The following is a 144179-nucleotide window of genomic DNA, read 5'->3' on the forward strand; positions in this document are numbered from 1 at the left end:
GTCCGTCAGGAAGTTACCGCAGCCGGTATAATTGATGTGGCCGAGCGGGCCTTTGATGTCCAAGACGGAGCCGATGGGCAGGGAATCCAAATGCTGCGACATGAGCCCGCCGTTGGGGAATTTGGGGTGCTCGCCCTTGAAGTAGACCTTGATGAGTAGCTCGAAGTGGCCGACCACGTCCACTGTGCTCGTCGGTGTGTAGGCGCGCATGCAGAGCTTGCCGTCGATGGTGGCGCAGAGGAAGATGTGCTTTCCGACGGGAAGGCCCAGCAATTGGTCGGCCGAGGGGAGCGCGAATCGGAATAGTCGGACGTCGTGGGAGATGGACTTCTTGGAGACGAGCGTGCACTGGACCTTCTCGCGGGGATTAGCCAGGGCAACCGGCACCGGCGCGTGCACGGCCTCGCGGATGGTGGCGAGGTGAGAGAGGTCGGACGCGCCGTGGACGGAGGCGTCGGAGACGTAACCGGAAGGGATGAGCTCGCCGATGCGGTAGGTGTCGAGGAGCGCCTTGGCATGGTCGGAGTGGATGGCATCGAACTCCTCGGTGCAGTCGGTGCCGGCGTTGACGAGGATGCTATCGGGGCCGCCGGGGTGGTCCTTGACGAAGGCCGTGCAGTCGTAGACATGGCCATGGACGACGATCCACGCGGAGTCGCGCGATGCGTGCTTGCGGACCTGGGACATGGTATAGTGGTCGGCGGCGGTGTTCATGAAGGGGGTGGAGGTGCTCTTCTTCAGCTTCTGCGCCGGCGCCTCCGCCGTCGCCATGTGCTTCTGCCGCACCATCCACCCACCGGATTGGTTCCCGGGCTGCGTCGGGTGCTCGAACATCAGCCCGATCTCGCCCCTGTGAGGCCGACACACCTTGACCTTCACCCTGAACCAGCAGTTGTTCATCATCCCCTGCATCATCGCCGTCACAATTGGCCGATTAACCATCGAAATTAGATTGAGGCTTCATCGATGGCACATACCATGAGGTTCCAATTTAGCTTCTCCGGCTGAGTATTGTGGGACTCGTCCCATGCTCGAACGGCGACCTCCTTGGCGCTCAGCAGCGGCAGCACCTCGACCTCCAGTGACCAGAAGCACCAGCACCAATATTTGCCATACTTGTTGGGCTTCTCGGGGTGGTCAGAGAGCACACGAGCCAGGTGTCGCCGCCGTCCAGCGTCACCTCCACTCGCGTCACCTTTCTTCCGCCGCCTGTTCGATCGACAGAGAGCAATTATATTAATTAGCGACTCAATAGGATCATCGGAAAAATAACAGTCGGGATAGCTCACCGGAGTAGGCGTAACCTCTCATGGTGTACTCCTTCTGCGTCGTGTAGGCGTTAATGGGGAAGATCTCGTCGTGGCCCGGCGTCGTGATCACCGAGTTGACGTTCAGTTCGTTGATGATGTGCTCCGGCTTGTACCACCAAGCTGCACATGGCTGAAGGAATTTCGTCGAACAATGAATGGACGCGATAGAAATGGGGGAGGAGTTGAGGATTAGACAGAGAGATCGAAAATGGCGGGCGGGCGCGGGCGCACCTTCGGCGTTGGCTAGCTCGGCATCGACGTGGGGAGGGAGGACGCGGTTGTCCTTGAAATGGTAATAGCTGTCGGACTCCTGCGGGGCGACGATGATGCGCTTGAGCCATTTGACCATGCGGCCGCCGATGAAGCCAGGGATGATGACGCGGACGGGGAAACCATGATCCGGCGTCAGCGGCTCGCCGTTCTGCATGTAGGCGAGCATGACATCGCGCGAGGGGTCCATCGCCACCTCCCGCCGGAGGCACGTGCCGTACTTGGAGTTGCCGCCGCCGCCGCCGGCCGGCGGGAAGGTCCTCGGCACCCTCGAAGCAGACGAAGAGCGCACCGTCCTTGCGGCCCATGACGCCGGCTCGGCGGAGCACATCGCGGAGGCTCGCGCCGCGCCAAACGGTGGTGGACACGGCGGCGGGGCCCCAGTTGAAGCCGATGGTCTGGCGGACCATGTTCTGCTCCTTGCGCCGGTTGCCGGCGCACACGAGCGTGACGGGGATCTCGACGGGCGCGAAGGCGCGGGCGAGGTCGTCCACGGTGAGCAGAGGGGGCGTCTGACGAGGCCGGTGACCTCGACGGTCCAGGTGGCCACGTCGGCGCGGGGCACGGCGCCGTGGTTGCGGACGTAGTGGAGCGGGACGGGGGTGATGAAACCGTGGTGCATGAGGCGCGCCAGTGGCGGCTCGCAGTTCAAGGGGTGCTTGCCGGTGAGGCGGATCAGGGAGGGGTTGCGCTGGATCCAGCCGTCGGCAGTGCCCTCGTCGCGGGCGTCGCGGGCGGAGGGCTCCAGCTCCAAGTGGGAAGCCGTGTCGTAGAGCTTCTTCCAGTCGACGACCTCCTCCTCGTCGTCGTCGTCAGTGTCCTCCTCTTCCTCGCCGGCTGAGGGCCGGTGATCAAGGGGAAGAGGAGGTAAGATGGGAGGTGAGATTAAGGTGGGCAAATCGGGGTAGTGCTTGGCGTGGCCGTTGGGCTGGTCGAGTCTGGTAAATTGGCGGTTGTCGACGAAGGCAGCCATGAGAGCTAGTAGTTCCGTTGATGCGGCAGCCGGGGAAGGGAGTGGTCTTGGTAGCCACGTTGATTGTATTTATATACACTGCGAAGGTAGGCACAAGGAAGGAAGAATTAATGGCAGTCCTCGACGGAGAGATGTGTGGAGTCGAGGAAGAAGACGACAAAACCGATGGGAAGCGGGAATTGTGAGAGACAGCGGAAGGGAGGCGAAGGGGCGGCCTTGCCTCCTGCCCGACTCTTCTCGTGCTTCTGGAGTCGCTGGAAATATATATATATAAAATAATTTTAAATTATATTTAAATGATAATAATAATAATAATAATTTTTTTTAAAAGGATCATACTGCAAATTATTATTTGGAGTCTTAAAGGCACCCCACGTTGATAAGTGTCCTCGGCCTTTTAGATTTCGAAACACGAGTTTATAAAAATGTCTAAACACTTGTTTGAAGTCAAAAAGAAAGAAGGAAAGTGCCCAGAAAAAAAACCATGAAGGAGAATAGTCGGCAGAAGTATCTCTCTCTGGATCATTAGTATCTCTCTTTAAATTATTTTAATAAAAAATAAAATCTACCACCCAATAGTTTTATACGATTGATTTCATGATCATATGTGAGTAAGTAAATCAAAAAGCTACAGTTGACTACGACAGAGAAAGACATTGTCTCGATTTCGTCGAAATTCATTTCTTTCACTTCCATTATGGATGCTAACACACCAGAAATTATCTACTCAGGACAGATTGCACTATCTTAAAAATAAACGATCAAGAGGAGATGATACAGAAGTACATATTCTTCGGATGTAAATAGATTAGTCGGCTCCGGAGAAGATCAGAGATTGGTTGTAGAGGTGATAGGAGACGTTCATTTATTAATGGACATTACAGATATTCAGTCTCTAATATTGGAGGACGACTAATTTAATGAAAGTTCATCATCTATGTACGTCATGATTCATTATGTTTGAATGGCAAAGAATCACAACATGTTTGAGAAAGTATGTTTTGATACAGAGTCGATATTCAAGAGGATAGAGATCCATGTACATCGGTCATTAGACATCTACTAAGATCTAACACTGTGTCAAATATGGATAGGTACCCTTTGGTCAACATCGATTTTTTTTTTTTAAAAGAAAGCATTTTGATATTTACAATTTGAAAATCTACTCACATCTGATACTTCATCAGACGACGTACATAAATATCTTCAATCATCTCATAAAGTTTTGAGGGCATATACTTTGATATGGTTGGACAATCTTGTTGCCGGATATTATAATGAAAATTGCCAATTGAAATGAATTCAACTTCAACTTATCTCAAGTTGCTAGCAGAGTTGGGTTGACCAAGCTACTCAGAATGCTTCCTGACTCAGAACAATAATCACTAATAGGTCTAAGTGGCCGAGTGCTCTTGAGTTCAAGTGGTAAGTCAGGACTCCAAGTGCAGAGTCAACTAAGTACGTGTTGAATTGTCAAGTACTCCAAAAGCTGAGTCGTCGAGTGCTCTTGAGTTCAAGTGGGAAGTCAAGACTCCAAGTGCAGAGTCAGCTTAGTACGTGTTGAGTCGCCAAGTGCTCTTGAATTCAAGTGGGAAGTCAGGACTCTAGTGTAGAGTCGGCTAAGTACGTGTTGAGTCGTTGAGTACTCCAAAAGCTGAGTCGCCGAGTGCTCTTGAGTTCAAGTGGAAAGGAAAGTCAGGACTCCAAGTGTAGAGTCGGCTAAGTATATTGAGTTGTTGAGTACTCCAAAAGTTGAGTCGCCGAGTTGGGTGTGAATGCCTGGCTACCCAAATCAAGAAGAAACATGCCCAATTGTTGAGTGTTGCCCGAGGCCAAGTGCCAAGTCGAGAGAGAAGTTTTCCGACTATCAAGTATTGCCCGAGTGTCAAGCATTCAGGCGTGGAGTTTAGGAGCTTGGGAAAGTACTCCCGAGTATGTTTCCGAATGCTCGAAAACTAAGAAGCTGAGGTTTGCATTTAATGTAGTCTCTTTAAACAGATTCGTCCCACCTCCAACTATTAGCGGAAGGATTTCAAAACAATTGCAAGAAAGAAAAGCAAGTACAGTGATTAACAAGATAGAAGAAGGAATCTCTTCAAAGATGCAAAAAAAAAAAAAAAAAAAAAAGACATCAAAACTTGAAAGATCAATGACAGGGAATCAACAGAGATAACAGGCAACAAGATAGCTTATTTTATTCATTGTATTGAGAGAATAATCATCTTATTCATTGTGGTTGACATTTATAAAATATCTCGAAGAGCTTTGGATTGGAAGAGTTTGTTATTCCTAAAAGCCTCTAATGTTGTGCTTATAATGCTCAAAGGTCTTCAACCACTCGAACAAGGTTCAAGATATCAATTTAAGATCACCCCCGGGGCATAGCTGAGTTGGTTACAACACAACAGAGTTGCAGAAGAGGGTAAGGGTTCGAATCCTGGCGAAGCCAGGCAATACCCTCCTGCGTCGTGACCAATTGCAGTTTCTCGATTTACCTCCTCACAGATGGTCATAGGGCCGACCGTGTGGGGCCGCTAAGGTGACGGATTCCACCTAAGATATCAATTTAAAATCCTTGTTTAATCTCTCTTGTAGATAGCTTATTTTATTCATTGTATTGAGAGAATAATCACCTTAAACTTCTCGAGTATAAGAGTAAGAAATTTTTACCTCTTGTAAATATACAATTGTAGACTAGGAGAAGAATTTTCAAGACCACCTAAATCAAATGTATAGTATAACTATCATTACCCCGGAGCATAGTTGAGTTAGTTACGGCGAACAAAATTGTTGAAGTAGATAAAGATGAAATCTTGGTGAAGCCGAGATAATGTCCTTCTCCGTCGTGATCAATTACAGCTTCTCGATTTACCTCCTCATAGATGGTCATAGGACCAACCATGTGGGACCACTGGGATAGTGGATTTCACCTTTTACTATCATTGATTTTATTTTTATTTGTATTTTTTCCATTGCATACTTACTATGAAATTTCTGACTTCATCTCTGAAACCATGACATATAAAGTTTTAATATGACAATCAAGTGACAATGCATAGGACCTTAAATCCAATAGACAAAGCAATTGTCAATTCATCAAGAAAATGACAGTAATGAGATTGTTATTTCCTTTGTCAATTCTAACGATACTACAAAGTTCACTAAAGGACAGAGCAATTGCTAGTTCAATAAGGAGAAGATATAAAGTAATGTGATTGTCATTTCTTTGTCAGTTCTAAGGATTAGTCAACAAATTATTAATAAATCATTAAGAGGGGAAATGTTGAAATTCATTTGTGATTATGTAACTGCTAGAGGTGTTTGATAATTTTTCTATATCAATGATGTAGAAAACAAGAAAGTGGTAATATGATGGTGTAAACAACATCACAAAGTATTTGCGATTTACGAATCCTGCTGTTAGAGTTCATCATACTTACAGAAGACAAAAGTTTTGAGGAGACATACAAAATGGCCATCAAGTTATGTAGCCGCTCGACTCAATATCGCCTTCGCGATTGTCTCGGACTCGGACTCGGGCGTACTTCTGACCTTGGCTTTGCAACTTCCACAAAGATAACCCTCCCATCAAGGAACTAACAAAAATCCAATAGAAGACAATCAATTCACTGGTATGCTGACCAGACACATGAGGGCCTTTAATAAATTTTGGACAAAAATAAAAAAGTCACCTTAATTATTAGAATCATAAACAAGATGCCTTTTTTTAAATAAAATAAAATAAAATAGTCAAAAGGTCGCTCCATCATATTTCTCATACCGAAAACACCCTCATTCCAATGTGTAAAGCGATTCAACTTGGTCAAAAAATCTATACATAGAGCACTTTTATATAAAAAACTTTGCCAACTTAGTCAAAATCAATGTAAAAGCTATTGTAATAGTCATTAATTGATTGCTACGACATTTAATTGACCTAATAATGTTGTAGCAGCCATTTAATAGCTACTACACTATTATAAAAGTCAATTAATGACTACTACAATAGTATTATGATGATTTTAACTATGTTGAGGCAATTTTGATTAAGTTTATGTAATTTTGACCAAGTTGATAATTTTTTTTTATGTATAAAAGTTCCCTATATATCGATTTTTTTATCAAGTTGAATTAGTTTCTTTTTATACATTGCAGCAGTTACTCTGTAGTTTGCTACAATGATGTCAAACTATTTAAGCCTAAGCCCTAGAGATAACATCAAACTATTATTTGAGTAAACGAAGATTGGATATGATAATCTCGAATGACATTGAACAATTACTTAACTCCTCCATAATCTAATGCAACGACAAATAGCAACCTTAAACAACTATATGTTTATCTAGGAAGACGGGTGCGACAAACAATTATGTAAAGTATGTTTAGTTGTTACCGTTCCATGCATCCCCTCGATGGCATTTCTGGATTCCTCTTCCGAGGCATAACGAAGAAAAGCAAAGCCTCGGGGTCTATTTGCTATTCTGTCCATGACTAGGTTAACTGCAGAAACACCACAAAGAAGTGAGACTAATGACAATCACAGATGTGTGTGTGCGTGTACATATATAAGCAAAAGGGAAAACATGATTACCTTCTACAAGCTGACCAAAATTTTGGAAAGCCTTCCTAAGACTTTCCTCGGTTGTGCGAAACGAAAGACCTGGAAGAAGAAGAAGAAGCTTAAAAAGTATTAATCCTAACATATGTTATGCATTCCTGTATGAGATACAGTGTAGAATCTGTGCTAACACGTTGTTAAGCAATCAGCAAAATGGGAATCTGATGTAGAAAAAAACTACGAGACTGTATATCGACTTATAGTCCTGGAAACTATTAGTCAAAGTGGTCGACAAAACAAATCAATAACACACGCATTAGTCGATGCTGACTAACAGAACATATTACAGAAATCAATCTAGTGGACAGTCAGATCGTCATGTATCACTTAGGAAAGAATTTATGGCACTGAGGTAGTTACCGTATTGCTTCTCTCCTTGCTTCTGTTCCATCTCTTATCTATTCTCAGTTCTTTGAAAATAGATACCACGGTTGGTGTCTATTCTCTCTATTGCATACCTGGTTTACAGATTGGTAACTGGAAACCCGACTACAGATATTCAAATAACATTGTCGATGGAATTGGTTCGAAACTCATGCCCTGGAATGCATCTCATTCCAGTTGAAGGTTGCTGAACACTAACTAACAACATTCTACAGCACACGGTCCAGGCTAGGTTAGCAACAAGATACACAGGATTAGAAGATAGTTTGGTCTCAAAACAAAGGCTCTCCGATCAAAAATCTGGTAGCATAGAACCATATCTATAGTCAATCTAATAGAAAAGAATATCGTATTGCTATTACTGTTAACACATTCTCAAGTTGGATGATAGATATCATATGTGTAGTTTGGTAAATATAAATACAAAGGTTGTCCAAAGAAAAAATAGATTAATCAAGACATGATCATACTCGAAGCAAATACATAACACTCACATGTAGGAGAAACCAAGCTTTGACAGAGCACACAATTTCCTTGGCATTGGACCAGCTAGCACATTAACAAAGAGAGGATAAATGGAGAGATCTTATGAATAACTCACAAGTGGAGATCTTATGAATAACTCACAAGTGGTTTTCTCCTTATGATGGCACATATAAGAGCACGCGGTAGAGAAAAGAAAAAGAACGAAAGCACTCAACGACGGTCGTAGGGTATCTCAGGAATAAATTGCAAGTGGTGCTTCTCCCAATGATGATACGTATAGTGCACAGTGCTGAAGAGAAGGGAATCACTCTACAAGGGTCTGCAATGCACGCGTATAGGCAACATACAAAAGAATACCAGAGTTGAAGAAAAGAAATAGAAAGAGAGCTCAGCATTGGAGGAAGGATTTCAAAACAATTGCGAGAAACAAAAGCAAGTACAGTGATTAACAAGATAGAAGAAGGAATCTCTTCAAAGATGCAAAAAAAAAAAAAAGACATCAAAACTTGAAAGATCAATGACAAGGAATCAACAGAGATAACAGGTAAAAAGTATCTAAAAGAAGTGAAGATATGAGAGAGAATAAACCATATGTTGGGTTGACGAGCCATGCAAAAGGTGACAGATATGGCCTTCTACATTGAATGGAGAAAATCCAAAGGGCAAAAGAAGGAGAAGAAGAGATCAACAAATATCCTAGAGAACATGCTAGAGGCGATCGTCAAACAATGGAAAGCAATGAGGAGATAAAGTTCGCTAACATAGTATTTCACACATAAAACCACAAACATGAGAGCCAGAACCATAATAAATCTAGTATAGAGAGTTATGGTATCTTGATGGCTACTCACATCATGTTGAGAACACAAGAAGCTAGGATGAGCATGAGAAGAGGAGTTTGCCTTACGCTTCTTGGATCTAAACACAGTACCGAGAGAGGAGCACCTACGAGACCTATTGAGGTAGAAAGGTGAATGTGACAAGGATAGAGGACCCTTACCATATGCAAGCTCCCATGGCGTTGCGAAGATGAGTATGCAAGGAAAGCAAGAATTGTTCTTGAATGAGAAGAAAATGCACACATAAGAAGACAACGGTCTCTATAGATGTCATCCTTGCAGAGGAGGAGACATTGCTACGACGCTAGATTTAGAGGAAAATGTTACTCGCATAATTGACATTGATCTAGAGGAGGACAAAGACAATGCTTCTTTTAAAGGAATCGAGATCATGTGGATGTGATAGGTGGCACATGCAAAAAGATAAGAAACTAGGGAACCATGACATAGGGAGGTTGTTGGCCTCCTCCTTAGGTGATTGCTATAGAAAAACTCAAGAGCAACGCTCTCATACCATTCCTACATTAGGAAAAAGAAAATTGTCTTACATATTCTACAAGCCTGTGCATAAACTCATAGCTTATCCCTAAATCTAAAACACAAATACAAGAATAAATACATAACGCTAATACCCTAACACATCTACCACCGAACAACTATACCAACAAGAGGGAGGCTTGAATATACAATTTGACAATGCTTTCCAACTTGGCACAAAGAAACCTAACCACAAAAATTAGAATGGCATCATCAACATAATTGGATCCAAATTCACATCATGAAAAATTGGCATTGACCAACAACATTCTGAACGCATGGTCAACTCAACTACCCAACAAGAAGTTACTGCATACCAGGTTAGGCTATAAAAAAAGATAGATAGGGTTGCTAGACAATTATTTTGGCTTCAAAACAAAGGCTATCTGATCAAAACCCATAATCTCCTGGACCCACATTTGCCAGGTAGGGAGGGAGGTCTTGAGGTGATTAATCTCTAAACCCATAATTTGCTAGAGCTTTGTAAATGTTGGTCATTACTCACCTCAAAAAATAATTACTGATTTTGGAAATTGGTTGTAGAAATATGTTGGTCGGTAAGGATGGGAAGAAGTGTGACTGAATCAGAGATGCTCCCTTATCTGGAGTAACATACACCTTGTTAAAGACTTCTATTTTCATGGAATGATCTTCTGGAGTTATATGAGTATGTGTCAATAAAATATTTACCATAATCAGCTTGTGCATGTGGAGGCGACATGCTAGCAATTTTGTCAAGCTGTGGAACAAATACCCTGGGAACAGGAAGCTTATATGTGCACTGGTGATGAAAAACACAGGGATCATTCACCATTCGAAAAGCCGACAACATGATATTGAAAGATATAATAAACCAAGTCCTTTCCCACATTTGTAGGACTTAGGCATGTTCAAAACTAAAGTATTTGGTTAATTACAAAATAACCTCAATGTTAGCTATGTATCACTATGCAAGAGCGTTCTAATTCCCAACACCTTATGATCATTCTGCAAGAGGAAAATTCAAACTGCAAGGCATTTATTTGAAGCATGTGAGGAATTGCAAAAAAAAACTTGGGCATTGTCGTCTACCTACCACCTTCAACTTACTGATCCAACAATGTAGCCAGATTGTTTTTCAGCGAATTGGGAGCTGAGTCATTGCTTTTAGAACACAAACTAGTAATTGGTAATTTCTTTCTTTTGTCAAGCTTAGTTCTAGTTCTAGACATCCAGGTATGTAGCATGTGGCTTTTGGCCAGGAGAATGAAGTTTTGAAGGTGCGACCTTTAAGCATGTGGGGGAAGACCTAGAAGCATAACTCTTAGGTAAATTGGTGAAGACATGAAGACAGTGAGCCGCAAGAGTTGTGTAACATGTATTCTCAGTTTGCTTATTTGAGAAAGTCTATATGGGCTTACAAAGTGTCAATCTGGCCTTAGTTGGTGACCAAGCTCGATCTCGAAGCCTTATGAAAGCTTACCAAGGTGTAAGCAAGTAGAATCTAAGATCTTTGTGTATGTTGAGTCAACTAAGAGTGATTCTAGTCAACTGATGACTTGAGTCAACTACTGAGTCAACTAAAAATACTAATAAAAAATAGAATATTCTCTATTAAGTTAAGTTTGAGCCTATTGAAAAAGAGGTCCAATTGACAATTGAAAAAGGGGTCAAGTCAATTGGAGACACTTTGAGCCGATTGATTTCCTAAGAAGATCATGTTAACAACTCTTTAATTTGAAAATGACTAAAATTGATTCTAGCCAAAAAGGTAATTCAAAAAATGGTCATTGGACAACTTCAAGCAATGTTTCGAGTCTAATCTCAAATTCATGCAGAGTTCTGACACATTATTGCTGCATTGAACAGAGATAAACGTGACCAAGGGCTGCTAGAAGGTCACTTTGATATACTCTAGTAATCTTCTCTCTTATATCTCTTGTAAATCTTTGTAGAGAAGATATTATTGTTATAAGAGATATTTCTCCACCTCTAAAGAAGATCTTTCATAAAGGGAATAGGGGCTTAATCCATCGAACGAATCATCAAATCATGGAGTAGGAATCAATATTCTGAGCCATGTAAAATCCTCCTATGTTAGCATTGACTTGTTCCATTATTATTTCTATTGCATCAAATGACTTTGTTTGGCCTTGTGAGAATACGCAAGAGAGTAATTTTTATTTGCAAGCCCATCAAGCCACTCAGATTCAACTAGACTGATCCTATCATCTCCTTCTTGACAAAATTTTTTCAAATCATTATTTCTTTCAAATTTTTTCACAAAATTCTCCACTCCTTGACAAAAAAAAAAATGGTACTATAGTATTAATAACAATTATAATCCCCAAAACTTATTGTTTCTTAGTCATAAAAATCACTAGGCAAACCTTACCTAAAAAATAAGCTAAGATTTTATTTGCTTGAAATCACTTGCAGCTTACGTGTCTTCGAGTCTTTTGTCATCAATATTTTTCACCCTTAAGTTCATTTAATTCTTTGATCCTTGGATGCACTAAGCCCTTCAAACTTTCTACATTTATCTTTAACCTTGCCTTGAACTCTACCTCATTCTAGGTCTCTAAGCCATCAAACTAGCAACCCACTTGACCATGTGCCTGCCAAGCTCCAACTCAACCTTAACCTCTTAGCCTTCCATCTAGATCTTATTGAGTTATAAGCAACTTGCCAAGCTCCAAGTCAACCTCAACTTGACAAGCAACATGTCAAGCTCCTAGACAATTGCCACACATTCTGGAACACAAGTTAAACCTAAGTTAAATCCTTTACGAGCAACATCAAAATATGTTGGTCAACCTAAAGTACACCTAACATTTGGCCTTCGGGACTTCAAATGCTCTAAACTTGCTACACATATCATCCTTCACCCCTTGCCTTCCAAGTACACCTTACATCGGACCTCAAATGCTCAGATGCACCAAGCTTTGTGAACTCGCTCCACATATCATCCTTCTCCCCTCACCTTCTATGTCCACCTCTATATCAGTCCATTGAGTCAACAAACCAGTCGTGATCTTAAGAACTTGCATCACATATCATCCTTCTCCTCTCACCTTCTGAGTCCACCTCCATATGAGGCCATTGAGTCAACAAACCAACCATACACTAATTTAGGAGAACTTGCTCCACATATCATTCTTCTCCTCTCACCTTCTGAGTCCACCTCCATATGAGGCCATTGAGTCAACAAACCAACCATACACTAATTTATGAGAATTTGCTCCACATATCATTCTTCTCCTCTCACCTTCTGAGTCCACCTCTAGTCCACCTCTATACTAGGCTATTGATTCAATGAATCCGCAACCATTCAACTTGACTATGTCGAATCACCTAGCAGACCAACTCAAGCGTATTGAGTCATCAAGCTCTGTGAGCTCCTATATGCATTGTTCCAAATTTCCACACACTTAATAAATACATTAGAAATTCAAGCCAAACTTGAACTTTTTGTTAAAGATATCAAAACACCATTCAAACTCAACAACATGGGAGTATTACTTTCTCAACAGATAGTCCGCGTGTAAACCATCCTATGGTTACCCCATTAATGGATGATTATTCCCATATCGCCCTTCAAAAGTTGTATAAGTTCCAATCTTTAATTTTTAGTGGTGATCATGGGTGTTTACTCGTTGAATATAATCGTATGCTGAAATGTTTCATCCCATTAAAAAAGTGTAAGCTATTCTGTACCTGGATTCCTGTCTGACAAATTCACTTTGGTAGGTATCCACGTCACTTATCCCTCAATTTAAAGAACAGAATAAGTCTGAGTATCATGAGCTAAACCCATGATAACTAACTTGCAGCTATGGTATAAAGGTTTGATGTTTCAATTCAAGTAATTCCGTATACAAACAAATGGATTCCTGATTCCTTCCATAACACAGAAAACCCCACATTTGATAGCCTCTTACAGGAAATATTATCCCTTTGAAGCAATGTTAACGAAAAGTTAACGGATTTTATAAACATTTGCACAAAAAAAAGTTAACCAAAAGGAGTGAAATTTGTAATCGGATAAAAAAAATCAACAACAAAAAAAAATGGTACCGCTGACATAAAGCTTTGTCGAAAGCGGAGCAGTGTTCTTGGAGTCGAGCGGGAGGCAGCAGGAGGCCGAGAAACCCCAGGTGCTCCGCCTCACAAGCGCGGGCGACGGGAACGAGACAGCAGAAGGTTGAAGCGAAGGGCATCTGCGAAGGAACGAAGGGGAAGAACAAGCGGACGAGGTGGACCTGAACTGGTGGACGCTTCTTCTGCTATTGAGTGTAGCTGATGGGAGGGAGACGAGAGCGGCAGCGGAGGGAAGGCAAGCCACCATTTTCCCACCCCGACGACAGCTCGGCGACTCGCAGCACAGCCGCAACAAGGAAGCGGATAACTGATTCCAATCCCTCTTTCGAATTCGATATATTATTGTATTTCTTTATTCCATTTTTAGTTTGGACCTTTTATTTTTTAAATTGATGAAAGAATTAAAATAATTAAAAATATATAAAAATATTTCAATATTTGTCGCGAATTTTAATATTTGTCTTTAACAATTTTTTTTTACACAGTACACGAATTTTAATACTTCATTTTGTCTTTCTTTTATTTTTAATCTTTGTTTTTAACATTCTAATCTTTGTTTTAACATTATAAAATTGAATTCACGTTTACACTGATTTATAGCTGGCAATGAAACACGGAAGTGTTGTGTATGTTGATGAGGATAATATAAATAAGAAATTTTATATTGGGGCGATAAAAGATGCGTATTTACGTTGAGAGGGATAGATTTGTTATCACTCCTCATTTACGGTTTACCTCTTCATTTTTATATTCCTACGCCTCTTGTATTAAAATAAATGAACGGAGAGAGAGTGACCATCGCTCTCTCCTTTGGCTTCATTCTTATTTCAAACTGATTAATTTTAGAAGTGATGGATCTGATTTTACAAAAACTTATCGATTATTAGGGGAAATCAGAAAGTGTAAGCGACATATTACTCCTCATCCAATGTTTTAGGATTATCTCCTCCTAAAAAAAAATTAATTCATAGGACACCATAGACTTAATGATGAATGCATGATTAATTATGAAAGTACTTGGTCATAACGAGGTAGAATATAGATTCCACCTTTTGCAGAAAAGAGGTAGAATATAGATTTTGTCATCCAAAAGGGCGTGGTAGAATATATGATTAAATTTATGAAAATATATGTAATTTTGAAGTTGTTAAAAATAAAATCATGTATGATCATATTCCTACTTTTAATTGCTTAATAATTTCCTTTTATATTAGTTGTTATATTCATAATTTGTATATCTATTTTATTTGTTCCTTTTTAAAAATCCTGATGAATTAAATTACATAATTTATTATTCTGATTATTCAAATTATAAATAATAAATCATAATAGTTTCAACTCCATATTTTAAAAGATGTTATATTATCATTGATATTAAATTAATATGATAATAAATACTATAGCAAAAAATAAAATCGGTTACTTTAATAGTCTCACACAGTCGATCTCACGACTATGTAAAGAAATAAATCAAAAAGTTTCAATGGGTCACTACAAAGAAGATATTACCTGCTTTGACTTTGTCGAAATTCGACTCTTACCCATTACAATAAGTTTATCCCACAATAACCAATTAAGTCATACCCTCATAGCATACGATAATAAATATAATACTTACAATATAAAGCTTCAATTTCCCGTTCTCAATAAATTATATGACTTTTTATGTCAAAATAGATAAATAAAATAAATTACTTATATAGAATTAAATCAACACTTCGTCAAGAATAAAAGAGAAAATATAAGAATTAGTAAAATCATTTAAAAGCAAATTTAAGATAAAATTGTAATAAAAAATTAATGTTCATAACCTAAGCTAAAAACTGGTACGGAAATAAAAAATATTGTGATGTCATTATTGTGCTTAATGAGTTTAGTTATTTTAAAGAAAATATAAAATTACAATCATGCGTTCGTTCTAAAGCCTAAATTTAGGGTTTGATTGCAAAATGAATAGGGAATATCAAATTTAGAATGATTACATACTTATTCCTGTGTTTTTTTAAAAAAACATTAATTAATATTTTTAAAAAATATGTTGTGAATTAGCAAAATGGTTTAGTTATTTTAAACAAGGCAATCGTGTTTTGTCTCTCAAAAGTAGAATTGATCGACTAATATGGAATCGAACCGAATTAATCAACATCGAACCGAATTAAATTTTTTTAAACTAATCAAATCGATTAAATTTTCAAATAAAAATTAAATAAATCAAACCAATAAAATATCAATTAATTTAATTTTTAATCAAATCAATCAAAATAACTGAATTTTTAAAATATTATAAAAAATTTATCAATTAATTAAAAATTTATAAATTTATTTATTTAAAAATTTAAAAATTATTTTTTTATTTTGAATAATCTAATTTATTCAATTTAATCAAAATAAAATAAAAAATTTTAAAATTAAAATTTTAAAATAACCAAACCGAAATTTTAACTGATTTTTATTCATCCCTACTTGAGAGTATCCCTACTTAAGAGTTGAAGTGGATGAATTTAACTGTGATTGCTATTGTATTAATTAATTTTGTTCACTATAAGTAAACTTCTGTCACGATTAATCCTAAACTAAGATAAAGGAGGAGGATTATATTAAATTACTAGTCAATATAAAATATAGATAAATATTATTTATGAATCTATTAAATTATTACAATAACACTACATTGTTGTTATTAATTAAATTATAATTATATTATGTCATTTGGATTAATAAAAACTACAAAGAGTCGACGACACCGTCCGATGTCTTTTCGAAAAAGAGTAAACTTCCGGAGGTGAAATGGAAGTTTCCCTCTTCAACAAACAACAAAGTTCTTAAATACAGACATGAGGAGGAATCAGCTTCCCTGGATTCATGATGTTGTTGGGGTCCAACACAGACTTTATCCGTTTCATTGTTCTTAATGCCCCAATTCCAAGCTCCTCTTCCAGATACTGCAACAATGGAAGAACAAATGAAACAAAAGGTGAAGTGTAACACAAACATTTGCATTTTTTTTCGATTGTTTTTTGAGAATGATGTGACAAATGGATGATACTTCGACAGTAAAATAGATTTGAGACAAACTACCTTCATCTTCCCTGTGCCGATACCGTGCTCTCCAGAACAAGTTCCTGCCATGCATAAATAGGGATGAGTAAAATCTCTAAGGTTTCAATTCACAAAAGGCGATACGATACTTTGTTATGCATGCTAATAAAACTCATTTAACAGAGTTTCCCAAAAAGAAAGGAGACGAGTATCATAATATTCTAGGGAAAACCCACTTGTACATTGTTGCTTCAGTTCTTTCTAGCTTGCTATGGAAGCTCATATAGGGGATATATGTAGAAATCCTTGCATTTTGCATCTTTCTGTTTTATTATATACTGGATGTATGCCATGTAAAGTCAAACCAAAGGAAGAATTATCCTAAATAGAGATGAGAAAATCTCTAAGGTTCTGATTCACAAAAGGCGATACTTCATTACGCAATCTAACAAAACTCATTTAACAGAGTTTCCCAAAAAAGGGAGACAAGTATCATAATATACTGGATGTATGCGTGCATCATTTGGCTAAGTCGTGAGCTGGTGGCGGAAACTAATAATGGTTAGGGGTAACTGATTAATGGATAGCTAAATTTTAATGTTGTTTAAACACGGCCGTAGCAGCCTAAAATAGTCAGGACAAATACAAAGTGATGATCATGATGATGAAAGATTATGGATTCACATGATTTCCACACCACTCTTGGATCGATACATCTGGGAAAAAGATGAGTATGTCTATATTGAGGAATAGTGAAGTGGATGAAACAGTATTTAATGTCAAGTCCACTCATACTATTCAACAGGAAGAACTTTAAAAATTGATAAGCAGAAATGTCAAGTTTACCATTGGTGATAACAAATTAGAATGAAGCTCATTCAATAGCAAAATAACAAGTCACTTGGAAAGGGGAAACTGTTCTATATATGTTAAAGAGTTGTTATATCATCCTGTTAATGATATTATCCGATATAACCAGATATTTCATGACCAAATTATGAGATTCTCGCATTCTTGCACTATTGTATATTTCCAAAGACTCATTTCCATATCAAATCAGGTAAAAACTTGTATAAATATGCGGCTCTAGCAAGCTCCAGTCTGATGAGATTAAGGGTAGCATTAAAAAGAGTGAAATTCACGTATGCAAATAAAAATCATGATCTAAATAACATATAGGGATTTATCTAACTTATCCAGTCACCTTTATACAGCCAAAATGAGATCTAATGTCAATAATTAAAGTACCTTAAAGGAGTCATATATATATATATTATGACACGTATACTCTGTGGTATGATTTAAAATCTTGAACCGTATCGGAGTTTTAATTTATGACTAAAACGATACGGTTTTGATATTTTTTAAATATAAAATATATTAATTTAAAATAAAAAATTTCACTTAAATAATAAAAAATTTAAAATATAAAAAATAATAATTTTTAAAAAAAGAAAAAAAGGGATCGAGGCACTCTTATATGATAACTAAATAAAAAATTTATTATATATTTTCAAAATTAAAATAAATAATATATATATTAAGTTAATGGGATAATTTTATTATAGTTTGATTAAGTTTGTTTAAATTATTCCTATTTTTTTTATTATTATTAATTTTTTTAGTTCACACTAATTATCCAACTTACGCCGACTAATCCTAGGAGTGATTGGTTCGGCTCCACAGAAGTTTCCTATCGACCATCAAGGTAAATCGGGAAGCACTTGCATTGAGCGGTCCATCAGCCTAGTGTTCTTAGACCAACCGTCCATTAAGGAAAATTCATATGCTAATTCATCGAAATTGAGACTCGATCCTTAGATGCTTAGAAAACTGAAACGGTGCCCTGTCGTTGCACTGTAGCACCAGGGCCTAGATTATTCCCATTATATAGGATCGATGTGCACGCTAGAGGAGGGGTGAATAGCGTTTGTTCGTTCTATCAAAAACTAGCAGCGGATATTAAATAACAACACAATGACTCACAGATTTTACTTAGTTCCTAACTCCCGAGGATTAGTATGTCCAAGGTCTATGTACGGGAGACGCCCGTCCACTAGTAGTCTTCTTTTCGAAACTTTTTCGGAGACGGAGAAACCCATCTTACAGTCAAATAATAATAATGAAAGTACAATTAATAAGACTTAAAATAAAGCAAATACTCTCGTGTAGGTTGTTCTGGAAGTCCTGAGCGCAATGCACCCTTCCTAAAGCTTCTCCGGTCGCACGAACAGGATGTCGTTCGCGTTCAGCAACACCACAAGATGATTGAGCTGTGGAAAATTAGGGTTCTTTATCTTGCACGTTGAGGGCCTTATAAAGATGCTTTCGGGCACTCGGATCCCTTTTCGGGCGCCCCGGACCGATCCAATTCTGTCGGTCTTTATCGAGGCCAAGCCATCTTGATCCGAGCGTCTAGAGTAACATCCGGGCACCCGGACTAAGTTCGACCAGGTTTGACCTGTGTTGCTTCTGTTTGCTTCTCTTATGCTTCCTCAGTCTTGCTTACAGCTCTTGATTCTGGCAACATTGGTATACACATAAACAAATAACCTATGCTTAATTGTAGTCTGTCTGACCTACTAGGCTTATTTAAGTTTTATCATGTATATCTAATCTACTAGGCTTACCTGTACCTAACTTGCAGTTAGGACTAGTCACTCGGTAGACTTCCCACTTGCCAAATATCCTATCATCCATGACCTGCTTAAATTTTCCCTTGCCTAACCTCTAATTAAGACTAATCACTTAGTAGACTTCCCAGCTACCAAATACCCGGTCACCCTTGACCTACTTGGACTTTCCCTTGCCTAACCTTCAGTTAAGACTTCCTTGCCAACTTCACTCACTAGAACTTCCTGCCCAACCTCTAATTAGGACTTTTCCTGCCTAACTTCCAACTAGGACTTCTCCTGCCTAGCCTCCAACTAGGACTTCTCCTTGCGTAGCCTCCAACTAGGACTTCTCCTTACCCGGTCCAAATAACTAGGACTTTTTACCCGGTCCAATTGAATAGGACTTCTTGCTAGTCTTCTGATCGACTTTGACCTAACTAGACATCACCCACTGTAAAATACCGACAAATTAAAGGGTTCAAAAAGCTAAATGACTAAAGGGTTATTGGATCTTCATTAACCCGACCCGTTAACTAAAACCACCCTTTAAGAACGCTACAGTAGCCATCTCCGAGATCCAGATCGCTGCTTCTCCTTTCTCCCGATCGCGCGCGACGCTGCCACTGTGATCTCACCGACGCACGAGAGCTCACCGCCCTTAGCCGGAGCTGGGAGCCAAGGAGGGACCGCCGGTGATCGGAGGGGAGTCGATTGGGCTAGATCTCGCCGATGGGAGCTTGAATCGGCGGCGGTGGCGACGAACCGAAGAAAAGAAAGGAGAAGGTAAGGGGATTATTCTGTTTTTGAGGAGTTCGTGGGCTTTAGATCTAGGGTTTTGATTTCGGATTTGAAGAGCCGGTTGTAGATCTTGAATCAGGAGCTTGATCTTGGAGTTGGCTGGCGATGGAATGAAGCCGATTGGTAAGTTGAGTTGGCTTTCTTCTAAGTTAGGGTTCTTGAGTTAGAACTCGATAAATGGTGGTAAACCTCTTTGTTTGATGTTTCCAGATTTTGGTCAAATTTGGACCACGATGGACCAAAGCTTGAATCTAGGTGTATCTATTCAAGGTGACTATTTTTGAATATGAAATTTTAAATCCTCTTCACAGTTCGGTGGCTGTGATTATATTGGGTTGAGATGGCGCCGTGAAGAGGAAGAAGGGGTTGTAATTTTGTAACTTGATGTTGAAACATAAATTTTGAAAATTTCATATTTTTTCATGTTAAATTTTCAGGTTTAGTCTTTTTCTTATATTGTGAAAACATGTTGTTGATAAATATGTTTATGCTTTTTTATTAGATATGTGAAATAGTGATTGTTCTTATGAAGTTATGATCAAATATATATTATTTGACATTTTATAACTCTTTTTTGGAGGTTCTGTAAACTCGTACAAGTTTACGATACGAGTTTGTGCACCCCTAACCGAGTCGACACTGGAATCGCGAGTTTGACGGGTACCTTGACTTATCCTTTATAGATAGGTCTTTAAGATATGTGTATATTCGTGTAGATATCAGTAGTTTATGTTTCTGCTCATATTGATTATACCTTGTTCCCACTTGCCAAATATCCTATCATCCATGACCTGCTTAAATTTTCCCTTGCCTAACCTCTAATTAGGACTAATCACTTAGTAGACTTCCCAGCTACCAAATATCCGGTCACCCTTGACCTACTTGGACTTTCCCTTGCCTAACCTTCAGTTAAGACTTCCTTGCCAACTTCACTCACTAGAACTTCCTGCCCAACCTCTAATTAGGACTTTTCCTGCCTAACTTCCAACTAGGACTTCTCCTGCCTAGCCTCCAACTAGGACTTCTCCTTGCGTAGCCTCCAACTAGGACTTCTCCTTACCCGATCCAAATAACTAGGACTTCTTGCCCGGTCCAATTGAATAGGACTTCTTGCTAGTCTTCTGATCAACTTTGACCTAACTAGACTTCACTCACATTCAAACATTAGATCCGGTTTGGATCAACCTTTAGTCAAATTGATCAGACTTAGGTATATTGTCAAATATCGAAACCCTGGAGGCAGACTGGTGCTTTCTACACCAACAATCTCTCCCTTTTTGATGTTTGACAATTTCTTAAATTAAATAAGATTAGAGTTTTATTAATCTGGGAGAATTCTAGATTATTTAACTTAAATTCCCTTCTCCCTCTTTTCATATATCAAAAAGTAATATTGCACCAACAATTAAGGTATTTCCTATGGTCACAACTTAGTCGAGACATTTTTTGAAAGACTATAATAGATTTCAAAAATAACTTTTAACAAAAAGTTTTTAAGATAGTTTTTCAAAAAGGGTTTTCAAAATAAGTTTTAAAAATATTTTTCAAAGGATTTCCAAAATAGATATTTTTGAAAAAATTATTTATTATCCTGTTAATCAGGATCTCCTCTGAACCTGCCACATCCTTAGGGTTCTTTGTTAACAACAAAACAACCTCCCTATGTGTCTTAGGGTTTGACCCAAATTAAAAGAATAATTTTAAAATAATTTTGATATGATTTTGAAATTGATTTTCATAGATATTTCAAAGGATTTTTTTAAGGATTTATAAAAAGAAATTTGAAATAGATTTGCTTTTTTAATTTAGACTTCTCCCTTAATCTAATACTCCCTTAAGACTCTTTGTTAACCACAAGACAAACTCGCTATGTATCTCAGAAGTTGATCTAAGTCAAAAGAACAATTAACTTATAATTTTTCAAAGGTTTTTCAAAAATATGACTTTTAATTGAACTTTCAATTTGGACTTCTCTATAAATTTGACACTTTCTTAGGGCTCTTTGTGTCTTAGGGGTTGTTTCAAGTCAAACGAACAATTTTCAAATTATTTTTCGAATCATGAGTTTTCAAAAAGATTTTTCAAGTAAATTTTTCAAAGGTCTTTTGAAGGTAAGATCTTTCAAGAAGTACCTCCCGCTTAACTAGACAGTCTCTTAGGATATCCTTGTTAACTACAAGAAATTTTTGCTTATGTATCTTAAGGTTGTAGACATAGTGTTGACCTAAAGGTTTTGTGTTGGTCAACCAATTTTCAAATATATAGAGTTTTGAAAACTTTATAATAAATACACATAATAATCATGAATTTCAAGTAATTATTAAATTTTTAAAAATAGTTTTATAGTTTTTGAAAAATATTTTCAAAGCTTTATGATTTATTAGTCCTTAACATATCACCCATTTTAAGTGCCTCAGTACAAGACATACAAGGGTAGCCTTATGGATTTTCTAAGACGGTTTGTTAATTTTATTTTTATTAATTTAAGTGAAGTTCTAATGAATATTTGACCTTGTGTTAGATTCAAGTTTAACCGTCAGTTAATTAAGTCTACATTTTAAATATCGACTTCCAAGTCATGGCAAAATAGGAGCTTTCTTGGTTATCGGAACAACGACTACTTCCTTAGACAAAGTCTTTTTAAGAAATTATGTCCTTAACTTCTTGAGAAATCCTGGTCTAACTAGTCTAGAATGTACCGAGGTAGCTTCAGTTAGTTCCACTTAGCTAAGCAGACCAAGCAAGTTATTCCTTACCTCACTTGATTACCTAGACCAAGTTTCCCTAACGTATTATCATCTCGCCCCACCTTAGTACTAAGTTGGACAAGTGTTAAGCAATCATGTGTTCTTAATTAACCATTATAAATTTAAATTAAGCACAAATTAAATATGTATGACATGACATTTAATGTACATAAGTAATAAAACATATGCATGTACATGACAAGTATGCATAAGTCAATCAAGTCATACAATTTTTTTTATTTCTAATAATGTATCAAATTCTCGATTTCATATAGTTCGTGTGGACCCGTGAATATGTCAACACTCTTTGACATATTTTGAATTTTATTAAGTTTTTATTTCATTAGGTAATATTTTAATTAGTTTCATAATTATAAATATTTTATTATAATTTAGTTTATGGATTTTTAATTATGTTTGTTTGAATTTTTAAAGGTTGTGGACTCAATTTATGATTTGAATTAAGTTATGTTCTATAATTAAATGGAACTTGATTATTATTTAAATTTGAATTTTTAAAATTTAAGTTTGACTTGTTAAAATTGATAGATTTAGTTTTTTAAATTTCAAGATTTAATTTTGAATTTTTAGGATTTAATTTTTAATTTTTTAAATTATTCATTGTTTCATAATTAAAAGGTACACGATTGTAATTAATTTTATTGTTTAAATTTGAATTTTTAATATTTAAATTTGTATTAGTATTTTTAAAGTTTGAAAATTTATTATAAGAATTTTTAGTATTTAATCTTGAATTTTTAGTGGTTAGATAATTAAATTTAAAATTTATCTTGTTAGGTTTTGAATTTATTTTATTATTAAGATTATCTTATTTATTTAATTTTGAATTATTAATTACATTTAAATTATTAGATTTATCTTGATAATTATTACTTTTATCCTTATTGATTGAATTATTACTCATTTTCGAATTTATTAAATAGGTTGAAGAATTGATCTAATTTTTTATTTATTTGAATTATGTCTAAATTACGTTTATAGAATTAATTATATTTAAATTTTTAATTATTAAAAATTTTAATTTTGAATTAGTTAAATTTTTCTTTAATTCAGATTTATTATTCAAATTTGGTGAATTTTTATTATTGATAAGATTTAGATTTGAATTTTTCAAATTAATTATATTTGTATTTTCTAATTTATTTGATTTAGAATTAGTCAAATTAATTAAATTAGAATTAACTAAGTTTTAATTTTTCAAATTAATTAAATTTATATTTTCTAAATTATTTAAATTTATCAAATTAGGTAATTTTGAATTAGTCAAATTAATTAATTTTATATTTTCTAATTTATTTGATTTTGAATTAGTCAAATTAATTAAATTAGAATTATCTAAGTTTGAATTTTTTAAATTAATTAAATTTATATTTTCTAAATTATTTAAATTTGTGAAATTAGATAATTTTGAATTAGTCAAATTAATTAATTTTGTATTTTCTAATTTATTTGATTTTGAATTAATCAAATTAATTAAATTAGAATTATCTATGTTTGAATTTTTCAAATTAATTTAATTTATATTTTCTAAATTATTTGTATTTTCAATATTATCTAAATTATCAACAAAAGTAACTCTATCATGCAAAATCGTAGAGGTATATTCGTAAATTAACGTATTTACCGGAATCGCAACTCCTAATTCTAATTTTGACTCTGTCTTCTTCTTCGAGCATCGATTTTTATAGTATTCGCGTTTTTAGCACTTGGAGCACATGATGTACTCTTTGTATTATTGGACTCCTGGTATCGGTTGCTTTTTTGTCGTTGGTGATGCCGTCTAAGTCTTACAAGTAGGCACTGAAGCATATGATGTGCTCTTTGTATTGCCGAGCTCTTGACATCGGTTGCTCCTTTGCCGCCGGTGGTGTAGTTCGAGTCTTACGAGTAGACACTGTTTTTGTAGTGTCCTCTCTTTGTACTTAAAATAAATTATATTAAATTTAAAACGAAATTTAACATTTATACCTTACTCCCCCTCCATCTTTGCCTTCTTGCTCCTGTGGCAGTTAGTTCTATTGAGAGCAGACCTGCTCTGATACTAATTATAGGACCGGTGCGTGCGCTAGAGGGGGGTGAATAGCGCTCGTTCGTTCTATCAAAAACTAGCAGCGGATATTAAATAACAACACAATGACTCATAGATTTTACTTGGTTCCTAACCCCCCAGGATTAGTATGTCCAAAGCCTATGTACGGGAGGCACCCGTCCACTAATGGTCTCCTTTCCGGAAGTTTTTCGAAAGAGGAGAAATCCGTCTTACAGTCAAATAATAATAGTAATGAAAGTACAATTAATAATACTTAAAATAAAACAAATACTCTCGTGTATGCCATTTTGGAAGTCTTGAGCGCAGCACATCCTTTCTAGAACTTCCCCGGTCACACGAGTAGAATGTCGTTCGTGTTCAATAGCACCACAGGATGATTGAGTTATGAAAAATTAGGGTTCTTTATGTTGCACGTTGAGGGCCATATAAAGACGGTTTCAGGCGCCCGAATCCCTTCCCAGGCGCCCCAGACGGATCCGATTCGGTTCCATCGATTTTTATCAAGGCCAAGTCATCTTGATCCGAGCGCTAGGACCATCCGGACGCTTGGAGTAACATCCGGACGCTCGAAGTGAGTTTAACCAGGTTTGACTTGGGTTGATTCCAGACTTGGTTCAACTACTTCTGTTTACTTCACTTATGCTTCCTTAGTCTTGCTTCCAACTTCTGGTTCCTATAAGATTGACATACACATAAACAAGCAACCTGTGCCTAATTGTAATCTGTCTAACCTACTAGGCTTACCTAAGTCTTACATTGTAGATTTAACCAACTAGGCATACTTGTGCTTAACTTACAGTTAGGACTAGTCAATCGATAGACTTTCTACCTGCCAAACATCCTGTCATCCATGACCTGCTTGGATTTTCCCTTACCTAACATTCAGTTAGAACTAATTACTTTGTAGACTTCTCACCTGCCAAACATCCGGTCATCCTTGACCTGCTTAGACTTTCCCTTGCCTAACCTCGAGTTAGGACTTCCTGCCTAGCCTCCAACTAGGACTTTTTCTTGCCTAGCCTCCAACTAAGATTTCTCCTTGCTCGGTTCAACTGACTAGGACTTCTTGCTAATCTTCTGGTCAACTTTGACTGGACTAGACTTCACTCACATCCAAACATTAGGTCATGTTTGGATCAACCTTTGATCAAATTAACCAGACCTAGGTATATTGTTAAATATCAAAACCCTGGAAATAGACTGGTGCTCCTTGCACCAACATATTATACCTAGAAGTGATTGAAATTATTAATATAAATTTAATTATTAAACCTTAAGTTTAAGTTTAAACTCACACTAGCGACCTTATGGGAGGCTCCGACGGCCTCCCGCGGGGTCGGGGAGGCCGTGGTGGTCCACGAAGCCGGCAATGTCGGCGTTGGGCGAAACGGTAAATTTCATCTATTGAGCCCGGTGCGGTATGAAATTTTAAACCATGCTCTCTAGCAGAGTTTGCTTTATTCTAATATGTAGTGGTTTGTCAAACAATTTGAGATTGTGCAAGTTCCTCCAAGTTGGACAAAAACAAAACATGCATCCCTCTTTTCTAGGTAAATCATCATTTTGTATTGATGCATAGGAAAGCTAAAATTTTTAAGATGTCAAAATTGGTAAAACAAGCATTAGATGAAGTACTTAGTAGAAAACAACACTTCTTGGAAACTAACCCTCCAGAATTCTATTTTAGCATTGGCATCTTCAACATAAACAAAATCAGAGCCATTATGGTCTGAGACAATCTTCTGAACTTTCAGTGTCTGCTCCCGTGCATATGCCTCTGATATATGCAAATTGTGAAAAATTATGTATCAGCAAGGAAGGAACCTACAATCTTGCAAAACTGATAGAGATGAAAATTTTGAACATTTGACAGAGAGCCTTTCAGGTTGAACCTGATTCTAGTGAATGAAAAAGTTAGAAAAACAGTACAAGACAACAGATGTACAAAAATTAGATGAACACGGATTTTTACTGACATAGTTCATACTTCTGTACTGACAATATAAACAAATATATAGTCAGCATAATAAATTGATGATCTACATAAAAGAAAACAACAAACACTGTGCTCACCTGTGCCTATAAATTCAAACATCAAGGTGGGAAGTTCAGGTAAATTTTTCTCATTTGCGAAGTTAATTGCCTTCACTTGAACTTCATCCAAGAGCTCTACCCTTGAGACCTACTTATAGAGGACAATAATTTGGTCTTCATTTTTGTCCACTAAAATATATAATTCATGCACCATTGACATCATCATGCAAGAAGAGGGTGAAGCATCATCACAGAAATTTATAGAAAATATTCATATTACAAGGCCTAACATTTAAAACCTTGTATATGCCGCATTAATATACGTGCTAAGTATGAGCAGATATTTCTTTTTTATGTTTAGTAAAGCATTACTTAGTTCCTAACCTCTACAAAATAATTCCTGGTTGTGTGCATCTTTTTTGAAGGATCAAAATGCAAAGGCTAAAACTTATGAAATAAATCTAATGATTACTAACTAGCATATGTATTTTTACAGATTCGATTGGATAATGACTTATTATAAAAGCATAAACTAAAAGGAAAATAAAAAAAAAAGATATATGATTTGACATTCCATAACAAAAAAGACTAACTAAATCACAAGAAGTACAAGTCAAATGAAAATTAAGCTTCACATCACTCAGCCCATGATAGGTAACTGAGGACACAACAAAAGAATAACAATAGAGGGATGAGCCATAATTTAAAATCATGAGACCAATACCATGCCCAAGATTATTTCTTCAGATCCGAAGAGAGATTCTTTCCCTGTCAATCCGTTAGAAATAAAGGCAAGAATGCTCATTGAATTAACACCAGGACTGAAGGTATACTAAAGAAACACATCAACACAGACCGGTTAGTTGATAATGCTTTGTTCTTCCTCACAAAAAGATGACAAACAATACGAGCATGCTTTACTGGGATGCATCAAATCACAATCAAGGCAATGGACTATGCCTAGGTTGATCACTCGAGTCCCATGTGGCTGAACAAATAATGAACAACTTGAGTTAATTTGGAATGCCTTGATCTGGCACAGTCAAGCAATGACAGATACTTGTCTTCATTTGGCACATTGGGAATGAAAGATGGGAAAGTCTGCATGAGCAGGACATGTTTGAGTAATGATGATGGAAGCATGCTCAAGCTGGACACTAGTGGGGCGATGAAAAAAGAAAAAAGAGGATTCACTAAGTTCTGAAGTGTTACTAGATAGACCATAAAAAGAGAAGCTCACTTGGTGTTTAACATGCAAACTGCATGTAGAGGATTTCATTTCTCCCTAGACTTGACAATGTCAAAAGCCAAAAACCACATTCATGTTAGTTTAAGCATAAGCATGACAGTAATTCCAATTCTAAAGGTGATTGATGGTTTATTCCTGTGGAAAACTGTTTGCAGGTCATAACAAGATGGAGTAGATTTGATTTTAATCTAGACCATGATTTGAAATTTTATACCATGTCGGGCAAAACGGTCGAAACATATCGTTCTGGTAAATAACCGAAACTCGATACCACTCGGCACCAAGATTCAAAATCTCAAGCTGTGGTATAGTTTCAATCTTTGAAAGATTGGAGGATGCTCCAATGCAAGATGTCGGTGATAGATTGGAGGATAAAGAAGGAAAGAGGAAGGAGATAACGCAAAGAAAAGAGATATTGTCTATAGTAACTTGTATCGCGTTCCGGTAATTTATCGGAATGATATGTTTTCACTGTTTCTCCCTAATGGTACAAAATTTAAAATCATGCTCCTCACAGACAATGTCTCCTTCCTATGTTTTACCTCCTTCCTTCTTCAACTCCAATTTATTACCAGCACCATGGATCAAAACATTGACACGATATCAAAGTAATATTGTTCCAATTAAAAATCAAAACTTCGACCCAACTCGAAATTTTGAACCTTGATCTAGATTGGAAACTTTAAAATCATTTGGTGTACTTAATCCTCAAATGCCTTTAGGTGCACACTAAACTAAGGGTGAAAACTAACCAAATAGAGTCATTCAATTTCAAGTTCAAAAAATATGCAAGATATTCAAATTCGATTCAAAGTTTAAAAATATAAACAATTTTGGCTTAAGCTTGATTCGAAATTAAATTTGAGCTTGAGTTTGGTTCGAGTTATTCAATCTTAATTCAAGTAGAATCAAACTATAGCTTAAAATTGCTCAAATTGTCTTTAATTAGAGTTATTTGAACCTTAATTTGAGTATTTTCGTGTTATATTATTGGAAAAATTCAAAAGAGCCTAGTTATAAATTCCAAAACATTTCAGACCTTCTTACAAAAGTGTAGCACTAAATTGATATCAGAGCCCTAAGACCTAAGACCATGAAAATAGACGACTTCAACCCCAACTCCTAATTTAGACTTAGCCCTTTTTCCAACTAACATCATCACAACAGACTTTTATAAATATCATTGTTATATCAGAATAAAAACACTTACTCCCTGCATTCTGACTCTTCACATTTAAATACAATTACAAACTTACTAATAGGCCTAGGAACAAGCTTAAAGATTTAATAAAACCAAGTCAATCTTACTTTTAAACAACTTACACAAACTGTATTCCAACAAAATCAAGAATTAAAGGATCTTAGAACAAATATTGATTTTCTCAAAGATTTTCAAGACTCTTTATATGGAAGATTTAGTCAACTTAATCTAATTCGTATTCCTAAGAAAAAGGACATACTAACACTAGCCAAACTTATTGAAGAAAATAAATCAAGAAATTTTGAACTTCAAACCACAGACTTACTAATTCAAGTCAAAGAACTACTAAACGAAAATAAAACTCAATTGAAAAATGACTTAAAAATCTTGCATACAATACTAGAAGAAATCAAATATAAATAAACAAAATCTAATTTGAAAATACACATTATGAGTAAGTCTTGAATTATATATAACAATACTCAAAGACAAAAGAAGACGGATATTACACGGTAGACTTAATCGGAAAAGAGAATAACTCTATTAGAAAATAATTTGCTATGCCTTGAGATACAAATTCAAAAGACAAACCAAACAACTAAGTGGAGAGACAGTATCTAATTTGACCAAGAACTTAAGCAAATTATCTACAATAAACCAAAGCAACCCTAAAAAACATCCTAAACCATATTCCTCTCTTATTTATACCCCACCTTTAAAATGAGTCTTAAAAAACCAACGAAACAAAAAGTTTTACAGGAGCCCCTAGAACTTTAAGGGGACAACAGAATAATACAACTTCATAGCTAAATACCATCCTAGCTAGAAAAAACAGTACTGCCAGCCATCAATCAGAAGAAATCATATACATAGAGAGAAATCTTGAATTATTCTCTAATGTACAATTGAATGCTCTTAATCCCAGAAGACTATATAGTCATGGGACACTTTCTTTCACTACTATTTTCAGACACCATCAAACAGAAACATTACATTTCCCTAATGGAGCTAAAGAAAGACTTAATCTTATGACAGACAAATCAGCTAGAACCATTATAACTAGAAGACATAATTAGATCCATCTTGCTTAATTGTCTTAAGATTAAGCGAACTAACTAGAAAAAAGTAGGTGACAAGGTACTAATAGTATTATATGACTCCCGATTCTTTGATAGAGAAAAGGCTATCATTGGACTTATCAAAGTAGACATGAACAACTTAGGGATAACTTATATTTGCTCAAATTTTAACATGACAATTACAAATTTTATAAACCATATTAAAATTATGATACAAGTCAAAGGCTATGGAGATTTCCAAATAAATAACATTCAATTAGACATTATATTCTTGAGAAAAATAATGAATAATATAAACAACAATTTCAAAGTTAATATCCAAGGAATGATCGAAACATTAATCGCAAAAGGTATTTACTTCTTAAAACCTAGAGAATTTAATTCTAAAATATTAGCAGGGTTAGAATGGAATGTGAATCTAGAACCTCAAAATCAAACCAAGGTTTAAAATATCGAGCCGTATCGGAGTTTCGGTCCCGGACCGGAACGATACAGTTTTGGTACCGTATCGTACCGTGCCGGTATGGTTTCGGTATTTTTAAAATATAAAATATATTAATTAAAATAAAAAATTTAATCTAAATATTTAAAAATAAAAAATAAAATTTTTTTGATAATTTTATAGGTTTTAATAAAGCCTATTTAAACTATCCCAAATTATAATTTTGAACTATAGCTAGGAGTTAATTATTAAAATCGTAATTAAACCTAAAGTTTTAAAATGAAAAAAAAAATCGCGCGGACTGCGCGATCACTGTGCGCGGCCCGCGCGGAGCGTCACCAGGCCCCGACGGCGTCGCCGGCCCCGGGCGGCGCCTCCGAGGCGGGGCCTCTGGCGGCGTCGCCGAGGCCTCGCGACGCCTCCAGAGGCGTACCCGGCCGGATTTCCTGTGCCGGCGCTATGCCTGTGCCGATGCCGCGGCAGAACGAAAAATCTCGTGCGTATCGTCCGATACGGCACGAGATTTCAATCCCTGAATCAAACTCTAAAACCCAATAAGTCTATTATGTACAAAGATAAACACGCGAACTTAACAGTAAGGTTCAGTGGGAATAACCCTTCTACTTCCCAACAAATCGAAGAAAAAGAAGATAATATGAATATGATAAACATTGAAGAAATAGATCAGTATAACACAAACGAAAACTTTTTCGACAATATAGAAGAATATATTTACATGTTAGCAGAGGTTGCTACTTATTTGACCTTCGAAGATCTGACGGAATTAGAACAATTCAGACAAATATACGATTAAAAGCGGACTGAGAATTATATTTTGATGAAGAAAGAAACATAATTGCTAGAAAACAAGAAGTCAATATTATGAACCTAGCAGAATCCATAACTATCTAAAGACCACTATTTAAGGTATAATATCCTGAAAGTTCCATGAGAACAATAAGTAGTAGAGGCTGCTACTTATTTGACCTTCGAAGATCTGACGGAATTAGAATAATTTGAAAAGACAAATCTATGATTAAAAACTGACTGGAATTATATTTTGATGAAGAAAGAAACATAATCGTTAGAAAATAAGAAGTCAATCTTATGAACCCAGTAAAATCCACAATTACTTCAAGACCACCATTTGAGGTACAATATCTTGAAAGTTCCATGAAAACAATAGAATACAAATAAGGGCATTCACCTAGGACTAGCATAGCTCCATATACAAACATTAATCCTCTACTTAAAATCATAGGAAGAAGACCATCAGAAATTACATTTTTTAGAAGAAATTTTGTACTTCTAAACATAACTGAATGTGACCCTCAATTATATGATACTTAGAACAATAGATTATCTCAGTAAAAAAAGACTACCAGGCAAAGCATAAACTTGATATAGAAACTAGAGAAGTCATGATGAGAGTAGGAGAAAACTACTTAGGAGATGTAGCTAGAGCTGTTTGGAAAACATATAAGGTAAAATTTTCAAAAGAAATAACAAGATTAGCATCTCAAATAAATAATATACTTAATTTTTGTTATACTATTCACATACTTCTTACAGCAAGAGATGCCAATACTAGTTGGTTCATCTATGGTGGAGTTAGTGACTCCACTATCAAGGAAGGCATGTGATGTAAATTCATGACCATGGATGTTTGTTATACATTTAATACGTATGCCAACAATTCTACCAGTATTACAAATACTTGGATCCCTTATTCTCTAAATTGGATTTTTCTGAAGACGGATTACTTCAACCTCTAATGGGTTGAATCTAATTTCTAAGATAGAGACTTGTTTCCAAGAGAGTGTTTCTAGTCCTTCTTCGGATGGTGTGAGTAGTTGGAATTGTGATGTCAAATGTATGTTTAAGACAGAGGTTGCATATTTGTGTTTTGCAGAATTTGCAAGTGCCTCTTTTGTCTATTGCTGGGTAAAATCCATATTAAAGAAGAAACATTATCTGTTCCTATCTTAAGGTTCCAGTCATGCTGACAATCTTTTAAACTAGTTTGTAAATTTAGCAAATTTATAGGAGAGAATTAAGAGAACATAAGATTAAAATTTGGAGTTAGATCATTCAATGACTCCACTAAGTCTTCTAAGTGCTGTTGTAGAGGAAAGTTAATAACACTATATTTTTCTGCTATCCCATAAGGGGTATCAATAAAAGAGTTAATTAAAGTATAATCAAAGGAAGATAAAACTTCTTCTAAGTCATTGACGGATACAATAGAATAGATAGAGGAGGCAGTAGAAACATCTGATTGGACTTCTACTAAATCTAAGTTAGTGCTAGAGACTAGTTTGGCTTCTCGTGTATACACATTCTTTCTGCTTGGACAGTAGAGGATAAATGTCTATATTGGTTACAAGCAAAACAGGTGATTATGTTAGCATAAGTTTTCTATGGTTTAAATCTTCTGACAAGTTTTTCCTTATTTAAATCAGGTTTTCGAATTTTGCTTTTCCTTAAATAACATGTTCTTTTTTATTTCATTTTTGGTTTTGCTTGTATTGCAGGCCTATGTCTTCTTCGATGGGGTTGGTGTTTATTTAAGTCATATTGTTGTGGAGTATAAATTTGATTACAGAAACCATATTGTTGATTTTTAAGTTGTTTTTGTATTTGAATGTAAGTGCATTTTTCTTTAAGTATGGCTATGATGTGTTGGACTTGTACTCCTATATTATCATATTGTGGTGTAACTTTCATATTTGTCCAAGCTTTGTGAATTTCTTTCCTTAATCTTTAAGTAATTTGTTAAATAATCTTTCTCCTAATTCAGGATTACAATAATTACCTGAGACTGTTGTAAGTACTAAAAAGTCATTGCAAAAAGGATCAGCAATCCAGTTCCAACTAAAAAGTTGAAGTTGTTCTAAGTCACGCATGACTTCCCTTTGCCTAATGTCTAAACCAGTATTAGCATCTCTAGCTATAAGAAGTCTGTGAATGGTATAACAAAAGTTAAGTAATATTATTTCCTTAAGATGCTATTCTAGTTATCTTTTCTGGAAATTTTCCCTTGTAAGCTTCCTCAAACAGCTCTAGCTACATCTCCTAAGTAATTTTCTCTTACTCTCATCACGGCTTCTCTAATTTCTATATCAAGTTCATGCTTTGCTTGGTAGTCTATTTTTCCTAAGACAATCCATTGTTCTAAGTATCATATAATTATGGGTCACATTCAATTATATTTAAAAGTACAGAATTTCTTCCAAAGAATGTAATTTCTGGTGGTCTTCTTCTTCCTGTGGTTGTAAATAGAGGATTATTATTTGTATATGGAGTTATACAAGTCCTAGATGGATGTCCTTGTCCATAATCTATTGTTCTCATGGAATTTTCAAGATACTGTACCTCAAATAGTGGTCTTGAGGTAGCTGTGATTCTGCTGGGTTCATAAGCTTGACTTCTTGTTTTCTAGCAATTATATTTTTTTTCCTTCATCAAAATATAATTCCTAGTAAGCTTTTAATCGTAAATTTATCTTTTCAAACTATTCTAATTCCGTCATATCTTCGAAGGTCAAATAGGTATCAACCTTTGATGGCATGTAAATATATTCTTCTATATCGTCCAAAAAGTTTTCGTTTGTGTTATACTGATCTATTTCTTCAATGTTCATCATATTCACATTATCTTCTTCTTCTTCGGTTTGTTGAGATGTAGAAGGGTTATATCCACTGAACCTTACTGTTAAGTTCCCATGTCTATCTTTGTACATAATAAAATCATTGGGTTTTAGAGTCTGATTTTGAGGTTCTAGATTCTCATTTCATTCTAACCCTGCTAATGTTTCAGAATCAAATTCTTTACATTTTAAAAAATAGATACCTTTTGTTAATGTTTCAATCATTCTTTGGATATTAACTGTGAAATTGTTGTTTATGCTATTCATTAATTTTCCGAAGAATATAATGTCTAATTGAATGTTATTTTTTTGGAAATCTCCATAGCCTTTGGCTTGTATCATAATTTTAATATGTTTTATAAAATCTGTAATTGCCATATTAAAATTTGGATAAATAAAAGTTATCCTTAAGTTGTTCATGTCTACTTTGATAAGTCCAATGATAGTCTTTTCTCTATCAAAAAATCAAGTCATATATAATTACTCATACATTGCCACCTACCTTTTTTCTAGTTAGTCCTCTTATTCCTAGGGCAATTAAGCTATAATATAGATGTAATTATGTCCTCTAGTTACAAGGGCTCTAGCTGATTCGTCTATCATAAGATTAAATCTTTCTTTAGCTCCATTAGGGAGGTGCAATGCTTCTGTTCGATTGTGTCTGAAATCAGAAGTAGTGAAAGAAAGTGCCCTATGACTATATAGTCTTCTGGGATTAAGAGCATTCAATTGTGCATTAGAGAATAATTCAAGATTTTTCTCTACGTCTATGATTTCTTCTAACTGATGGCTGGAAGTACTATTTCTTCTAGCTAGGATGGTATCTAGCTATGAAGTTATATTATTTTATTGTCCACTTAAAATTCTAGGAGGTCCTATAAAGCTTTCTATTTGGGTGGTTCTTGTAAGACTCATTTTGAAGGTGGGGTATAAGTTAGAAAAGAATATGTTTTAGGATGCTTTTTAGGATTACTTAGGTTTCTTGTAGATAATTTGCTTAAGTCCCTGGTTAAATTTTCGATGTTATTTCTCCACTCAGTTATTTAGTTTGTCTTTTGAATTTGTGTCTCAAGGCGTACAAATTGTTTTGTAATAGAGTTATTTTATGGTGAAGTGATGTTAAAAATGTTATAATAGTGTTGTTCTGTTGAGTTAATATTTGATCTCCTTTTCCGATTAAATCTATCGTATAATATCCGTCGTCCTTTGTCTTTGAGTATTGTTGTGTATAATTCAAAGCTGCCTCATAATATATATTTTCAAATTGGATTTTGTTCATTTATATTTGATTTCTTCTAATATTGTATGTAAAGTTTTTAAGTTATTTTCCAACTGGGTCTTATTTTTATTTAGTAGTTCTTTGACTTGAATTAGTAAGTCTTTGGCTAGTTGTGTGCAAAATTTCTCAGACTTACCTAGCACCATACGAAATTGGTACCTAGCACCGCACGAAATTGGTATCAGAGCACACCACATGAAATTGAAATTGGTATCAGAGCCCTAAGACCTAGGACTATGAAAATAGATGACTTCAACTCTTAACTCAACCGATTTCTTCTCCTACCCTCTCTTTTTAAATTCCCTAACCCTAATTTTATTCTCCCAATCCTATGAACGTCGTTGTCGTCTTCCGCCTCCTCTTGATTTCTTGGGAAACCTTAACTTCCCTTAAGTCGTACGTTGTCACACGCTGCACATTGTCGTTGATGTTGCCATCAACACTCTAGAGAAGCGAGCACAATTCGACCCTTTGATCGATTTAGCTGGGTTTTCTTGCTTAATTCTATTTGACATTTTCCTTGTGTGCGATTAAACTTGATAAATCATAATTAGGGGACTAAGCAACTATATTATTTTAAAGGGGAAAATTTCAAAGGAAAATATTGCATAATAAATCTCTTGGGGTAATTTAATTTATTTTAAAAATCATTCAACACTTTTCCCTTTGTTGCCTATCTTTTGAATTGCTTGCCATTTTATGATCTTTTTACTTCTTACACTTATATACCATTGTTACTAGAAAATAAAGGATGCTAAAGTTGATTGAAATGAAAATCTTAAGAAAGTGATTTAAAAGAATATGAATCACTTCATGAACACCGAAAGACTAAGACAAACAAATTATAATTTAATAACATTGAATGAACTACTTGTAGGATAGAGCTTTGGCTCTGCCCTTGGAAAGAGCAGCATACTACGTGTAGTATAAAGCTTCAACTACGCCTTTTGAAAGAGTTGCATGACTACGTGCAATGTAGAAATTTAGTTCCGCACTCTAAAGGAATTGTGTGACGGCTTTTATTGAATTAACAAAACAAAATTTATTGCTTATAATGCGACATCCCTTGAGTCTTTAGTGCATGTGTAAGCTTCAACTATTATATAAGAAATATTTTTCTCATTGAGTAGATTGCAAGTAGGGATAAGCAAAAGATCGATTAAATCTTAACGGACCAGACCAATCAAATTTGGAAGTTTAATTATGTTAATTGGAAATTTTCATTTTTAAAAAAAATATACATTTTTTCAATTTATTCGGTTCAATTTCGATTTTAAATTCGCAAAAGGGATTGGATTGCTCGGGAACAAAAAGAAAGGCCCAAGTTCATAAATATGTTATCAGTCGATTGATATATTAAAATCAGTATATGCATAAATCGGGCGCAACTCGACTCATAAAACAGTCTAATTCGATTGTTCAATATGATTCGATTAATGACATCATTAGAGGACTGATGACATCATTAATCAACTAATAAGAAAAGTTTGATTAATTCGGTAACCGATCGAATTAATCGATTTGATATGTTCGATTTTGGTAGCAAAGTTCAATCAGTTCGATTTGACCAAAAAAGTTTGATTTAATCAATTTTGATTTGTTCAATTCGGTCTGTTCAATTTTGAACTAATTGCTCACCCCTAATGCTAGGTCGTTCGCCCTTTATATATATTTACAATGTATTTCATATTGAGTGAATTGTGGATCGTTCACCCAATATATATACAATGGATCTTTCTCGAATGTATTATGAGTCATTCACCTTATATATTCATATAAGATAGTGGGTCATTTGCCATATATATATGAAAAATTATAAAAGAAATCAAGGATTAAAATACCATATCGCGCCACTCAAAACGGACAATTTTTACAGTTCTAACACGGAACTGGCACCGACACAACACACGCGATAATTTTGCATGCATCACACATGCATGACAGAAGGAATCAATTTGCGATTCATTTTGTGGATCACGAGAATGATTAATTAAAAAAATATTATATAAATAAATGAAGACTTACCTGGAAGCATTGGTGAAGGCAATCGACAAAGCAAACGGGGAGAGATCAGTAGCGGTGACAACAAGGTGGAAACGACTCTTTGGATAGGTACAATTTCAATTGGAGAGAGGAAAGATGTCGGTTGATGAAAAAATCACGCGGAAGGTGGCGGCAAAATAAAGAGGAGAAGGCGGCGAAAATTAAAATTACGAGGAATTAGAAAGTAGGATTTATTAAAATCTAATATAACAATCTTAATTAAAATCATTATATTAAAATAAAAAAAATTATAAACTATGATCAGTGTTATATAAGTTTTTTTATAAACCATATAATTTAAATTATATATATAATTTCTAATTAATAATTAATTACTATATAAATTAAAAATTAATTAAATAAATTGTTAATTAACTAATATAATTATAATATAAAATTTTATATTTTTATTAAAAATATTAAAAAATTAAAGTAAAAAAAATAAAATATTCTAATTAAAAATTTTAAATTCGTATTGATAATTTATTCAAAATCAAACCTTAAATTATGTTTATAAATTAAAAATAGATTAAAATTTCACAAAAATATTTAAAATGTTTCAAATAATTTTAAAATTTTGTAAACAAGTTTAGAGTTTTATAAATAATTCTAGAATTTTTAATTGTTAAAAAATTAAAAAATATATAATTTTTTTAATAAATTTGATTTTAGAATGCAATATAAGCTATATATGTATATAATATAAACTATAATATTTAATATACATATTATTCAAAATATTTATAAACTATAATTATATAAATATATTATATAAATCAATAATTAATTAAATGAACAAATAATTAATTTACATAAATTAGGATCTATGTGTTAATTCATAATTTTATATAATTATTATAGATAATAACTTTTTTGTCTTAGGATCAATGAATATTAATATACTTAGCTTTCTGCTTTTAGGATTCATGCTTCCTAAGCATATGAAACATATATTTTTATTGATATGAGCGTTTTTACTTGATCTCTACACCTAGAAAATTCTTTGGATTATCTGTCCTTTATTTCGGAAGTTTTGATAAAGATATATTGTCGAGTTTATGATTCCTAATAAAACACTTATAATTTTGTGTACTTCTGATCATTCTAAATTGAGAAAGTTGAATTTATATTCCGAAACATTCTAAATTGAGAAAGTTGAATTTATATTCCTAGGAGATTGTTTCAACTTTATAAAAATGTGTTATAGGAGATTGCTCTTTGTATAATTAATTTGTATGCTTACAAGGATGGACATTAATTTATAAAATGACCATTACTTGAAAACTTTTATACCAATAAATATATAAATTGTAATTTTTTATATATTATATAAATATATAAACTGTAATTATGTAAATATATATATTATATAAATTTAAAACTTAAACATTAATAATATAATTATAATATTTATTAACTGAATTTTTAATTTTATTAATATCTATATTTAAATGAATATTTAAATTTTTATTTTAAAATAAAAATTATATTATGCCATTTAATAATTATTTAAAAATTTTAAATAATATTTATATGTGAAAAAAATTTATTAATTATTTTCATTAAAATTAGACATTGTTCTTGTAATTTTTTATCACATAATTTTCTTATATTAATTTTGTTAATGTTATAGTTACGAATATCATTGTGAACTATTTGATCTTTTCACTATTTTTAATTTTTTTATGATGTATAGGTAATGACATCAAAATAATAATCTTATGATCTATATTATTGAATGCGACAGTGAGATCATGCATTAAAGTATAAACAACAACAACGTGAACTTTTTAATAGTCGAAGCTATAAAGGACCAATCTATGATGAATTTGAAGGTCCAAATGACGAAGAAATTTTAGCAGCTCTCGATGCCTCTCGAAGTCAATATGAATATAAGCAATATACGCAACATAGTGGTACTATAATTGACGTTAGTGGAAGTGTGATGCAGGAGCATCCAAAGATTTTTATTATTAATTTTGATAATTTTTATTTTTAATAATTTTTATTAAGTTTTTGATATTTAGAGTAGTTTTGAAAAGTTCTATTTTTTTATTTTAGAATTTTTTAAATCCGTTTAGGAAATTTTTATAAGGATTGAGTTTGTTAAGAAATTTTCCTTTTTATGAGGAATCTTTCTTTTAGAGTTTGTTAAGAAATTTTCCTTTTTACGAGGAATCTTTCTTAGAGTTTGGGTCTATATAAACATGTTATGAGTTGATGTTTAGGAGAAGAAGTTTTGGTTTAATAATATTTTCGGCAATGCCGTTTATTTCCCTATCTCTTGTTATTCTTCCGAATTAACAGGTTTTAGAAGATTGTTTCCAACGTTCGCAGTCGAACCCACGGATTCAATATTGCCCCCGGGATAATCGCTATCCCGCCCGGCGTCAGTTGGTATCAGAGCGCATCAGATCCGATGGAGGGTCGTCGTGGTCGTGGACGTGGCGGTCACGGTCGCATTCATCAGGTTCCGATAGAGGAAGCTCGTACCGTGCAAGAGGAGACGATTGAGGATTTGCGGAGGCAAGTCGCAAAATTAACCCAGCGTCTAGTGACGAAGGGTTTTGAAGATCGAAGGAGCTATGACCGTGCTTCTGATTCCGTATCTACCTTTGACAATCCTTACCACCACCCCGATAGGGTCGCGGATCGTCGAGGTCGAGAAGAACGGTATGTAGACTTCGGTTTTCAAATTGATTTACCTGAGTTTTCAGGAACTTTTCAAGCAGAAGAATTCGTTGATTGGCTCAACGAAATAGAAAGTATTTTTGATTACAATGAGGTGCCTGATCGGATGAAAGTAAAGTTGGTTGTCATCCAACTCAAGGGCCGAGCATTTGCTTGGTGGAAACAACTACGACGCTCACGAGAGAAACAAGGCAAGACCAAAATTACCGACTGGGAGAAAATGAAGAAGAAGATGAAGAGTTATTTTCTTCCTTTCGACTATACTCAGACGGTGTTTCAACGATATCAGACGTTGAGGCAGGATGCAAGATCAGTCAATGATCCCACGAAGGAGTTTTACCAGTTGATTGAAGGATTTGGGATCAACCACCCCACCACCTACAACTTCAAAAGAACACCGGCTCTGCAACACCTCTATGTCCCCCCTTCCTCCTACGACGATGAGGACAACCATGAAGATGAGGACCTCGATAACATCGAGTACGATCAGTCCTACTCTCTTGATCGTCCGATCACAGGAGGCGATGAAGATGATGACAAGATCGAAATATTTGGTGATCCAGTTTATGACGATGCTGACGAAGAAGAGATAGACCTGGACGAAGCATTGATCGAAGACCAGAAGCTCACTTTGTCCGACGGCAATCAGCAGCATGGTTCATCTATCGATGAAGTTCGAATCTCCATTGCCTCACCTTGCATTGATTCGGCAGCCCAATTCATTCAACATGAAGAAAATAAGACCGAGTTAATTGGAGATCCAATATATGATGAGGTACTTTATGATGATGAATTTGTCAATGAAGATGGTGACTATGTGTTGCAGGTTTTGAACACTGAGAATTCCCTCAATGGAGGCACCGTTGCCGGAAAAGAGCTTCTATATTCAAGTTTTGTTCAATGATGATGAATGATGAAGTTGTCAATAAAGTTGGTGTGGATCTTCAAATTCAGGAAGAAGCACAACAAACTGAAGATGCTGATATGGATGAGCGTCAAGATTTTGACATCGATGATATCGACGAAAAATTTAAGTTTGATCTTATGGCTCTCCATCCTAGAAAGCTATCTCTGGAGAGGGATGACTTTAATGTCTTTGACCCCTATCACAATCTACATGACTCAGACATTGAACTGGTGCCAAAGATGAACAAAGATAAGACAGAGGAAAAACGTACAGAGATTGCAATGATGAAAGATGAGCATCACATCTTGAAGTATGGCAAGAAAGATCTTGACTTGAAGAAGCAAGCAGTTTATGGTGATGATTGTAAGATTCTAGATAACAGACTATCTGAGGATACAGTTTATGTTCGATCAGAAGTACAACAACCGCCTAAAGATTTGACTGAGTTAATATCAGAGGATCTTCCTCCTATTCCACCACTTACGCGACGACTTTTGATTCATCAGCACTTAAAGATTTTTTATTTTGAAGACACTATCCTGAACTCGAGGATGAGTTCTTTTCAACCTGGGCCGTCTGATGCAGGAGCATCTAGAAACATGATTAGTTTATGTCTTCCGATACAATTATATTTCCTTTTGAGCTGTGATGAGAAGAAATCGAGACTATCAATCTTTCTTTTGGGCTTTGAAGAAGGACGATTGAGGCTACCAACAAGGAAGATGATCAACCCGTGGCCTCCTGATGTCATATTCATTAGCGGATCGACGAAAATTTCTAAAGCCCAGCAACTAATTAATTTTATTGATTTGGTGCAAGACGATCTTCTTCCTAGGCGACCACCTGACACTACTTTAAACTCGAGGACGAGTTTCTTTCAACCTGGGGCGACTGATGCAGGAGCATCTAAAGATTTTTATTATTAATTTTGATAATTTTTATTTTTGGAGTTTTTGATATTTAGAGTAGTTTTGAAAAGTTCTATTTTTTTATTTTAGAATTTTTTAAATCCGTTTAGGATTTTTAAGATTGAGTCTGTTAAGAAATTTTCCTTTTTATAAGGAATCTTTCTTTTAGAGTTTGTTAAGAAATTTTTCTTTTTATGAGGAATCTTTCTTTTAGAGTTTGTTAAGAAATTTTCCTTTTTACGATGAATCTTTCTTAGAGTTTGGGTCTATATAAACATGTTATGAGTTGATGTTTAGGAGAGAAGTTTTGGTTTAATAATATTTTCGGCAATGCCGTTTATTTCCCTATCTCTTGTTATTCTTCCGAATTAACAGGTTTTAGAAGATTGTTTCCAACGTTCGCAGTCGAACCCACGGATTCAATATAACCCCCGGGATAATCGCTATCCCGCCCGGCGTCAGTATCCAACATCCAAAAATCTAGTCCTGGTATTTAACCTTCGTCTGCATATGAAATTGTTAGCCTGTATTTAGATAAACAAGTGGATAAGATCAAGACTTGGATCCTATCATACAAGAAGTAATAAAACTTATATGAGGTTATATTGATGTGTGATGGTTGGACAGAACCTACATCGATGAGCATTATCAACTTTCTACTATATTGCAATAGAAAAATGATATTTTATAAATCTATTGACGTAACTATAGATTATCATGATGTATCTTACATATATCTTTTGTTGGATAGTATAGTTCAAGATATAGGTATAGAACATATGGTGCAGGTGATTACAAATAATGGTGTCAACTTTAAAAGGGTTAGAGAGTTATTGGAGCAAAGATATTATTTTGGACACCATACGCAACACACTGTATCCATTTGTGACAAATATCGGAAAACTCAATATAGTGAAAAAGGTAATGGAAAAAGATCAATCGTTAACAAAATTCCTCTATAATCATCATTGGATTTATGAATTAATGAGGAAATTTATTGATGGAGAGATTCTACAACTAGGAGTGACTTGGTTTATCACTCACTTTCTCCTATTGAAATCGTTGTTCTAGAAAAAAGTCGGATTGAAGGCCATTTTCATTTCTGAGGATTGAGAAACCTCTTGATATTCTAACACGACAGAAGGTGAGGTGTAAAAAATTATTATATATATTAGATTTTGGAAGTATATTGCAAATATTCTTATAGCAGTAGAGCTCTTGTACGTAGTTCTACGTAAATGCGATATGGGCAAGAAGCCACAAATGGACAATATTTACCGTCTAATTCATGAAGCAAAATAAGAAACTAAGAGACGTTTACAATCACCATCAAAGTATCAACATTATATTGATATAATCACTGTAAGATGGGACAACCAAATAGAAAAACATATTCATTTGACAAGTATGTATTTTTTAATTATAAGGAATTTTTAATATTGCTTTTAATAATTATATATATTTAATTATTTTAGATTATTGTCTCAATCCAACATATCAATACCGTTATAATCATGACACAAATGAAGATCTATTAGTGACCCTCATAAATATAATATAAGACTACAAACAAATAGAGAATTAGTTGTTGAGACTACTAATGAAAGTTGATTATTTTGAGAGGCAAATGGTTCTTTTACAATCCTTTTGTAGTGTCATGTAGATATAAAATAAATACAGGTAAATATATTAAAAATTATTGTTAATAAATATAATTACTATTTAAATTTTGTTCTTATTTATTTTATAACTGAGTGGTTGTTACAATATAGAGGATCAACTCCAAATTTGAAAAAGATTGCAATACGAATTCTCTTACACAAATCTTCAAATGGTTGTGAAGAACTTAGTCAACTTTCTCCCTCATTCATACAAAAATATAAAATCGTTTTTCTTATCGTCGCTTAGAGAAGATTGTCTACGTTCATTATAATATACATCTTTAATTAAGAGCAATAACAAAATAGAAGGAAGAACAAGAGTCTGGTGATATAAACCCATTTGATATTGGATTTGTCCAAATTGAGAAAAATCCAATAATAGATTGGTGGAGCGCTGTTGAGGCTGAGAATCCATTACTTGATGAAGTAGGAGACCCATTACGACCATCTCAATTTCTTATTCAGTAGATTGAAAAAATACAAATCAGAGGAGATATAGGAGAGGAAGAAGATAATGATAAAGCTTTTGATGAAGAATATTTTCTCATTTGGTTATCTCATATTGCAATGATTATATCAATATAATATTGATATTTGGTTGGTGATTATAAATGCCTCTTAATTTCCTCTTTTGCTTCATGAAATAGACTGTAAACGTTGCCCATTTATGCTTCTTTGTTAATATCAACTTTACGTAGAATAGTATATAAGGGTTCTACTACTATAAGAATATCTGCAATATAGTCTCAAAATCTAACAGATATAATAATTTTCTACACCTTGCCTTTAGTCGTGTTAGAATATTGAGAGGCTTCCCAATCTTCATAAATGAACATGACATTCAATCCAACTTTTTTCTGAAACAATGATTTTAACAGGAGGAAGTGAGTGACAAACATAATCACTCCTGGTCGCAGAATCTCCCCGTTAATAAATTTCCTCAATAATTCATGAATCTAATGATGATTATAGAGGAATTTTATTAACGATTGACTTTTTCTAGTATCTTCTTTACTATATCAAGTTTACCAATATCTGTCATCATCAAATCAATATAGTATGTTGCACATTGTGTCTAAAATAAAATTTTATATTTTTGCTCCAATAACTCTCTAGCCCTCTTAAAGTTGACATCATTATCTGCAATCACTTGCATTTTATGTTCTGTACTTATCTTTTGAACTACACTATCAATCAAATAATATATGTAAAGTGTCTTATGATAGTTAGTAATTGCATCAATAGATTTATGAAAATATCACCTTTCTATTGAAAGTTTATAATGCTCATCCTGTAGGTTCTGTCTAGCCATCACATATCAACATAACCTCATATAAGCCCTATTGATTCTTGCATGATAGAATCCAAATCTTAATCTTCTCCACTTCATCTAAATACGAGTCAATAATTTTATTTGTAGTCGGAGGTTGAATACCAACCCTAGATTTTTGAATGTTCGACATTATACCAAGGTAGTTTGTGTTGTTTGCTGCATTAGGGGGAATACGATTAAAATGAAAAAATTTAGCAATACTTTAACTAATTGATTTCTTCTGCTCTCTTCTATAGGCATTATCAATCCTAATTTGTTTGCTAATTTAGTTTGGGAATGTCACTGGATCAACATCAACAATATCAAGTATACATTTTCATCCCATAGAAAGAAAAAAACGACTAATACCACATTATGTTAAAGAAATACAAATACTTGCACTCCTTCCTAATATTGTTGTAGTAGTTGAGTCACTTCCACTGGCACCAACTGAGCCACTCTCACTTCTACTAGCGGCAACTATAGTACCACTATGTCATATATGTTGCTCATATTCATATTGATTTCGAGAGGTACTGAGAGCTATTAAAAAATCTTTGTCATTTGGACTTTCACTATGACTTTCAAATTCATCATAGATGGCTTCTTTAAAGCTTCAACTATCAAAAAGTTATGTTGTTGTTTACACTTTAATGCTTTTTTGCCATCAAATTTCTGTTTCATTACACGTCGAACTTCTTGAAAAACTTTTGGGCATTTAAAAATATACAAATATCCACCAGCAAGATGTTTTAGGCGTATGACTCTAGCATCGTGTCCAATCATATTGCAATGCAAATATTGCTAATAAAATCGATTCTCTAATTGATGTGTTTATCCAAACTGGATCATAAGATTGTTATTTTGATGTCATTACCTATGCATTATAAAAAATTAAGAATAGTAAATTGATTAAATAGTTCACAATAATATTCGTAACTATAACATTAATAAAATTAATATAAGAAAATTATTTGATAAAAAATTACAAGAAGAATATCTAATTTTAGTGAAAATAATTAATAAATAGATAAATATTTTCACATATAAATGTTATTTAAAATTTTTAAATAATTATTAAACTGCATAATAGAATTTTTTATTCTAAAATAAAAGTTTAAATATTCATTTAAATATAGATATTAATAAAATTAAAAATTCAATTAATAAATATTATAAATATATTATTAATTAGAAAAAGAGCAACCCGGTATACGAAGCTCCGTCAATACGGATCCCCAAAAAGGGCCATTTTATCAACTGAAGTCAAGAATGTCTTTATCATTTTAAGCTTATAGATTACGTATACAAAGAGTATTCTTCGATAACACATTTTTATAAAGTTAACTTGAAACAATCTCCTAAGAATATAAATTCAACTTTCTCAATTTAGAATGATCAAAAGTACACAAAATTATAAGTGTTTATTATGAATCATAAATTTGACAACATACCTTTATCAAAATTTCCGAAATAAAGAACAGGTAATCTAAAGTATTTTCTAGGCGTACAGATTAGGTAGAAACATTCATATCAACAAAAATATATATTTCATATTCTTAGGACCGTTTATATTCATGGATTATGAGCTCTTACATAAATTATGCATCCATGAGCTAGACTCTACCCGAGAGTTTCCTCGCAAGTTTAGTCAAATACTGTGCGACATGTACTCGAACAAGAAACTTTTATTATTTGCACTTTTGAAAGCGTACTTCCAGAGTGGATTGATATGAAGCTACAATCAGCAAAGCATCTTATCAGAATGGATATCCATGAAGTCAACGGGATCCACTTGGAACTTGAAAACTACAACTCTAATCCAGAAACAGAGGGAACTACAAGATCATCTCTTACAGACCAACTAAACCAAGCTTCTATCCAAAGAAGCCAGTGGTTCTAAAAGAGACATCAAGATTCCTCCGACTATACCTTAGCCGGAGAAACTTTTATAGAAAAAATCTAGACCCAAGGAAATGAGAATAAATTTCTTCCCTTTTCCCATAAATACTCAATATGAAGCTATTGTCCAAAAATATAAAAAGACATATGACCACTGGACCGTAAGAAAATTAAAAAGCTCAGTCCACATAGCTAATACCTATTTAGCCCGAAGCCACAATGCTCCACCTAGGCTGGCTGACTCATCTTCCAAGGCTCCATCACTTGACACTATTGGAGAACATAATCTTAAGAATATGATGGAAGGTTGAGCTCAGAGTTGACATCAAACTCTACTTGACAAAGAAGACTCAGACTCCAAATTATAAGCTCAAGGACAACTACTTTTGGCAGGATAAGACTCCACTACCTTTTGAGTACTCTACTTACGACTCCACTCAAGTAACTTAGACTCAAAGCAACTTAGGCCTAAAGCAAGACACCTCTATACACCTTCATCATCTAAGTTCTAATCCTCAACCCCTAATTTTGTAATCTTATTCGTGTTTGCTCAAGAGTGTTGTAAGTACGTTTGTATGTTCTTATTTAATTCCCTACTAATTTCCTAGTTATAATTATTTAGTGTGTTTCTATGTATTTATTACTAATAAATCAATGTGTTTTTTTATTATGGTCGAGTAAAATCATCTTTCTAGGTTAAGAAAGAAAGACTCTGATCTTATCTCTTTCTTGTATCTGTCGTCAATTCTTTTCTAAGTAATCTATAAGATAAACAGTAATGGTCAAGATCTAGAAAATGTTGGTCTAATAAGACTTGTGCTAGCTAAGTAAAGTAAGGTCTGATGTCATAAGACCTAAAGATAGCTGGGATATAGTACCAATACTAGATCTTCACAGGTGAGACTCACTAGAAGGTAAACAAGAAAGAACTAAGACTATTCCTACTTTCTTAGCCTAAATCTTTTCAAAACACAACCAACATATCACCTGCTAGCTTCATGTAAAATTTCCCAGACTTAAAAAAATTGTGTAACATACATTCTTCAACAAGTTTGGCTAATGTTAGAATATCCTTTTTCTTAGGAATAGTGATTAGATTTAGTTGACTAAATCTTCTGTTTAAAGAGTCTTGGGAATCTTTGAGAAATTCATGTTTCTCTTAAGGTCTTTTAAGTCTTGATTTTGTTGCACTATCGTTTGTATAAGTTGTTGTAAGGCTATGTTGCTTTGGGTTTGGTAAGTTTCTAAAGTTTTTTCTAGACCTATATGTAGATCTGTGAGTGTGTTTAAATGTGCAGAACCATAGTGCAAAGAGTGACTAAATGATTTTGATCTGATATAATAATAATGTTTATAAAAGTCAAATGTGATAATAGTTTTGGATAAAGAGCTAAGTCTAAATGGTCCAAGCTAGAGTCAGGGTTGAAGTCATCTGTTTTTATAGTCCAAGGTCTTAGGACTCTAATACCAATTTTGTGATCTTTCCGATTTTTTTTTTAAGTCTGAGAAATTTCACATGAAGCTAACAGGTGATAAGTTGATTGTGTTTTGAAAAGATCTAGGCTAAAAAAGCAGGAATAGCCTTAGTTCTTTCTTGTTTATCTTCCAGTGAGCCTCACCTATGAAAATCTAGTATTGGTACTATAACTTGGATATCTTCATGTCTTATGACATCAAACCTTGCCTTACTTAGCTAGCACAGGTCTAATTAGACCAACATTTTCTAGATCTTGACAGTTGCTATTCGTCTCATAGATTACTTAGATAAGAATTGAGAATGGATACAAGAAAGAGATAAAACCAAAGCCTTTTTTCTTAACCTAGAAAGATGATTTTACTCTGTTATAATAGAAAAATACTGATTTATCAGTAATAAGCAAAATACATACAAGCACACTAGATAATTATAACTAAGAAATTACATTGGGAAATTAAAGCAGAGAATTAAATAAGAACATATAACATAGAAAAAGAAAAACTTACAACACTCTTAAGCAAACACAAACAAGATTACAAGATTGGGGATTGAGGATTGGAACTTGGATGATGAAGTTAGATGATGAAGGGGGTAGAAGTGTCTTGCTTTAGGCCTAAGTTGCTTCGGGCCTAAGTTCTTGAGTGGAGTCATAAGTGGAGCACTTCAGGACGTAGTGAAGTCTTGTCCTGCCGAAAGTAATTGTCTTTGAGCTTATCTTCTGGAGTCTAAGTCTTCTTTATCAAGTGGAGTCTGACATCAACTTTGAGCTCAACCTTCCATCATATTCTCAAGATTATGTTCTCCAATAGTGTCATGTGATGGAGCCTTAGAAGATGGGTTAGCCAACCTGGGAGGAGCATTGTGGCTTCGAGTTAAATAGGTATTAGCTATGTGGACTGAGCTTGTTAGTTTTCTTGCTGCCCAGTGGTCATGTTTCTTTTTATATTTTTGAACAATAGCTTCATGTTGAGTATTTATAGGAAAAGAGAAGAAATTTGTTCTCATTTCCTTGGGCCAGTAGATTTTTTCTATAAAAGTTTCTCCGACTAAGGTTTAATCGGAGGGATCTTGATGTCTGTCCCAGAACCACTGGCTTCTTTGGATAGAAGCCCACCATTGGTTTAGTTGGTTTGTAAGAGTTGATCTTGCAGTCCAGTCTGTTTCTAGATCAAAGTTATAGTCTTCAAGTTCCAAGTAGATCCCATTGACTTTGTGGATATCCATTCAAATAAGATGTTTAGCTGGTTCTAAATTCATATCAATCCACTCTGGAGGTGCGCTGTCAAAAGTGCAAATAACAAAAGTTTCTTGTTTTTGACTGAACTTGTAAGAAAACTCTCAGGTAGAGTCTAGCTCATGGAACTATAATTTATGTAAGAGCCCATAATCCATAAATGTAAATGGTGTTATTAACTTCCCCTGAAATGTCTTGGGACAAACTTTTCAAAGTCTATGTTGGTTCTTCGGATGGAGTATAACAATTAGTATTGCTTTAATTTGGTTTGAATCTGTAAACAATGTTTATATTGTTATTTTATTTCAAACAGGGTTCGCAAAAATCACTTTTTATATATTCTAATTAATTTGTATAAAATAATATGTTTTTTATTTGCTGATATAGAAAAGAAAAGAAGCTTGGATGGAGAAGACGGTGAAGCAGAAAGTATTGTCTGAGGTCGATACCGTGGACGATGATACTTTTTGCTTCTTGTGGTCTTGAGACTTTGTTAGTTGTTTGGATACTTTGTTGGATGTTCTGAGACTGTGTTGGATGTTTTGAGACATTTATTTATGATGATGTATTGGATGTTTTGATGTTTTAGATGTTTAGAGACATTTGTATTTAGGATGAATGTTTGAGACTTTGTATAAATATTTGTTAAATATCGATTTATGTTTTATTGAGATATGTTTGTTTGTTTGAATGTGCTTGTTTATTAAGATGTGTTTGTGTGTTAAGATGTGATTGATTGGTTATGTATTATGTGATGAATTGGTAGTTTTGAAATGAAGTGAATTTGTATATGTAAACAGGATTGTATTTGTAAACATGATTCTTATGTTAATAGAATGGAATGAATCTTTGAGAAATTTTAAAGGTTTGTGACGAAAATAGTTTCGTCGTAAAATTATCATAATTTTACTGTGCTATTGAAACATTGGTGACAAAACTTGATTTCGTCGTCAATTTGACGACGAAAACATAAATTCATCGCCAATTTGGCGATGAAAATAACGAAATCTCTGTTCGTCGTCAATTTGGCGACGAAATTAGGTTTCATCGTAAAATTGACGACGGAAAAAAATTTTGTCGTCAAAATTGGCGACGAAAGAAGATTTTCGTCGCCAAAATTAACGACGAACTTTCCTTTCATCGTCAATTTTGACGATGAAAATTATTTTCATTGCCAAATTGGTGATTCTCGTGTAGCCTCTCTATTGTAACGAAATCAATTTTCATCGCAAAATTGACGATAAAAATAAATATTCGTCACAAAACTAGCGACAAAATGAAATTTTCATCGCAAATTACAAATATTGAATTTTGCGACGAAAATTAGCGTCGAATTTGACGATGAATAATTTATTTGTTGCAAAATTAGCAACAAATCAGTTGTTTTTTGTTGCCAAATTTTGCGACGAGTTATTATGAACGAAAAATATTTCGTCGTAAAATTCGTCCCCAAATTTTTTTGCGACGGAAATATTTTTTATTTTCGTCGTAAAATTCGTCACAAACTGTCCTTATTTTTGTAGTGTATTTCATAAACAAACATAGTGAATACAACTTGTAAGTCAATAATACTTGCTTGCAAACTCATATTATTGTGTTATTTTGCACACAATTTATAGAAACTGAACAATTTCAATGAGACCGTTTAGTTTTAATTTTGTTCACTTTATTCAAACACCATAATAATTAGAACAAATATAATTTGAAAAATGTAATCGAGTGCAACAACATATATGTCTGGATTTACACTATTGCAATGATTTTACCCATAACATAGAAAAATTAAAATGTCTATTTGATATTTTTAATTTTGTGAAAAATATCTAAAATATATTTAATTTAGTGAAGCAAACTTGTGTGTTTAGTTCTAGGGATATTTTGGAGAAGATGTGGTTATTTGATTAAAAAAAAGTTTCCTATGATTTAGATGGCGATTATAACTCAAGATGAAATTTGTCATCTTTGCGGCCCTACACAATCGAAATCTGTGAGTAGGTAAATCGAAAAACTATAATTGATCACGACACAAGAGGGTATTATCTGATTTCACCAAGATTCGAACCCTTGCCCTCAGCTATGCCCTGGGAGCAGATGACGATTATAACTCTAGATTATCATAAAGTGTCCTATGACGGATTATGATTGGCTTAGCATGAGCAGGTCGAGACTCTCTAACCCATGCCAATCTAAGCACATCAACATGAGCTTCTTGCATGGGTTATGGTTAGCTTAGCATACGATTCAACAAAAGATGAAATCCATCACTCCAACAATTCCACACGATCGACCTCACGATTACTTATAAAAAAGTAAATCGAAAAGTTACAATTAACCACTACAAAAGATAGTTACCTTGACTTCACCAAGATTCAACCCTTGTCTACTTCAATAAATTTATCCCACATTAATCAACTCAACCATGCCCCGGGAGTGATTGGCCTAGCACACAAGCATGCGCTGTGGGTTGACGACTCCCTGAACCACGCTGAGCCAAACACATGTTTATCTTAAGTGAAAAGATAATCTTTTCAACAAACTATAGATCATAAATTCCAGAGTTTGAAGCACCAACTGCAAAGATGTCATAGCGTTTGACCAGCTGACATCGACCTAACGGGCCAGTAAAGTCCGAACACAAAAATACAGCAGTCTCATTTTCCACAATAATTCTTCAAGATACAAATAGCCTTGTTTACTTGGAAGAGTAAGCAAGATATATCACAAATCAGATAGAATCAAGTGATATGAAATAAAAACAGAAAATAAGAAAAATTACAATAGTTTTGTTATTTGATGAAACTACTAAATCCCATTACCATCATAACTTAGCAACACTTGCAATATGCGCCGGAATCTTTACAAATTGTCGTCAACTTTTCCACAGCGGCTACAGGTACGTACATAACGAATAGGCTGGTTGCATGACGACGCCCGAAGACTGATAGACGCGGGTGTTCTATCAGGATTGCAGGTCAATCAGGCCAAATATCTGAAGAGATTTGGGTTGTCCTTGTCCCGTTCCAAGTAATCCCTAGTGATCAGATCTTCAATCCGCTTCTTAATTGCTTTGAAATCAGGCTGCACAAGTAATAAATGGGCAGCACAAAATAATGAGAAATACTAAAAGAATATTTGAATTTTTTCTATTCATATATTAAGAGATTGGTTCAGTCAGATTCAGTGAGTAGCGATGTATGCTGGCTGAAGCTTTGTTCCCAGCCTCAAAAGTACTATCACAAAAGTACAGATGTGACAACCAAACCAAATTTATTTATCATCGCTCTTAAGCCAAGCCAACTATAGATAACTAACTATGCATGTCAATTTTTCAATGCAACTGGACAAATCATCGCCATTGGACTGAGAAAAAAAAACAAAATAGAACATCGATAGTGGTATTGGTTTCTGTATAAGTTAGTGTCAGAAGACTATTAGATGGGCTGGAACGTATAAGATAGGTAGGTTCAGCAGATTCAAAGTTGATAGACAGAATTTGAAAAGGGTGAAATTTCACAAATGAAACTATTTAATGTATGAGATTTGAATAAAAAGTAAGTCCAAATAATTATAGAATTATACATGTTGCCCATTCCTTAACTAACAAAAACATCATACTGATGCAGGAAATCAGTAAGCTAAGAAAAGTAAATATAGTTAATATTGAACCTCATAAAATTAGTAAATATCATAATGTCTAAAATTCAACAGATAATATCAATTAGAGAACAAATTCTTTCTAGTATCTTCTCGTCCATCAGTTTAATGCTAAGACTTAGTAGAATATAACTCCTAGTCACAAGAGTATAAGTCTGATCTCTTGCTCTCAGTTCATCCATTCAAAATTTTCCCCTCCAAATTCGCAAACTTTAAAACATATGGATCTTCAAATTGAAAGAGAGTTAAGAAAGAGAGAACTACATTAATGTTGTATAGCCTATCAAAGGAAGTTCACATTGGCGATTTCTTCCTAAAAAATCCAAATCATAGTTCTATCATTTTGCTACTGTGGAACATGCAAGCATGATAGAGGTGAAGAAAACAAGAGGGACTACTTGTTTCAGATGCTTCAAGGATGATGATCTTGAGTAGGTTCTTGGTTGTGCCTTCGAAGGCAAAACTGTCCACATACAAGTAGAGGGCAGAGCATTGGAAGGTTGTTTAAAGCAAAGTTTAAAATTTCGAACCACGCCAGAGTTTTGGACTTTGACCCCGGAACAATATGATTTCAATATCATATCATGCCATGATGGTACAATTTCAGTACTTATTAATTGAATAATTAATAATAATTAACTTTTATAATTAATTAGTTACTTAATAATTAATTAGATTGCTAATATATTTGTGTTTTATATTTATATTTGTTAATTAATTTGGTCATCTCACTCTTCAGATTAAATATGTTTGCAACCAATTAAGGTTTAACATTAACTTTAGTTATTTGTAAATTATCTATTTCTTTCATTTGATAGTAATTGACACTTATAATTCATTCAAATTTTGCAGGCAAAACACTAGAATGAGCAACAAGATAAACATATTTTATTTTCAAATATTATAGCATTGATATTTTGTAACATTGGAGCCTAGAATTAAAGACTGAGAAACTTTTATTGTTAAAGATATAATCTTGTTTAAATGAATGAATATCTTTATCGCTTTATGTAATTGTATTTAAAATTTATTTATTAGCATGTAATAAAAAATTTCTGCATTAATATGTTTTTATTTCATGTATTTTGTTTCATGTATTTGAGCATTAAAATTTTAATTCAGTTTTGTTTATTCCACGTAATTAATTATTAGAGTAGACAAAAAATTAAAAGGCAAATTTTTCAAATTTCAAAATATTATATTTTTAGACTTAAATTAGATTTTAAATTTTATAATTAAATTTATTTAAGGACAAAAATCAAAAGAGCGCCCTTTTTTATTGAAATCATCAAAAGGACGCCCCTTTTATTGGTGTCAGATTTGTCTTGGGGTCGGTCTGCGGGCAAAACAGTAAGTTTTGTTGGTGCTGACTGCCACAGATTAGCACCATAAACCTTGGTTTAAAGAACCAACCATAGTGGCCTCCAGTCATGTATTGAAACACAGTGATATCATGTGGATGCATACAGATGATATCAAGAGCAAAACTTCAGTGGTAATTGATAAAAGATTTCATATTCATAACTTCAGGGCAGGCAGATCTGTCCTCAGAGTGAATTGGGCAGAGATTGATTGTCTTCAAATCAGAAAGACATATGCAAGAACAGAGGGTACAGGTGAGTAGTCAAGAGAAAATTTTGGCTTCTTGATAAAAGCAAGGTGAGGGTTTGTGGAACTGGTAAGGATGTTTTCTGTGTGGAAGAGGGTATTTTGCTTGATTAGTAGAGGAAAGCTATGCGTAAATTTGGTGAACTACAATGTCCAAGGAGATGATGATGACAACCTCAATGAGGATGAGGGAAGAGCCATGTAGATGATGCTATGGCTGGCCAGATATGAGCAGCTCCATGGAGTATAAAAATTAAGGAATAAATGAAATAGTGAAAGATGGACATGTGCTGAGAAGAAAAGTTGATAGAGCTCACGAAGGCCCACTTGATTTAGAATAAAATTTAATAGCACTTACAATAAAATTTAGTAGTGCTGACTATAATTTATAGGACCTAAAATACAATTTAGTAGCACCTAGAATTCAACTTAGTAGTGCATATTGTAGAATTTGCTAGTGTGCAGCACAATTTGGTAGCACCAATAACACAATTTCATAACACCTACAGCAAAATTCGGTAGCATCTAAAATATAATTTGGTAGCATCTATACTACAATTTAATAGCACCTCCAGTTGGTAGCCCATTGAAGTTTGTGTTTCATGTTTCTTGTACAAATGCATTTTAGGATTCTTATGTGACCAAAAAAGATGCATAAACGAGGCTTTCATGTCAATCAGATCTATAAGACATGGATGTAGTAAAAGAAAGAAAATTGATAGTTGCTATCACATACTATTTTCAAAAAATGACCCATTAACCTGGGCGTCCAGCCTCCTTAGCCATTAATCAATAGGCAATTTTCAACAATGCCATAACAAACAAAAAAATAAAAACAACATTGTAGTCACATAATAATCAAAATTGTGATCCAGACCCTAACATCTTAAAATTCTACCTCAATAATCCCAATCTTAAGTAGGATTGATCACAATTCTATGTAGGATCAATCTCAATCTTAAGTACAATCCAATCTTATGTCTGCTTATTGTTCCTACATAGGATCTCAATATCAAGAACATTTAATTAGAATATAATTCACATTAAAAAACAATCCACATTTATTATAACAAATATTTTTTCTATAATACATCATTTGAAAATGTTTTCAATTACATACAATTCTTTTTGACTTCTAAGAGAGAATTTTATTTAATTATTATCATTCATCTCAAACTATTGTTATTTTCATCATCTAATTCATATTATAAAAATTACAACTTGATATATAAAGGAATACTTTTGTATTCTTAATATATTTATTGTATCAATAGTTTTATTTATGCTTCATGATATTAAAATGATAGTGTTTAAAATATTCATATAGTCAATACATAAGTCAAATGTGGTTTTAAGATATTCATATTAAATTATTGTAAGATATTACAATCCCACGATCCAAATATATGAGTTATTGGCATATTCCTAGGTAGGATCTGGAACTTAACAGCCTTGTTAAAGTCACCCTCATCAACCTAGACATATTAAGTATTCTCAGTATAAAGATGCACTGAAATTTGGACAAAAAACTATGTCAAAACTAATTTAGGGACATTTATAATTAAAAAAAAAAAAGAAATGTAGAAAATAATTAATTTGGGTTATTTGTTCAAAAAATTCAAGTTAAGTTTCCTTACTCTTAGGTACATTGGCAATGTGAATGAATGCATTGATAATTTTAAAACATTATAATTCCATAAGAAATGCTTAAAGTTAAAATGAAAATAATGATAAATAAATCAATTCTACCAGCTAACAAAATACTTAGATAAATAAAATCATTGTAATTTGACATACAAATATAAATAAAACAAAAACAAATAATAATAAAATATATTACTTTAGGATCGGATATGGCATTAGAGAGAGGTGTACAGCACAGTGAAAAAATTAACTTAAAACAATTTAACTGCAATGATATATAAATAATTAATCAAATTAATTAATAGCGATAGAAATGTAAATATGCAGTAAATAATGAAAGCAACATAAGAACATGTGGTTCAAAATCTCGTGTTCCACTACGGTAAGCCTCGAAAACTACTAACTTTCCTCTTTATGAAAACTTCTGGAATTTGAGAAATCATTTTACAAAGCTTTTACAAAAGATAAGAAAGACTTACAACAATCATAGAGCTTGAAGGTGAAGATAAAGACCTTAAGTCCAAATGAAAGCAAATAAAAATAAAGACACAAAACAATTTATTGTGGAGAATCAAGAATGAGCTTTGTGTTAGAGAATTGTTGTTGTTTTTGTGCTCCCCTTGCACTCCATTTTATAGCCCTCCACACAGTCATGTATAAGCATTCCCAATGCTTCTAAATTAATGTCAGTCAACTATTTTAAACCACTGATTGGCTAACTAGAGCTTGAGTTGCGCAAAAACCTATCTTATCGGTTACTATCTTCAGTTAACTCAAAACCTTTCAAGTCAATTGTTGTCCACGCCAATTGATTCCAACACCTATTGATAGTCGACTCCTCTGTGTTAGAATGCAACTTGACTTACAGACAGCCATGATGCAGTCAACTCAATAATCCTCATCAGTCAACTTAGAGTTGCTCTTAATCAACTCCAAATCATGCAGTTAACTCATTATGAATAAGTTATTGTTCAATGGAATAAATATTTTGAATTGAAGATTAAGTTGGTCGACTAGTCAACTGAGTGAGCTTCAATTGTCTCCGTTTGTTTAGAGCAGTCTTAGTTGACTGCTACGTTGACTAAACTAGCATTAGTCGACTGATTTGAGATTTAGTCAACTCATCTTGGAACAAAGACTGACTTTCTGTTTGCTAGAAATGAATTTCTAAACGACTATATGGTCAATTCTCATTCAATTGACTCAGCCTGGAATAGAACCATATGTTTGTGAGTAATCTATCTGAAGTCAACGTCATGGTCAACTAAACATATCAATCGACAAAGTGTTGGGATTTTGCCTATCTACCTAACCACCCAAAATGTATGTCGCTCATAATCTCTCACAACTCATATGTCAAACAATCTTACCTCTGAAACTTTTCATGTGTTAGGTATTCAATCAACCTTACCCCAATAGTGTGTTTGGTTCAAGTTATCATGCATAACCTTAGTTATGTGATTACCAGATGATCACATAACCTTAGTTATGTGATTACCAGGTAATCACATAACCAAAGTTATGGGAAATAAAACATAACATAATGTTGTTTAGTTCAACCCTAGTTAATACTATAACCTAATTTAACATTGTTGTATTACACTTGGTTCAATCATAGACACTTTTACAACTAAATCAATTTGATATTTATTATATTAATGATAATAAGAGGTTGATAATATATATAATAAATAAATATAATTGATTTATAAATTTAAAATAAATTTATATATATTTTTTAATATGATAATTTAATTAGGGTTTGAGAAAGCCTATTTAAATTATCCTATCAAGTTAGGAGTTGATTGAATCAATTAATTAAAGTTTAAATTAAAAAACTAAAGTTCACACCCATTTTACTGTGTCATCCTCTTCCCCTCCACAGTTTGTTCGTGCATCCCCTCCCCAGACCGCCGGCACCGCCTCCTCGTGCACAACGGCCTGTGGAGATTTCACTGTCGACGCCACCTCTTCCCGAAGCTCCACTCCCGCAACGACGTCAAGTTCGGTGAGGTAGTTTGGTTCAAGGCCGGGTCGCAAATCTTCTCCGGGGGCGGACTTGATTACCTCGAAAGGAGCTTCGACCAACTGGGTCTCGTCGGCGATCCTAAGGCCTTCGCGGAACTGAAGGTGAAGGAGATCAAGAGTGAGCAGCTGGCCATGTTTTCCATGTTCGGCGTCAGTGGCCCAAGGAGGGGGCACACAAACGACATCAGTTGTTCTCTGCTTGCAATGGGTAAGACGAAAGCAGTGGCAGCCTAGAGAGGGTAATTTTGAGAAAAAAAATTTTGTTAGCCCTGGAATCATGAAAAACCTTATGGTTCTGAGGTATTCTGATTCCGAGTTATATCCCATAATTGCTAATGTAGTGGGAATGTTCCATTAGCGAGAATCGCTCATTACCTAAACCAAACAAGGTTTTTGTTGATAATCTACCAAAGTTATCAACAATAATGTTGAATCAAACACACCCCAAGTGTCATCACCTCAAAGTCTTCCTCATCTTCCAAGAGATTTTGCCTCCAAATCTTCCTTTGCAAAGAAGCCTCGCTTTCGAGTCTTCCTCTTCCGCGAAAAGGCCTCACCTCCAAGTCTTTCTCTACCAAGAAGCTTCTCTTCTAGGTCTTCCTTGTCTATGAACACTTGTTGCCAATCTACATCATTTGTCAAAGCTTTCCTAATCTATCAATCCTTATTGGACTTCTTATCTGTTAAATGTTTAGTTAACCTCAATCCATTTAGACTTCATCTATTACACTTGCAATGTCCGCACTTAACACACAACATCAGTAACAACAATGTAAATCTACCTTATTCCCTTTGTCAAACACACCAAAACTATGTTAAACATAATTTTAGAATTTCTTATAAATTTCCAAAAATAATTAGCATCAAAATATACAATATAATTATGAATAATATAACAAAAAAATAGTTTGTATTTGTTGATAAATAGATGTTTTACCATATTAGATATTACAATCTAATTTGATTATTTAAGAGACTACATAAAACAATAAAAACATCCTTTAACAAATTCTTTCCTTTTTAAAATTATTACACTTTGTTTTTATTGTATGATACATTAATTAAAAAAAATGTTCTCTTTTCTTAATTCAAAATTTTTTCCCATTTTAATCCTAGGGATCCAACCAATTCAATAAGGCCAATATTAAATTTTCCAAATTAGTTGATGTTAATACCACAAATTCTGCAAATTATGGTTCCACAATAACATTAGTTATGTAGATGAAGAGGCAACAAAACCTTAATTGTGTAGATGAAGAGGCAGAAAAACCTTAGTTATGTAGATGAAAAGGCAACACTATCAACGACCAAATGAAGCAACTAAACCTCCTCTTTTCCCATCCCTTATGCATCCTATCCCTTTTATTTTATTTCATACACACATCCAAAACACTGTGGATTTGTACCAAATTGGGCCAAGCCTCTGATTCTCCTTCATGCTTTCTTAATTTATGCTGATATTAGCCAAAGCCAGTTCAATGGATTTTGTGTTTGTTTCAACCTATATCCTAGAGAAAAATGGGGTGTGACATTGATACTGTTCTAAATTGGCTGATCAAAATCAGAATCAACCAATTTTGAAAAGCATGTGTTAGAAACATGAAATGCACAGTAAACTGAAGGCATATTATGTCATCTGTATCACTGGCATACATATTGTTCACTATCAAGACAACGTCAGAAAGAAACCTAGTACCTTAAACATACGACCAAGTTGCTCAACACATTCCATCACCAACTGTTGATGGCCCAAAACTTTCCTGCTTTTCATAATGCGCACAATGGAGGCATCAATGGCATATCTTCTGTCCTTGTCAACATCTTCTATTACTTTCTTCTTCTCATCCACTGGAGGAAGAGGTATCTGAAGTTGATGAAAAGACAATGAACCCACATAAAAGTGTGATTAAATAAATGGAAGAAACAACCACAAGTAGAGAAAAAATTCCTCAATCTTCCAAATTTATGAACAGACCTTGATCCTTCTCATTTTATCATTGAATTTGGAATTAAACTCAAATACATCAGTTGGAGAAATGATTTTGGTATTTGGCTCCTTATTAAGAATTTTGTACTTGGCACATGAAAGGGAGTGGAGCAATCTGATTACGTCGTCATCTGTCAAGTTAAGCTGAGTCATGATCTCTGAATAGCTCAATCTATCAGAGGCATTAAACAGAAGAAGAGCAGCTGCCTGAACACAACTCACAAGAATGCTTGTAGTTAGCATACAAGATAATTTTAAATAACTAAAATTGAGGGTGATTAAATAGATACCTGATATGTTGTTACAATAAGCTCAATGGTTTTGTGCTCAAATTTCCCATTGATGTTACAGGTCCCTAACGAATATATCCAAGTAAGCTTCCTGTGTTTAGTTTTTGTCTGATAAAATTCTCTGAAGACCTCCACGCATTTAACCTGAAATTAGATACTAAAATTAGATATTTCTTCATGAACGAGTAAGATACTCTCACAAAGAATTTTCTTTTCATAATAAATCTTTGAATTTGTAAATGAACTCCACAAATTTGTATTGTTGCCTATATATTGACTGCATCTTTCCTCATTGTCCTAACCATTCATTTCAATTGAATTTAGCAAAGCCAATAAGGAATATTTGTTTTAGATTAGAATGAAAAAAAAAGGAATTAGGAGTGAGGTTTCTGTGTCGCTTTTCTATTCTTAATTTCCATATCCCAAGCTAAAAAATGGCATTTAACATGATTGAATAAATTTCAGCCAGGAAACACAAGTATATGGAAGCAAATGAAAGTGGGAGGAATTTGGCAATGTCATATTTCCACCAATCAACAGTATTAAGGTGGGTTTGTGATAATTGTTTTTCAAAAATTAAATATATTAGTTAAGGAGCAACATAAGATCATCCATAACCCAAAGGATGTAATCCAACAGATTGGCCAATCAGATACCCAAAAAGAGAGGAGGATTTTGGAAACTAACAAATTATTAATGCTCCATTAACCTTCCAAAATATATTGGGAAAAATTATCCTGTCAAAGTACCCTCATAAAGCATTTAACTGCACTGGTTAGACTGTATCCATTAGATAGTGCCCATTTGTGAGGATTACCACTAGCATAATTTGACAAGACTAATCACATAATACAACTAAGAATTCAGACCAATAAATCATATGGTACGGATAAGTGTAATGATATTCTTGTAAGCAAATTGACCTTACATTTATCTGTTCAAGAATGATTGCATTCACTTTTAATCAGATCCTCTCTCAGAAAAAAAAAAGGAAAAAGAAGAAGAAGAAGGCAAGAGTTGACCTGATGTCAACAACTCTAGCCTTTCCAAGCTATCACTATCAACTTCTATTTGAGAGATGGGATCTACTGCATCTTAGATAAATTTCAAACGGCATAAGTGTTGGAAAGTTGACAACTATTTGAGGATGATTGATCATGGAAATCCCTTAATACATGGAATCTCTTATCATGGAAATCCCTTGATATGGGGAATCCTTTGATGGGAATCTCTTATCATGAAAATCCCTTGATACGGGGACCAGATTTAGGAATAAAATATTTTAATTTATTCTTTTCTATTTTTTTTATTTCTATGCATAATCAATGTACAATATATATATATATATACACACACTCATTATAGTGCATAATGAAAAGAGTAAGAGAGAATTTCATTCCACATTTCTTAACAATAAGGAGTTAAGCTAATAGCAATTCTGTTGCTCTTGAAATTTGCAGATGCCGCTGATGCTAATCTGGATTGTAGACAAGATCGGAAGTGCTTGAAATAAGTTGCCAGGAAATAAATACCCTCACACGAAAAGTGAGAAATATAGATGATAGAAAGAAGCAAAGCCAAAAACATGATAAGACAAAAAAGATCAGACAAGAGAAGAGGCACTTTTTAGAAGGGTTGACAAGATTGCCTACATCCATCACCAGTGAAACCTTATCCAATTTTTTTCATATTGAAATTAAATTTACATTGACATTTTAAGACTGATACTAGTAAATCAATGTGGAAACAAATAGGAAGTAATTCAACTAACCATCTCAACAGGAAGGTTGAGATCAAATGATTTGTAACTTGGCCAGAATCCAGTAGTAAGAACAGTAACAGTAAGATCTATCCCTGGATTTGCATGAGGATTACTGTTGAGATAATCATCAAAACCAGATTGGTTTTCCCTTGCAAGGGTGAGATCTGTAACCTGACAACAAAGCAAAAAAAAAAAATAAGGCCACTATTGTATATATAACCAAGCAAATCAAAATGCGGATACAGACCATGCCCTCCATCTTTGAAGTAAACTGCCCTCCACATTGCTGTTTCAGCTTTGTCAAAATGCTCCTCTCATGGTCATCATTGGCACTTTTGTCAAAGAGCAACCTCCTAGCAAGCTTCTTCCTATGAATTTAAAACATTGAGTTCAGCCAAGGTATAAAATAACAGAAAAGGAAACAAGGGCAATATCATAATTGACATAAGTTGTTAAATAGCCCACAGATAGAAGGCTATATACCTATAGAACTCAGCAAACAGATCTTTGTCACTGATATAAGCAAGCAACTTTACAACCTACAAAATATAGGAGAATTGTTCAATCCCATCCCAAGAACCCAGGGAAAGAGGAATCTAAATGGCGAAATAGGAACAAAATAAAAGATGAAGGATGAGGTATGGCAATAAGGAGCAATGATACATAAACACACAGCATTCACCTTCTCGAGTGTCTCTTCAATTGCTTCATCACTGAGTTTTTCACTTCCACCTTTCTTAAGGATATTGTCGCAAAAAGTAGCCAATAACTCAGCACTTGAGCTGCCTGCAACACCCTTGTTGCAGAAAATCTCAAATGCCTCTTTGAGTGCCTAAACCAAAGAGACAAACTTAGACAAGTCATAAAAAATACAACGCAAATAGTTACCCATAACAGGACAGACCTTGTGAAAAAGGGAGTGATTCTGGAAGCAATCATTCACATATGCCAAGTACTTGTCATGTAGTTCGATAACTTTTCTAACAAAAACCTGCAAACCCCAGGGTGCTAAGTTATATTACTCAGATAATGACTAAACAATTAGCTTATAAACAAGTAAAAGGAAGAAATAACCAATCTGTACCTGCTCTTGTAGGCCAACAACATCCCTTTTCTCAGCCTGAAAATTTACAGTGTAAGAACATTACAGGTGCTGTTAACAAATAAGCAATTCAGGGAAGTTAATTAGGCATGCTCTTCAGGGAGGACAAACTTGTGAAGACTTCACAAAATATAGCAAGCCCAAATCCAATGATTCATAGTTCACTAAGTCACTCTAATGCTACAGATGTCTTAACAATAAAATATAATAATGGCAATTCATTGCAAATTTACTCTGTAGTTTAGCCTGATGCTAATATTATTACTTGTTAAAAGATTGCTGAAATGTATATAACAAATTTCAAAATTTTTAAGAGCTTGTAAGCAAAGAATTATCTGGTTTTGATTGAGATCAAAGCATGGGGAAAAAATACAAGTTTGTTGCACATAGAATTTCATGTTATCAATTTAGACACTTAGCGACTGTTCTTTTTTTTCATTTTTCCTCTATTGGTGAATGTATGGTGCCTTGGGTGCACTGGAATCTCAAACCTAGCAATTGATGAGATTAGAAACTATCTGTTTCTGCAAACAAAACTATCAAGTCTACCTTTTTGCTACTTGCAGCATCTTCTGCCTGTTTGACTAGAGCTGTGCCCTCAATAGTCACGTGCTGAGAGTAAAGAAATCAGAAAGTTAAGGAATGTTTAACGTGAAGCACCAGAAAGTGAGACGTTACAATATCAGAGATAAACCTGCTTAAATATTTGAGAAACAGGATCTAAGCCACGTTGTATTCTACAAAAGAGCCTGTACATCCGCGAGAGATCGTCCACCTATAAAGCATTTCGATGATAGTTGTTAAATCATAATAAATTTTACAAGAGAAACCTCATTTAGCAGGGATCGACTAGGATACCAATACCTTATCATCTCGAAGTAATGCATGGCATCCGGAATGTTCTTTTTCAAGAAGTTGGCTAGCATTGACATATAGTAGCTCATGTTGCACTTTCTAGGAGACAGAAAACAAAATGAATATCATTGGGGTAGTGAAACATCGAGTAAGAGTGTAACTAATATTAGTGGCATTGCAACACTAGACTATGTCAAAACCAAGGTTTAAAATTTCAAGATGTGCCAGAGTTTTGATTTATGATCGGAATGATACGATTTCGGTACTTTTAAAATACAAAATATACTAATTAAAAAATATTTTATTAATATTTTATTACTATAGATACTTCCTATTGAATTAAATTTGATATTATCTCACAAAACATTTGATACTTATTGAGTAAAAGTCAATTAAGGATTAACTGAAGTTCACCAAGTAAACATGGTATGATTAAGTAGGTTTAAACTAGATTCAATTTGAAATTATTTTGATCAATTTAAAATTAAACTAAATTTATATTAAAAACAATTTAATTTATTGATAGTAGTATATTTTATAAGGTTAGAATTATTTTTTTTAATAATATATATCTTTCATCCTTAAAGAGGCTTTTTTCCCTATTTACCTCTCATGGATGGATGAATTAACCATAGAAAGATGGAGAAAAATAAATCATAATTTTTTTCTTTCATCTATGGATGCAAGGGGAAAAAATTAACAAAAGTGAACAGAAATTAAGAGATAAAAAAGAAATATCTAGGACAAAATTTTAAAAAAAACATGAAGACGAAGGTAGAAAAAAAGAAAAAAATCAACCTCGCGACCTCGTGAGGCCTCTGTGACCCGTCTTAAGCCTCCGCGACCTCATGGTTCCAAGTTCGATGTCATGCCGGCCGGAGGGCAAAACAATAAATCCTATCTGTACCGACTAGCACGGCTCAAGATCTTATACCTTGATCAAAACCCCTATACATGTTCCCTATTGAGTGATCCTTTACCATGTGGTGAATCATTCAAAATGGGTACACCAGGCATCAAATAGAAACAAAATATTCACAACCAATGAAATGAGTCTGATTGGTGTATAATTCAGCAAAGTTTAAGATCGTGAACACAACCTTTAAGAAAAGCATCCTTAAGGCTCTAATTACTTCCGCTAAATATATAACAAGAAAAGACAAATCATACCTCTAACAATTTCTGTTCACTGCTAGAGTGCAGGTAATGAGCAACCCTGTCCTTCTCACGCTTTAAACACTCCTCTGCCTAGAAAACAGCATAGGACATTAAGCTTTTTGACAGAAAATTATATGGGATATTCATGTGATATAGAGTACCTTTAACATGTAATCAGGGCATGAATCTTCTAGAATCCAGTTTGAAGCTTTCCTAGAATAATAGGCAGCAGTGTCTTTAAGCAAATGTGCTTCAAAGTCATTTTCGTAACACTCCATATTACCCAATCCAATTTCAACGAAAATGTCCAAGACATTCTTTAATAAAGCCCTATCAATTTGTTCCCCCTCACGTTCTCGATCAATCTGATTAAAAATGCATAATGATAGGATGGATAGAAGATGAATATTTTATGTTCTCTCAATGAAAGACTTACCAAGGAGATGACAGCATCTTTGACTTTATCCTTGACTTCCTGATAGACCTAATAAATAATAATAATAAAAGCAACAGCTTGACCAGATTCAGATTCATCCTACTTCAATGAAATGTAGAGAATGACAGAACATAGCAGAGAAGTAGCAAAAGAAGGAAGTTATTATACCAGGTCGCGAAAGCAGGTAAGCCCAACTTCATTTAGTGGAGGAAGTGACCTCCGTGTGATAAAGTAGCGATCAAGGTAATGAAAGAAACGTGAAAGCCACCTGACCATAACTTTATGATTGAGCCATCTCTTAACTAGCTCCCTCAACATAAATTCATCATGCTTCACTCTCAAAGAAGGAAGTACCTGAAAGAAGTGTATTGGTCTAATAAATCTAAGACAAACCAGTATTGTTTGTATGCTTGTGGTGCTAAGGAACAACAAAAAGAAACCTTAAATAAATTTAAAAGTTTCAATTGAAAGAATGATGAGATAATCAAATGTGTATTCAATTTGCAAGCATTTGGTATCTCATTAGTTATACTTTCCCCACCATGTATATGTTTTAATTTCACCTAAGAGTTGTGACCATAGGGCATGAAAGGCATGAGAATTCTAAGCTTAGCTTTTTCCTTAGTTTTGATCTTCTTAAAATGATGAAAAAGCATCCAATGATCTATTCAGTAGTCACAATCATGGTCTTAAAATGAGGCCTCAAGGATGATTTAGAACAGACCAAGTGGGATATTGGACATATGGTTCCCATCAGGCAATTAAAACAGGTTTAGAGCGAACCTGACAAACATGGCCATATATGGCATATGAGGCCATATATGCATTTGAAGTAAACACTATTTAATTCACTAAAACTAGTTTAGATTGAACCAAACTGAATTAAAAAAATAAGAATAGCAAGGGAGCAGGTTTTTCTAGACACTGCGATACAGGTACCTCTATATGTAGGGAAGGTGCATCATGTAAGCTCTTCATGGACATGATGATTTAGTAGGGTACATGGTTATTAGAGATATTTTGTTTATGTAATATCAGACTAGTTAGTTATATAAGTCTAATTGATTAGTATTTTAAATATTGGAGATATCACAATGTTAGAGAGGGGTCAAGTCCTAATTTGGTCGAGTACCCACAAGAAGCAGCGGGGTAGGTATCAGTTTGGATACATCAAGCAGGTATGAGTATAGGAAATAAAAACTTGCAAGTACCCTACCAATTGAGACCCCTACTTAAAACCCTTAGCTAAGTATCTGGTAGCTTATAACTTGTAAGCCTTAACTTAATACTTGTTTGCAAATATAACCACTTTAAAAATTAATTATATGGATCTATGATCAATGCTACACTGTTGAATCATATTATGTGATCAATGTTATATTGTTGAATTATAGACTATTTCATGTATTTTGTGTTGTATGATTGGTATATGCTTTTTACATGTGGAAGTATGACTGCATGTAACTAAATAATTGTTTTGCAAATATAAAAACTTTAAATATTAATTAGGGATCTTCATATGGATCTTACTTATGTATATGATCAATGATACATTGTTGAATAATATTCTTTATATTTCATGTCTCTTGCAAATGTACGATTGGCATATACTTTTTTTCATGTGGAAATATAACCTGAATGTGCTGATTGATATACTTTATTGAAAATATTTTAGTTGTTTTCATCAATAAAAAAATATCATTTAGCATTTTCAAAACTAACTGCTGTATGGTAGTTTATAACTTTTAAGCCTTAACTTAGAAGTGTTTTGAAAATATAAACACTAAACTCTTTACATATTAATCATATGAATTATTTATGTCTATGATCCATGCTATATTTCATGAATTTTATATTGTCTGAATGAGATGTACTTTTTTATACATGGAAACATGAATTGAATGCGTTGATTAATGCCCTTTATTGGAAGTTTATTAGTGTTTTCACAGTATAAAATATAATTTAGCATTTTTAAAACTAACCATGTAAGTCTAGATATAATGCATATGCACTACTTGGGGTATGGCAGTGGACACCTCGACAATCGGGTATCCATGCATATCAATCCATATAAGTTGGGTTTGAGTACTATTTTATGCTTAATGATTAATAATAGAATCCAAGTTGAGTTCAAGTTTGCCTAAAATCATGAGTTCCACACTATTTTGCTCATCCAAGCTGAGCACTTGCGGGTACCCCATGAGTTCGAATACTCATTTGCTACCCAGAGCAGGTAGTTATTTAATCGGGCTTGGGTGGCAGGATTATTAGTCAATTTTGGGTTCAAGTAAGGCCCAAAAAATGTAAATAGTCAACCCATTGTGAATCTATATTTGAAACTTTGGTCACAATTTATAAATAGTAATTCTATCTAGACGTACCAAGCATTGCATCTACTAATTGTTGCCGCAAACACAATTATATGATTAAATGCCTGTGCACTTTGCTCACAACTAAATATTTCAGCATGTGTTCCAAGGAGTTCAAGCTAAAGATAAGCCCTTTTCTTCTTTAATGAATCAGCTATCAGCTATCAGCTAACTTAACTACATTGAATTTCTCCACTGTTACAGTTGAGCATTCTCCTTAATCCTTTATTTTTGTCCCTCTTTACATCTCTTATAAGTGCAAAAAGTTGAGCATCATAACTATTCTTACAATTACCATTCCCTTCTAATGTATTTTACAAAATGGTTTAACTCAAATCAGTTTATTTATAAATGCTAATGTTCCTGCCTATGTGGCCATGTCCACAGAAAAAGGCAAGGCATATGAGGCAAAGGAGTATGGTGAGCAGCTCCTTGATGGCATGTGCATCTACTACGTATTTTGTTCAGTTGTATGGTCTTTTAGAGTTCTATAGCATCAGAACTTTTAAAGGTACTGAAAGAAATTTGCAATTGTCAAATCACAATAAGATGTGCATAGATATAACTGTAAGACACAAAGATGTGCATACATATATTTGCTAGCAAAGCCAGATCAAAATAGTTACTACATAACGACTTGATGCTTGGTTTTAGTTTATTTATACATGAAGTATTGGAGTCTCAAACTCAACTCTCTCATACCCATGTGAGATATAGCACTCTTGACTGGGACAATCTGAGTCAAATACTAACACCCACATCCACATTCATGTTAGATACTGTGAGTCCGAATGATATACGTGTTACCTTATCTTATTCTCATGAACCCAATAACACCCACATCCACATTCATGTTAGATACCATGAGTCCGAATGATATATGTGTTACCTTATCTTATTCTCATGAACCCAATAAAATTCTTTGCTAAAGCAGATGTAAAGCAAACAACAGAAGAACCAAAGAACACCATTCAATTTTGGTTTTCTCAGATGCTAGTGGGTTTCAAAAGAACATTTGATGAATTATTGAAATATGATCAATAAGTTAATATGTTGCTGAATACAGGTGTCATAAATTTGCATTAGCAATAATATGAAAAGCTCAGTGTTCATCACGAATCAGAATTTGCACAGAATCACTACCATGTGCATGCACAAAATACTTGATTTGATTCACAAAAAGAAAAACACACACTACATCATCATCAGGTATGATAAAGATCAAATGGACAATGCTCTCCTACAGTATGTAAGTTCATGCATGAAGGACAAAGAACAGCTGAATACTAACAAAAAGTTATTGAGCAAAAACTGAAACTATGCAGCCATTTCCAGGTATTAATTTTATGAGCGGAAGCTCTCAGACAAAAATCAAATGATGTGATAATATACTTTGTTTCCAAGTCCCGGTGATTAGGAATTGAGGTAGCGAACCACCTGGATGAATTTTTATTTTGACAATAAATAATAGAAAGCAATAACTGAAATAAGAAATTTTAGAACCGATAAATTAGGCAATCGGACACATGAAAACAATCAAAAAGTAATTCCACTAATGAACGCGAATTTGGAAAGAAAAAAAAAATCATTCTAGGGTTGAATACCAACTCAAATTATGAATGTACGCAACCAGAAGCAAAATTAGTCATGCTCACCATCGACGTGATGTATTCCTCAAATGACTCGCGGTATTTGTCATACAGCTGCTGCGAATAATCATGCGGGGGTTTCTGGGTGCACATGTTGTAGATAGTCCTGATCCAACAAGGGAACCAACCAATCCATACAAAAAAATGAGAAAAAAAAGGGCAAAAAAATTGAGAAACGTTAAAATTGAGCAGGCAGCAGCGGAAGACTTACGTATAGAGCATCATGTAGTCCTCCGAGCTGAACTGCGACTCCGGGAGACCTTCCAATATGTTCTTCAGCTTGGTGATGCCCTTCTGCATGAACTCCCATCCCTGCTCCAGATCGATCGTCTTCCTCTCGTGCATAGACATCCTGATCTGGGATCAATAATACATACCCCGCTAAATCCAGGAATCAAATCAAATCAAGATCGTCTCCTCAGCCGCGACGAACAGCTGGGAACAAACAATAAATCGAACCCTAACAAAGGAAAGGAAAGAGCTTGGAGCCCCAAAACGGAGATTATGGGGCACCGCACTTGTGACTCAGCAAAAGGATTGGGGGGGTTATTTATCAAAGACAACGTACGTGATCAGGAAGGACCCTTTAAAACGATATATGTATGTGGATTAAAATCATTATCTGCTTGCTTAGAAAATCAAAGAGGCATCTTTTAAAAAAAACAACTAATATTTAGTATTTCAATAAAATTATGGTATCCAATATCCCACACAATTAATTTCATTATCATCTATAAAAAATAAATAAATCAAAAATTATAATTAATCAATACAAGATATTAATCGACTTTAATAAATATATTTTGTAGTACCTATTATAACATATTAAAGTAAATTATTTATATTTTTAATTTAATTTAATTTAAAATATTATATATATATATAACACTTTTTATTAAAAAATTACTAATTTAATTGAAATTATTAAAACCTCATTAAAATTACTTCAACATAATTTTAAAAAATTAAAATTTTTATAGCAATTAGTAAATATTTAATAGTTGTTATATTATTATAGTAGTTATAAGTAATCAGAACAATAGTTTTTAAATAATTTTAATTATGTTGAAATGATTTTAATAAGGTTAAACAATTTTAATTAAATTGAAATAAAAAATAATATATATTATAATATTTTTTATTAAATTTAATTAATTTATCTCAACACAAAATTTATTTTATAAATGTTAGAATAGCGTTGGAATAAAAATATTTTTAGAATAAAAAAATAATATGAAGTTATTTTAAATTTAAACAATTTTAATAATTATATCTATCTTTAAATTTTTGTCCTTGAAAAAATATGATTTAATAGACTTAGACGTGGTAATTCTAAAGTCAGTAAATTATTATTAAATTTTTATTTTTGGCATAGGACTTCTGTGGTAAAAGTAATAACGTTTCCTTTGATTCGAGCCAAGCACTAGTCTATATTAAAAAAAATGATAAATTTCAATCAGTCTCAGTCTCATGGATTCAATTCCTAAGGTGGTCGGTCCGGTCCCACGGAAGTTTCCTACCGACCACCAGGGTAAATCGGGAAGCGCATACGACGGTCAATCCAAATACCCAGCATCCTTTAATTGCGTTCCTCATTTGGAAAAAAATTCTTACAAATACGCCATAGTTGAGGATCAAACCGCGGATCCCTAGGTCACAACCCGGATGTCCTACCATTGCACCATTACCCCGGGGACACACTAGTCTATGTTAATTCCATACCGATTTGAAGAGAGATAAATTATGATCATTGAATTGAATGACCTTTTCAAGTATGAAAATTTTCATTCTCCAATAAATTATTTTTTCAAGAATTTAACTCTGCTCTTTTATGATAATCTACTATTTAAGTATCAACTCAATTATATCCGTAGGGTACAGAAAATCATTCTTGGTATACATGTCTCTAGATTTTCTTTTTACATACTTAGCCTTTGATCAATCTTTTTATCAATTAGACTATTTGACAATTTTACTAGCGTATTCATGTTAATAACATGTGTGTCATTTAACGATGTCAAATTCATACTTCCTTTTTAGTTATAAAATAATTAATAGAAGCACTAGAAATGGTAAGCGAGTTAACTATGTAAATATTTTCGTTTAAATGACTAAAAAATAATGACCAAAATCTAAATATTTATAAAGAAGTCGACTTTTTTATTCCGTTAACCTTTACGCTTTCCAAAAAAAGAACTTTGGCAATAATGAAATTATTTCTAAAGTTAAGTGTGCCTAATATCTTTCTTTTGGATTGTATTCTCCACGCTATGGAGTAGATTTCCCTAGATTCTAGGATGTAGGATAAATCAGATGTAATGGATGATTGTATTTGGATTTGATTAATCTACCATTTTCTATGAAATACTGTGCATTGCTTTGTGGATTTATGCTTGTACTTGATGATAAATTATGTTGTGTGAATCCATGAGGGTAGGGATTTACTATGAATTGGAGAATCATTAGGCCGTATACCGGGGCGCTCTGTAAAAGGGGCAGACCTTGAACCGGGCGAGATTCCGAAGGGTTTTCTAATACATAGTTGAATTCTTATGAGGAATAGTTAGCGGTCATTCGTTATTGGGGAGAGATCCGTAAAAGGGTATCTAGTGACAGTGGATAAGGTTCTTTTAGTATTTCCGGGGCGCCTGAGTGACACGGGCAGACCTTGAACCGGGCTTCTAGAACCGTTTCAAACCAATAACGAGTGACGTAAGAACACCAATGAGTTAATTCGAGGATACCTGACGAGGTTGAATTGGATAATTTGGTTGACATTCCTACAATTGAACAGTTATTGAGGAAAGGTAGAGGATCCAAGTCGATTATTCCATTCTCTGAGGAGTCCGAAATCCTAGGATCGCTTCACCCATAAGTGTCACAGTCGATCCCTTTCTCCGACTTTTAGGATAAAGCACTTTAAAACACTCCTTTCTCCCCCACACAACTCATGATCTATATTCTCTCCACCTTTTTGTGCTAGATTTAGTAAGTAGTTCCACGGTCCCTGTGGATTCGATCTTTTTATTACTTGGCGATATTCCGTGCACTTGCGGAAGCACATCAGCTTAAGTTGCAAAAGTCCATTTATAAATTAAAGCAAGCTTTTAGAAGCTAGAATCTTCAATTCGATAATGTGATCACAGACTTTGATTTTATTAAGAACGAAGATGAGCCTTGTGTTTACAAAAGACTTAGTGGGAGCACAGTCATCTTTCTCATTTTGTATGTAGACAACATACTTCTCATTAGAAATGATGTCCATGTCCTACAGTGTATAAAGACTTGGCTTAAAAATTATTTCTCAATGAAAGATTTAGGTGAAGTAGCATATATTTTAGGCATTAAGATTCATAGAGATAGATCTAAGGGATTGCTTGGTCAAAGTTAGAGTATATATATTGACAAAGTACTTAATCATTTTGCCATGTAGAATTCTAAGAGAGGATTCTTGCACTATAAAAATTTAGGCATTTTGCGATGAAATTTGCAATGAATTTTTAAAAAAATTATTGCTAAATTATTTCACGATGAAATTGGCGATGAAAAATTTTCATGGGTAATAGCTCGTCGCCAAATTCTGTGATAAAAAAATATAAATTCGTCGTTAATTTTATGATGAATTTAATTTTTATCTCCAAATACGTTGCAACTTTGCGGTGAAAATTATTTTTGTCAAAAAATTCACTAATCAATAATATACAATGAAAAATATTTTTCGTCGCAAATAAGTTTTCATTGCCTATTAGTGACAAAAAGTATTCATCGTAAATTGACGATGAATGATATTCGTCACCAATTTGGTGATGAAATAAGTTTTCGTCGTTGATTTGGTGATGAAATAATATTTCGTCGCTAAATAGGAGACAAAAAATGATTTGTCCCTGATTTTGGTGATGAAAAATGATTTCATCACCAAATAGATGACGAAAAATTATTTCATCACCAATTGGCAATGATTTTCAATATACAGTCTAATTACAATAACTTTGCGATGCAACCATATTCGTTACAAAATTCATCGCAAAAAGCAATATTTTTCCCTGCTTTACTTGTTGATCCTTCCATATTTCTTCTTCTTTTCCAACATCAGAAAATAAAACATAAAAAGTATCATTATAAAATAACTATAATATGTAAATACTTACTTCATCACCATCCTTGGTCTCACCTGTAAGATCGTTGAGAGTGCTAGAGGGGGGTGAATAGCGCTTTCATAGCATTTTTAAATTTCGTAAGATGCTCATAAATTCTTACGATCAGAGAAGTGTAAAATGCAGTGAAATAATAAATAACACAAGAAAAGAGCACACCGATATTTACTTGATTCACAATCACAGGCTGCTTGTAAGATATCAGAAAATTTTAGGATTAATCATAAATAACCCTAATTGGATAACAAGGTTTAAGGGGATTAACTCTTAGGTTTAATAAATGTGGTTAAAGGTTAGGTATTTATTGGATTGGATTTCTTTTGGGTTTAATAATTAAACCCATTTGCCAACTCAATTGATACCAATCCATTAGCCTTATCAAGCCCATTTAAACCTAGCCCAATTATAACCCAATTAAGTTAATTTCATGAATCAAATTAGAGTAGGGCTATAAGCTAATGGTTAATGGGTTGATAGATAAACTTTGAACCTGTTAATTCCCTAAACCCAAACCCGTTAAGATCCTCTTCTCCCGATCGGCCTTTCTCCTCTTCTTCCCAAAATCGCCATTCTTTCTCCCAATCGAGCCGAAGCTTCTTCCCTTACCTCGCAATCTTCCTTTCTTCCTCGCCGGCGAAGCTTTCTCCAGCCCCGATTCCCCTTCAACTGAAGCTTCATTCGCCCGACATCTTCTTCTCACGCCCGAAGCCTTCTTCCTCTTTAGCTCCCGATCGCGCGTCCATAGGCGAGAGCAGCAGGTGCCGACGAAGATAAGGGTTGTCGGCGACCAGAGGCGTTGGTACTTGGTTCGTATTCTTGACGAGGGGATCTTGTTGAAGAGCTTGAATCTGATTGGACGGCGGCGTTGAGGGAGTGAATCCAAGGCTGGGATTGCTGTGTTTCGGTAAGTTAAGCTGAGATCTCTTCTATTCTAGGGTTCTTTAATTTGGATCTGTGGTTTGTGGGGATTTCAGAGTTCGGATCTTGGGTGGGAGCCATCCTTGAGTTTCGGCTGAAAGGAGAAGAAGGAAGAGGTAAGCGGTCAATTCCGAAGTTAAAGTTCTAAATCTTGCCAAGAAACCCGATTCATCTTGTTTGGATTTCACGAAGCTGGGTTGTTTTCACAGAGCATCACCGATGGATTAGGGTAATGGAAGAGGACTTGAAATAGGGGTTTCCTGCCTTCCCTGTTTCAAACGGTGAGCCATTTTCCGTTTCCTTATTTGGGTTCTTGTTCTGTTTTGTAGTTTGGTGGAATGTTAGATGTTGAGACCTCTTTGGGAGGCTATGTTTGATTGAATTTGCTGTTTTAATGATTCTGATTAGAGTGTTGCAGCTATGGTTATGGTTCTGATTTGAGCAGAAGGAGAAGAAGCTGTGAGGATGATGTAGATCGGAATCAGAGCTTAGACTTGGAGCTAAATTTCTAGGAATTTAACTGAGGTAAAGATCTCTATCTTGAGTTCTTTCGGTTTGTGATGAAGGTTAGACTAGCTATTGATGATTGTGTTTGGATTGATTAGGTTAACTAAGTGGGGGTAAATGAATTTGATTAATATTCTATTCATGATATTATTAGGTGTTTGATTAAATATGAAATTAGTTGTATTAAATTGTTAATGCAGCTAATTGATTGTTTGATTAAATCCTAATAATAGAAACCTAATGGTTGGATTAGTCTAACCTGAAATAGGTTAGGTGAATGGAATTAAACTAACCTTGGTTTGATTGGAGTTTCTTCGATACAGCATGACATTTAGGATGTTATTATTTTCTTGCAGGACCCTGAGCGATTATAGGAGTTCTTTTGATACGAGGATTTATTTTTGGGGGTTCTAGGATTTTACCTGTGATTTATCAGGTGGATAGTCTACTGTATTTAGTCAATACAGTTCTCTTCCTATTACAGTGCATGCTTTCTTTCATTTCTAGTGTTTAGGTTACTTATCATGCTCTTATACTTGTTATAGATTAGATGCTTTCAATACTCATGTTTATCACATGCTTGATCGTATTTCTTTGACCTTATTATCAGTTCTGTTTATACCTTTGATGCTTGAGATTATTGTTATCCGTGTTTATGATTACTGCCTCTATTTCAGTTATGTTATCATCATGTTGATACCTGTGATCAGTAGAACTTTTCATTAGTACCTACACATGTTAATTAACACGGTGTTAATTAACATGGTAGAGGATGATTATTCTGACTTGATCATGTCATCATTACGCATGAGCTTGATTGTAAATCCCAAAGATGTGGGTGTATCTTGCCGGTAGTTGGCCTATAGTGATATAGGTGGTTGTTACCCTTCCATCACGGTGATGGGGACTGTATGGCCTGTACGCAGTCCGGCTGTATGGCCTGTACGCAGCCGAGTCAGTGGCTTGATCTCGACACCGCGATGGGGTGGTACTCAGTCTGGCTATATGGCCTGTACGTAGCCCGGCTGTATGGCCTGTACGCAGCCGAGAGTTATTCTCTGGACGAGTATTGAGGACAGCACTGGCCATAGGTATTGTACGTAGCTCTTGATGGGGCTACCTACTGAGGGTGCTACCAGGCTACTTTATTGTAGTGCTGGATTCATAGCCCCGCTATTGTCATACACCTCCGACTCATTAGACATGAGGCGCTGGAGCCAGTGTAGACTGATGCATTACATGCACATATTTGCATGATGAGATTTATATACATGCATTGGACCGTATGTGTGTGCATTACATTATGAAGTGATTGTGTACTTGTATTGATACTTGGTTGACACATTGCATAATATGATCATGCATATGGATTACTATGTGTATCTGAGATATGACATTGCTTATATGATACCTGTAGGAGTTACGATACCTTACATTGTTCTCCTGTTACTTATTATTATGCTTCTTCCATATCTGCTCTATTATATTTTACCTTATTGAGCATGTACTTCTTTCTGATTATCCACTGAGTATATTTGTACTCACCCTTTGGACTCTGGGATTTTTCTGTCTTCCCAGATATCAGGTAGGAAACTACAGCTGATGCCGAGGAGATCCTGCCAGTCTTACCATCTCACAGCAACTTATGGTTTATTTGTATTCGTGGGTATTGTATCTGTTTATGTGCCTGTGTGGTGATGTGTGGTGATTTTATTACTTGTAGTTCGAGTTCGTACTTTCGTATCCGTATTTTGGATTTGGTGATTTCTATGTGCCGACGAGTATTCGTTTTATCCTTACTTTGGATTTATCTTTAGAATAGATATGTTTCCGCTGTGCGAATCGGTTTTAACGAGTTTTATTTGTTAGTGATTGTACGGATGCATTTCATATATAGTAGGATGTGTTGAGTGACCGTGTGGGTCACATTTGTTTTTTATTTCCTTGTATAAATCCATAGTCTGTTATGGATAGGTCGTGTAGGCCTTATATATGTGTATGTATCCAGGGAATTGTCATAGATACAGGGGAGATGCTACCGAAATTTTTCGGACGGCCGTCTTCCGGGTCGTGACACTGCTACTCCAAGGCCCATGATCAAATGACTGTTTCTAATGGGCAATCAACTATATAACTCCCCTCTTACGAAAGGGAGTTAGCGATTATAAACAGTAGGATCGGTAACAACGATACCATCCTTATAAAATTAAGTATTAGTATGACTAAAATAAAGTGGGTCAGAACATGTGGTCCTTCATTTGAGGGGAGGATTGCTAGGGTTACAATCAAAGTTCTACATTGAAAAGGATTAATGGGTTAATCTAATTAGATCATAAACATATTGGATTAATGGGTTAATCTAATTGGATCTTAAACAAATTAGATTAATGTGTTAATCTGACACAGATTTAAGTTCATTTTAGTTGGACAAGATTTAAGTTCAGTATATTCAGATTGACCAATGACGGATGAAATCGGAGAGGGCTCGGTAGCTCGTTCTCCGGACTAGGTCAGAGAGGGCTCGGTAGCTCGTTCTCTGAGCCAGATGGAGTCGGAGAGGGCTCGGTAGCTCGTTCTCCGGATTAGGTCGGAGAGGGCTCGGTAGCTCGTTCTCCGGACTAGGTCAGTCGGAGAGGGCTCGGTAGCTCGTTCTCTGGATTAGGTTGAAGAGGGCTCGGTAGCTCGTTCTCCGGACTAGGTCAGAGAGGGCTCGGTAGCTCGTTCTCTGAACCGGATGGAGTCGGAGAGGGCTCGGTAGCTCGTTCTCCGCACTAGGTCAGAGAGGGCTCGATAGCTCGTTCTCTTGACCGGATGGAGTAGAAGAGGCCTCGGTAGCTCGTTCTCCAGATTAGGTCAGAGAGGGCTCGGTAGCTCGTTCTCTGTACCGAACTATGGTCGGAGAAGGCTTGGTAGCCTGTCTTCGGACCGGATCATTGTCGGAGGAGACTTGGGAGTCTGTTCTCTGAAAACATGATCCAGTGTGGTTGGCTCGGGTGAGACTCAAGTTAACCAAGTGATCAGATTGCATGGGTTTAAAATTCATTTTGGTTTAATCGATGGGTGAATCGATTAACCAAGGGTTAGTTGGTTAGTCGATCTGATGATCGATTACAGAGCATTCTGTAAGATTTCGGAAAACCCACAGAACACGTCATAATCGATTGGACAATCGATTATGGTCAACGGTAATCGATCAGTTGATCGATTACCAGCTTAATGAGGAATGGGGTTATCGACACCTGATCGATTACCATACCTTAATCGATTAAGATATGTGGTAATCGATTGTTGCTTAGGCTTGATCGATTACACAGTTTATAGAGGAAAGAATTACGACGTTTAATCGATGGCTTGATCGATTAAGTCATTTCTGATCGTGTTCAGACTTCTGCTCTGCTCATTTCTTATTTATGCTGATTTCTGTTGCTTCTGATATTGCTTTGCTAATCCATCTCTGAATTTGCAGATGAAGTTTGAACTCGAATGAAGAACAGGAAGAGTCAATGTTTGGCTTTCTACTATGGCAGTTTGTCGACCTTTGATTTTCAGATAAAAGACAATGGAGACTGAGCTGCACGATGATCAGTGGGCTGAGAGGAGCGTGGTCCAGCACAGAGGAGGAACCTCAGTGTGGTACTAGAGAGCTCAGATAGCTCAGTGTGCAGTGGACTCAGACGACCGTTGAATGAGCAGAAGTAAGCAGACTAAAAGAAGAGATGAAGGAGAAGAGAGGAGAACAATGAACAACAAACGAGACTGTGTGCTTGTGCTTGCTGTGTGTTCTCTACTTGCTGGTGATCATTGCTCTTCTTTGAAGAGGTGGTGCAAGGAGCTGGTGCCTTGCTCTCGGAAAGTTTCTGCTTGAGGTTTTGTGTATTGAGGTTGTGCTGTAAGTTGATTATTTTGTTTGCCTCAACCTTCTTCTATAATCTCTGTACTTAACAAATATCCTTGAGATTGGGTGTGGAGAAGTTACTCCACCGAGAAGGAGACTTCATCTAGCCGGATTCATCCGAGATGTGATCTACCGAAGATCAAGGGATCGTCCACCTTACGGACATGCCGAGGAGTAGGGGCAAGTTATCCCCGAACCTCGTATATCCTCGTGTTTGCATCGTTTTCGTTTTATTAGTTATTTTCTCCTATTTTCCGCTGCGTACTAAGTTTTTGTAGGAGAAAATCGAGTTTCAAAGAGAGGCTATTCACTCCCCCCCCTCTCTAGCCATCTCCCGATCTTCAACAAAAGCTTCTTCTATGGAATAGAATCCTTTATAAAAAGGATTTTCACAGTCCTATATGACTGTTTTAACTTCTAGCCACATCTGATAGACCCTTGCATGGGCTCCTGTAAAAACAGCATAGCAAGAAAACCTTTTATTCTCTGTTTTCTGTAGAAAGTAAATTGTGAGTGCATTTATCACTGCAATCTTGTAATTGCACTTCTAGGTATAGTAGGGATGTTCCATATGTCTATTAGACAATTCTGTGTATTGTCAAATTTAAATATGGCTTCAAAGTGGAACTGTTCTTTGTATCCAGTGTATTGTTGAAGCTCCTGAGTACCAAATTTCATAGTCTGCATAGAAAAAGTTCACTTTTCGTTGTCTGTCCATCTGTTCAGAAGGATTAGTTGATGTAGTTAATGTAGAAGTCTGGATAAAATATCTGCTAGGGAACTATTTATTCCCTTTATATGTTTCCATTAAATTTTTAGTCCTTTGTTAATGATTGTGTCTGTAAATTTTATCCATCTTTTAGTAATTAAACTCTTTCTAAGTCCTTGTTTGTTGATTGTATTTTACAATAGCTTCACAATCTATTCTGATAGTAATTTCTTATTTATTATAGATAAAGGCATCTAAGCAATAAATAACAGTTAAGATTTTATAGTCTAAAGAGGTTAAATGACCTTTTTCTTTCTATTTTCCGGAGGTGTATCTACAGATTGCTTCTGTGTTTTTGGGATCATATTTTATGGTTTTTCTAAATAAAATTCATCTCCATCCTGTTTCATAACCATCTATTTTTATTACTAAGTAGTCAGAGTCCAATGGTAATGTTAATACTGGGATGGTTTTGACCATTGCCTTTATTTGTTTGACTAGGTCTATGTCTTGTTGATCGAAATGCTTTTGTCCAGTTGTGAAGGTTTTGTTATATAATGCTCCACTAATTTTTCCTATGTCTTTCGAATAGGGTCTGACTATTAAGGTGTCCTAGAAAAGATCAAAGAGTTTTAGTTTCTTCAATCTTGTCAGGGAAAGCTAAGATCTTGTAGTAATATGAGGTTGAAGTGTTATTTTCCTTTGATCAATTTCTAGGTTATGCTCCTAGAAATTCTATATGTTGTGTTGCAAGTTTTATTTTCTTCCTAGAGACTATTAATCTATGTTTTTCAAATAAATTGAATGCTATATGTAAATGTGCATAATGTTCTTTTATTTTAGAAAATACTAAAACACCATCAATGTAAACACAAATAAACATGGAGATGCTCCTAAAAATATCATCCATTTTTCATTGAAATACCTGAGGTACAATTTTAAGACAAGGCATAACTAATCATTCAAAATATCTGTCTGGACAAGAGAATGTTGTCCATTCAATTGAATCTGGGTGCATCTTTACTTGCTAGAAATCTGATTTCATGTCAAACTTTGAATGCCACTTACAGTTTTGTATGTTATTTAGTAACTTATCTTTGTCTGGTATTTTGTAACCATCTTCTTGGTAATTGTCATTAAGGAGTTTGTAATTAAAAACCATTCTAGATTGTCCTCGTTTCTGTTATGCTCCTTTGTTTACAATAAAAGTAGGACGTCTATATCTTCAAGAGGATCTTTGTATTGTTCCTAGGGTTAGTAATTATTTTATATGCATGGTATATTTTCAATTTCCCAATTTGTGTATTTCAAGTACATGTGCTTTGATTGTGAGGTCGAGATTTATGATATTTAGTTTATAGTATACTTTATCCTTTTCCCAGTATTTGGTAGGGTTTTCTCATATGATTTCTATTTTCTCTAATTTCAAAATTAGTGTGTTTAAATCTGATTGAGTATTTAGTAGGTGTAATAAATAAGTAAAGTGAGGAAATTACTGAATTACCCGCCATGAGAATATTTCATGGATCGTTATATGAGTGTCATAAACTTTCTCATTGTGACTATTGATAGGAATAGTCCTTAGACCTAAAGTCACTACGGTTCCCTACATAAGAAGTTCTATACTTTAGTATCGTCAAACGTCACCCGTAACAGAGTTGGACTATAAAATCGATCACTGGTATGCAATGAATTATGCGGAGGGATGTGAGTGATGTAGATGGGATCTATCCATTCCATATGACGGGAGTAATATCTGTGAGTCTCTTGATCGAGTAGAACTACTAGAACACATGATTATTCTCAAATAAGTCAATATGATATATTGAGCTCATTTGCTTAAGTAAGTCTACTCAGGGATCAAGAAACACAAAGGTTGATAAAAAGATGACATGATCTATGCCTCATTGATCAATCTCGATATCAAGGATAGAAGGGCAGTCATACATTATAATAGACACAAAAAGGTTAGGTCGGATCTCGACTTTCTCATCACTTGGTAGCAATAATGCATTGCTAAATGTCGCTCATTGTTTGTGTCTAAAGCGATTTAGATATATTGCCAATGTTATGAGAACTTATTAAGTCACACACAAAGAACACGATGTTTCAGAGATAAATTGATTTTAGTTTAATTAAAATGTGATTCGAAATTAAATTAATTGAGTTAAACTCAAATAAATTTTTAATTGGATTATGAAATTGAGTTTAATCCGAGTGAGACTCATTTAGATTACACTCAACCACTTAATAATGAATAATTTTCATTAAAAGATTTAATGAAGCATTATTAAAGAAGAAGGTTAGAAGACATTCTATTCATTAGATGAATAAAAGATGAAGAGCAAAAAAGAATACCAAAAATTTTTGATATTCATTGTGATTTATGGGCATTAAGAGGAGGGAAAACTCAAGGGGCAAAGACCCTAAAAGGTTTCTTGTAAATTTTGAAATTGAGTGTTCATCATCCCTCTTCTTGGCTAAAAACACACAAGGTGTGTTTTTAGTTCTCTTGTCTTGTGAAACATTCCAAGTTGCTAGCACAACTAAGGTGGTTCATCTCCGAGATCGAGATCGTGTTCGTGTGGATACTATTAGAGGCACGGCCATTCTGATCATACAGAGATCCGACGAACCAAGGACTAGCAGGATACGCTAAGGGCGCGCAATAAAAGTATAACTTTTAGTTAGAACTTTGTATGAATTTTTTCGCTGTGTATATTGTTGTTTTTCGCATAGAGATCCCAACATATATAATGAAAGCATACTGAAGTTCCTCAAACATCAGAGTAGATTACAAGAAAAAAAACATAAAAGAATAATCTATTAAGAAAATATATGATGCACAAGTCATTCACTATATGGAGAAGAAATTGATACACAGTTTTTTCATAAAGGAAAGATGATTTAGAACAAATAGCATTACCTGAATGCCAGAATGCATCGTAGCTATGGCAACATCAGCAGCCTCTCTGACTGTTTTGAAATTACACATTGCAACCTACAGTAGAAAATTTATTTTATTGGAAAAAGATGGAAAGCAAAACGACAAATTAGATCAAGAAATGAGTACCCAGATAGAGTAGTGTGACAGAGTAGAGGAAAAATGGAAAAATGTAATCAGAAAAAGAAAGGATGAATTCAAATTAGCATATTAAATTTAATAATGGAACTGGAAGATAATAACAAAGAGACATACACAACAAATTGTTCCATGGCCACTGAGTAAGATAAACATTGTAAGTAATAGAAGCGTCATTATGGTTTGCTCAGCTTGATCTATGAAATAGATGTCATCCATAGTTCCATGTATCTCTAGACAAGATAGTAACATGTGAAGCCTCCTTTAGGCCCACATGGTTAACTGGGCCTGTCTCGGGCGCGCTTAAGAATCCAAGGTGGCTCCAACTAAGTTCTTTAACATTTTTCAGATTGGATTAGCCTTCCTCTTGACTTCTGTGGTATTAGAGTAGGTCCATCACCTCTAGCAAGGATATGACCAACAGGAATGAGTTATACTAGACGCATCCTCTCTTTAATCTCACATGATTAAGTGCTCTTAGACATGTTTAGTATGCATACAGATACAGGGTAAAGAGGGCTTATTCTCAATCTATTAGTGCAGATTTAATATCATTAATAATGTCAGCAAGCCAATTCTCAAAAGAAAAGAAAAACCAATGGAAGCATGATAGACTTCTGTTGGCAGGTGGCAGTTAAAAGGACAAAATTCATCAAATCGATGAAGGAAAAATACCACTGAATGTTGAGGAAGTTTTTGAAGGTGCAGAGTAACTTCTGTTATTACACCTAAAGTACCCTCACTTCCGATCAACAAACGAGTTAGATCATACCTGACATAAAAATTAGGTTAATAGCATAAGCTTGTTGGAAAGCACACATATTTGGTTTAATTTGCATTAGCTACATGTAAAGCATGCACAAAAATCATATAAACTACAGAAAAAAGTATCTACCTTAAAGGAGGCAAAAGCATAGTGGCTAAAAGGGAACATGATAGATTCTTCCCATCTCTAGATGAGATTTCAAGATTTTCTTGATAACAGTACACATATGAATCAAAACCAATAAATTCCTTAAGCAAGCATCTTAGCCAAGAATACAGTAGTGTTACTGCAGCATAGACGCCAATAGTTGAACAGCTTCCCACCCCTCAACCCCTCTTGGAGGAAGGCACATAAGAGGGATGGCTATCTCATATACATGATACTAACAATTCACCGCATAATTTCCATAAATCTAACTACCTGAATTATCATTCATGAATGATTCATGCCAATAGAATAGTTTCAATTTAAAAAAAAAAACAGAAATGAAGGCAAAAAAACTGAAAGAAAATTTAAAGAGGTTTGTTAATTTAAGTGAAGTTGCTAGATATTGAGTGGGTAACAAATGAACTCCAGATATAGTTCTTCTAATATTAGAATCAATCAAAATTTTAAGACAACTTGGATGAGGTTGTATAAATTTTTTTCTATAAACAACTTGGACTAAAGCAAGCAAGCAAGTGAAGAAGATGAGAGTCGCAGAGATAAAAATGTAAGAGTAAATGTGCGGGCGTACAAGGATAGTTAAAATAAAATATAAGAACATTAAAGACAAAATCAAAATTGCACCTATTAAGAGAAAACTCCAGAAAACACATTTAAAATAGTATGGACATATACTAATAAATATCTCAATTACACAATGTGAGACCATGATAATACGAGCATTAATCAAGGAAGCGGAAGGTCAAAGAAAATTTGATTAGCAACGATAAAATAGGATAAATTTTATTTAATTATATTTGAGGATATAGTAGGGGATCGAGCTTAATGACGTAGGGGGATTTATATAGCTGACTCCACTTAATGGGATAAAAGATTTGATTATTATTGTTATATAAACAACTTGGACTATTTTTTATGTTTTGATCAAATTGCATAAATAAGCAAGCAACGTGATAATGCATAAGCTGACACAAAACAATAAAAGCAAGAAAATAAATAGATCAGGCTTCAGGGATTTATAGAGATTGGACACACCTGGCTAACATTTTGTCTTCCTTACTTTCAAAATTCAGTGTTTCTATTCATCACTAGTATAACTTTTCCACAATGAAGATTTACAAAGTTACATCGAACTTCTACATCCTTGGTTGGAAGTTCCTACTTGTACATCACTTCAACAATCAAGTTTGTACCAAAGTTGAACTTCCACATCCATAGTCAAGGGAGTTCTTGCAACTAAACAAGAGTTGTAAAATGCATACATACAACCCTTGTTTTTTTTTCAACTCTTTATGTAGAAGAATGAAGAGCAAACACAGTATTTTCTTCCATAGAACCACGAGTTGGATGTCTCAATTGAAGTGTTATAATGTTTGTCTCCCGAAAAATGTCTTGGATTCAGTTCTGCAATGGACTAGTATAACAAAATATTGCATAAATAACAAATAAAATACCTCTGTTATCAAGTCCATTGTCAGAGATAAACAATAAAAACAATGAACATTTTTAGTTATGTATCTTTCTTTTTTTGCTAAAGATAGGTTACCCAGCAGCACTTTTACGAGCTCGTGAACCAGTCTTAATAATCTCACCATTTCCTAGAACCACCTGCAACATCAAAATTTCAGTGCATAGTCGATTAACAAATTACAGAACAAACAACCATACCTGAAGATTGATGACATTGTCACGCATTGTTCCATACCTGAACAAAAATTGGCAAACACCATTAATAACAATCATCTTTGCAAACAAATAGGTTATCCATCATAGTAAACTTTTCTATCACATACCCATTAATCAAAGTTCAAGAGAGATACCTTACAGCTAAAGAACCAGAACAACGTGTGGCACACATGCCTCCTATAGTAGCCCCAGGTCCTGCATGTCAAACGGTGTTCAAGCCTAACTGTGAAAAACATGTAGAATGTGGCACACAGTACATCTAGGTTGCAATACCAGAATAGGGAGTTCATTCCTCATAGGGCAGCCATTATGATTTTGTAAGTGAAAACTAACCTTAGGTCTGATAAGGGAAAAGAATAAAAAGACAACCTCAATTGCTAAGGAACATGAGTATTAGAGACAACATGCTAGCATTAAATCAGTTGTCAAAAAACAGAAAACCACTAAGTGACAAAATGGATTCAGTAAGAAAAAGGGGTTCCTTTATTGTTCCATTATCTTAGGACCTCATGAAATTGCAGCTGTTTTTCATAACCAATTCATCCAATTGGGTAACAAGCACCTCTCAGCTGACTGACGTCTTCACAGGCTGATTTTATCTATGCTTTCATCTTTTCCTCAATTGTTTGACACACCCTCTGTGGTTAAAATAAATTGCTCTTGTGGTTTATTAGTTACAATGTTGGGAACTTAAATGAAAGGTGCAGCCACACATTTTTCAAATCAATTCAATTGCTCTTGTGGTTTATTAGTTACAATGTTGGGAACTTAAATGAAAGGTGCAGCCACACATTTTTCAAATCAATTCAATTGCTCTTGTGGTCACTCTTCTCCACTAATATCATGCACACACTCACAAGTCACCTCAAATCTCAAAGCAACCACATCATTCGAACTTCTTAATTAAGAAAGTTTAACCTAAATCATTGATCTATTCCCGATTGTATAATATACTCTCAAGTAACATAATGTCAACAAATTAATCATCTAAGGCATCATCATTATTAACTGTACATTCCAAGGTCATTTAAATGTCCTCAAAACTCAACTTCATTATAATCAACCATTTAAAACAAAACAACCAGCCTCAAAGATTATTATGATCTTATAATCTTAGAAATCATCCCACAATCAACAATCCATCTCAATTAGATACATCATCCCAATATTACCTCTAATGTCCACCACAAACTCAATGAATTCTTTCAACGGAATTGTCAACTGTATGGTCCTTATAATATCATTGAATTCAATTGGTTGTCACCAAACAAATTGTCCATGATTACATTGTCAACCTCATCTTTGAACTAGAACAACCCAATTCAATCAATAAATCCAACAAATGTTTAACTTTTGTTTTGGCTACTTACAAAGATCAACTATCATGACTTATGCCATCCAATCATTATGGAGATTGTCTTCAACTGAAAGAAGGGTAAAAATCTATCTCAATTGATTAGCTCATTTCCTAACATGTAGATGCTCAACCCATGACATACTATATTATAATAAGCACGCACACACAATTAGAGAACTGCTAAATTGAATTAACAAACCTGAAATCATCTAGCACATACAACCTCACCAAGAGGCTTGTTGAGTGCAGGAATAAGTAGATTTGTTATTTTTATAGGGATGCAACGTGAGGAATTAGGAAGAAGTAAGTGCTTGCTATAGGGAACTCTTCTACAAGGAAGAGGGAAGACCAAGTTACTAAAGACAAGGTATGCAAATGTGGCAATTACAGATGACGACATTGCTGACTCCAAATGAGAACAGGATAGCCCTGGCAAAGCATGGCCGTGTGGAAGGTTGCTCATAGGTAAAGCACAAGGTGACTATGAGGCACCAGCAAATCGAAGGCAAAGCATGGCAGGTGATGCAGTGGAGCACCGAGGTTTGCGTGCAGCATGAGAGAGAGAGAGAGAGAGAGAGAGAGAGAGAGAGAGAGAGAGAGAGAGAGGTAGGAGATTCTGCCCAACGAAGGTGCTCATGTGAGATCAGGAAAAAACAGGGAGAGGTAAGGTTTTTAATAATCACAAAGCTAACTGACCCAATCCAAAAACATAAACGATTCAACCTTCAACACAGATTCAACTATAAATCAATTAAAACAAGCCTGATTCAATCCCAATCTGAACCCAAAGTGAAATAAAATCAATCAACATTAGATCCAGCTAGTATAACTGTAATAAAAAAAAGCTCAAATGGAACCAAAATACCACTAGAACATCAGTCAATCAATTTGGTTCAGTAGTAAAACCCCTAAACAAAAGTGGATATATAACATGTTTTGTCAATTTGACAATCATAAGTTCATGGTCTCGGGCTTTCAAACTAAAGCCTAAGGGTAGAGTTTTCCTATTTGACATTGTGCTCCTCCTCATGCAAAAGGCATTTGAACACCATGGCATTAACTTCGATAAGACTTGTTGTCTATGCCAAAATCAAGTTCCATACTCAGAACACTTGCTTTTTCATTTTATGGGCATTTTCTATGGAGCAACACTATGAACAGAAAAATGCCATCCTCATGTATTTGGAGCAGGTGCTTAACATTGAAATATGAAAAATCTCCCTAAAAAACTAAAAGAAGCAAAAACGAATTACATTTAAGATAATCATGGCTCGTTTTGCAAGACTAATAGATGCAATTTACAAAATGACTTATTACATTTAATCTGAATTACTGAATGGTAGTAATCTTTATCATCCATCATTAAGCTGTATTTGTCCTAATTATTTGAGGTGGGGGTTATATTGATCCTATCTCTCCATTGTGTTATATAGAATGCTATACAAATTCAAATCAATTTCTATTACATTAATAAAAATATTCTTTGGTCTCCACCCTTTACATCTATTCCATGGATTAAACACTACTGGTAAGGTTTATCACTTTCTATAATTTTGCTGAACTCTCTCTCAATCTACAGATGAATATCTCCTGTACTATTCCTTCATTTTTCTGCAACTTTTGAAAGTAAATATATACAACTCCATCAACAAAGATGTGCATCCCCTAGCAGTCCTTTACATCAAAAGAAAATATGCTTTTCAGTGGTAGAGTTAAGAAAGTTAAACATGATATGATTGCACTTAACATAGTGAAGTATGTTATCGATGACCCTGCCAACAAACAAGTCAATGTGAAACTTTTCAATGATCCAATTTTTAACTCAATGAAAGAATGCCTAAAAGCATTAATGTGGTTAAAACATGTACATATCATATAGCCTAATTGTGATGGTGTCGATGCAAACTCAGGTGTGAGTTCTTCGGCAAATAAGTTCGAAAGTACATCCTGAATCTAGCCGCCGGAATTGAACTCACTTTGCTTGTCAGCTCATCTAAAGCATTCTTCCTTTCAGATTCCCTTGGGACTGAACTCAGTTTCTGAACTGAAATGTCTTCCAGGAATCCTTGCTAGCTTAAAGTGCCCAAGAAAGAAGAGGGAAGGGCAAGGTGAGGTTGTCACTCACACAAGGTGGGCTACATGTGGTCTTGTGGCTTCAGCCAAGTATATTCTTTCTCCTTAAAACTTTAAAATTGATGTCTACACAACAGATTGACATTGGTCTACCATCTATTTCACGAAAAAAAGGTTCTGAGTCAATGTGTAATTCTATCCATATTAGGCATAAAGTAGAAAGCAGAATCAAAATCAAAATCAAAATTCAAAGGAGACAGAGACAAGGAGAGAGGAGATGTGACCACATAAGAAAGAATCCTTGCTAGCTTAAAGTGCCCAAGAAAGAAGAGGGAAGGGCAAGGTGAGCTTGTCACTCACACAGTGAGCTACATGTGGTCTTGTGGCTTCAGCCAAGTATATTCTTTCACCTTAAAACTTTAAAATTGATGTCTACACAACAGATTGACATTGGTATACCATCTATCTCACGAAAAAAGGTTCTGAGTCAATGTGGAATTCTATCCATATTAGGCATAAAGTAGAAAACAGAATCAAAATCAAAATCAAAATTCAAAGGAGCCAGAGACAAGGAGAGAGGAGATGTGACCCTAAGTTCTTTCACCTATACTCAGGTGAATTGCATACTGTTAGAATTATCTAATCAAACATTTCACAGGGGAAAAAGGTAGGCTATACCATAAATGTTTTCAGTTAAGAAATGAGTAGGAAAACAACAATCAAATAACCTGGATCAAGTGGGAAGAAAAGGCCAAATGGTTTCAAATATTCATTCAGTTCAATCCATCCAACCCCTGGCTCAACGACTACATCCATGTCCTCAACATTCAGCGATTTAATTTTCTGTGGTATACATTGTCAAATGGTCACACAGAGTAAAGAACAGTACAAAATTTCAATTTATTTCAACAAATTAAAAGGAAGTGAAATCGGATGGAGGTTATATTTAAGTTGTTATCTGTCTTCTATATAACAAGTTAAGGATTGTGAAAACATAACTAGACATCCCTATTCAATCAATGCAAAAGGAAGCCTGAGAAAACACATACCCACAACAAGAAGCAAGAAGAGAAAAAACCAACCAAATTGAGTAAAAACATACACAACAAGAAGCGACAAGGGAAAAAACCAACAAAATTAAATAAAAATTGTAAAGCACTAACATAGAGATTACAAACTCAATCTAGATTGGTAAAGAAGAAAGTGAACAAACTGATAAACTTGACTAAAAAACACAAAATCACACATTCTGTAAGAGAAAGACAGTTAAACAAATCAACATGAAGATCTACTAGAGCTTATACAAATAGCAACTATTGAGCTAGAATATGTTCAAGGTCCAGAAATTTCATTCGGAATGAATCTTCAGTCTCAAAAGTTAATAAAAAATATAGTTCAGCACTCAATCTAAAGAAGATGCTATTGTTTGGCTGTAATATGATTGGGTCAGCTAGGAAGATGTTAGATAGTTATTTTCACAAAAAGTGAAATTGCTTTGTGCAATACATTTGTGCATACTACTATTCATGATCTACTCAAATCTTTCTGGATGAAACTTAGAAAAGAAAGATCATGATAAACTCTCACCTAATTATTCCGGTCTTTTGATTCTTATCAATAGAATAGTCACTATTCCTAAAATATTGAAGAGAAGCTGATCAATTAGGTTACATAATAATTTAACTAGTTTAACATTCTTCCTCCAGAATCCAGATATCAAATAATGAGAGAGTCAAACAGAACCCGGATTTTTTGTGTAAAAAAAAAATCACAGTGGAAGGTATTGATTGTACTAATAATATGTGAAGCATAATTGAACCTTTAGATTTTATGAATAACTAGTTAAAATTTAATAAAGAACAGAAAGAATGCACTTTGTAGGAGCAGAGAAGGGCAGACACACCTACATGATCACCAAACAACATTTGAACTGCACAAATCAAGTTCTAAATTTATAAAAATCAAGGATGGAGAGGATTATAGAGTTATTCGAGAATTTCAATTACTAACATATATGGTAACTCTAAAAAATTGGTGAAGATAGGAAGGAACATAATATAGAGAGCAAGAAGACGGAAGACTCTTGCCCCTTCAAATAAGAGGGAAAACACTTGTATGTATATTTCCCTTCAATTTTATTAGGTGTAACACTTATGAAAAGCACAATAAATCACGAAATCAATTCTATCAAGTTTGTAATCAAAATATAATCAATTATAATTTCTGAAAACTATCAATTCAACTTCCAAGTCCAAGTTCCTCAAATGATCGTACCCAAGTTGAAACGAGATCAAATCAAGCCCTGTCTAACACCAAAGTTCAGCAAATCAATTCAACTCCAGGTTTAAACTTAAATGGGTTCGGACGTGCACGCAACAAGGACGAGGGGTAAAAGGAGAAATGGGTACGTGATTTTATCATTTCCAAACCTAGGTTCATGATTTGGGTATTCCAAAACTTTAACAACGTGATTCAGTAAATTGTCGTAGATACTAACTTAAACATTGAAAGTAATAACACGTTGAGCAAGAAATGTTCATCCTTATATTCTAATATGGAATACTCTCCTGAAGATAAGGTGTGGTGAAGGTACTGCATTATTGAAAAGAATGTCCATGGACATAGAATTTTCTTGATGGAGGATGTTATCGCTTGTATCGTTTCTAAGTTGAGGAATAACCCAAATATATGAGAGAACAAGATTATTTGTAGTTTGTATCATCCGATAGAGTGCTGAAAGAATTTCCATTGGACTCCTAAACCCCTAGAAATCTAGCTTTAAAGGATGGTAATAGGGAAAAATCCAATTGTGAAGACTCATAAAAAAAGGGCAATAAAAGACAAGAAAATGGGAAAAAATCATCTACAAAGAGAGGTAAAAGAAATGCAACTATGAAGGCTGGTGAAAGAAAAAAAATTGATAATGAAGTCCAAGATAAAAAAGAAAAATCCAGCTATAACTAGGAAGGTTGGTAATGAAAAAAAATCAACAATGATGGCTAAAAATGGCAATAAAAGTCGAACAAACAGGAAAAATTCATCTACAAAAGACAGTAAAAGGAATGCAGCTTTTGAGGCTGATAAAAGAAAAAAAATGATAATGAAGGTCGAGAAAAATCCAGCTATATATATGAAGGTCGGTAAAAGAAATATGAAAAAAATAGGCATTGAAGGATGAGCAAGATAGACTATGAATGATGAAGGCTAGAGAAAAGAATTCAGCTATGAAGGTTGGTAAAAGGAATATAGAATTAATGATGATGGTATAGCAAAATAGTGAAAATGGCAATAGATGCACAGAGGATGCAAAGAGAAGGAGAATAAAAAAGAAAGTGAATTACAAGATTGTTGGTTTAGGATTGATTGAAGGTGTTGTAAGGAAAAAGGAAAACCAATATAATACAAGAAGAGAAAAAAGAACAAAGTCTATAATTGGCAAGAAAAAATAAAAGACATTTTAAAAGATGAAAGTGGCGGGGAGAGAAAGAATATAAAGATAAACACAAATAATATGGAAAGAAAAAAAGAATGAGTTAAAGAAAAAAACAAAAATTAAAAAAAAAACTAAAAGGGATCAACATAAAGAACATAACAAAGCATAAAAAAGGTAAATAACCCAATATAGGTTCACAGTCAATAACATCTTCACCATCGAGAGTAACAATTAGTCGAAGAACACCATGCATTGATGGGTGGTGAGGACCCATATTAACGATCATGAAATCTTTTTTTTTAGCCGGTACAGTCATACCTTTTCTTCCTTAATTCATTATTTCACGAATTCCTCAAAAAGTAGATTCGTCCAAATGTAAAATCTAATAATTACTAATTCAAAAATCCAAACAATGAAATTAACAATTTTTTGGTTCTCGAATATTCAATTCATCAATTGCAGAAACCTAATGCTGGTGAGCTTTTTGAAGCGGGCACTGAGAGAGACAACACAATTACAGGAGATGCTAGTTGTGCAACAGACAAGTGACTCTAAGGCATAGTAAATGTGGTTCTTGCAAAGGCACTGGCAGCCAAGATCTAGGGTTTAGGGAAAAATTTATATTTTAGGCTTTAGGGAAAAAGAATTTAACTCTGATACAATTTTAGAAATTGAAAATTGTATCAACTGGAATCTTGTTTAATGCATGGGATATGCTAACCCCTTTTTACGCTAAAAACTCTATCAGCCTCAAGACTTTTCTAAACAAACTTATCTAAAAAACTAAAAAGATTCTTATCAATACTAGCTACAATATCATATCCATAATTTATGAAATATTTTTAGCCTATATATGATTATGAAATATGTTTTCTCACATCTAATGATGATTCCAACAAGCATCAATAGCTCGCATACTTCAAGGAGAATTTAGGCATTCCTGCATTGATGTTGTATAATTTAAGGTGGCATTTCAACTATCGAAGTAATTCAACACTAAAATTATGATTACCTATAAAGATATGATAATATTCTATATATCAAAAAAAATTAAAAGTAAATAATTTGACTATTCACCTACTGTAGAATTTTTTTTTTCTTCTAAGACAAGCAACAAGAAAGAAGATATATAGATTTGGATCTCAGAAATTTAATGTGGAACTTACTTTTCTGAGACATGGGAATCAAGTCTAATCCTCAATTTCAAGTAGTTCCACCATACAAGCAAAAAAGCCATAGGGTATGTAGATTTTGAATGTCAATAACATAAACTTACTTTCATAAGTGACATGTCAATGCATACACCTCCATGAGGGGCTAAAGTCTGGCCCTCAACTGAAGTAGCTCCGCCATATGGTACAATAGGAACCTAATTCATTGAAAAACACTCATTGATCTCCTAACCTAAGATTTGATATCATCAAGTAAAGAGTCAATCAGTATAAAGTGAAATAACAGCTAGAAGTGTACTGTACCTTATACTTATTGCATGCCACAACAATTTTATGTACATCATCCTGTGACCTGTATTATTAAACAAGAAATAGCCTGTTGTCAAATCAAAATCGGAAGAAATATGTGATATATGCATGTATGCATACTCTATGACAGCCTTGAAAACAAAGCACAAATTCTGGTTCATTCTTTAGGAAAGCTACCTCAACGAAAATCCTTCCTCTCAAAGATTTCAAGCTCCATTCTAAGATCACTATCTAGCTGATTCCTAGTTTGCATTTACCTATTTTGGTTCTGCATCCAAGGCAAACTGAGGATCATGACCAAAAGAACGCCAACATTAGAGTTATTCTGAGTAATCTATGGATGTATTTGCCCAACTTGACATTGTCTAATCTTTTAGAATGCTTTACAAATTCTAAAGCCAATCTTGGTGCTCAGGACTCCCAACTTGAACATAGTAGAAAGAATCAATATATTAGTAAAGAGATAGTTTTCATGACTAACACTAATCTCCAAGCTGTTATATAGTTTCTGAGATGGCATATTATTTATTGATTTCTTTCAATTACAAATGTTTGATTATATTAGATATAGAAAGTGGAGACAACAACCATAAGAATCCTATTTACACATAAAAGCCATTGAAAAAATATCTTATACCATGGTTTAAAATCTCAGGCTGATAATCGGAGTTTCAGTCTATGATCAGAACGATACGGTTTCAGTACCCTATCATACCATATCGATATAGTTTTGGTATTTTTTAAATATAAAATATATTAATTAAAAATAAAATATTTAACATATAATAAAATATATAAAAAATAATTTTAAAAAAAAAGAAAAAATATAGAGATAAATAAATAATTTATTATATATTTTTATAATTAAAATAAATAAAATATATATAGTTAATTAGATAATTTTATTAGGATTTAATTAAGCTTCTTTAGATTATCCTTATCATAGTTAGAAGTTGATTAAGATAACCAATTTAAATTTTAATTAAAACTCTTGGCCCGCTCACGCGATCGCTCTGCGACCGGGGGAATCACACGATTCCTCCACGGTATTTTTTTTAAATATAAAATATAATAAAATAAAATATTTTTAATAATAATAATAATATTTTTTAAAAAAAGAAAAAATATACAAAGATAAATAAATAAATAATTTATTATATATTTTTAGAATTAAAATATATAATTAATTAGATAATTTTATTAGGGTTTAATTAAGCCTCTAGGAGTTGATTGTGATAATAAACCTGAGTTTTTAATTAACAAATCCGCCTACAACCCAACGTGACCCCTCCGGCGTGGTTGCAAGGGTTGCACAACCACTCCCAATGTGGCTGCTATGTCGACCCATCCGGCACTGCCGCTGGGTCAGACAACCCATCCAGTGCACAGCTGCTGGGGGTCCCACGAGCCCTCTAGCACGGTCGCGTACGCGACCCCTCACACGGACACGACGGAGGGGTTGCGTGAGCCTTCTGTGGCAACCAAGATTGTCGCGGAACGCCTCCGCGGCTACTGCTTGGCCTTGTGCCAATCATGCTGATGCCAAAGCAAAATGTTTTGTCGTTTCAACCTACTCGGCACGATATTTTAATCCATGATTATACCTCATATGAAGATTACGAATAAGGATGTAAGTTTATCATTTAAATATTTATTTAACATATGGGTTTATTTGTGTACATTATAGATTGTTTCCAATTGTTGAAAATATCATGAACTTTCCAATAGATATAGGTTCATCCCTTACATAGGAGGGAAATGCATGTACCCATAATTCCTCAACTTGTTCTACTTTTTTATGGATTAAGGGCATGGATTATCATTATTCAATTAATACTGACATGGTATATTTATCATTGGAAAAACTAGATAAGAATGAGAAAATTATTTCAGAAAATACACACATTTTCTCTCAAATACACTTATCCATTGAGTAGCCTAGCACTAGAAAATGTAATTCTTGTTGATTTATCAAATCATATCAATCTAAGCTTTTGTAGAGGTAGCAGGGTCATGATTTTAAAACTTCTATTAACTTCCATCCAAGACTAAAAAAACCCTGTTTACAAATAGTTTTATGTACCAATGAGGGTGGGGCCCATTCATCAGTTTTACCAATTGGATGGACCAAAAATCTATTTCAAGTGGCTCAGCTCAACCAAACTAAATTAGCATCCTGGTTTAACTTCTTGATATGGACTATGTAACTACTTAAGCCCAGTCATTCAAAATTTCGTTAACAATTTGTTATGATCCCAGAAAGCATGTAAAAAATTACTTGTAAGTTGCATTTCAGCATGTGTAATAACTGATATAGAAATAAATTTTAAAAAAAAAAAAAAGATGATGACTGCTATGGAAGTGATATGGATGTTATGCTGATACCCTTTTCAATAAAAGATATCCAGATCCCTACCTTGGAAAGACGATCACATCAGGTACATTCACAGCTCTGTGGTAGCTATTCTGCGGTGTGCCGTGAAAACAACGCTCTTCGTAGTCGACAGTCATGTTGTCCTATAAGATGTCCACCCAAAGGAAACTCGATAAACCAAAAGAAAGCTCTTCGAACAACAAAAAAGAAGAATCACAGGAACCCAACCTGAAGAACATCTTTCAGCTCTCTGATGAACTCATCAATAACCTCGGTACGAGATCCCTTGACCACTCGGTCCGAACTATCACCTCTCGTGACGCTGGATCGAGATCAACCCCACAGATCAGATCACTCCAAACAGGTGAAAAAGTAGGCAAATCAATAAACAGGGGGTAAACCAAGATTCGAGGCCGGGGTCACATAGGCAAGGAGCAGAAACGCGGCTGAGGTCGAAGGCGAGGGCGGATCCGGCAGAAGCAGCAACGGCGAGGGGGAGAAGGACGCGGGACCAGGCGACGCTGCGGTCCCTTGCGGCATCCGATCGGAGAGCGCGGCCGTCGAAAGAAGGGCGAGCGCGGCGGAGGAAGCGAAAGAGGAAGGTTCTGGAAGAGGCGACAAAAAGAGCTGAGGAGAGGAGCCCCATAAAAACGAAGTGCGCGATGAAGAGAGCGGTTCCCAGCAGCCGACCGTTAGCTTACAGAGTTCGCCGTGGACACAGTAAACAAGAATAGTGGATGGCAGGGCCCACTTCGATTTAAGTGGAAGAAATAAAATAAAGAACGTAAATAATATTAAATAAAAAATATAAATAATAATGACAGAAAATCAAAAACACTACTAATAACGTGGATATGTGCATTACCCTTTTTTGACTCTTTTAAAAATTATCAAAATAATACCGCACATAATTAACTTATAATTTGGCAACTCACTGAAACATACAAGGATGTTTTATATATTAAATCATAAGAAATGTTATTTTAATAATTTTAAAATGTTTCTTGCCACTTTATGTTTATTTATGAGATGGAAATTTATTTATAAAAATAATATTAAAAATAACATAAATAATATTAAATATCATCCTTTGGTCTATTCTAATTATAGCCGTCAATTTGGATTAGTCCCGCCGGATTGGCTTGCCCCACTAAGTAATTTAGATAGATTGGATTGAAATTTTATCCACCTATTTTAAGATGGGTTCAGATGGGTTAGTCCACCTAGGCCTGCGATCCGCGTGGATTGACTCGCCTAGGTCCGTGATCAACGTGGATTGTCCCGTGGATTGAGAAAATTTATTTATTTATTTTATATTTTAAAATTAAAGTAGAAAACTCAATGAATTAGTGGATTTGATCCATTTAAATTCCAATTCAAACTTAAAAATTATAAATCAAACTTAAAAATTTCAATTTAATCAATTTAAATTATAATTAATTTTTAATATTTTTTTATTTTTTAACAAGTCCGCGGATTGACCCACCTAATCCGCGGTCCGTCTTGAATTGGATTGGGTTGAAAATTTTGCAATCCGCCCAATTAGTAGATTTGCCGTCCCCGCCCCACCATATGATAGGCCCACTATAAGTTAGCCCGCCCCGCCATGAATTGCTCGTTTGACGGCTCTAATTCTAATCTGTCCCAGTAAACTAAATTCAAGTCACTTGGTAAGCAGATCAACTGTTTTAACGTCACAATTACTGTTAAGCCACTTAACATCGAAGGCATCTACAACTGCAATAAAATGGACGTAAAAAAATAGATCCAATACCTTAACGATCCCTCTAAAGTCGGCTCCATGAATATAAAAAAAGATTCATTCATGTATACAAGCATTAAGTGCATGATAAAATCGATCCTAAATCATCACATTTTGAAATCGACTCCTAATCATTACACCAACAATACTATACGTCCACTATCTATGTTACACCCTGGGAGCTCGAGCTGGATGTAAATCTCTTAAAATTACTGCAACTAAACACAGTAGCATCAAATTACACCGAGTATATTGGCGTCAAATGGAACATTACCAAGCAACGAGCGAAATCCATGGCAAAACTGTGCAGATAAACCTGCAGACTGCAGGCTAGTCGATAGATTAACATCTCAGCTACTGTTGTTTCTCTGGACTTTGAATCAAAGCGATACACAGCATTTGCAAGCTGGATTGGCTTGTAGCATCAACCAACTCTGAATCGTAGATGCCTTCTCAAATATCGCTTGCCATAGATGCGTTTGTATATGAAATGTTTGCTTCCCCATTTCCACCATACTGGACCAATTGGATGTGCCCGCCTTTTAATCTGATCTCCTAACAACAGCAGAGGAAAGATTCATCCAAAATAAGGCACCACTCGGTATGGACTTGTAATTGCTATAGATCTTCTGGTGTCAAACATGAATAGTTGTTATCAGTACCAATATAAGCTAGATTAGCATTTTTAAGATGTCCAAATTAGTAAAACATGAAAGATTAAACCATTGAGTTCGGATTAACTACCAATGAGCTCAGGATAACTCATCAGGCAATTAGAAATTGCGGTTTGTTAAAAAAACATAAGATATGCCAATAAAAGTTACAAACTGTCTAAAGGTTCATACAACTAAACTTACAGTTACCATTTTTAGGATATCAGATGCCAGAAGTAGGGCTTAACTGTCCATATATCTTGCTTCTTTCTAGAATGTTGGACAAGTGACTCAGAATTAGCACCTTTGTATAAGCTCTTTTATTATTTCACATTTCGCTCAGCTGGTACCGTCCCTCACTTTGTTCATTTGATCATGCTTTCTTCACTCACTACTTTGGATTGTTTCCCCCAAACCTTCGTGCTCGGGGACAAGTTAAACCATCCATTCTTCGATAGTTTGCTAGGTTAAAATGATTTATTCCGACGTAATCGCTAAACTATCACCAAAGTGATCGAGTCATTTTACCCACCATCATTATTAGATTGTGTTAACCCCAATAATTTGGGGTAGCTAACATGGATTGTGTCCTATTGAATTCTATAATAACTAGCAATATTCATTTTTTTTCAATAATACTTCTGATGTTAATTGAAGTGTTGTTTGGTCTCCCTCCTACCGCTTATACCATCATCTTTAATTAATTCAATTTATCTAATTATCATCTTCCACTAATTTCAATCATTTTATCACCTATCAGTAAGGGTGGCAATTCATATATGCCTACTAATCATGTCATATATAGATCATGGTATATCAATTGAAGAAACCTAAAACTAATTTCTATACATTTAAAAAAAACTTTTAGAAGGCGTAAGATTGAGTAATTAGTTTTATGAGATGAAAAGTTATTAGTATTTTGAAATAAATTTCTATTGTAAAAGTTATTTGGGTCATGTCATGTCACTTTCAGGTTGTTTCTGTCAATGGTGGTTCGGATCGAGCAGTACCATATTATTATTTCAAATATTGCTAAACCCTACCAATTAGTTTCTTTTCCCTAACAAAATCAAATCCTAGCATTATTCTCTACAATATAACCATTTTGTATGTGTTGTTTACAATGCAAGAGATTGACTGATATCGCATGGCATGTGAGAGACGCAAGACTCAAGAACTTTTTCATTTTAACCACACATTTTTATCCTATCAATCATCATTGATATCAATATGTTGAATAATAGATCCAAAATATCTAAAATTGTTTACTAAGGGCATATGATGATCACACAAGACCGCATAAGAGTTCATTCCAACGATTCACTTTTTCTCCTAATAATGACATTTTTCATCCTTGTTGGACAATAATTTAAGAGACCTGAATTCTTCATCATGAATTCCTCTTAAAATGTATAATCTATTCAAACCATAACCAAAGTATGACATAGAAATACTAAACTGTTCTTCTGCAAAAGATGAAATCCGCCACCCCAGCAGCCCCACGCGGTTGGCCCCACGACTATCTGTGAAGAGGTAAATAGCTGCAGTTGGCCACGATGGAAGAGAGTATTGTCTCGGCTTTGCTGACACCCTCGCCCTCTTCTGCAATTCTGCTCCGTCGTAACCAACTCAGCTATGTCCCGGGAGCCGCTGGAGTAACATAGAAATACTAAACTGTAATTTAATCAAGAATAAAAGTTCAACATATTACTCACTGATAGCAGCAGCAACCATATTCCATTGTGATTGAAGCATCATAAAGGTTGGTTTCAAGATTGGCCAATACTTCATCTGAACTTGCATTACTTGCAGAATAGTTTGTAGGCCTGCTTTTGATGGCACATTGTTATTCAACTGAGGACTAGGATTTTCACCAAGTAACACCTGTGAAATAAGTGTAAAACATTTTTGTTATGCTCAGCAATCATGATTAATCAAACATTGAGCCTCTAATGCGAGAGGTGTTGAATCTTTAATTAAATAACCATGTATTCTTTTTTGAATGAAAAATAGAAAAAATAAATAAAGAACTTCACCATGATAACACAATGTATCTCCAAATGAAGGCAAACACACTTTTTTCATGTTTGCATAAAGAATCCTGTTCATCAATAAATAGATCTGCAAGGCTAGTTTACAAAACAATAACAATTTAGAAACCTCTGATCCTTGGAAATAATTATTTTTGGTATAAAACTTACAGTTCAAGTTCTAAGTAACAAATGAGAAACAATTTTTTCATTATTAATGAACCAATTGCACTGGACTGAGCTTTTTGAGAAGATTCAATTAGACTGTTGATGAACCTCTTTTGTGTGGGTGGATGGAGGACTAAATGGCATCAACACTTGTTTATTTAATAAGTTTACAAACAAAAGTAAATAATAGCATCAAAGGCTTGGAACTGCAGTTGGTTATTTTTTTTCCTTTTGATTTTAGTATACCACACCATTAGATTGGTATGATATCCAATTGCACCAACCATACGAACAAAACCAAGAGAATACAGATGATACTAGCATGCATTAGATAAATCTTTAAAAAGGATGCAGTTTATTATAAACAATGATACAAGGCAAAATTCCAATTTCAAGCACCTATCTTTTGTTTATTCCCGTGAATTCACATATCCACTCACTAGATTTCCAAAAGGCATCCCTACCAATATGAAGCCCCTGTTTACCCTTGTCAAATTTTGCAACTAAGACCTGATATGGACTCCTTTGAGTACCAGAAATGCAGATCCGCTTCAATTTCGTGTTTTGAACAATGTAAGGCCACTACTTGTCAAATTTTGTAATCAAGCAAATTTGCCAAGAGTGTTTGCTTTCAATTTAATGTTTTGTACACTATTAGGTCATCAAATAATTTTGGCTCAAAACTATTTGATAGCCTTCTACTTGTCAAATTTTTGAACCAAGACCTGATGCGGGCTCCTAAGTGTGTCATTGGGGCAAAAAAGGTGAAGCCGTCACCTTAGCAGCCCCTCCAGGACAGCCCCACACACTCTGAAAGGGGGTAAATCAGGGAAGGCTATGCCCTAGCGCAGTGGCCCTTTGCATGGGCTCCTAAGTGTGTCATGATTCCATATAAGGTGGTTGTAAAATTTGACAAGTAAATGGTCATCCGGCAGTTTTGAGCAGCAAATCTTGGAACCAAGACTTGTCATGGACTCCTAGGAGTGCTAGGAGTCTATATTAGGTCTTTGTTTCAAAATTTGACAAGTAAATGACCACAAAATAGTTTTGAGCAAAAACTACTGGATGACTTTCTATTGTTCAAAATATATAGTTAAAACAGTGATATCAGATGGTTAGGGATGCCTTTTGAGAACTTGAAAGTGGAGTTCGTGGAATGGAAATAAGAAAGAGGTGCATGACATGAGAATTTTGCCAAAATAGAATGCTAGAAGAGCTTATTAAAAGTGACAAAGATACCTTGACCACTGCAGTAGCTGACGAAGATATAGAACGAAGATTGTACCTGCAAACAGGAAAAGAAATAAATTTACAGTAAACATGTAAAACTTTAATATGTGGAGGTACTGACCCTCCTCAAGGATGACCAGCAACTTCCCTTGGGAGACGCTACTAAGCATGTGTGTCATCTGAGCATATCCAGCAGGTGTGACCTATTACAAGTGTGTCAGCTGTTACCTTTATAGTGCAAGTTCATTCCATTTTCAATAAAGGCATACACAGAATAACTACACAGTGAACCATAATCCTTGACCTTTTGGAAAACATTAAAAATTTGCACAATCAAATGAAATTCCGCACAAAGTAGTGATTTTCAATACACCATTTAGTAATAATAACAAATTAACAATTAAAGGCTGACACTAAGATGTTTCGTTTACGTACAAACAGATTAAAGAAAAAAGGTACTTGCAATGCAAATATTATTCAAAAAAAATTTAACTTCATTTTGCTCTTTAAAAGAATGAATTGGCCTCATATGACTTAACTTCAGCTCAAATTGTTTTGCCTTTCCAAACCTCAAAAGTTAAAATATAAGTTCCAATATAGCAACAAACAAAAAAATCCAATTGGGTGTAAGATTGCATGTAAACAGGTATTTAAATAAAGCAAAGAAGTAAATTTCAATTGGTGCCCAATAATTAACAAACATACTCTCAAAATGCCAGAGTGATTCACTATTATCAACATATAACATGAAATCGTCATGTAAAATAAAATTATAGACAATTTGTCATTACATCACAACAACCAAGAGGATCACCACGTGCTGCATCAAAGCCTGCTGAAACAATTGTGATTTCGGGGTCAAATTGAAGAGCTGAAAATAAGCATGAACAATGTGTCATAGAGGAAGCCAAAAAAAAAGTGTTCAAGTAAACAATTGATACAGATAAATAAAAAGCACATGATCTGCAAATGAAACAAGTTGCAGCTTAGCTTTGGGGGTCCAAAAATGAGAATGCAAATGCATGTGAACTTAATTGTGCCAAAATGTAGAACGTTGCAGGCATATTGTTTCCTTCTCGATTCCCAATCTAAGTAGGTAAAAGGAAGAAATATTACTTTTATGTAACTCCATATGCTAAACTAAGATTGTTTGATTGAGAACTAATAGATACTCTCACACAAGGTTGTAACAATTAGAAAGTTTGAGAAGTTCAACAAACAAATGAAGATTGTAAATCAAGGGTAAGATGTGTGCCATCAATCCCACATGATCATTGAGGATAAACTCAGTTAAATTAAAATAACAAAGTAGGAGTTGTCTTTTCTTATCATACAGATTGCGAACTTGAAAGTAAGACTAATGGTCTTCTCTGGAACACTAGGATACTGTATTGCTCTATATTCATCAATCACCAACAAGCAAGGTAATAGAATCAATCAAAACAATGAAACAAAGTATTACTACCAACACTATCTATTTCTTTTAGCTTTCTGATTCAAACATTTGGTCTGCATTAGTTAAAAACCTCAGCAACTGCAGATTGAAATCCCAGGACAATGATGCAGGGAAATTCCTTTAGTTTTAATATAGAACAAATTCACCTCAAGCTCAAAAAAATAATACATTGAAATTATTATTCATTACTGGGTGGCTCATGCTTATAATTGTATGCTACAAATTAATGATGGTAACTCCACATCAAGAGCCTGTTATTACACAAAGACTAAGACCTTGAATTGAAACCACGTATCCAAAAGAAAGCTAAAACCTTGAAGTTCTCATCCATATGCTCATACAAGCTATCAACAAATAACGAGAAAGTAAGAAAATGACCTATTGGAATGACAACGTGCTGAAAAGCAAAAATGTAATCCTTATCTCCCACACCTCCACAATTCCAAGGAATGTTTACAGAAAATCCCTCGCCATCCATATGGCCAACCTGCAGGTTTGAGCAAATAGTAATTCAAACACAAGCTATCTAATTGAATTACTTATCATGCCAATTTAGAAGCAAAACTAAACACAACAACACTAGCAGAAGGGAGGAATTGGCAGCAGCATCAGGGACAAGGGAGGGGATAGACAGAGTAGGGGTGGGAGCAGAATTGGAGAACATCAACAAAGGCTTGCAAATTGCATGAGACAGAGAAATGATTTCTTTGTGCTAGAACTGATTGCAAAGAAGCACTGGAGAAGATCATCGGTGCTACCAGACCCCACCATTTCGAAATCAAGCATTGAAACTGTTAAGCAATGGCTGATCCAGGATTGGGAGATGGTCTGCAACTATTTCCCTTAAGAAGGCAATGTGGAAGCAGACTGACTTGCTAGGGAGGCAGTAAGAGTGGGATGTAGTCTCCATGTTCGAGGTAGCAGGAGTTTAATCACAGGCGTCCTATTTGTGAGGTTCTTGATCAGTTATGTTCATGTATTTGATGTTATATTAACAAATTTTGAGCCAACTCTTTGATCAAACAAAAGAAAAATTATTTATCTCCACATAATTGCAATTTGCAAAATGTAAGGACTTTTTCTATTAGAATTTGATGGATGAAGTACCTCATCAACAGCTCCGGTTCCAGGATAGAACCTTCCATTTTCATGCCTATGCAATGATATATACAGAACCTGAATATCAAACAGAAGTTACTAGCTGTCAACCAAAATGCCAGATAGCCAATTGAGTAAATAATAGACAAGGCAAAAAATGGCATCACAACTGGTTATGCAATGTAGCAAAAATGTTAATCATGGTTTGAAATCTCATATCGTGCCAAACAGCATGATTGAAATAAAATCGTTTCGATAAATTACCGAAACATTAGACTACTTGGTACAGGAAATGTCTCCTATGTCACTACGTCAATCATATCAATGTTAATGAGTATCATATCATGCCACTTGACACCTCTTGGCATGCTACAATATGGATCAAGATAACTTAATGTCAAAACTGTTTCATTCAAATGGGACATAAAGTCCGAACTTAAATATATAATTATCTTCTCTTCTTTTTCTTCTTCATCTATTTTATCCTCCACTGACACCATATACATAAAAAACGTCAGCATGATACTGAAATGGTATCATTCAGTCAAAGGCTGAAACTTCGGCACGGCTTGACATTTTGAACCTTGAATTTAATACATCAGACCATGTATGATATGTTATAAGTAAACAAGTTACTACATTCATTTTGTTCCATCTATCTCCTTGCATGAGCATGGTTCCACAACTCAGCAACCAACTTCAATTCAAATTCTTCATACAGCCATAAATAGAAAAAGATAGTCTATATTATATTATCTGCCTACTCAGTGATGAAACAGAGAAGCATAGTATGAAGGTAAGCCAGTTTATAGTTTAAGTTTTTTTATGTGAATGAACTTGCTTGGAAAGGTGAGTTTGAGTAAAGAAATAAGGCCTCTCTCTGGCCTTTGATATAGAGAGCTTTCTGTTCTCCCTCCCACCCATGTTAGACTACAAATTATATTCAAGGAAGCTAACAGATATATGAAACCATTTACAAATCTTATTCTACATTAACATGTTAAAACTGGAGGAAGTTGATTCAAAACACACGGAGGGTAAAAAGACTAGTTAAAGTAAAATTACAAGATTTACCATATAGGGATATACGAGGGAGGGACCCCAACTCTGTAGCCAACCTAAAATAATAAGGCCTAATATGGCTTGTTGATGTCACATAAGTTAAAATTGGATGTATTTTTCAAGCACTAAAGGTGGAGTTAAAATTACTCATAATACAGCTCACCGATTTGTTGCCCTCAAATATCTCTTGTGTGCCATTTCCATGATGCACATCCTGCAACCACAATATGAAGAGAACTCTTAAACTGAAGGAAGAAGTATACACTCTTCCAGCTGAAATGTCATGAAAAAAAACTGAATTATCCAACTAAGAAATTGACAAGCAAAGACTCCATCGAAAAGAAAAAATGGATACCCAATCAACAATCAAGATTTTCTTAGCACCCACTTTGAGCAGCTAATGATGCAACTGCAGCATTATTATGGAGGCAAAAGCCCATTGCTTGTGCAACACCTGCATGATGCCCAGGTGGTCTAACCTGTAGAAGCACAGTTTGAACAAATAAATGACAAAAATGGATAGCAGACCTGCTCATAAAATTAAACACCATCAATATTCTTCTTGAAAGTATCCAGGTCATTACAGAAAAATAATCAAATAGTGCAAATTACAAAGCAGAGAGACTGAACCACGTACCAGAGCAAAACCATTCTTTGCACTACCAGACAATATTGTGCAAGCAAGATCTGCACATAATCCTGCTGCAAGCCTAGCAGCAGATGCTGAATGCTCGTTGGCATAAGTGTCAGCAGTAAAGTAACTGTCAGTTCAAACCAAGGGGAAATTGTCATATTTTTCGAACAAAAACCAGAAGTTACGTTAATATTAAGAATAGTTCATCACTGTAACATTCCACATTTATCATTTCCCTGATCATTACTAAAATGATTTCAAGAAACTATCTAACTGAATGGTTCATTCCAGTAGGTTGAGTTTAAGTGCTATAACTAGGTTTAAATTGTTTCATTAGAGACTAAATCAGTACTAAAGAATGAAAGATCAACTAGACAGAATGAAAGATCAACTAGATCTGATTGCAGTTGATTTAACTGATAAAGAAATATAGCAAATGGAAATGTTCAAATACAAAATTTCAAAAAAGTGATGCTACAAAGAGGAGAAATTTGACCATAAGGATTTAGAGCTATAAGTATGCTACATAAATAAAGCAATCTTATCCCGCAAGTGAATGCAAATAGTGCAAGCACCTTGCAAGCACATGGCTTGTGTGTTGAACTGCTTCAATGTGATCCAAAGTGTGAACCTACAAGTTATCAGCAAACATATGAATATGAATAAGGATTGTTAAGAACAAATTAAAAAAAGAAGAAAATATCACTTTTAAGGATTGAATTAAAGTAGTACATACTTAACCTAGAAAATGCAGTGTAAAACTTGAACATGGTCTGAGTACAATGCCCTCTGATTAACCAAGAATAAGTTTTTTGGATGTCTTAAGCCTCAACAAGAACTTGGGATAAATGAGAGACACTACGCCATATTATCACAAAAATAATTTCCAATGAAACCGTGATTACTAGCAGGTAAACGCCCATAAAAGTTATAGCTCATCATCACCAAATTAATTAATTACCCGTAAAAGCTCTTCTTTTGTTATTTCTCTAGCTGGTATTGCATAGCATTTTCCTGGGAAAATTCCTGAATTTATATAGAAGTTACAGTTCAGGCCAAGAAGTGAAAAAAAAGGCGTAATGGATTAAGATTAACCTAAACAAAAATCTATTCAGCAGGGAAAAGAGAAGCAAGAGCTATAAAGAATTCCTCTATGAATATTAAAATCACCTGCAGCAGCCAAGCTAGATGCAATTGCTTTAAGACGATCAGGTCTTTCAGGGTGGGGGTGTGACTTCATCTCAACCTAGTATAGCAGCACAAATAACAAACGGACGAAAGAAAGGTAACATAGACAAAAATAAATAAATAAATAAATAAACTAACTTAAAAAACTGAAGGTGCCCCCAAGACGTAAAGAAAAATCTAAGACTATTGAATATCAAAGAAACAACATCTACAAAAAATGTGTGCTTGCAAGTAAGTAGGTAAAGCTCTGCTAATATGAATATTAGTTAAAATGATATGGCCAACTTCAAAGGTGATCAACAAATTAAAAAACCAGGCAAGTTAATTAATTAGAGCAGGTGTTAGCAACAAAGGGAAAAAACTTCCATTAATGTAATTAAAAGAGATGTAAATGACACAGGTATTACTAGAAATAGCTTTATGGAGTTGAATGATAGGAAAAGGTCTATGAAACCGATTCCTATTATTTAGGATACATGTGTAGTTGGGCGCAGACATCACAGAAAGATTGTGTTGCTTTAATTTCCAATAAGAAAAAATAATAATAATACTTCATTTATATGCTTGAGGACAAGCACATTTTTCAAAAGGGAAGTAATGTTATGCGCTTCAGATGAGAGCCTGAATTGGTTGGGTTCCACATCATCAAAGTGGAGGAGTAACATGATATGACATATGTCAATCTCACAAAAAGTATCCACGCCTAAGAAATATCAACAAATTCCATGGAGTAGGTGACCATAACTCAATGAAATATGTCCACATTTGACAACCCAATTATTGATTGTGTACATCTGGGTATTGGACCAGGAATTGATATAGCTATCATGAAAAAAAAATAGGGTGTTTGCCCACACTAATGTGAGTTAATAGATGCCCTAGCAAAAAGTCAAAGATAAAGTAAAAAAAATGAAGCATAAAAAGAAAATGCCAAGTACAGATAGCAGAAGTACAAACCTCTGTATGGAGCAACATTCTCTCATCAAACCCAATAACCGTTCTTGATTTTGAGCACAAATCTGCAGGAATATTGCAGCCATATAAGGAATATTCTATAAAATGCTAGAAAGCTTACTGTAAGTTACTTGGAACAGGACCTTAGGTTGTCTCAACATATCTATAATGCAACAACAGTTGTACTTGCACATAGGAAGAAAAAGCATAGTTTAAAATTTCATTCCGTACTAGGCAAAACGAGCGAAATCTACTGTTCTGCCCAAGACCACCGGCACCGCAGAGGGGACCTCTGCCGGTAGCAACGGAGACATCCACGGGTCGCGATGGGGATGCGCGCACCATGACCTCTGCAGGTCGTGTCCCAGCGAGGACACAGAGGCCGCCGCAACCTCTGCTAGTCGCTACAAGGCCACCGCGAAGATTGTGGTGAGGCCGCCGCAACGCTCACACAACCTCCACTGGCATCGACAGAGACGCACACTGGAACACCGACGTGTGGAGTGCAGGCAGAAAACTTAGGAAAATTAAGTTAATAAGAAAACTTATGTTAATAATTCAATCAACTCTTAGATATAAATTATATAATGTAAATAGACTTAACCAAACCCTAATAAAACTACCAATTAACTTAACATACATACATACATACATACATACATATATATATATATATATATATAATTATTTTAATTCTAAAAAAATATAATAAAATTTTTATTTAGTTATTTATTTATCATATGAGGCATTGCAATCCCATGTTTTTTTATTTTTAAAAAAATTTATTTTTTATTATTTTTAATATTTAGATTAAATTTTTTCTTTTTAATTAATATATTTTTATATTTAAAAATTTCTGAACTCATATCAGCACAACACGATATGGTATCGAAATCATATCATTCTAGTCTTAAATCGAAACTCCGATATGGGTCAAGATTTTAAACCATGGAAGAAAGCATTAAATAGTTTTGTACAAAAGAAAATAGAAATAAATGTCATTAAAATCATCATCATCATCAAGCTGTGTTTATCCCATAAATTTGGGGTTTGGATTTTATGATTCATAGACATAGACAGACTACTAGACAATAAGATACTAAAATATTGTAGCATAAGATTATAAGATTGATCAATCCATAAACAACCATGGAAGCTTAACAGGTTTACTTTTGTCAGCAAGCTAGCGCCCATTTATCCTACACCTCTCAAGCTAGCACCCATTTATCCAAACTCATTCCCATGGTCATCGTTTCACAAGATAGTTGAAAGTGACAGTGCAAATATCCCATGCATTCGCATCAATAATTTGATGAATTTCTTCACCCACTTATCCAAACTCATTTTCTTGGTTGTAGTTTAACAAGATAGCTGAGTGACAGTTGAAATATCCCATGCTTTGGCATCAGTAATTTGATGAATTTCTTCACTTTGATATTTAGAGCACAGGACAAAAATCATATCATGTAAGCATAGGTGAAGATCATCTCAATGCTTTGTTTATTAAACAACCCATACCAGCTGGTTGTTCAACGCCCAAGGACCATTTTATCATTCAGGTTAATATATGTAGCATTGCTGATGGTTTCAAGAACATTTATAAAAAAAAAATCCAAGTATTAGAGATATACACAATGCAAATGAAAACTGCAATAGCATATGGTAATTTAAAACTCAGATGGAAAAAGCTGAGAGTTGCATTAAACCTAGACAACCAGAATTGAATTTGCCTAAACGTGTGGACATTAATCTTCATCCTATTTTCGTTATTGTCTTGCATAGAGCTCAGTAGAAGGATACCATTCATACAGTCAACCCCAAATAGTTAGAACAATCACAACTAAACTTGATGATGATGATAACAACGGCAACAAATCATCTAACAGAAAGCAATAATATAATAGCATATATAAAGATCTGTAAAGAAAGCTGCCATGATAATTCCCGTCTTAATCAATTATGAAGACACTGCTTATTGATTCATTTCTAACCATGTAGAATCAAATTAAAAGGACCAGAGGCAATGGTTCCCTTATAATTCTTCAGCCTATTTACTAAGAGATGATATTCCCTTTTTCGTTTCTTCTTTAATCATAATATGTGGTTACATGTAAGAGCAAAAGTAGATATTTAATCTACACTTTTTCCTGTCAACTTGCACAATTTCCAAGGATCAAAATATTTAAAGCTATCATTTTAATTTTTAGATAACAGCTTTTTGGTTACATTAGAAGACAAATCCACTCGTGTTCTCATTTTTGAATCTGAGAAGGGACTATAGAACACTAACTAGAAAACAATATAGACTGTTAAAATCAACTGGAGGTGTTAAAAAAAATTTTAAAAACTACATGGACTGTAATAACATGTAACATCAATTAGATCTTTGTTATAAATTTAGTCTCACAGCATCTCCTCAATTGTTACTTAATGAAGCAACCAATGAAATGATCTTGGTGCCTTTATTTTAGCATATTTACACCGAACTAAAACAAACTGGATTTATTTTGCACTACAAAGCACTGTCATGCACCACGAAAGAGGACTAAAAAACTAATAAATGTATTCTTCATTGCAAGACATGCAATTCCAAAGATTCATATATATATATATAAAAAAAAAAAGCAGCAACATGTTAGTTCCTTGGCAGGCTCCTGGAATAAAGCCGTTAGTAAAGTGCAACTAACAAAAATTGACCATCCAATAGCATTAGATCGTTCCAAATGTGTGTGTCCAAATCAAGAAGGATGACAATAACCAATGCAAAGCATGACTACTGAATGATTCATGAACATTTTAGATTCGATAGTAAATTATATAGGAGTCTATAATAAGTAGAATAGAAGATACCTTGGTGGATATGACTTCCATCAGAGTTAATGGCCAGCTTAACTTCCAGCAGTATTGAAGATTCAGAAGGACCAAACCTAAGGAACTCACATTCTCTATCCTCGCCGCACACCTTGAAAGAAGTAGCATATGACATAAAAAGTACATCAAAACTAATTTGGAAAAAAATATAAAAGAACAAGAATCATTTTATGGGGGTTCAGAATATTAAATGAAGCCAAAATTTTGAACACCAGTGAACAAGAAACAAAGTAAAAGTAAGCACACCTCACAATGGCAAACATCATCAAAGTTTGGCATTGTGCAATTAGTGCAAAACCATTTTTTGATGATAAAAGGACTGACAGGCTCCCAATCGCTATCATCCTCATCATCGTACTCATCTTGCAAGTACAATTCTTGCAGTGGGCTGTCCCTTTCATGTTTCATACGCTGCTGCAGGTGTTCAGAACAATATGCATTGCAATCCGCATGTTCGTCATTCACACAAGTTTTTCCAGAAGTATTGGTGACAATTCTCACCTTAGATATTGGTCTATCCACTGGGATTTCTGAGGGAAGATCTAATTGATTGGGCATAGCACTTAATGGACCAAGATTTTGATCACTCCCTTTATGCAAGCATCCACTCAAATTTGTAGAGCCATTACCGCTCAGAGAGTGGAATTTGCCATGGGACTCATATGAGCAACTTTGACATTCTCTTAAATGAATTTCATTAACTTTATTTTCACCACAAATCTTTTTCCCTTTTAAACTTGTACAAAGTGTCTCAGAGGCCATCAAAATGCGAAAAAGCTCTCCCTCAATTGCAAGTATAATTGCAGTTAGAAAAGCATTCTGGAAGGAAAGAATATAGAAAATATGTTAAATAATGGGAAAAGGAGGAAAGAGATAAAAGCAACAACATTCATGTTAGTCCCAACTAATTGAGGATAACTAGATCAATCTCGTTTCTCCATTGATCTTGATGCAAGACTATATCACTAAAGTATCTAGATCCTTCAAATCACTTTTGAAATGGGAAAGGATAGCTTGAACAAAATAGAAGACTAAATTTTGATGCACTGTAAAAATCAGACAGCAATATGAATGTTAGAAATATTTATTTGGTAATAGATAATTAGATATTCATCATTTTCCCAGTCAATTATTTCATATGAAATGCCAAGCATATGGAAATCATCTGAGTATATACTATCATTAATGCCATGGAAAATTATTTTAACATCATGCGACTCATATTACAATATGTTGTCCATATAGGTTAATCATGAACGAAAACCCAATTGGAAAAAGTCCAAACATTTATTCCAACTAATGAATACAAAAAAAAAAACAAATAAGGTAATAACACTGAATGACGGTTTAATAGGCCCTCACCATGAAATAGTAGTTGCAATGGTGTGGGCAACGCAATGCATGATAATGACATGGTTTGGTGGTACAAATACAAACAAGAGAATTAAAACTCCTACGTCATTTCATGTTCCCTAAACTACTAATCCTTGTGACAATAGTGATTGATTCCCCCCGTAATAACCTTATTCCAAGATTAAGTCAGCAGGCTATGCCCACATGGCCCTACTCCAGGTCATCACATTAGCACTTCTAAAATCTGGCAAGTGAACATCAACCATGATAGGGGTTCCACATAAGATTGTTGAGCTTCCTATGCTCTCCGGTCCGAGCTCCTCGAACTCTCCCGTTTGAACTCAGCAAGGCCTCTACAGGTCATCCCAAAACAGCTAATACTACCCATAAGATTATGGTCCACAAGTAGACATGGCCCACAATCTTTACGCAATCCCTCCACCATCATCACTTCTATAATTAATGGCCAGTAATGGTCGAATGGTTGACATTAATGGAAGCAGCTATAATTAATGGGATTAATGGTTAAAACAGTTTAACAATACCTCATATCCTAGAGATCGTGGTCATAATCTCTGTAGGTATCTCTCAGCCTTATACCTATAAATAGTAAAGTATGTGTGCCAAAAGGAATCTCGCTATCTTGCTTTCATTACACCCTTAACGACTTAAGCATTGGAGGGTGCTCTCTGACGTCTATATAGATCAGAACACAACACACTGTGCAGATACTATGCCACATTATGCAAGTCGAACTACTTTTCAACCTCAACATCCACCTCATCAAGAGAGCTCTGCATCCTCAACTTACCTCAGCCTCCAGCTCAACCACAGCCCCGTCGCATCAATGATAATGATGGCAATGATGATTAATGGTTCTTGTTTAATGACTACAACAGAACACAGAAGTTTTATCTAGTATTGTTTGATGTTGGTATATTATTAAAAATGTTTATGGAAAACTACTAAATGTTGGATTAATAGCTCAAAAAATACCACATGAAAACCAACCTCTCTTCAATCAAAGCTCTATTGCATTCCATTTCCCTCTCCACTACCCCTATGTCAATTGCTAAAAGCAATATGAAAAGGGCAATTACAGTCAAATTGTCAAGTATACTCATTTTTATCAAATGCTTCATAGTCCTACAAGCAATTAATATTTGTTCAATTTTCCTTTTTAATACACGCACGCAAACACACACGCTCACACATGCATGTGTGTGTGCGCGCGTGCACACACCCATATAGATAGCCAAGAGCATGGGTTAAAATGTTGGGCCATGGTAGTGGGCACAAGCGGAATTTATTGTTGGATTCGCCAACCGACACCACAAATAACCAATACACCTAGCTCGAAGCCGCAAGGCCGCTACGACCTCACGGCTGCCTTTGGGACCTTACAAGGTCATCGCAAGGTTGTGGCTACCTCCACAATGTCAAGGAGACTAGGCGTGGCCAAGGCCTCAAGGTAGGAGGCAACTGCGACACTCATTTTTGTTTTCTTTCTTTTCCTTTCTTCTTTTTCCCTTATTTTCATTTTTTATTTTTTATTTTTTTACACGGTTAATTTCAATTCCTTTCCCTTTAATTTTTTTCCTTCCTTCATCCATTAATTTTTTCCTTCCTCCATCCATCCAATAGGATAAGCAGAGAAAAAAATACCTCTTAATCTCTTTAAGAATGGCTAATTTTATTTTTAAGATAGAGACAAATTGTTAAGAAAAAATATAATATAATTTTTAATCTTATAAAATATACTATTACTAATGAATTAAACTATTATATGTATAAATTTAGTTTGTTTAATTCTAAATTAATCAAGCTAAATCCAATTTAAACCTATTTGATCCTATCATATCTATTTGGTGACTTCAATTAATCCTGAATCGACTTTTACTCAATACACATCAAACATTTCACGAGATAATATCAAAAACTTGAAGTCAACATTCAACATCTCAAACATAACTCAATAGTAAGCATATATAACAATCAAATATTAATAAAAATATTTTTTTAATTAATATTTTATATTTAAAAAAGTATCAAAACTATATGTCATACGGTACCAAAATCATATTATTCCAGTCATAAACCAAAACTTCGACATATAGAAATGTTAAACCTTGCCAAGAGGTTCATTGACATATTTGGCAATTTAGATATAAAAAGGGGATACTAATATCTAGAATTATTTTTAGGCATAATTTGGGCACTATTTCCACATCACTATGGCATGGAGTGTAACAAAGGGTGGTGTAACATTGCAATAAAGTAGTAAAACCAAGTTCAGCCCAAACTTTCATTTCCTTTTCATATCTCCACCTTAGGTCTAAAACATGAAAAAGGTGGCACTGCCAAGAACAAGCAGCAGAAGCTATCTTTCCAGCAAATTTGGGATTTCTGAAAAGCAAGAGATCATAGGCAACAAGAAACACCAAGTCTTGTGAGATCTGAAAGTCAGTATAAGTTTTGATCCGGAAAAAGAAAAAGACAGTTAATAATAAAATTATCGCACCCTTTGTACAAAATTTCAGATTTATCATCATGTTTAGAAAATTTCAAATCTATCAGAACATAGAGAGTTTAACGTCAAACCTATAATTCATCTGCACTCTACCTGTCCATTTATTAAGTTGGTGACACGGCAATGATAGGGGGAATGCCAAATCAATCAATTTGTCTACATCATCTGTTGACTGAATACCAACAATGATGCTTCATCAACTTAATGGAAGAAAATACTTAAGTGGGGTTGAGTTTAGAGTTATGGCAAGAGTTAGAGAAAGAGACTTAAACCATTTTTCCCCACTTCAATTGGTGACAGAATATGGTTGGTACCATTCGGGCAATGATGTCGAAAAATCCATTGATCAAACCTCTGTCAAGTCATCACTACTAAGGTTTAAAATATCAAGCCATGTCGGAGTTTCGGTCCCGGACCAGAACGATACAGTTTCGGTACCGTATCATACCATGCCGGTATAATTTTAGTATTTTTAAAATATAAAAAATATATTAATTAAAATAAAAAATTTAATCTAAATATTTAAAAATAAAAAATAAAATTTTTTGATAATTTTATAGGTTTTAATAAAGTCTATTTAAATTATCCCGAACTATAAGTTTGAATTATAGTTAGGAATTGATTATTAAAACCTAATTAAATCCTAAATTTTAAAATCCTAAAAAAAATCGCGGACAGCACACGATCGGTACGCACGGCCCACGCGCAGAGCGTCACCGAGCCCCGACGGCGTCGCCGGCCCCGAGCGGGGCCTCCAACGGCGTCCCCGGGCTCGAGCGGCGTCGCCGAGGCCTCGCGACGCCTCTAGAGGCGTCACCGAGCCCGGGCAACGCCTCCGGAGGCGTTCCCCGGCCGAAATTCCTGCGCCATTGCCGATGCCTCAGCGGAACAAATTTTTTCGTCCGTATCACCCGATACAGTTCGAAATTTCAATCCTTGATCACTACACCACCAACATAACAGCCGATGTAGGGAGTGATGAGTAATAGATTTAAAACTAATAGTATGTTTCCTTAAAGGGATAAGTTGAAGGATGGAGCAGCAATTTTTGTTTATTTTGACGAATAAAAAGGGATCTTTGAGATATAAATTTAAGAATTCATCCTTTTTGACTCACATGCCCAAAACCGGACAGAGAGCTAACTAATACTTTTATAAATAGGTGATTCATCATTTTCGTTTATATCCATCCAAGAAAACAACTGCAAGGATGATTTTTTTATCATCCGTCTCCTCCAACTTTCTAGCTTTTCCATATAAAAATATTGAAGACCTAATCATGTAGCGCTACGATCGGACCCTTCTGTGTCGAGGATATATAGGTTAATAAAACACCAGATCCAGTCAAATCTAGAGATATAAAGCCTGCACATGCTTCCCTCGATCCGAACATAAAATAAACATAGAAAAAAAATTATTCGAGAAAAAAAAGGACCTCACTAAGTATCAACGGGATCGGACTTTCTTTTTCCGAGATCGACGTCAGCAAGACGTCTTCGGATGATCGGCGTCGAGTTCATCGACCGGTGAGGCGGCGACGGCGGCGAACAGGGCGACGAGGTATCGCGGATTAGTACGAGTTAGGGAGAATGGAAAGTCAAATGGTTATAAGTCTTCTGGACCGTTAGATCTGATCCAACGGTCTACAGCAGTTCGATAGTGCTAAATCATTCAATACGGGGCCGGTTCATTATTCAATATTCATGCGACTCAGGCCTGGTTCGATTGTGGTGAACCAGATCACATGTCGAGTGGTTTGTTTGGTCGTAAGCTCCTTGATGAACCCAATCTATGTACCGGACCCGATTGAGCCGGTCCGAATCGGATCTTCCTTGTTTATAAGTCTTCATGATCGTTAGATCTAATCCAACGGTCTAAAGTAGTTCTATAGTGCTAAATCATTCAATACGGGGCCGGTTCATTATTCAATATTCATGCGACTCAGGCTTGGTTCGATGGTGGTGAACCAGATCACATGTCGAGTGGTTTGTTGGTCTTAGGCCCCTTAATGAACCCAATCTATGTATCGGACCCGATTGAGCCGGTCCAAACTGGATCTTCCTTGTTTATAAGTCCTCTAGATCGTTAGATCTGATCCAATAGTCTAAAGCAGTTCTATAGTGCTAAATCATTCAATACGGGCCCGGTTCATTATTCAATATTCATGCGACTCAGGCCTGGTTCGATTGTGGTGAATCAGTCGAAGTGTCTTATCCCAAGTGGTAAACATGAAGATATATGTTGCATGAAATTTCAAATTCGAGTCCTCCTAGCAACATGTAACTATTGACTAAAACGTTGTTTCGGTAGTAAGTTCTTATCAACATAATAGTACTGTGCCTCTAAAAAATTCATCAAGGGGTTTTTTGATATGAGATCATTTCGACGATGAGATCGATCACTATAAAAAATTTACCCAATACAATTTAGTTCCTGGGGGCATAATTGAATTGGTTACGACGGAACACACTTACAGAAGAGGACAATAATTCGAATTTCATCGAGCAATACCCTCCTCCATCATGACCAACTATAATTTTTTGATTTATCTTCTTACATATGATTGTAAGATCGATCATGTAAGACTACTGAAGTGATGAATTTTTTTTTTTTCAGAAGATTGTAGTGAACCAGATCACATGTCAGGTGGTTTGTTTGGTCGTAGGCCCCTTAATGGACCCAATCTATGTGCCGGACCCGATTGAGCCGGTCCGAACCGGATCTTCCTTGTTGCCCAAGTCACAGTCGCACTGCTCTCTCCTCCCTCTTCTCCGCCTCGATAAAGTCTCTCCCCCCACCGATCATCGTGCGTCAGCCCTTACTCCGCCGGTCCGTCCTTCTCCGACCGTCCGAGTAGATCCAAGAAAGGGATGGAGTGCGTGTTTGGGCTCGTTGGCGATGGATTCGCGCTGGTGGTGGCGTACTCCTCCGCTGTCAACAGCATCCTCGTGCATAAGTCCAACGAGGATAAGGTCATGATCCTCGACTCCCACAAGCTTCTGGGAGCCTCCGGAGAGGCAGGCGACCGGTGCGATTTTTACGCCCTCTGTTTTCTGCTTTTCTCTGTTTAATTTGTGCCGTTGAGCGTTGATCGTTGGTTTCAGGGTGCAGTTCACTGAATATATCCAGAAAAACGTCCACCTCTATGAGTTCCGTAATGGAATTCCTCTCAGCACGGCTGCCGCAGCCAACTTCACACGCGGCGAGCTCGCCCAAGCATTGCGTAAGGTACACACCATTGCTTCCTGTTGTCCCTCCTCCTAGGGTTTTCATCTATGATAGGGGGTAAGAAATCATTTGTCTTCTACGCGGTTGGATATTTGGATTTTGCTCCTTTCCGTATGTGTATTCTCAGAAGTTTCGCTTGCATTTTGTTTTTCTAGACTTCTAGTCTGTCTACCTCAAGGAAATTGTAGAAAGCTAGGTCAGTTATGTTCTCTGATCTGTGATCAGTTGGTAATCATAATTGATATCCAAAGGCTCGACCTTTTGAAGATCTAACAGGATTTTAGCTACCTTCCAATATTAATTCGAAAGGTGTCTTTAGAGACGAGGAGGGAGGGATGGGAATCAGAGGAAGTTTGGAAAACGAGTATTTGGATGATTCCATTAGGTGCATTCTAAGCTCTAGAGTTGGAAATGTTTTTGGTATCTAGCACTCTAATGTCTAGTATAATGTTAAACATTGTTTGTATCAGACCCAGTGGATCATTGCAGTGGACATGGCTAAGAAAAGATGTCCACATTCATATTCATCCTAAATTTGTTCTCCCATAAGTCTTAGTACTCCTTTGAATGAAGATCCATGAAACTAAATAAACTTCTTTTTTTTCTAGCCATGTCAATGACAGTGATCCTTGTTAGGTCAAAAAGATGGCTTCGAATGTAAAAGTACATGGAGATAGATTTTTAAAAATAGGAAATTTGAGAAGATATTTCATCTTTGCTATCAAGCTGGGAAGCAAAACATTGTTAATTTTGATTTTTCTTAGTTGACTTACTACCAGTACACATTGTTTTTGAGTCTCTAGGAACCATCTTTCTAGAAATTCACATGAGGTTGGGCAACATACGGATTGAGTTTATGACATACATTCATGTGGTAAAAGCTCTTGCGCTTGAGTACTGTTATAATTCTCTTCCATTGATTTTTTACATGAGTGAGTTTAGGATATTATCTATGGATTTCATGCAGAACTGGCGAACATATCAAAAAGTTCAGTTAACATATAAACTCAAGATTTTGGTCAGGTCTCATAATCAGTGTGGATTCCCTAGGGATCATGAAAGCACAAAGCTTGTTGTCTAAGTTTTCATCTTCAAAAGCGTAATAACTTTTTATGGTTTAGAACTTTTTTATGGTTTAGAATCCAAAAGAACATTAGTAATAAAACATGATTTAAATTCTGTATTACAATGATAGCTTTGCATAGAGCCCTATGAAGGGATAAGATTCATATAGCCAACCCAAAAACTTAGACAAACATAGCTTGATGGTGATAATGATTGGGCTTGTGGCATAGTCTTAAGAGGTATAGGGACATTGAGGACATATAGTGAAGTTGCTACTAGATTGGAAAACAATGCATGAGTGATTAGATGGTTTGTAGAAGGGCCAGGTGATTGCTAGCAAAAGCTTAGTTAGGAATTTTCCATCTTTAACTGTTTGCAAACATTGATGACTGAAGTATTACTTGATCTCCAAAGTTTGCTAGGAAAACTTTTGAATAGTATTTGTAGAACAAGAACAATAATCAAGTTTTATCCCACTATATGGAATCAACTATGTATCCTTCTACACCATTAGGTTGTATCATTTACTACATCATCATTTATATTTAAATAAATTTATCATGTTTTATCGTTGCTAACCAAGTCTTTTTTAGTCTTTCTCTTCCTCATTTAATGTACATATTTATCATAGTTTCACATCGCATAATTAGAATATTTATTAGTCGTCTAAGTACATATTTGTATCATCTTAAATGTGTTTCTCGGAGTTTCCCTCAATAAGTGCAATCCTAACTTTCTCTCTAATGTGCTTATTTTTTACTATCTATTCTCATATATCCATACATCTACCTTAGCATCCTCATGTCTACAACTCTCTTCTTCTACTGTGTTCCGATCATAACTCAACATTCAATTCCATATAACATAGCAGGTTTAATCGTAGTTTTGAAGAACTTTCATTTAAGTTTTAGAGCTAATTTACAATCAGAAAGAACATTTGGCGCTCTCTTCCATTTTGACTATGTTGTCTATATAAGACATTTCTCTTAACCTCTCCATCCTTTTGCAAAAATTATCCTAAATATTTAAAGCTCTCAATTGCAGATAATTCATTATCCCCTATCTTAATAATTATTTTATTACGTCTAATACTAGTAAATTTAAATTGCATATATTTTGTCTTTACACTATTAATCTTAAAATTTTTCACTTTTAGTATTTTTCATCAAAATTCGAGTTTAGAATTTACTACTTCACGTATCCCATCTATTAAAACAATATCATCTATAAACAATATGCATCGTGGTAATGTGTCTTGAATGTGTCCTATGAGTTCATCCATAATTAGTGTAAAAAGATAGAGATTCAAGATTGATCCTATTTTTATAGAAAATATTTTGGCTAATTTGTCTAGAAGCTTTCACTCTTTTCATTACAGTCTTATTTATATCTTTAATTATTTCAATATTCATTACACTAACACCTTTTTTATCAAGAATTCTCTACATAATCTCTCTCTAGATTTCATCATGTTTTTTCTAAGTCGATGAATATCATGTGTAAATCTTACTCCTTTTCTTGATAATTTTCAATTAATTATTTGAGAAGATGTATAACTTCTATTATCGACCTTTTAGGCATTAATCCAAATTAATTTTCGATTACCGTAGCCTTGTTAATCTTTTTTTATTCACTCTTTCCAAAAAGTTTCATAATATGACTTATTAGTTTAATGCTTCTATAATTCATATAATTTTGTATGTCTCCTTTGATTTTATAGAGGGGGACTAAAGTACTAGCCTCTATTGATCAAATTTTTTTTTCATTTTCAATATCAAGTTGAATAATTTCGTAAGTCATTTAGTACCTTGCTTCCTTAGGCACTTCCATGTTTCTATTGGGTTCGACTATTTTTTCATTTTGCATCTAATTTAAAGTATGTTACTTCTGAAATTTGAATTTTACGATAAAAATTTAATTTTTTATACTTCACTATCTACTTAATTATCTAAGTTTAGTTGGTCACTTAAATCTTCATTAAAAAGTTAAGGAAAATATTTTTTTCATCGCTCTTTTATTTCTTCATCGTTTACTAATACCTTATTGTATTAATCTTTAATACATCTTTTTTGGGTAAGATTTCTTGTTCTTATTTTTCTCGCTTTAGATATTTTATAGATGTTCCTTTCTCCTTATTTAGTTGCCTATATAAGCGTTCAAGAGTTTCATTCTTGATGTCACTCACCATTTTCTTGGCCTTTTCTTACCTATTGAATATTTTTCCTTCTTCTTATAAGTATATAATAACTTATAAGTCATTCATTTTTTCCTTCATTTTCTCTTGTACTTTCTCGTTCCACCATCAAGTTTTTTTACTCGGTGATGCACATCCTTTTGACTCATCGAGTACGCTCTGGGCAATTTAACATCATCTTATCTCATATCATATTCGAGTCATCATGTGTTTTTCATAATATTTGTGCTTCTACCCCCTCTTTAAATATATTTTGATTCCCTTCCTTAACTTGCAACATTTGATTCTAGGAGTCTTGCATGTTTTTTTTTCTATTGATATTATACTTGTAGCTCATATCTAACATTATTAATCTATGTTGAGTAATTAACTTTTTTTCAGGATGCTCTTGCAATCTTTACAAATATTTCTATTCTTTTTTCTGATTATAAGAAAGTCAATTTGCGATGTTATTCTCATTTTTTAATATAACCAAGATAAAAGAAAATGTCATGTTTTAACTCATTGATAGTACACTCAGATACAATTTTGAGTTTGCCAATTTATCCAAATTAACTGCTACACTGAAAGTTAGTTGTTATGATTTAATAAATGTTTAATTAAATGGACTTTGGTAATAGGTGAGAAATCTCTTTCAAGTTTTCGGTCCCATGCCTTCCCATTGATTATTACTCCACATGGTGATAGTTGAAAATCTTGTTCACTATAATGTTTACTATAGGTCAGTCCATACCAGTCAATGTAATTGTACATATTGTTGCAAATCTTGTTCACTATAAGTCATCCATACTCAGCCAATGTAATGATTATCCATATTGTCTAACACTCTAACCACAACAAAGAATTGGGAACTAGTGTTGAGGTATAGCATATCAAGTTTTACCCAATTAGTCATTTTCAATTACACTTTTTGTCCTTCCCAGAATTAGAGTGATGTGTAAGTAGCAGCAATTTAGAAATGCAAAATTTGAAATACATTTATCTTCTAAGCAAGCCATCAATTCACATTTATAGGCCACCTCTCATGGTGTTGAGTGGTTGTTAGAAGTTGGGCTAATTTGGTTAGAGAGTTGGTTATGATTTGTCAGTTTGGCTTTTAACTTGTATATCCTGCCTTGATATGTTTGGGATTGATAAATTTTCATGAGTAATAGATTTGCCAATTTTTGTTTTATAGATATTTAAATTTCCTTTTGTGTACAATTGTTTTGGTACATAAATGCAAATGATCATGTATACAATTGGTGTGACTTGTTTGTTTAGATATTATATTGTTGAATAATTAAGGTGATTATTTGGTGATTGAATATGGTGATGAAGAGGTGGTTAAAAATCAATAATAGAATGAAAAGGGTATAGAGTTTGATAAAAATCCACGATTATGTTACAAAAAGTATTGGTGAATATCTCCTTGAGTTATGGATCACCAAATATCTTGTTGTTGCTAGATATCCTCAACAACCACCTGATTTTCACCTCTTTGCATGCCAGCTAGATCTTCACAACTTAGCGAGTGCTATAAATTTTAAACTTTTAGTTGAGCTTCTTCATCCATGCCAAAAAATGGAAATTGTTCAGGGCTATTTGTTCGTCCAGAAGCATGGATGGTGAAGGGAAAGGAAGAGAAAGAAAAGGAAAAGATGGGAGGAGAGGAATAGGAGAAACACGGGTGGAAGGAAGGGAAGAACAATGGCTAACAGACTTGTGATTGTTGCAGCTAATGGTCACAACTCACGGTTGCGAGCTTGCAACCGCCACAGCCTGATTCATGGCCAGGCTGCAAGCTCGCAACTGCAATTCGTGGCCAGGTCATGGCTGCAACTCGCAGCCAGGACTCGCAGCCACAAGTTTCCCAGTGATGATGATGGTTGCTGGTTATCGGAGTTTTTCAGGTAGTTGCTATGAGGAGGATGGAAACTCCTTTTCTGCTCAATTTCGAGCTGACAAAAAAATAGAAAAACTTTGACCCGCATACAGATTCAGAATCTTTCTGCAGATCATTTTTGAGTAAACAAAGGATACTTTCTCAATTCAGTCCTTTCCTGTGCAATCAGCATTAAAGGGCATTAAACTAGGACATTAAACTTCTGAAGCTGTCTAAAAAAGGATTACTGGAAATTGTTTACTTGAATATCCAATGCATCATTTAAATATCCAACAGCTACAGTAATTCTATAGTCAAGACAGACTAAGATCAAATTACACTACAACCAATCCAATGGTTTATCCAATTTATCTTGGTTGTGAACACTGTTTGTAATCTATAAGGAACTGATAACATGGTCTTCTGTGTGTGACTTCGCACACCATTTTTATCTACAATATAGATTAAATGGGCACTTGCATAAAAATTAAATGCAAACATTGACCAAATGTGATTCTTATTTCAGAATGTTTATTTACATAGATAACTAGGATTCTGGTATACATCCCAACAGATGGATGAGGTGGCTATGAGGTGGTCGTGCTTGCTAGATGCGGATAGTTGTGGCGGCTGAGACGTGGCCGAGCACGTAGGATGCTAGATGATGATGGCTGAGGCGACTGCCAGATGGCCATGATTGCTAGTGGTGGAGGTCGATGATGATGCTGAGGGTGGACATTTGCAAGACATGGAGATGTTGTGTGTGGCTGTCAGCTGGCGCAAGACTTACCTTGTGGCTGGAGGGCTACCCTCGTGCACCAGGGGAACGATGCGGCTACTGGATGATGACATGGTACACGGACCTGTAGATGCACACATGATATTTGTACACATGACTGAGTGAGAGACATTGATATGGAGAGTTATTGAGATGAGTGTGGTATTTATGAGAGCACATGTACAACATACCTTTGGCGATTGCTCAAATCTGACAGTTCGTCAGACATGATATGAATAGACATCATTGGAGCTCCTATATCTTCATGTATTTCTTTGATGATATATATATTTACCTTTAATAAAAAAAAGACTTAGGGAGTTTTGGATTTCTAATTTTAGGGGTTCACTTCATCACAAAGTCTTTTAAGGTTTACATTGTTTGTTCGGTTCGTCTAACATTGCTAGATAAATGTAAACCTAATATGTATCAAAATCCAAAATAAGAAATCCATTGTTGTCAAATCTCACAAATCAACACTCCTTCATGTTCCTTAACACTTAATCTGGCGGGATAATGACACCTCATCAAAGACAAAGTCATAAGACCGGTTCATTTTTAAGATTAAGAAATCTTAAAATCGGTTCACTCAAAGAATAAGGAAAATATCTCAAAATATTTCTTAAACAAATATTTTAGAATCTTCCTAGAAAATAAGAACAGATATCTTAGAATATTTCTAATGGATGCTAATATTTTGAAGATCAACTACTATAAAAAGGTAACCCATGCCCATGGGTAGAGGTACGCACACATATCTACTCTAATTTTCTCAGGTTATTAAACTCCTTTCTCACGCTGTATCCTAACTTGAGCGTCGGAGTGGCTTGCCGGGGCCCACCCCTAGCACCATTCTCTCATGCCCTCTTATCTCTTTGGGCAATTCTCTTTGAGGAGCATGCACGCTAGCAGTTTTGAATCGGTGTCTGAACTATCCACAGTGTATTGGCAAGAACAAATTGGCACCGTCTGTGGAAAAATTGAGCTGAGGTGCTGCGATGGTTAACACTGAAAGAACTAATGACAATCATGACTTCGTCGGAAAGAAAAGCTACGACGATTTAAATTTTCTCCTCTCGATCCTCCTAATAGCAGCAAAAAACTTCCTTCGTCAAAAAGCTAAGTATTCAAAAATTTATTTTATTTCTATTTCTATTAGACTTGTCCGGTGAAACCATAGCACGTAGATCATCTTCTCTAATTTCAAATATCCTCTTTTTGAATTTTCTTCCTTAAATCTTTTTAATGGCGGCATAAAAAATTAAAAAAAAACCTATTCTAATTTCTCGTTCATGTATCTCTCCGAGGACAGCTCATGTTTTCGTCTCTCTCGGTGGGTGATCTTGTTTTCGCACGTCCTTAGTCTTGTCACTGCTGCGGACGTGCACACGACTTGATAGCGCTATCACCGTCGCTTTGGCAGCATGCGCAGCCTCTGCCAAGGCCGCTACCAACTTGGTTGTGCGTCTAAATCACTTTAGGTCCCCGACGTTCTGGCAATGCGCGCGACCAAATCGAGCATCGGAGGTTCCCTCGGCCACTACCGCAGAAGCCCTGCCTTGGTCGCGGCTATAGTGGCCGTCACAGCTGCCTGGCACGACTTTTGCTCAGTTGGTGCCATGTCTTTCGGACCTGGTGATTTCCCCATGATTGCCTTCTTTGCTTTGACAATTTGGTGCTTGACCTTGGATATTATATTGTTTGAATGACATGGAGAGGACTTAGCTGGAGCACTCTCTTTAGTAGCTTCTTCTTTTACCTTTACAAAATCGGCAGATTTTGGAGACAATCTTTCGTCAAGTGCAGTAACAACAATTGCAACCTGATGCGGTGTTTTGTTGGGATTTATTTATATACATTTTTCCTTATTTGTTGCGTCACTTACACCCATCAAAATTAATTATTTATTTTATTACCAAACCTCTATTTATCGCTAAAGTAATATAGAGAGGTCCGGGTCGTCTCTCTCGGACTCAATGATGAAAGATATCCTAGACATTTGGTGCGGGGTTTTGTTATTGACTTTATTTAGTCCTATTTACAGTGCCAATTATTCACAATTGAATTCACAACTAACAAAAGAATCCCTATCATACAAAGTGTACATTCCTAATCTTTACATTTATTCAACAATATTTCATTTACAATATACAAACTAAACCACTAACCATATACATCTAACCAACATATTTACAATATTAAACAATAAATCAAAACATGATAACCACTACAATCAAATTTATATACAGTGCCAACACACCTAGGTCCACATACAAATACAACATACAACATGACATCATTCCTACAATATATACAAGCCTACAACATCGATGTCATACATCATACATCCACAACAAATACTGCACACAACAACGATCATAATTGATATATAATACAAAATATATTCACAACCATTTATTCACAAATGCTTACATAAATATTGTCTATACAAATTCAACACATTCATACAACAACCAAATCATGAGCAACTACAATAAATAATCATACAACATGAATCAACATCTTTTACTAACCTACACCAATTGCAACCCTTATAATTTCCACACTTTAGAACACTACAAGTTATGTATAATACACGGTCCAATACTATGTACAATTACAGTGTTACTATGTACAACAACGTTATAAATCATACGAAAACCCAAGCTACATTACAATTGCAGAACAACACTTTACAAACCTTTACACAACAACAATAGATTAACATCAACCAATTATAATACAAGCTACTTATTCACAACCAACTACTTTATTCTAATTCACAATCAACAGTTCAATAAACTCCTCAATAAATCGATTACCTTATTGGTATTTACAAAATAACCTCAAACAAGAGTAGCAACCAATGCACACAAAATGATTCTAGGGTTCCAAGTTCTGCCCATCCATGACCGGCAGAGATAAACCAAAGTAAACATGGGGGTTTTGTTTGATCTGTAAGAACAAAACAGAACATAACAGGGACAAACAAATGAATCTAATTCGTGCTAGGGTGGTTAGGGAAATCATCCTCTAATCAACCACAGAATGACTGCCAGTGACATTGAAGGGACATGTGCCACGAAGGGGGAAATCTCGCTGTTAAGATCACGATGAGATCGAATCAGAGAAGGGGAAGCTCCGGGGTCGTCCACCATGGTTCACCTCCCTACTACAACCGCAGACACGTTAGCAAATCAAGACAAACAACCCTACTTACCCTTTTCCGGTGATGGTGAAGGAAGGAAGAAGATCGAAGACTCTCTGCTACAACCGCAGACAGAGGCCCTGGTAAGCTCTGCTACAACCGCAGACAGAGACCAAGGTTGCCTTCGTGCTTCCGTGGAGGCGAATACAGTGGCTGTCACCAGCGACCACCGGATGGAACAACTGCTCACAGCGGCGGTCTTGAACGACAGAGAAGGGGCTTGCGGAGGATATGAGCTTCATCGACTATCGAGATGGCCGCCACTGCATCGGAGTTGATCAGGGACTCATAGGAAGGGCGGCGACGGGGTTCAGGATCGAAGAGGAAGAAGAAATCACCGTCAGCTCAGCAACCCTAGCGCATAGCGAGAACCCCCCGTCGCGATTCTGAGTTTTTGGGGTTTGTTTTCTTTCGCCGCTTTACTTGATCAGCTGAACCCTTGATTGAGCCAGACTCGAGCTTGACCCATGTTTAACTCTGATCCGAATCTGAGCTGATCAAATTCAATTGATGTGATTTAACCGGCTTCCAAATTGATTCAGATTCAGTCCAGGTTGAGCCAAATTTGCATTAAATCAAAGTTTTGGGACCTATCTGAACTCAATCTGAACCCAAATTTTTGATTTCAAGCCTTCGAATTGGGTTCAATTTTTGGCCTCATCTTGATTCCCTACAAATCATCAAATTCAAATCATTAATTCCTGTAAATTGCTAAAATATTGAATGAAGCTAAAAAATTATCCAAAAATTAAGAATTAAGCTTATAAACCCAATTATCACATAAAATACCACAAACATAGTCTAAAATATTCCCTAATTAACCCTGTCAACAACTAATTATCACAACCCCTTTGTTAACAACAATATCTTTAGCAACCTTGATATAGTCTCCTTTGACACTTTCATCCTTGCTTTCCTTTTCTTCTTTGTCCTCGGATATCTTATTTTCCATTGGCAAATTATTTGAAGCATCACCCTCTTCACCAGCTGATTTAGCTGTTTCATCAGTAGTTATATTCTTGTTTGCTGAGTCTTCATACTTTTCTTTAGCAATTTCACTGTTGATCATGGCCGATGATGTGTTACTGCTCTCTAAGATCTCACCATCATTCTGCTCAATCACTTCAACAACATCAGGAAATTTCTCAATCTTAGTGGAGGACTTAGTAGTGTCAGGAACATAAGAATGTTTTGAGTTTTTATCCAAGATCACTTTGTTAACTTTCAAGATATCCTCTTTTTTGTGCTCTTACTATTTCAAGGTCTTTTGAACTTTCCTTTCCTTCAAATCCATCATTAGTCCCAGTACCATTATCAAGATTATTTAAAGACTCCACCAAAGTGATTGTATCTTCTTTCACTATTTGTGAATGATCATCAATATCTCTGACAATCTCATCATATCCAGGGTCTTTCACCTCCTCAACAATGCTTCCAGGAATTTGATTGATTACATTTGCATCATTGAGATTATCCATGGGTACCTTATCTTCTAAGATGTTTTCTTCCTTGTCAACACTTTCAATGATCGCATTAGGGTTTTCTTCTCTGGTTGATAATCTAGCAATCAAACAACCAGAATCAATCTTGTTTATTTAAGCAATTGATTATTCTTCAAATTTGTGTTGGTTCATCTTGCTTCTCATTCTTGGCCTCAACTGTTGCTTGTGAGATCTCGCAGGCAGTTTGTACAATTGAAGTGTGATTATTATTTGCATCTTCTTTCACCAGATCTACAATCTTTAACTTGGTGTCGTTTGCATTGTCTGAAGTGTCATCAAATGTTTTATTATCCCTTTCTTCCTCAGCTAAGACTTGACCGATGTCATTTGTAGCATTAGCTTCATTTCTCTGATTCAGTTCTTGCGTAACTTCTGGTGCTGCTTCTTGTTGTTTATCTTCAACCTTAGCTTCTATCTTGCTACTCTCCTCAGCACTTTCAACAGTCGAAATATCACTTCTAGACTCAATTAGACCTTGTTCTCTGACATATGTAGTAGCTTCTTGGTTATCATCTGCAAGTTTAACTTCTGGCTTTTTTAGCATCTTCAGTTCCATCAACTGAAGTACCAAAATCAATGGGGATTTGTTCTCCAACTTCTGTCACTACTTCCTTGTCACCTTCAATTTCAACCTTGGTCTCTCTGACATCATCGGATGTCCAAATAACTGAAGTAGAATCATTTAGCTCAGTTGCAACTTCTCTTGGCATTTCCCAGTTCTCATCTGCAAGTTCAGGATCAATCTCTCTCTAGTTTTCACAGCAATTTCAATAGCTGAAGTAGGAGTACCAGAATCGCTTGGAAATTGCTACTCAACTTCACTTTCTCTTTTTGCCTTACCATATTCAATATTAGCTCCTATATCTGTGGATTCCTCAACTGGAATTTGTTTCGCACCTTCTGCTAGCACCAATCGAGGTTGAAGATTACGCAGTTTACGAGATCTGGTGCGCCATCCCTGACTGAGGAAGAGTGGAGAGAGTACCAGGAGCTGATTAGTCGTCAAGAGAAACTTCACTGGGAGGCTTCGATTTTGGAGAGGCAAATTGCTATACATGAAGATTATCTACTAAAGAAGATTGGAGCATTTGAAGGCGATGGAGGTAGTGAAGCAGATCCTGAGCATATGGGATTGAGCCGACATCATCAAGACGAGCAATGTCGAGCTCGAGAAACCGGCAAGATAAGTCATTTATCTCTCATCACCTAATTTATGTTCTGCAACATCATCACTCGATAGTTGATATATTTGGTAGATGAAATATTTTTCCTGTCTATGCTCAAGTTGGTATAAACAAATCTAGCATGATTATCTTTTGACTAAGCTATTGGATGCATATATCTAAAGAACTGCATGTTAAAATTTTCATTCATTTGCCCCTTGTGATGTTATTTTTTAGCAAAACGTATCATTATACATGCAGTATAGTTAGTTGCTTATCGCATTATCTCCTGGCATAGCTCTGAATTCACCGGCAAGTTAGTAGTAGATGAATTATTCTTTTCATTGAAAGTTGACCTTAGTTACTATTGATATATTATTAAAAAAGGAGGTATTATTCTGGTCACTCATCTATTTACAAAGCACTTATGTCTTTGATAACTAAAATGCTGACAAGGTTGACATCTATCATATGGTACAAGTTTGACATAAGCATACAAACTACATATATGTTCCTTCAATTTTTACTAACTCATGAGTGAGGGACCAATCTAGTTTATATTATCAAATATGTTTATACATACCCAAAGGATGAACATATCTGTGGTCTTGCGAGTTCCATTAGAATCATTGCTGGCTCTATGGATAATAAAACTCTTGACACTATTTTCAATTGGCAATTTATTATCTTGTTGGATGGTCAGTAATTATAAAGAATCCTTTGAAATGTAGTTTTCGATGAGCGTAGATCATATATAGTATTTTAGCCTTGTTTTAACGCTCATCTACTTGTGATTCATTGCATATGCTACACTTTGTCACACCTTATTCTTTTATATTGCATATTTCTACTCTTTTGCTCGGAGATCTGCTTTTTGTATTTTTTGCTTGACAGGATGCGATTTAGAGCCAAAACGATGCATTATTGATGGTGGAGCAAAAACAAGAAGAAATGGAGAAGAAGGAGCTGTCACGGAAGAGTCTCTTATGCAGCAAACACGAAGAAATGGAGGCCTCTAGAAACGTGCCCACGGCCGTGCCTCACATACCCACGGCCTAGACACGGCCGTGTCCTCCAACAGGACCAGCAAGGGCCGTGCCTATCAGGCACGGCCGTGCCCCAGTTTTTGCCAGATCCAGCTAGGGGCCGTGCCTCAAAGGCACGGCCGTGCTTCATTCCAGAGTCGCGCCAGGTGTAGGCCGTGCTTCTCAGGCACGGCCGTGCCCATTTCCAACAGAGCCGCGACCTTGCCAAGCCGTGCCTCATAGGCACGGGCGTGCCTAGCAACAGAGCAGCGCCTGCACATGGCCGTGCCTCCTAGGCACGGCCGTGTGACGGAACGTACACGGGCGTGTCTACCTACCATTCTGGACTGCTCTGCAGACTTAAAGTAAAATGGGCATATCTTTCAGCTCCGATTGAACCACGGGCCGTGCCACCCCTCAAAATGAAGCTAACTTCAAGATCTACAACTTTGCTTCAGGGTGTACAGAACGATGACAGCTCTAGGCCGTGCTAAATGGCACGGCCGTGCCTCCAAACAGCGGCCGCGCTGGGTGCTCTGCCCAAACTGCAGACCAAACTTCGAACCAACATAACTTTCGGCTCAGATGGAGTTATGGGTCGGTCCACCACCCAAATTGAAGATAATTCAAAGCTCTACAACTTTGGTTCAGGGTCCAATTGAAGAAAACCGGGTTTACTAGGTGAAAAACCCATTGAGGCGGAGCCTTGTAAACCAGGGACAATCTGGGCAGTTTTGGGTGAGTATAAAAGGTGGAAACAAACCCAATCTTGGGTTATCTTGGGTCATTCTCCAAAACCCTTGGTCTTGGCTTGGCGGCGGCGCCTCCCCCTCTCTAGGGGAGGCCCTAAACGCTCCATCCTTCGCCGATCCACCTCGCCATTCATCTCCACCGATCCATCCTACACCGGAGCAAGAAGATCTTCAAGAGGATGCCCACGCTTCAAAGATAAGTCTTCCCCTTTCTTGTGGATGACTATTTTCATGTATTTCTCTTGTAATCTTCTTGTAATGGAGTAGATCCTTGAGTTTAGGATGTAGGATGAACATCTATGTAATGATGGTGATGTATGAACTTGTTTATGACATTTTCCCTATTCAATGAAATGTTTACCTTTGTTTCATGTGTATTGTGCCTTGAACGTGTTTGATGAAATGTTTGTGTGAGCAAATATGCATGATTATGAGGGGTAGATTACTTTGTAGGGAGATCCTAGGCCGTACACCGGGGCGCCTGAGTGACACGGGAATGCCTTGAACCGGGCGAGTCCGAAGTGATTCCTACATAGTGGTAAACCCCCATAAGGGATATCTAATGGTTGATGGCCACTAGGACAAGGTCCTTAACAAGATACCCTGTGACAGAGGGTAGGAATCTAGTAGTATTTCCGGGGCGCCTGAGTGACAGCGGGAATGCCTTGAACCGGGCTATCTAGAATCACCTTTATGATAGCCTTCCGCAAGTGCACGGAATGTCGCCAAGTAATAAAAAGATCGAATCCACAGGGACCGTGGAACTACTTACTAAATCTAGCACAAAAAGGTGGAGAGAATATAGATCATGAGTTGTGTGGGGGAGATGGGAGTGTTCTAAAGTGCTTTATCCTAAAAGTCAGAGAAAGGGATCGACTGTGACACTGATGGGTGAAGCGATCCTAGGATTTCGGACTCCTCAGAGAATGGATTAATCGACTTGGATCCTCTACCTTTCCTCAATAACTGTTCAATTGTAGGAATGTCAACCAAATTATCCAATTCAACCTCGTCAGGTATCCTCGAATTAAATCATTGGTGTTCTTACGTCACTCGTTATTGGTTTGAAACGGTTCTAGAAGCCCGGTTCAAGGTCTGCCCGTGTCACTCAGGCGCCCCGGAAATACTAAAAGAACCCTATCCACTGTCACTGGATATCCTTTTACGGATCTCTCCCCAATAACGAATGACCGCTAACTATCCCTCATAGGAATTCAACTATGTATTAGGAAACCCCTCGGAATCTCGCCCGGTTCAAGGTCTGCCCCCTTTACACAGAGCGCCCCGGTATACGGCCTAATGATTCCCCAATTCATAGTAAATCCCTACCCTCATGGATTCACACACACACAATTTATCATCAAGTACAAGCATAAATCCACAAAGCAATGCACAGTATTTCATAGAAAACGGTAGATTAATCAAATCCAAATACAATCATCCATTACATCTGATTTATCCTACATCCTAGAATCTAGGGAAATCTACTCCATATCGTGGAGAATACAATCCAAAGGAAAGAGAGAATACATCTTGTTCCCAAAGATAAACAAAGAAATGCAGGAAACTAGACTTATCTTCTTCCTCGGAGTGAAATCTCTGCGTAGATGAGATGGAAATGGTCTGGAGCAGTCGGATCGGTGATGGATCGTCGAATCTCCTCCGAAATAGGCGTCGGCGGCTCTAGAACAACTCCGGTGGCTCTCCAAAGTCTCCCCCCTTTCCTAGGTCTCCATTAGAGACCTATTTATAGTGCAGGGTTCGGAAGCAGCACGCCCCCGTGCACACGGCCGTGCCTGGGAGGCACGGCCTTGTGTTGGCTTCGGGCAAGGAGAAGGCACGGCCGTGCCTTGGGGGCACGGCCTGAAGCTGTGAAGTCTCTGATCTGGGGCACGGCCGTGCCTCTTAGGCACGGTCCAGACTTGTCCTCCTTCTGTTTGATGGCACGGCCGTGCCTGGGAGGCACGGCCACACACTGGCTGGAGCTGAATTGCTGGACACGGCCGTGCTTCTGAGGCACGGCCTGCTGCTTGGGCTCTTCTGTTCTTGCACACGGCCGTGCCTGTGAGGCACGGCCTTCAGCAGAGGCTGGCTCCATGATGAAGACACGGCCGTGCTTTGGAGGCACGGCCATGAACTGGCTTGATTCTGTTTTGAAGCACGGGTGTGCTTTTGAGGCACGGCCTCTGGCTGAGGGGATTTTGGCACGGCCCGTGCCTGTGAGGCAGGCTTGTTGATCTTCTGTTTGGGCACACGCCCGTGCCCATTGAAACACGGCCAGAAGTTGAATAGACATGGCCGTGCCTATGAGGCACGGCCCTGTCTTGCCTGATCTTCAATAATACTCCGTTTTGCCCGTTTTCGCTCCAATTTCCACCCTGAAACATGTAAAAGCACGAGCAGATCTCCGAACTAGGAAATGTAAATATATGCCTAAATGCATGAATAAGGGATGCAACATACATAAGAATAAAGCAATAAGCTCAGAAAGATGTGCAAATAAAGCATAAATACAGGTATACATCCTACGCACATCACACCCCCAGACTTAAACCTTTGCTTGTCCTCAAGCAAAAACTTAGCGTCTAGATGTAGATAATCAATGCAAGCAAATATATATCCTAAGCACAGCAATCTAATCTTATCAAACATGAGTAATGGTAAGCATGAAACTCAAAATCATCAAAACAATGGCCTAGAAGTAGTTCTCTGTGCTAAGTGCAAAAAGTGACCTAAATCCATTTGGTATCAAAATCCTTACTTCTAGTCAAGTCGTCATGCTACCGAATTCCTAAGTGTTCCCGGCCTTAGACACTTACCTGCCACAGGCTTGGTTCATATCTTCCATTGCACAAGGTCTCAAAGGATTACCTCAAGTCAAGGGAATCAAATCATTTATTTCCCCAGTAACCGCTTTTCGGTCTCAAAGGGGTAAATGACAAGTTTCCACTCCCGATACTGTTTTTTTTCATCCTTTTATTGTTTTTGCAATTGCATTTGCTTTTATTGCAAACGGTAGAATGTTTTGCTTTTTTTTTTTTTTTTTTTTTTTTTTTTTAGCAAGGATGTAAGATTTTTCCAAAAGAGCTTACATGCCTTGAGTTGGTCCAGTAACCAAAATGCAATGGAAGATCACCATGGAAACACTAGTACTAAGCAGGTTTCATGAATCATGACTACTTTCAGAAATCTATCAACCTCCTAGATTAGGTATAAGTGAAAGAGATCCTAAAACCAGGCCAAGGTTTGACTATCCAAGTTATCCTAGCTCACTTCCTACTTATGAAGATAAGAAAAGATATAGTCCTAGGATATTAACTACAAGCACTAATCATCCTTATCTTAACAAGTGCTACTGTTCTTGCAAGAGAGACAAGCATCAGATGACTTGGTGATTTCTGACATGATAATCTACCGTGCATAAAGCAAATTTCAAAGCAAATTGCAAAAAACAAATTTCAAAGCAAATTTCAAAACAAATTGCAACCTAAGTAAAGAAAGCAAACTTCAAATCAAAATGCAACTATTTACACTATGTACATATTTTTGGGTCCCCCAGACTTGAATTTTTTTCTACCTCCTTCTAGGGCCTGGAGGAGGTTGTGGATGAAGCAAGTCTGGAAGTTTTAAGATGGATTTAAGATGGAAGAAAGTGGAAAAGAGATGGAAAAAGAAAAGAAGTGGAAAGATGAGGTTTAGGAATGTGGAAGAGGTGAGATGTGAGAGTAGAAGGCTGAGTTTTGGGGGTACACGGCCGTGTGCAAGGCATCCCACGGCCGTGTGCCTTTTTAAAACAAAGGGAGCACGGCCCATGTCTAAAGGACATGGCCTAACAAGGTCACCCTTCTATTTATGAGGCACGCCCGTGTCTACAAGGCACGGGTTAGACAAGACATGCTTCAAATGGTTCCACACGGCCGTGCCTTGGAGACACGGCCTAGGGCTGTCACGGTTCTGTTTGCAAGCACGCCCGTGCTTAGTAGACACGGCTTGTGGATGGCGTGCTTCTGTTGGGAAGCACGGCCGTGTCTATGAGACACGGCCTGATGCTGGGTTGTGCCTTGTGAAAGGCACGACCGTGCCTAAGAGGCACGGCCCAGCTTTATTAGCTTCCGGTTCAGAAAATTTCTTGTAAAAGCAAGAAAACTTATTAGCAGCTTATTGAAACCAACAAAAACTCTAAAAGTCTACAAATGTACAGGGTTCAATTATTTACCTTTCGTAATCGAGCCCTTGGTGGTACTTTATATTTTTCCTTTTTTTCATAAAGCTTCTTTATTTTCCCGGCCGGGACGGGTCTCTTTGTCGGCGATGAGAAAGAATGGTACAATACTTTCTTTGTTTGCTGAATATCATCCAGCTCACAGTGATGCTTCTTTTCTGAAAGAATGGCTTTTGAGTCTTGCGAGAGGTCGAACTCCACTCTTTCTCTTCCAACTTCCAGGGATAACCTATGATTCTTCATATCAATGATAGCCCCAGCAGTGGATAAGAATGGCCTTCCCAAAATGATTGGGACTGACGGATCTTCTTTCATATCAAGTACAATGAAGTCGGTGGGGATGGTGAATCCCCCGACTTCCACCGACACATCTTCAACTATGCCCCTTGAATATATATGTGAGCAGTCCGCTAGTTGAAGTGCCGTGGCGTTAAGTTTAAGATCCGAAAATCCAAATTTATCACTTGTTGTGTGGGGAATGATGTTGACGCTCGCCCCTAGGTCACAGAAAGCTCTACCAATTGAAATATTATCTAATTTGCATGGAATGGTAAAACTACCTGAGTCCTTGAGCTTAGGAGAAAGTCCCTTGTTTGATATTATGTTACTCACTTCCTCCGGGAGCGCCACCATCTTTTTGGCCCGAGTGAGGTCCTTTGTGGAAACAAGCTCCTTAATGAAATTTGAAAATTTGGGCATCTCGGCAAATGCGTCGAGAAGGGGAGCATCCACCATGATGTCTTTGACTCTGCCAAGTAGTTTCTCGAACTCTTCATCCATTACTTGGAGCTTTTGATTTATGGGTATCTCTTGCACTAAAGTTTTCTTAAGTAGTTCTCCACCGGACATAACAATCTCAAGTTCCTCAGGTTTATCTTCAATACTAGGCATAAAGGAATGAGGCTGTTCAGCGGTAGTTGTGCTTGGAATACCCTCTAGAGGAGCCATCATATAAGGATTATTTCTTTTCATATTTGATTCACTCCTCAATTGAATAGCATAACATTGCTCCATTTGGCTAGGGACTAGTTTTCCTGGGAATGTACCCACTGTTCTGGGGGTGGGGGTGAGGGAAGTATTCATCTGAGTCATCTGAGTTTCCTGCATTTTCATCCTCTTATCATGGTCATCAAGTTTCTCATTAATTCTAACCATGTTACCTTGAAGATCCTCCAGAATTTTCAACATTTTCTGGGTATCCGACACCTCGTTATTTGACTTAGGTGGAACTTGAATAGACGGCCTTTGGTTGTTGCGGCAAGCTTCAGAAATTGAAGTCACTGCACTAACCTTGCTTGATTGACTTGTTTCTTTCTTCTTATTCAAGCTCTCTAGCTGAGCCATAAATGATGTACTGGTGCCTGTTTCACATTTCCCAGGAGGCTTTGGAGTGTCCTTTTTTTTATCAGCCCATTGATGTTGGTTGAGAGCCACACATTCAATTAATTCCTCGGCTTCTTTCACGCTCTTATTCATTAAAGCACCTCCTGCAGCAGAATCCAAATGTACTTTTGTTTGAGAATTGATTCCGTCGTAGAAGATGTGAATGATTAGCCATTGATCAAATCCATGATGTGGGCATTTTCTCAACATTCCTTTAAACCTTTCCCAAACTTCAAATAAAGATTCTCCATCATTCTGCTCGAAGTCTGTGATCATATTTCTCATTTGGGCTGTCTTACTTGGGGGATAGAATCTATTCAAGAACATCTTTTCACATTGCTCCCAAGTAGATATTCCATTCTGTGGTAGATGATTGAACCAATCTTTCGCCTTATCTTTGAGTGAGAAACTGAATAGCAGAAGTCTTGTTGCATCTAAACTGACCCCAGGACATTTCATGACACTGCAATATTCTGAAAAAATTCTCATGTGTAAGCCAGGGTCTTCATTTGGTCCTCCTCCAAACTGACTTTTCTGAACCATAGTAATGAACTCCGGTTTGATTTCAAAACTTTTTGCTTCAATGTTTGGAGGGGTGATGCATGATGACATCCCTCTCGCCTTTGGTGCTGCGTAGTCCTTCAAAGATTTCCGAGACATATTCTTGAGTATATAAATCCCTTCAAAGAATGTCAGAACCTACGCATACACAAATAAAAGAAGATATGAATATCTTTCAGAAAAAGAATTCTGCATAAATGAATGTACCAATCAATGAAAGAATAGAAAGAATAAATGGAAGCTATGTAAATAAAAGAAAACAAAAAGAAAAACTTAATGTGCTAGGTTAGTAAATAATTGCGCACGATCCCCGGCAACGGCGCCAAAAACTTGATGTGCTTCCGCAAGTGCACGGAATATCGCCAAGTAATAAAAAGATCGAATCCACAGGGACCGTGGAACTACTTACTAAATCTAGCACAAAAAGGTGGAGAGAATATAGATCATGAGTTGTGTGGGGGAGATGGGAGTGTTTTAAAGTGCTTTATCCTAAAAGTCAGAGAAAGGGATCGACTGTGACACTGATGGGTGAAGCGATCCTAGGATTTCGGACTCCTCAGAGAATGGATTAATCGACTTGGATCCTCTACCTTTCCTCAATAACTGTTCAATTGTAGGAATGTCAACCAAATTATCCAATTCAACCTCGTCAGGTATCCTCGAATTAAATCATTGGTGTTCTTACGTCACTCGTTATTGGTTTGAAACGGTTCTAGAAGCCCGGTTCAAGGTCTGCCCGTGTCACTCAGGCGCCCCGGAAATACTAAAAGAACCTTATCCACTGTCACTGGATACCCTTTTACGGATCTCTCCCCAATAACGAATGACCGCTAACTATTCCTCATAAGAATTCAACTATGTATTAGGAAACCCCTCGGAATCTCGCCCGGTTCAAGGTCTGCCCCTTTTACAGAGCGCCCCGGTATACGGCCTAATGATTCCCCAATTCATAGTAAATCCCTACCCTCATGGATTCACACACACACAATTTATCATCAAGTACAAGCATAAATCCACAAAGCAATGCACAGTATTTCATAGAAAACGGTAGATTAATCAAATCCAAATACAATCATCCATTACATCTGATTTATCCTACATCCTAGAATCTAGGGAAATCTACTCCATATCGTGGAGAATACAATCCAAAGGAAAGAAGAATACATCTTGTTCCCAAAGATAAACAAAGAAATGCAGGAAACTAGACTTATCTTCTTCCTCGGAGTGAAATCTCTGCGTAGATGAGATGGAAATGGTCTGGAGCAGTCGGATCGGTGATGGATCGTCGAATCTCTCCTCCGAAATAGGCGTCGGCGGCTCTAGAACAACTCCGGTGGCTCTCCAAAGTCTCCCCCCTTTGCTAGGTCTCAAAGAGACCTATTTATAGTGCAGGGTTCGGTAGCAGCTCGCCTCCGTGCACACGGCCGTGCCTGGGAGGCACGGCCTTGTGTTGGCTTCGGGCACAAGGTAAGGCACGGCCGTGCCTTGGGGGCACGGCCTGAAGCTGTGAAGTCTCGGATCTGGGGCACGGCCGTGCCTCTTAGGCACGGCCCAGACTTGTCCCTCTTCTGTTTGATGGCACGGCCGTGCCTGGGAGGCACGGCCACACACTGGCTGGAGCTGAATTGCTGGACACGGCCGTGCTTCTGAGGCACGGCCTGCTGCTTGGGCTCTTCTGTTCTTGCACACGGCCGTGCCTGTGAGGCACGGCCTTCAGCAGAGGCTGGCTCCAAGGTGAAGACACGGCCGTGCTTTGGAGGCACGGCCATGAACTGGCTTGATTCTGTTTTGAAGCACGGGTGTGCTTTTGAGGCACGGCCTCTGGCTGATGCTGAGGGGATTTTGGCACACGCCCGTGCCCATTGAAACACGGCCAGAAGTTGAATAGACATGGCCGTGCCTATGAGGCACGGCCCTGTCTTGCCTGATCTTCAATAATACTCCGTTTTGCCCGTTTTCGCTCCAATTTCCACCCTGAAACATGTAAAAGCACGAGCAGATCTCCGAACTAGGAAATGTAGAATATATGCCTAAATGCATGAATAAGGGATGCAACATACATAAGAATAAAGCAATAAGCTCAGAAAGATGTGCAAATAAAGCATGAAAACAGGTATACATCCTACGCACATCACTATCTTTTCTCAAGCATATTTGTGGTAGAAAATTTTTTGACAATAATTGGCATACAAAACTTTCACCACAACTTTATGGGATTGCTAGATGTAACCATTTCTATATGAGCATATTTAATGATAAGCTCAGGGCCCTCCACCGTAGGGTTCTGAAGTTTCTTACACCTCCACGGTCGAGGTTTAAATAATAAAAATAAAGGTCAAGCTTAGGACCTTAAACAAGCGCTTCTTGGGAGGCAACCCAAGACTTCATTTTAGTTTCTTGCTTTATTTCCTTTTATGCTTTATTTTATTTTCTAACCCATAAACCCTCTACTTACTTTTTCTTGCTATATTTTCTTTTGAAGGTTTCATCGATATGGAGGAGTGTGCTTACCTTGAGGAGAGGAAATAGGCAACTAAAGGCCTTGAACACCTTTTGAGCTTCATTGGGTAATTTCTCTCCAAATAACATTTCTTCTCCATTATTATTTCTTTGTTTTCATTGAGGTATAGAAAAATGTAAGTCTGGGGGATGTACATATTTTGGGTTCTTAGTTAGATTTTGTTATTTCTCTTTTGTCTTTGCATAATAAATTGTTTTAACTAGTAGCATCACTTATCATATCATTGATGGTTTGTCTTCTTGCAAAAATGCTAGCACACTTGTTTTAGATTTCATTGATTTGATGTTTGGAGTTAGTATGTTTGATGATCTGATTTTTCCTATCCTTAGTAGCATGAAGTGAGCTATGTTTTTATTGAAAGAATTTGAGTTTTGGCCTAGTTTTAGGATCTCTCTACACTATGCCTAGGTTTGATAGTAGAAAGTCTGAAATTAGTCATGATTCATTGAACCCTTAGTACTTGCGCTTCTAAGGTGATCTCTCAACTACATTTTGGTTACTGGATAAACTCGGATCATGGAAGCTCACTTGGAAAAATCAAGATCCCAAACAAATAAATGACATGGTTGCAATGCCTTTTTATGGTTGCAACAAAAAAAAAAAAAAAAAAATGAAGGGATAAAAAAATAGTGTCGTGAGTGGAAACTGATTAGATACCCCTTTGAGACTAATAATGGTTACTGGGGAAATATCTATCATGTTTCTCTTGATACCGAGTATTCCTTTGAGACCTTGTGTAGATGGTGCATAGCATTTTTGAGAGGGATGAACCATGCGAGTGTCTATCGTTGAGACTGTTGGGTTTTTCGTGCCGCAAAACCACTTTTTGCGTGCGGAAACCACGAAACCCTCCGAACGGATCCGTGCGAAATTACAAAAAATAACTTGTACATGCTTAAAATAACTAGATCTACACTAGATCTACGAGATAAGAAATTTACCCTCGTGCGTGCCCTTCGCGTATCCCGCTCGTCCAAAATGATGCCGGATCTCGAGAGCGTCAAGCGCCGCTCCTCTACAAGTATCCACTCGGACAAGAGGTGGAGAACCAAAACCAAAGGTGTGCTAGCACCAAGAGAGGTTTTGGCTAAGGCTAGAGAGGAGAGGAGAAGGAGAGAAAATCAAGAGAGAGAAGGGGAAGAAACACTTTCACGTTAAGGGAAAAAGTGAAATGAAAAATCAACATTTTTCTCCTTTTAAGTCTCCACCATCAAAATGCAATTAATCACATTAATATGCTTTAAAACCCATGAGTTACAAACTCATTTGTAACCTTCCATGAGGTGGCATGATGATGTGGAGGCTCACCATTGGTCATCACTTATGCCACCTCACCTAAAGGTCAAATGGTCAAGTCAATAATTGACCATGAGGTGGCATGAGTCAAGTCAACATAATGATGACATGGCAAAAAGTCAAGTCAACATTTATGATGACATGGCACAAAATCAAGTCAAACTTGACCCTCAAGTCAAGTCAAACTTGACCACAATTTCTTCCTTCTCAAGTCAAGTCAAACTTGACTTCTAATCTCCCAAAGTTGATCAAATCAACTCCACTAGTCTAGTTTGGATTACACCTAACCCAACTTGATTCATCACATGAATCTAATCCTCTTGGTTCATCATATGAACCTAATTTCCACCTAATTATCCTTTGAGTGTGACCCTATAGGTTCTTGTAACGTTGGCAATGCCCTAAACTCATTTAGGTACATAAGTAGTGAGCGGTATCTAGCAACACATCACTACTACCCAAGCTACAAGAATGTTGAGATCCAACATCACCTTGTGACTACTAATTGTGACTCTCACAATATGTGACCATGTCCTTCTATCCTTGATATCTAGATTGATTAATCCGAGGCATAGACCGTGTCATCCTCTAATCAATCTATGTCTTGAACACCAAGTAGACTCACTCTAATCAAACGAGCTCAACATCTCATGTTGACTCATTTGGGCATGGCCATGCACTCTAGTGGTCTAACTCTATCAAGAGCTAAGATATCACTCCCGTCATATAGGAGGGATAGATCCCATCTACATCACTCACATCCCACTACATAATTCGTTATACACCCAGTAATCGCCTTTATAGTCCACCCAGTTACGGGTGACGTTTGACGAAACCAAAGCATATAACTCCTTATGTTGGGAACCATGGTGACTTCAGGTCCAAGGACTAATAGTCATACTAATAGCCACATGAGAAAGTATATGACACTCATATAACGATCCATGATACTTTCTCATGGTGGGTCATTCGATATACATTCTCCAATGCATACCCATGTGTCAACTTGATATCTCATATCCATGACTTGTGAGATCAAGTCATCATGTTGACCTACATGCTAGTCTCTATGCATTAACATTGTCCTTGAATGTTAATACTTGACTAGGAATAGTTTAGTGTAGTGTTCTCTATATCATCTCACTATCGATTCAACCAATCGATTGACATAGATATGAACCTACTACACAAGGACGCTATTATACTTAGTTTATTTGGCACTAATACAAGTAAGTATAATAACCACAAAATAATGCCTTTATAAATAGAAATATGATACAATGAGTCCATACAACAATCATCAAATGATTGGCTCTAGGGCTCTCACTAACAAAACTGGGCCGTGCCTACCAGGCACGAATGTGCCTCTACCCGTGCCCACTTCCAGAGCAGGACCGTGTTGGGGTCGTGCCCCAGTTTTTGCCTGATCCCAGCTAGGGGCCATGCCTAAA

The 144179-nt window shown here is 35.7% G+C and overlaps 6 protein-coding genes, 1 non-coding gene and 2 pseudogenes across 7 annotated transcripts in view; 3 read left to right on the forward strand and 6 right to left on the reverse strand.

Annotated features, from left to right (window-relative positions):
• The window catches only part of LOC141839310 (nitrate reductase [NADH] 1-like), a 2986-nt gene extending 422 nt beyond the window's left edge, over positions 1–2564 (reverse strand). Inside the window, 7 exon segments of the mRNA XM_074727038.1 lie at positions 1–906; positions 978–1141; positions 1144–1209; positions 1290–1430; positions 1542–1830; positions 1832–2082; positions 2085–2564. The exon segment at positions 1–906 is cut by the window's left edge and continues 295 nt beyond it. Of these exon segments, the coding sequence (XP_074583139.1) occupies positions 1–906; positions 978–1141; positions 1144–1209; positions 1290–1430; positions 1542–1830; positions 1832–2082; positions 2085–2553 (2286 nt within the window). The 5' untranslated portion in view covers positions 2554–2564.
• Positions 2565–5929: 3365 nt separating this feature from the next.
• On the reverse strand, positions 5930–13778 carry LOC141812854 (organelle RRM domain-containing protein 1, chloroplastic-like). The gene is made up of 4 exons (XM_074700808.1): positions 13474–13778; positions 7145–7213; positions 6947–7053; positions 5930–6149 (listed from the first exon to the last, which is right to left on the reverse strand). Exons 1-4 carry the CDS (start codon positions 13742–13744, stop codon positions 6054–6056), a joined length of 543 nt encoding a protein of 180 aa, XP_074556909.1. The 5' UTR covers positions 13745–13778; the 3' UTR covers positions 5930–6053.
• A 2474-nt stretch (positions 13779–16252) lies between these two features.
• On the reverse strand, positions 16253–97623 carry LOC141827074 (D-lactate dehydrogenase [cytochrome], mitochondrial-like). Its single transcript, XM_074714353.1, has 17 exons — positions 97379–97623; positions 97206–97299; positions 97020–97120; positions 94598–94646; positions 94399–94491; positions 90689–90697; positions 90418–90532; positions 86394–86454; positions 86242–86278; positions 86120–86181; positions 84318–84414; positions 83487–83561; positions 26841–26949; positions 26435–26544; positions 19167–19239; positions 16576–16619; positions 16253–16439 (listed from the first exon to the last, which is right to left on the reverse strand). The coding sequence occupies exons 1-17, from the start codon at positions 97621–97623 to the stop codon at positions 16320–16322; spliced, it is 1494 nt and encodes a 497-aa protein (XP_074570454.1). The 3' UTR covers positions 16253–16319.
• Positions 41338–43955, forward strand: LOC141848570 (uncharacterized; annotated as a pseudogene).
• LOC141848596 (uncharacterized) lies at positions 44468–46096 on the reverse strand (annotated as a pseudogene).
• On the reverse strand, positions 52503–70884 carry LOC141830636 (cullin-1-like). The gene is made up of 19 exons (XM_074718046.1): positions 70589–70884; positions 70384–70483; positions 66528–66713; positions 66360–66407; positions 66085–66288; positions 65936–66013; positions 64775–64864; positions 64605–64685; positions 64460–64522; positions 63893–63928; positions 63713–63799; positions 63491–63640; positions 63292–63347; positions 63056–63176; positions 62818–62979; positions 61047–61190; positions 60745–60963; positions 60466–60633; positions 52503–52913 (listed from the first exon to the last, which is right to left on the reverse strand). Exons 1-19 carry the CDS (start codon positions 70726–70728, stop codon positions 52812–52814), a joined length of 2235 nt encoding a protein of 744 aa, XP_074574147.1. The 5' UTR covers positions 70729–70884; the 3' UTR covers positions 52503–52811.
• Positions 97624–98949: 1326 nt separating the features above from the next.
• On the reverse strand, positions 98950–112896 carry LOC141835182 (histone deacetylase 15-like). Its single transcript, XM_074722615.1, is given in 18 exon segments — positions 98950–99294; positions 101108–101276; positions 102830–102875; positions 102938–103023; positions 103612–103691; positions 104655–104763; positions 105384–105452; positions 106600–106650; positions 106792–106822; positions 106824–106915; positions 107074–107197; positions 107646–107701; positions 108032–108096; positions 108241–108316; positions 109216–109277; positions 112063–112174; positions 112330–112497; positions 112585–112896. Coding segments are annotated over 18 exon segments (1788 nt in total). The 5' UTR covers positions 112846–112896; the 3' UTR covers positions 98950–99163.
• Positions 112897–118836: 5940 nt separating this feature from the next.
• On the forward strand, positions 118837–119727 carry LOC141827085 (proteasome subunit beta type-2-A-like). The gene is made up of 3 exons (XM_074714361.1): positions 118837–118994; positions 119071–119194; positions 119665–119727. The coding sequence occupies exons 1-3, from the start codon at positions 118837–118839 to the stop codon at positions 119725–119727; spliced, it is 345 nt and encodes a 114-aa protein (XP_074570462.1).
• An 18804-nt stretch (positions 119728–138531) lies between these two features.
• Positions 138532–138636, forward strand: LOC141814598 (small nucleolar RNA R71). The gene has a single exon (XR_012600497.1). It is a non-coding gene; the product is annotated as a small nucleolar RNA R71 (small nucleolar RNA).
• The last annotated feature ends 5543 nt before the right edge of the window (positions 138637–144179 follow it).

Source organism: Curcuma longa, chromosome 1, assembly GCF_044706935.1.
Source record: "Curcuma longa cultivar G26 ecotype Majalengka, Jawa Barat chromosome 1, ITB_CL_G26_1.1, whole genome shotgun sequence".
NCBI classification, from domain to species: Eukaryota; Viridiplantae; Streptophyta; class Magnoliopsida; order Zingiberales; family Zingiberaceae; genus Curcuma; species Curcuma longa.

Excerpts from the sequence above, each read along its gene's own strand:
- LOC141812854 (XM_074700808.1), bottom strand. The coding sequence starts at position 13,744 with ATGGTGGCTTGCCTTCCCTCCGCTGCCGCTCTCGTCTCCCTCCCATCA. Across the intron at positions 7,054-7,144 it reads TTTTGGTCAGCTTGTAGAAG|TTAACCTAGTCATGGACAGA; the intron begins GTAATCATGTTT and ends GTGTTTCTGCAG. Across the intron at positions 6,150-6,946 it reads TCGAGGGGATGCATGGAACG|TTCCTTGATGGGAGGGTTAT; the intron begins GTAACAACTAAA and ends GATTTTTGTTAG.
- LOC141830636 (XM_074718046.1), bottom strand. The coding sequence starts at position 70,728 with ATGTCTATGCACGAGAGGAAGACGATCGATCTGGAGCAGGGATGGGAG. Across the intron at positions 63,348-63,490 it reads TTGAAGAGACACTCGAGAAG|GTTGTAAAGTTGCTTGCTTA; the intron begins GTGAATGCTGTG and ends TATATTTTGTAG. Across the intron at positions 60,634-60,744 it reads ATAAAATGAGAAGGATCAAG|ATACCTCTTCCTCCAGTGGA; the intron begins GTCTGTTCATAA and ends CATCAACTTCAG.
- LOC141827074 (XM_074714353.1), bottom strand. The coding sequence starts at position 97,623 with ATGGGGCTCCTCTCCTCAGCTCTTTTTGTCGCCTCTTCCAGAACCTTC. Across the intron at positions 97,300-97,378 it reads GACCCCGGCCTCGAATCTTG|CGTCACGAGAGGTGATAGTT; the intron begins GTTTACCCCCTG and ends ATCTCGATCCAG. Across the intron at positions 26,950-83,486 it reads CGATGCATTCTGGCATTCAG|GTCTCAAGGGTAGAGCTCTT; the intron begins GTAATGCTATTT and ends CTCTATAAGTAG.
- LOC141827085 (XM_074714361.1), top strand. The coding sequence starts at position 118,837 with ATGGAGTGCGTGTTTGGGCTCGTTGGCGATGGATTCGCGCTGGTGGTG. Across the intron at positions 118,995-119,070 it reads TCCGGAGAGGCAGGCGACCG|GGTGCAGTTCACTGAATATA; the intron begins GTGCGATTTTTA and ends CGTTGGTTTCAG. Across the intron at positions 119,195-119,664 it reads TCGCCCAAGCATTGCGTAAG|ACCCAGTGGATCATTGCAGT; the intron begins GTACACACCATT and ends TGTTTGTATCAG.